Genomic DNA, 144,179 nt, shown 5'->3' with positions numbered 1-144,179 from the left:
TAATCTGCTGATAAGAAGCATGCACTTGGATCCACAAGATCTAATCATGTTGTTAGTTCTTAAATAAATGTGTGTTCAATAAAGTCGACCACTGGTACCCTTGTATATGCCAGTTATGTTGACCTAGATTTAGGATTATCCACCACTGGTTCCCTTGTATTTTCCAGTCGTGTTGATATTAGTCAGACCAGTATCTCAGTCATTTAGGTTAGGTTCATCTTGGCAGAGGCCTTCAGACAGATATGGGAAACACCGTTCACTTTTCAACCATCTACATTTTTCTTTTTCCATCTTCTTGATCTTTTCATGTGATTAGTTGACTCCGAGTATGATGTCCATTGTGAAACTATCTTAGTAGAGCTCTGTCACTTTATATGAATTTTAGTATGCTTGAGTTCAAACTCGTGTACAACAATTGGAATTTCGCGTCAGGGTACTTCCTCCTGTAGTCAACAAGTATGCCAACCAAGGAGATTCTTTAGTGCTTTCCAAGGTTCTGTGTAAATAGCTAGGGTCTGGAGTATTGGTTTTGTGGGTACACCTATGGTAAACCCTCCGGAGACAACACTCCGCCACTAGGGCCACCTAGTGGTTTAACGGCTTGCTGCACGTGCTAAGTGTAGTCATTTTATTTTCTAGATTAGATTTGCCCGGGACTAGCAAATAATAAGTTTGGGGGTATTTGATAGACGCATTTATGTGTCTATTTTCATCTCCTTTGTGTATTTTGTTAGCACCTATTTTTGCTTATTGTGGTGTTTTATGTGTTTTTGGAGAAATGCCCTTGTGTAGAAAGATTTGCTCAATAAGTGATGTTTTACACCCCGGAGAGAAGTACTAAAGGCACCCCAGAAATGTACCGGAAACGTCCCACCCGGAGGAACCCAGAAAAATTACTATTTCCACCAAAAATTACTATTTCAGCCCAAATTGTTATTCGCACCCCAGCTATGGTTAAGGGGCACCTTCATCTTCGTTTGAAAACTGGAAATTGGCGGGAAAATGGGAAAACAGTTCTGTTGAATTTCGATTGAGAAATTGGACAAGTTTTAGGTCGATTCAATGGCTGAAATTTGGTAGAGAGATGAGATATGGCATAGGGAACACAAAATGGGTGGTGGTTTCGGTCAATTTTGGCTAGAATTACTGTTTCGATTCACAGACCCGAAACAGAGTTACACGTACTGTACACGAGTTTTGTTGTGTTTCTGCTGATCATAGCGAGGCTTGGAGGCGTAGGAAAAGTCCTGAGGCATGTAGAAGCTAATTTGAATCGTGATGGACCGAATTTAACGTGTGCATGAGCTAAAAATGGAAATTATCGGTTTTTATGGCAGCAAAGAAATAACGGATTAATGGAAGATTATACGCTGTTATGGTCAAAGATTGAGGCTCAAAAACACTATAAATACATATCTAAGAAGTATAGAAGAGAAGGAGAGTCTTTGGAGGAGTTTAGGAGGTCGAAATAATCACGAGAAAAGTTGACAGAGAAGTGTGGTCTGCTGCTGCCCGTGAAGAACAAAGAAACGGCGACGCTTTCTTCAACAAGTTGCAACATTTTCTTCAACTATTTTGCAACGTATATTTTCGCTATAATAGTTTCTTCATCCTAGTTTGCAACTTTTATCAACATTCTAACAGTTTATTCATATTATTCTGCAGCATTTATCTTCGGATTTGTACGAATATCTTCATCATAACAGTTGAGAATTGAAACAGTCGGTCTGTAACGCTTTTCCGCTGTTGCAGATTTCCTGTTTCATTATTTTCTCTTCTTGTTAAGCACTTGTGAGCATTAATACAATATTTTGAGTGTTTTTCCAACATGATGAGATAAACCCAATCCCAGGGGTGACGGAGGAAGCCTTTCTCGCAATATTTATGTGGTAATATTTATTTGATTAATTTTTGCAACATGTATATGATTAATTGCATTGAAAATAAATGAATTTTATTAATCAAATATATTTTGTCTTTGATAATACATGCTTAGTTTTATACTCTTGATGTATTATGCTTGCGATTAATCTTTGATATTTTGAGAATCTGCTTTTGGCAATAGTTAGAATCAAAAGAATTATTTAATTTGCATAATAAAAAATAAATAAAATTACATAAATATTGTTGAATGGTGGAATCATCACCCCTATTTTCTCCATAAAAATTCACATCACTTTGTTTAATTTTGCTACATTTCTAAGTTTTAAAAAAAAATCTATCTTCACAAGTCTGAAAACAACCCCCTTTTACCACTATTACAAAACAACATTTGAGTCACATCATCAGACAACGGTGGTGAGTATGAAAAACAGTATTCTTACAGTTATGTGCTACAAATGGAATTCTTTTGGAGAAGACAGTTCCAAGTATGCCACGGGAGAATGGAGTAGTAGAACGTATGAATTGGACGTTGAATGCACGTGCTAAGTGCATGAGGTTGCAGTCTGGTTTGCCCGAGACCTTGTGGGAACATGCAACAGATACGGCTGCTTATCTAATCAATAGGACACCTAGTACTCCATTAGATATGAAGATACCAGAGGAGGTCTGGACCGTCAAAAAGGTAAATCTTTCATATTTGAAAGTTTTTGGTTATGTTCATCTTAGTCCCAGTGAGAGGTCTAAGATAGGTGCTCAAGAAAAGAAGTGTATATTTCTTGGTTACGGAAATGACGCTTTCGATTATAAACTTTGGAACTATGAGGGTCACAAAGTTATTAGAAGTAGAGACATCACTTTTAATGAGAATGAGTTGTACAAGGACAGGAATAAAACACAAGTTTAAGATGTCGGATCAAGCAACGTCGATAAGGAGTTGTATATCGATATTGATGATGTTTCTGGAAAAAGTGTGGTACAAGAAGGGCACGGTGTTTCTGATGGCAGAGAAGTACAAGGTGAAGCTTCTGCTGCAGTGGGAGTTACTCCTATAGTTCCACAAGAAGTATGAAGATCATCAAGAACTCCAAACCAAACCCAAGGTATGCTCTGAATTATCTATTACTTACGGATGGAGGTGAACCTGAAGATATTAGAGAAGAACTAGCGGCTGACGATTCAGGCAAGTGGCAATTTTCTATGGAAGATGAGATTAATTCACTTGAGGAGAATGTCACTTGGGTGTTTGTAAAATTACCAAGAGGTAAGAAGGCGATGCATAATAAGTGGATTTATCGGATGAAGTCTGAAGCAAATGGAGATATTCGCTACAAGGCGAGGTTGGTTGTGAAAGGTTTCCAGCAAAAACCTGGTGTTGATTACAAAGAGATATTTTCTCTAGTTATGAAAATGACTACTATTAGAGTAGTGTTAAGTCTAGTGGCTTCTTAAGATCTCTACGTTGAACAGTTGGATGTAAAGACAACTTTTCTTCATGGTGACCTAGATGAAGAAATTTACATGAAGCATCCAGAAGGATTCATAGTAAAAGGCAAGGAAGAGATGGTGTGCAAGCTAAAGAAGAGTTTGTATGGTTTAAAACAAGCCCCGAGACAGTGGTACAAGAAGTTTGATAATCATGCATAGAGGTGGTTACTCACGGTGTAATGCAGATCATTTTTGTTACTTCAAAAGGTGCGGTTCTAACTATGTCATATTATTACTGTATGTGGATGATATGTTGGTTTCCGGAGCATCTCTACAAGAAGTTGAGAATTTGAAAAAAAAAATTAGCAAGTGAGTTTGCTATGGAAGATCTTGGTGAAGCAAAGCAAATTCTTGGTATGAGGATCATAAGAGACAGATATAAGGGTGTACTTATGCTTAGTCAGGTTAAATATATTGGATGAGTGTTGAAAAGGTTCAATATGAAGTTTGCCAAACCAGTTAGTTCTCTACTTGGAAGTCAAATTCTTCTTTCAAGTATGCAGTGTGCGAAGACAAATGAAGAAAAGGAGTACATGGCTAACGTACCATATTCTTAGACTATTGGAAGTCTAATGTATTTTATGGTGTGCACGAGACCGGATATTGCACATGCAGTGGAAGTAGTGAGAAGATATGCAAGCAACCCAGGAAAACAACATTGGGAAGTTGTGAAGTGGATTCTCAGGTATTTGAGAAGTAACACAAACGTATTATTGTGTTATGGAAAAGGTGGTTCTATCTTGAGGGGTTATGTGGATGCAGACTTCGCAGGTGATGTAGATAAAAGTCGAAGTACGACCGGTTATGTTTATACTTTGGTGTCAACAGCAGTGAGTTGGAACTCACGTTTACAGAAGTTGGTGACATTGGCTACTACGAAAGCGTAGTACGTAGCGGTAACAGAAGCGAGCAAGGAGATGATTTGGTTACGAGGTTTGTTAGATGAGTTGGGAAAGGAACAACGAGATAGTGTTCTGTTTAGCGACAGTCAAAGCGTTGTACATTTAGCCAGGAACTCATCCTATCATGCTAGGACGAAGCATATAGATATTCGTTATCATTTCATTCGGTATCTCTTAGAAGAAGGAGAGTTGAAGCTCGAGAAGATTCTTGGTTCGAAGAATCCGGCGGATATGTTTACCAAGGGAGTTACACAAGACAAGCTAAAGCTCTGCAAGGCTTTAGTTGGTCTCTTAGAATGAGGATCTGGGGGGGAGTTGCACTGACATGAAGATGTTTTAGCACAGTCAAATCCAAAGTTGAAGAAAAGGAGAATTGAAGACAATAAATGAGTCTTCAAAATGAGAGATTGTTAGTTAGTTGAAGAATAATCCTAAGTTAGCCGTGACTGTTTTGGGAAAGGGGTTCCTAAAACGGCTAGAAATTCTTGGTGGCCAAGTTTGTAACCTATATAAATAGGTAATTAGGCCTTGTAGAATTGCGCGAAGAAAATTGTATTAGAGAGAAAAGAGAGTTATTTCTTATATAGCTTTTAGGGTAAAAAGCTAGGATTTCGTTGTGAGAGCATATTGTTGAGGAACAAGAGACAAGGTTATCGTTTCGGGTAATTGTTGCGGTGTAACAAAGGGTTTGCTGGGATTCACAGGACGTTGTAATTTTTTTTCTTCATAGTGGATTCGAGTTGGTGCGACTCAAAGTGGACGTAGACAATATGTACAAGTTATATGTATTGGTCGAACATTATAAATCTTGTGTCTTGTGAGTTGATTTATCTTTCTCGTATTATTATAGTTGTTCGTGCTTGGTTTACTTATTATTCATCATGATATCTCAAGATCCGTTATTTCGGGGTTGTCAGTGATTCCATAAGGAAATCCTGACAATTTTTTCTCATGAGGCAGAAGATCAGCCTCCTAGTGAAGACTATTGATCACTCAATTCGATCCAATCAGTATGTGAGTGATTTTTGATGAATGAATGAGTGTTCTCACCACGGACCAACATGAGACAATCTTATTGCCGAAATGATCCTTATTGCCAAAGTTTGATGCCAAAATTGTAATGCAAGAGATTGAGAAGACAGCTCCTACCACGGACCAACATGAGACAGTCTTATTTGAGAAAAAAGTACTTAAATACTAGTGAAACTTTTTATTGATTTTTGTTCGAAATAGGAGTGAAACATCATGGATGTACTGCTTCAAAAGGAGAACAAAAAAAAACATAGATATACTCTCCTCACGCCGGCCACTTCCAAGTACTACTAGGACCATGTTGGATTAATTTAGTGATCCGATGGATTGAAGGAAAGCTTCTGTACGTTACTGCAACAACAGTAGCACTGTAATGTGGCTGAGGCTATAGTATCGCACTGGCTGTGTACGGTCGTGTATTTGCTTCTTCCACACTGCCCCAGACAGTTCCTCTTACACCTTGGGCAAGATATTTTGCTTGTTGCCACTTTTACCACTCCGATATATCCACCGTCAAAATAGCAAACCGCGTTTCCATCGCCTAAATCGGTGGTCATTGCAAGATCCAAAACTGCATCTCCGTTATATGAATTGGCAGTCTGTGCACGATCCCGAACTGCAACAACAAAAACGCTGCTCAAGACCCTCTTTTATGTTATTATAGCTAAATTCAAAGCCAAAGTATAATCAGAAAGTTTGCGAATAAAATCATACACATTTTTCATTTTCATGAAAACGGACCATGAAATGGAAGCCTACCGGACTTTAATTTCCAACTTAATATCATCAAATGCATCTAAAGGGAAAAAACACACATACGTACCAGAGGAAACGGATACAGTAATCAACAGCAAGACGAAAGCAGCAACGAAAATGGGAGAAGCACAAAATAGCTTAGCCATTTTGGTATTAACCAAGAGTATATTCTGAATGAAAATAAAGCACAGTGGGGATGGGTTTAGAGTCTCAAGTGCATGAATCGGCTTTATATAGAGGAAATAAAGGGAGTACTAGCTTCAGATAAGCTTAGCCATTATAATAACATTAGTCAGGAATGGTGGCCGACATTGCTTCGCTGCTGGCTGCTGCTTTATTTTGCTTGAGTGCACCTCGCAAATAATATAATAAGTGCTTCATTTGGCAATCTTATACCGTGGATTAACAAATGTTGATTTTGTCGAACATGAAAACTACTGAGAAACTAGTTTTTACTTTGAGAATGATCTGCATTGGATTGTGCATGTGTTGTCACCCATATTGTCCAACAAATTTCATTTACAAAAGTTTACGATGGTTCTATACATGATTCACAAAACGAAGAAAATTTTGTTGCCAAAACTTGAAACTTTTAATTCATTATCATGTAAAACCAACAACTACATAAGAGGGAATGACGCCCTCCCTAATCTATTATAGAGATAAGAGAGAATCACATTCAAGTTATAATAACATATCCTTTGATCAATTATAGGGCCATGCGTCAGCGGCGGCTTTATTTCTTTATTGCCTATTCAGGTCAGGCATTATTGGAGGATATGTACAGAGCTAACGGTCCAATCCCAAACAACAATTCTCTAACCAACAAGACAATAACCTTACCAAAAAGAGAGTTAACGTTTCATCATTGCACATACCAAGTTCTGACAACAAAAACTTCGGTTTACAATTTCTCCTTCCTCGAACTAATATGTAAGAAACTGTTACAGTATAAATGTAACAGCAAGGGAAATCCTCGGCTACAATCCTTTCTTACTGTCATGGGGGATCATTTACTGAACAAGACTAATTAAACTATACTTATATGCGCTTTAGATTAACAGTACCAGAATATGGTATTATACAACTACAAAGGCGCGGGATGAACCTGTGAAACGGCTGATTGACCCCAACAAGCTCTTTGCTGCACCGAAATGTCTTATTCTATACACACCTGAAACTGCTGATTCCGGAATTATCCAATCTATAGTTGCAAAACTATAAGCACTAAGCTTCATAGGTCTCCACCATTTGAATCGCAGACAGAAATCATCATCGTCATAAGCTGGGACCCATGTATCCTTTCCCTTGAGAATTTCAACTAGTGCAAATGTTCCTTCTGTCATTAGGTCATTCCTTGGACATCCAGTCCAAAAAGTAACACTTACATTGTCCCTCCTGTGGAAGGTGGAGTTTTGAGGAATTTCGGTTTTGACGTCCCCAAATTTGACAGCAAGAGGAGTGATATCTACGACAACTGGTGTGAGCAAGCTAATTTGCTTATTCAAAAGATCTGGAGGTTGGGGACCTGGATTGACAGTTAACCCACTGATGAGAGCCGTCGCCAATTTCTTGAACTCCTGAACGTATGCACTGAGTGTATGTGGGCCATATAGTGTCGAGGCACCCTGAGAATCAAGATAAAAAGCCAGAGAAATGTCTGAAGAATGTAAGCTTATTCACTGACAGAAAGAAAAATCTAGTGCTACGTCGGAGGGTCATTTACCAAACAGAGGAAAATATAAGTTGAACTCATGTGTTTGAACTATACTGATTACTGACCTCATATCTCTGAATTTCGTACTCCTCAAAGGTGGTAACATACTGTGAATATGAATTTGTCAGGCCCGCGATAACAACATGAGTATTGCTGTCAAATTCTCCATGACCTCCACTCGTGAGTACTGCCTTCACAGCATCTCGTAGACGTCTTCCAGCCATGGTGGTAAATTCTGTGGAGTGAGCAGAAAGAAATTACATTCCAGTCAAGCCAGTCCAGACACTAAAAGGAGTCAAAATTAAAATTATGTGTGCACTACTGTACTAAGAGAAAACAAGTAAACCAGCTCCTACCTCCAGGTACGCTGAGAATGACTAGTTGCCCTATCCGCAAAATTTGAATCGGAAGTATTGAAGGCTACACAAGTCATCATAAAATTGAATCAGAAAAAAAGAAAGGAATTTCGCTTCACACAAAAATTTACAGCTAAGAGATGGATATTTTAGAACTTACAGCCCAGTCATACGGTTCTTTCATTTCCCCAGTATCGAGTAAAATAGGCTTTGGATGCTGACAATCTACTTGTTCCTGCCCTGGCTTTTTCAGTATGTTCCTCACCAACCGCCAAAAGGGATTACCCTAACACATTATTAGAGATACCCCAATCACACAAAATGCATAACACAACTCAAAAAAGTATATGGTTAAACAATATGTACTGATCCATATCAATACCTTGACGTCACCTTGTGAGAAGTCAAAAGCTCCTGGCCCATCGGTGGTTCCTGCAGCAAAAGCAAACCCCATTGCAGCAGGGCATGTTTTTACCGTCTGATGTCCTCCACCTTGTTTAGGAATATCAACCTCAAGCTTTGACAAGTCTAAGTATGTATGCCTGTAGTCAATCTTCCCATTCAACTTCTCAGATGCTTTGCTGAACAAATCAGCAGCCTTTCTAAATTGCCTATCTCCGATGATGCGAGTACTCTCAAATTCATCTGGATAACTGCAAGGTACACGACATGATCTTTTTTGGAATGTACATAGATATCAGATGCAGGAAATTAACCTAAATAGAATTAATGAGGCCAGAGGATTAGGTACCCTGGGCCACGACTGTAACACAATTCATTCTTCCCACCGCAGGTACTGTGATTAAATTCACAAGGTAGCTCAGTGTCTATGCAGAAAGCACCAAGCACATTAGGGCTAACGTCTCCACAATTTGACTGGCAAAATGCAGAAACAAAACTAGGCCTGTCAGCCCGCCGAATCGTACTACGAACACGGCTTACAGAACTAAGCAGTCTTGTAGCAGGTCTTCCACCAGAAGACTCAAAGGAGGCAGCAAGCACATTTAGTTCTTCATCTGAAAGAAAGGTTTTCCAAACATTAAATGGTGAAGGGGGGCAGATGAAAATGTTGTTTCTTCCATGCAATCTTACCATGATAGAACAAAGAATCAAATTGGTCTCTTGACTTGAGAGTACCACTACTATTTGCTAGGAAAAATGCGAATGCACCAAGTCATGCCAAATTGAAGTAAGAATCTACACCCTCATAATTAACTAACATTATAAAAGGAAAATCTTTTTGCATTTGCTGTTTAACATATTTTTCGCAGACAATCTAGAATGCAGTCTGCATCAGTGCAAGTGGAACGGGCTATAAACTATTGTTACCAATTATCCCGTATAGTCTGCATTAGTGCAAGTGAGACAGACAAACAGACATTAACATTACTTCTACCAGAAAAAGAAACCGACCGAACATAACACAGATATTTCTACCAGCTAATCTCCTAACTCTAAATAGTTAACATGCTAGGATTTGTGGAACTTACGATTTCTACGCAGATGAGAAACTATGCTTGAGACTCTTCTAGGGATCCCATTAGATGAGCCTTTCTTTTCGGCCCAGTCTTCCATGAACCTTGCAGCGGCACCTTTGTTGTCTCCACTGATCAATCCATTTGTACGACTCATCGAAGTCCCATGAGTTGGAAACCAATTGAAGCTGCCAACCGGGCCCCATTCATTATCCACAAACTTCAGGAGGGTCATTTCTTTATCAACATTATACTTGTATTTATTCCGCTCAGCTAAGGGATTGTTGAGATAAGCACTAGGACTACGGCTTATACCAGCATCTAAGAGTTCGCCTGTAAGCAGACATGGCACTCTCATAATAGATGTCATCTTGCTAGAATGCAACAAACCAAGGGATGTGAAGATACAAGTCAACAATCATACCTTTGTTTACAAAAACTGAACCTGGCTGGAGATTTTCATGAGCTATTATAACACTTTTCTCAATACCATCAACAACAGCATCAAATGACTGACGCACAAAACCAAGAGATGTCACAATGTAAACAACATACTGAAGATAACCGCCAGGGCCTGCATGAGTGTGAATACCACTAATAGCCACATTCTGGTCGGTGTACAAATCTCCGTACCTAACAAAGGAAATGTATTACTGAGGTTAGCCCTAAAGTTAGACCAGAGAAAGAATTACTAGCAAATTCAACAAATAGACTACTACCAAGACTTAATAATATATATATAGATATAATGAAAACGAAGCTAGTTCGACTGTACTTCCAGCAGAATAACTTCTACTTACAATGAGGTTAGAAATCTGAATGTCTTAGTTTGGCCAAACAACTTTGACAAAAGTTCAGGTGAAGATAATAGAAAAACCGTAAACCTTGATCTAGGCATTCGCTAGATTGCAAACCACAACCAAATTGCCTTGCAAACTTCTTACTAACATAAAAATCAACTAACTAGTCAAAATACAAAGTTGACGGTGCAAAATCTTGAAAGTACACCAGGAGTGATCTCATAGCTTCAGCAGTTAAAATTTATATACTGGATATGCGATTAGATGCAGTGAACAAAACAACACTAGATAAGATTACCTTGTCTTTAGTCTCTCAAGTACTTTAATTGTCACGATTTGTGAGGCCATACACGCATCAAGATTAACAAATAGCACCCTCTTCCCCTTGGGCTCCGCAACAATAAAAGTACGAGCCCTCAACCTGAAGTGAACTCCAGAAGTAACCTGTTCCGTATTTGCATACCCCATCATGTTAACATCTGCTGCAGGTCCAGTTATGTCATAGCTTCCGAGTCCAATCAAATACTGGGACGAAGCCGAGAACGTTACTATACAACACTGTGAGAATATCATCAGAGAGAACCAGAAGGCGATGCTATTGCACGGCTTCCGTCCACCGCCATAATAATAGGAGAAAATCGCCATACTTCTCTAACTGACACTATAAGTCGTCGTCACTAATCACTATATCCTTGACATTATCCTTCAAACAAAGATCACAAGAAGAAACAAATTCACAGTCCGCATAGTTCAAAACAACAACAATTTTACAAGCTAAAAATCGCAAAGAGGAAGCAATCCTTACTCAAGTAACAACAACAATTTCAAACCGCAACTACTTCAAAAACATACCCAATCTAACAAAAAACTAAAGAGAAACAAACCCATCCCACCGGTACAAGCAAAAAAAAAATTAAAAAATCCAGTTCACGAAATTCACGAACCATTTTCGGACATTAAGCCTAGAAACAAAAAAAGAAAAAAAAACATACCAACAAATTTTGTAATCTAGTTCGAGTAAGTTATAATGTAGTTGTATTCCGGGAGAAGGCGATGAATAACACTAAATCAGTGATAGAAATGAAACTCCAAAGCGGAATTCTAACAAGCATTTTAACAAAATCACAAACAAAATCTCATTTCTCAAATTCTAAGCATTCAATTTAGCAAAATTCAAAATCATAATCAATCAGAACTGCAAGAAATCAATCTGGGGAAAAACATGAGTACCTTGTTTGAAATAATTGTTGGTGTGTAGAGAAAATGAAGGTTTTAAGGAATGAATTTGAAAAACCTAAAACCAACCTGCTTTTGATCTGCTATTCAATTTCAATGGAGTAGTCACTCTCAAGCAAAGAAATAATCAATGAATGGAATATTTAGGAGTGGTACTATATATAGGTAATGTTCTGGTGCTTGGACGTTTGTAGAATAATTATTATGGTCCCGTTTTTGACGCTATCTACAACGACTTTTACTGACTGAGTGAGTGAGGGAGTCGTCAGATTGTCCCACTACCTGTAAATACAGTTCCGTGTTTAACTCTCAGGCAGTTGAGGAAAGTAATTATGTGACTTAAATACCCCTGTTTGGACCAAGAATATCAAAAATTTCAGTAGAATTTAAGCAAAGAAAAGTGTGGAGTATCACGATATTCAGGTCTAATGATTTCAAAGTTGCAATTCCAAATGACGTTCTTAGTTTTCACAGTTACTTTATCTTTTATTGTGAGCACACAAACCTGCGTGAGGGTCCGATCGCTCACAATCAATCATTATCATCTAAAGAGATTGTGATGATGATATCCTAGTGTTGATTCATTGGCTCAAAATCTTCGGGTTTATCATGGCCTCATCTAACAACTCCATGCAAGGCGTTTGCGCATGGGATATAAGTATTAAGGAAAACAAAACATATAAGTAAACATCCATGGAGCTAAATAAATGTAAAGTGCTGAAATATAAATAAGACCCAGGTTTACGTGGTTCAGCACTAAGGCCTACATCCACGGGGTTTGTTGTTTTACTATGTTCTTCCCGGTTACATGAATAGTCGAATGACTTTTGGGTTTACATGTTTCTCTCTTCTTAGTGATTAACTTACCCTTGCAATCTCTCTCTCTCTCTCTCTCTCTCTCTCTCTCTCTCTCTCTCCTTCTCTCCCTGATTTTTCCGCCTCCCTTCCTCTTGGTGGAGATTGGGTATTTATAAGGTTAGAACGTGGGACCCATCTCTGAAGACCGTTGGAACCTTATCTTCTTGTGTCCTTGCGTCCATCACGCGGAGGTCTGTGTTTGCCCCTTGATCCCGCAGAAGCATCCTCGCTCGTTCCACAGGTTGGTCGACACGTACACTGCTCAGAGTGTTTAATGCGGGTAGTTGAGGGGTCTGCTCGTGTCAGACAAGTGTCTTCTGCCCCTTTCAGTCCGTGTCAGCTAACTTTCTCTCCACCGTTGATCTTAGCTTCTCTTTTGGGGATGAGATAAAGTAACTCCTCGGGGTTTATTTGGTGTTTCGTGACGCATCATGTTTTGATGTTTTGGCCTGCATGCTTTCCACGTATCTTTTTATATACACGTGTCTGATAGTGAGATATATGTGTACACAATTTGCCCCTTTTCTTCGGGCTTGAATGACTAATGGGTGCCTTGAAGAAAAACTATCGTCGCATATTCTTCTCACTCCTAATAACTTCTCCTAGATACTTGGGCACGTCTTTTATTCGTGCATTAACTGCTTATGTAACGGGCACGTTTCCCATTCCTCCCTTAATTTCTTTCTCTTTCTTTCGGGTATTTTAAGGATAGAAAGGAAATTTAATTTCATTCTTCCTAAACGCTCTCTCATGTTTTCATTCTTTTTTTCAGCCCTTAAATTTTCTGTCTGTCTTCATTGAACCTGTGACCTTAAATTCTCTGTCAGTCTTCATTGCACCTGTGATCTTAAATTCTCCACCTTAGCATTAATCACGCCCGCTTCCCCTGTTTGTTTCTTCTACTGCTGTTTTTGCCGGTAAGTTTTTCTTTTCTTTATTTCCACTGTTTCACGCTGTGTTGATTTGTGAATTCTCTGCTACTGTTGTTCCTTGTTTGTGATGAAGGACTTCTTCTGATGCTTGCATACTAGTTTGCCCCTGTTCTTCATCTTAAATTAAGGAAGACACTACTTCGAGGGTGTGAATTTTATGAAATTTTGAGCATGTATACTAATTTTAGGGTTTCTGCGTTATCGTGTGTGTATTGCTATGGATGTGGTTTTTTGATCTTTGGTAATGTTTTTGATTGTGTGTAACTTGTTCTTGATTTTATTCTTTTCGCAGCCATGTCTGACCGTCCGCGGCTTACTTATCAGACTCCTGATTCTGGGCTATCGAGATCTCCTCCGCGTCGAGAGTCTCAAGATGATGTTCGTCGGAGTCGAGTTTCTTCTGGAGCGAAAGCCTCGTCCTCTAGGGAAGAGATTCCTCCGACAATTCCGTCTGGTTCCCGAAGAGTCTTCGATCGCTCAGCGGCTCGTCCTCGTGATGATACTAGGAGTACGCAGGCTCCGCCCCGCGCTGTTGCTTTTGACATTCCTCCTCTACGTACGTTCGTTAGTGCCCGAGCATCATCTGCGGTCTTCTCCAACTTTTAAAGGGAAGAATACGAAGGGTGTAGCTCCTAGGGTTGAATCTTCAAAGAATCCCCCCGTGAAGAGAAAAGCTTCGGAAGCGTTCGTTAGTTCATCCGGCCCCGCCGAGGAGGATGAGGCTGCTCCCTTGATACGCAGTGTCTCTGTTAGCAGGAAAAAAGTAACCTTCAAGCATATCGATCTCGAAATATTCAAGGAAAAGCATGAGCTTCAAGCCTTCGGGGTTCGTTTCTATGCCCCTGAGGATGATATTACGTATGAGCTTATCTCCAAGTATGAGTTCGATGAATTTCATTTGTTAACGACGGTTGGAGCATTCGAAGCTGGTCTTATGCTGCCGTTGTACAAATCAGGTGATTCCTTCTACTATGACGTGCTCGCTAGTCGTGAGGGCTCTTCCACCAATACTCACAGCCGTTCCGTATCCCAACTATCGGGGAATTATCTCCGCGCCCTGAAGGAATGCTATCTGCGGAGTAAGGGGGAAACGTCGATGACTTGTTACGTCCCCAATCCCATGGAGAAGGAATGGTATACTCCTGAGAATTTCAATAACTCCTTCGGTGATTACGTCAATAGTAGGAATCGCAAGCCGTGGAGTGTCAGCCTTCGGAATCTCCCTGCTCCTCGGGGCGAGATTCGTCTGTTAAATGAGGTCAGCGATGCCAAGCTGAAGTATGTTCCTGGCACGGAGGCGTCTAGTCGTCGGAAACTCTTCCCCGCGCGAGAGAGGATCAAGCGCGATCATGACTACGAGTGGCACGCCACCGTTATCGAGATAGTTGGTCCGTGGGCTTACGGTTGGATTCCTGGTCCCCGCGGTTGGCGGCCTACCGAGAATAGTAAGCCGCGCGAGTCTCCTCCTGTTCGCTATGGAGATTTCTGACCCTGGCGTCTGAACTTTGCGGGTATGAATTTTCCTTATGCCCTTGACGTCGTAGAGGGAGACGAGGAGGAGGTTCCGGTGCTATACTCCACCGAAGAATACCTCAGCTGCTCAGGTACGCGGATTCTAGCTGCGCTTCTTTTTTAGAACTTCATCAGTCGGGAAAAATAATTCTTTTTGTGGTGTTGGTTTCAGGTGTTGAAGAAGAAAAAGATTAGGCCGAAGCAGTCTTCTACTACGGTGATGGGCGAGGTTGAGCCCAAGAAGAAGTTACTAGTCCAGTGAACGAAGAGTTTGCTGAGGATGAGATTACAGATGGGGAGGAACGTACTGGTACCTCCCCTATCAATGTCGAAGAAGAGGTCTTCGCTGGTCATGCTGGTGATGAAGGAAGGAACAAAGCCGTGGTGGCTGATGACTGTTATCGGGGATGTTTCCGTCCCTGCTGGTGATGTCGCGGATACCCTTCCCACTTCTCAAGAATTTTCTTTTGATCGGATGTTCCACGGGGGAGTTCTTTGACGAAGCCCTCGATTTTCCCGAGGACTTCTCTTTACTTTCCCCCAATGATGATTGGGATGTTCTTGGTGGTGATGGTAATGGGACGCTACTGTAGAAGATGTTGGTGCGGAGGAGCTGCTGTGCATGTAGGCGCGGAGGAGCATGCCAACATTGTGCTGAGGGGGTCGTGTCAGAGAAGGGAAAATCTGGTTGATGCGCCTGCTGATAATCTTCCCCAGTCGCCGACGTCTGAGGGTGAGGACGCCATCATGGATTGGTTAAGGAAAAGAATCTTCTATTTGTTCTCATCCCGCTCCTGTGTTGCTGGGGAAAAGGAATCAACGCGTATACCCGTCGCATGATGGAGATGTCTTCTAAGGCGCGGTGTCTGAAGCCTGGGGAAAAAGGTTGACTGTTCCCGAAGCTACCCTTGTGCCGGAGCCTCCTACTTCCGTTGCCGATATGATGGCCATCGCCGACGGGTATCAATATGGCTTTCCGCAGCAGCGTGTGCTGGAGGTAAATTTTCGTACATACTTCTACGTGACGATCGATGCTTCGGTGAAATAATGTTTTGTCATCTTGATGTGTAGATGATGAGGAGTGAGCATTGTAACCACGTGCTGTATCAGTTCTTCAAAGCGAAATCTCTGAAGCTCGAGGCTAAGCTTCGTCACGAGAAAAGGAATTATCTGCGGCTGAGGTGGAAATAGAAGAACTGAAGAAAAGCCTTAAGGAGAAAGAAAGCTGGGTGAAGCAGAGGCCGGTCTTCGTTCAGAACTTGTTGCAGTGCGCGCTGAGTTAGAGCAAACTCGTAGCCAAGTTTCCACTTTCACAGGTTTGGTTCTTTTCCCTCGCGTATGTCGTCATTCTTCTATTTCTTAGTTGTTCTGTCTGAGTCTCCCACCCTATCTCCAGTGGGTGGCGTCCCCGAGCTGATATGGCTTCGAAACGAAAGAGCTCGGCAAAAATCTCGTATTAGAGATTTGGTTGAGAAAATTAAGAGTGAAGCTAAGAAATGGGATGCTCGGGCTGAGGTATGGCGCGCGCGGCATGTCATGATCGTGCTTTATTTAATGGCACACTGCTGTGGACCGTGATATCTGCGGGAAGCCCGTGAGCGTACTTCCTTGTTGGATCTAGGATTCAGCTGCTGGAAGAAGAATTACAGACGGCTCGATCCATTCCTCTTTCAGGGGTCCAGGATAATATGCTCTGTCTTGCCAGAGAAAGAGATGATGCTCGTGCTGAAGTCTACGCTTCAGCAATGCTTTCCGCGTCCCGTGCCGACGTAGCTCGTCATGCTGAGTCTGAGAGGAATCTTGAAGTGTGCATGTACAGACTCAGCAAAGGGGTCTCAGAGATAAATAAAGAGGTCGACCACCTTCGTCATATGGACTCGATGAAGCAGGTAGAATTAGATGCCTGTCAATTTACTCTCACCAACCTTCAACTAGACTATAAGAAATTATCCGCGGAATATGACCATCTTGATGAAGCGCGAGATGCGGTTGTTAATGAGTATGAAGAGGCTTCGGCTTGTGTCGAAGGTATAATCCCATTTCATCGAGTGTGACCTTGTTTTTTTCTACGCTAACTCCGTGGTGTTGTCTTTTTCAGAGCTCGAGGGACCTTCGCGTCACAAATGAAAAACTTGAAAAGGCTCAATCTTCCTTAGCGCAGCAGGAAGAACAGACCAATCATTTCAAGAATTTAGCAGCAACCCGCGAGGAGGCCGTTGGTGCTGCTTCTAGAGAAGTGAATCGGCTATCTTCGTTATTATCCCAAGCCCAACAGCGGACAACAGTTATTAAGCACAAGGCTCGTTGTCAATTGGCTGAGGAGACGAACAAGATGCTGGAGAGGATAGAACTTGGCCTAAGAACGACATGGTCTCGTGAAGAACTATCCTCGTCGTCCGTTCCTTCTGCCTTGCCCAGCTCCTCGGGCCCTCTTCTGGTGGGAGCGTCCCTTCAAGTCTTCGGAATAATCCTGCCGATGGGGCGCATCTAGGTAGAGACCGCAGCATTTGTAGGGTCCGCGGCATCATTATACTTTTTGTAATCATGTAACAAGATATTTTTGCTGATATCCTGTAAAAGGAATATTTTTTGATGTGTATCCTTGAATTGGCCTTTCACTTTTGTAATCATCCTTTATATGAAATGATCCTTTCTTGATATACCTGCAATGTTGGTTTGTTTTTATTTTAAGCATTTGTGAAAAAACAAAACAAAAGTTTTTAAGTGTTTGAGTGCGATACTGAAGGAAGGTACCTTCGTGATCGTCTTGAGACCTGTCCCCCGCTGGCGAATCCTGGGCCAGAGGATTCCCAGACGGTGGGGGCCGGGGCAACGTTCTAGGATATGGGATTAAAATATTTACACACCCATTCCGTCGACCCGTTGCCTTAAGATTGGTTGGGTATCTCTTTCTGCTGGGTGCCTTCCCCCTGGTCCTACACTTATGGACACTGATGGGGGAGCCCTGAGAGATTGTAGATTAACTACTTTCCCCAATATTGTCGTAGATTCCTGACTTGATAATTTGAAAGCTTGTTTGATTGATAAGTTGAGGCCTGCAATTCCTCTTCCAGAGATAGAAACATGTGGAGCGGTCAGGCTCCCTTCTTCTTCTGGTACACTCCAAGCAGATTCAATCTGCGTTGCTCTATGGGAAGTATGGTTTGAGCCACTTAGCATTCCAAGGATGCCGGAGGACCTCGCCTTTTAGATTACGAAGGTAGTAGGAACCGTTACCCGCAACGTCGTGTATTATAAAAGGTCCTCCCCATGTAGGTGCTAACTTTCCCCATTTCTTTTCTTGCTGATACCGTGGGATTGTTCTCAACACATACTGTCCCTCTACAAAATTCCGTAGCTTTACCTTTTTGTTGTACTCCCTTGCTAGTCTTCGTTGATAATTTTCCATCTTTTGCAATGCTACTTCCCTTCTTCCTTCCAAGTCGTCCAACCTTTCTAACATCATATCTGTTGTGAGGTTTTTCTCCCAAGCTTCGGTCTTCGTGGTTGGCATGAGGATTTCCGTAGGTATGACTGCTTCAGCTCCATAAGTTAGAAGAAACGGGGATTCCCCGGTGGCGGATCTTCGTGTTGTCCTGTATGCCCATAAACATTGTGCAGTTGTTCGCACCATCTTCCCTTATGCTCGTCTAATTGTTTTTTGAGTATAAGGGCGAGGGTCTTGTTGGTAGCTTCCGCTTGTCCGTTGCTTTGAGGGTATATGGGGGTGGACTTGTTCTTTCTTATTTTGAAAGTATCGAAGAGCATGTCTATATTTTTCCCTGTAATTGCTTGCCGTTATCAGATACAATTTCAGGTATACCAAATCTGCAAATGATGTTCTGGAATATGAAAGTAAACACATCCGCGTCTCTGATCCTGGCCAAGGCCTTAGCCTCCACCCATTTACTGAAGTAGTCCGTGGCTACTATCAAAAATCGTCTTTCCCTGATCCTTCGATGAAAGGCCCGACGATGTCTACGCCCCATTTTGCAAATGGCCACGGGCTATCGAGAGTTTAACATTGTGCCGGCGCGTGGATCTTTTTTGCGAAGCGCTGACATTCTTCACATCGTCGGGACATCCTCGCGGCATCTGTATCATTGTCGGCCAGTAATATCCTTGCGTTTTTGCTTTGTCAGCTAGTGATCTCATGCCGCTATGATTCCCCGCGTCACCATAATGGATATCATTTAGAATTCGATGCCCCTCTTTCCGGGACAAGCAACGTAGTAATGGTCCAAGGAAGGATTTCTATACAGGACCCCATCCCGAAGATCATATCTTCCCACTTTGGAGAGTATCTTCCTAGCTTGTTTCTGATCCGCAGGTAAGCTTCCTTTTTCGAGAAGGCATGTATGTCACCCTCCAGTCATCTTCGTTGCTGAAGTCTTTCTTGATTTGCTCTTGACAGGATATCCTCTTCGTCAAAGTCATTATGGATGTCTTCTCCTACCTGGTCTTCGATATTTTCTTCCACGTATCTTGATTGGTAGCGAAGGAGAATTGAGATGCAATCGAAGGCTCGTATACCCTTGCTATTTTAATAGCTTCGCATTTTTATCCCTCAGCATGGATGATATATATGCTAGGGCATCCGCGTGCCTGAGGTCCCTTCTGCATAAGTGCCGGAACTTAATGTTCGGGATTTGTGATGCCAATGTTTGGACCAAGGCCATGTAAGCTGAAAGGGTGTCATCGTACACATTATACTCGAGCCCTATTTGCCGTATGACAAGCTGCGAATCACTTGTCAGCCTTACATCGCTTACCCCCATCTCTATTATTATACGTAGGGCATGTACGACAGCTTCGTATTCAACAATGTTGTTGGTATGCTCTTTGAATTCCAATCTAAGTGCCTGTATAATCCTTTCTCCAGTTGGGGTGATAATGACAATGCCTATTCCTGCTCCTTCCTTATTTTTAGATCCGTCGACAAATACTTCCCATTGTCTTTGACTCGTAGGTTCGAGGATATCCATTGGATCCTTGATTTCTTCCTCGGCTTCTGGTATTCCCTTAATCTCTTCGTCGTTGTCAAGGGGGAGGTCTGCTAAGAAATCTGCCAGAACTTGGGACTTCTGAGAATGTTGAATTTCATGAATGATGTTGAATTGGTCCAGATGGGTGTTCCATTTGGCTATTCGGCCCACTTTTCCCGTGCTTTTGAGGACTGCTTCCAATGGTGCTTTGCATGGTACCCTGACGAGGTGAGTTAAGAAGTAGGTTCTCAGTTTTTGGGTAGCCCATACCAGTGCGAGGATGAGTTGTTCAATCTTAGTATAATTTCTTTCCGCAGAATTGAGTGTCTTGCTGACGTAATAGATAGGTTGTTCTACCTTTGTATTGGTTTTGACTAATACCGCGCTGACTGCGTCCTCCGTTGCTGCTATGTACAGTGCCAAAACCTCATCAGGGTCTTATTTTGCACAACATCTATTTAATCCAAAGTAAAATGTGTGCTCAATTTTGTGGCCGAATTCGTTTCTGATTGTCGCTTTCTGGCCATTGATTTTCTGGGCTCAAGATTTAGAATAACGTCGAAGGGCAAATTTTTGAACCCGTTTTATCTTCCAAACTTAATTTTCCATGGTCTATTCTAGTTGATAATGTGGCATTGAATTGAAAGGCAGAAATCCTCCATCATATACTTGCTCTAAGCCACTGATAACGAGAGATGTATAGTTTGCGTCGACGTGGTGTTGGTGTTTTAGTTGATTAAACTTAAGCAAGAGATCAAGAAAGATAAGAAATGGACTCACTACTACCACTACTTTGTTGGCACCAACACTTATCGGGGAGAAGGCTGATTTAGGGCATACCAAGTGAAGACAAAATAGGGATGTAAATATCAAAGTGAATAACTCCTTAGCCAAATATTTTTTGTAATGACGAATCTGCCCTTTTAGGATTAGTGTTAATTAATAATTAGTTATAATAATTCTGGTTAGAGAGTAATGATTAATGATTAGTGATTAAGATAATTTAGTTATATATGTTTGAGTAGATGAAAATTTTTTAGGAAGAAAAAAAAAGTTCGGATTTTTTTTTGAGGGGAAGGGGAAAGTGAGAAAAAAGCTTGTATTTTGATTCAATGGATAAAGAGGGTCAATCTTCACCAAAAAAACCTAAGAAAATACACATCAACTACAACAATGATTCTCAAATGGCTTATTTCTTATATTATGAGAATGATTTTACACAAACTCAAGATCAAACACAAACACAAACTCAAACTCAAACTCAAAATGATGATTTTTATGAGCCAAATCCAGTTGACGAGTACATATATGAGGAACCCAATGCTTCTAATACACAGGTACGCTTCTATCTTATGCTCAATCTCACTTCTATAGCTCCGAATTATCAAAAGTTTGGATTTTTGCTTCATGGTTCGGCGAACCAGGATCAGGTTCGGCTGACATCTATCAGCCGAATCAACCAAATGTTGAACGGTTCGGCTCATTATTTGGTTACAGCATGCGCCGAACCCAAATGATGAACGGTTCGGCTCACTGAATCTATTTACAGCATGCGCCGAACCTATAATTTTCAATTCCAACCCTTTTGCTAGACAGTGGTTCGGCTTATATGAAAGTTTCATAGTATGCCGAACTACCTCATGAACAGCCCGGAATAAAAATTATTACAGGTTCGGCTTATATATTCAAAATCGTATAAGCCGAGCATCAATGTGTAAATTTTTGGGTTAAAGTAATGTTATTGGTTCGCTTATATTGAGAACTTCGTATAAGCCGAAACCTCCTAATGTTCAAGGTTCAGCACATAATATTGTTATCGTATGAGACGAACATTATTTTGTTATAATTTTGTTCTTGGTTCGGCACATATTGAGAATGTCGTATGCGCCGAAACCTTTAAATGTTCATGGTTCGGCACAGAATGTGATTGTCGAATGAGCCGAACATTGCTATTATATTCCTTTTCTAGTATTTAACCTTGTGATATTCTTTGTAGATCGTGCTTTCCGGACCCGTAACCATAGAAAATCAACCTGTTCCAGTAGAGATAATTCACGAGGATACCAAGGATCACTTCCAAAATGATTTGGTATGTAAGAACTTGGTGTTTACCTTAATGTTGTAGGAATATTCCGAAGTTTTTCTTACTAATTATTTGTTTTTGAATGAATGTAGAGATGGAAAACTAAATCCGAAGCAGTGGCTTGGGCTGAGGAACACGCGATGAAGATAAATTGTGTACTAGTTAAAGGGCGACAAAGCCGAGTGGATCGGTTTGAATTGATTTGTGAGCAAAGTGGAACTGGCGATAGCAAGGCTAAGAAGGCTAACAAGTCGACTATGCAAACTATTTACAATGCAAGAAATAAGATTAGAAGACTCAATTTTCAAGGTAGGATGGTGATGCAACAAGTGATGTGGTTAGGGGTGAAGCATAACTATGCTTGCCAAAAGAATTTGGATGAGTTTGGTCAAGTCACACACCTTTTTCTTGCCCACCCGGAATGCGTCCAATTGGCTCTATGCTTCCCACAAGTTCTTATATTGGATTGCACGTATAAGACTAACAAATATGAGATGCCGTTGTTGAACATTGTGGGGCATACGTCGACAAAGGAACCGTTCACCGTGGCTTTTTGTTTCTCTTCCCGGAAAAGACGAAAAGAAAGGAAGTTATGTTTGGGGGCTAAAACAATTGAAGTTAATCTTCCCGGAGGGTTCTCTTCCTAAAGTGTTTGTTTCGATCAATATTCATCGTTGATGTATGCTATTAACAAGGTATTTCCCGAAGCATTCAACTTTCTTTGTACGTTTCATATATGGTGCAATGTTAGGAAAAAATGCCAACCGTTAATTCAACCACTTAAGATGAAAGAATTAGAGATTATTGCTAAACTACCGGTGGAGACACGAGTAAAGAAAAAGAAGGAATTCTTGGAACAATACGAACATAATGAGATGTTGTGGGCTTCTTTCCAAGGAGAATGGGACGTTTTGGTATGGTCAATCACTGAGGATGTCTACGAAGAAAATGTAAAAATGCTTATTAACCATTGGAGGACCGACTACCCTGACGTCATTACTTACTTGGATTTCTTTGAATGTGCAGCCCCCAAGTGGACATGTAATTACGTTTTCAAGTGATGAGGATGATAAGCAAGAGGTCAGTGAAGAGGATGAGAAAGAGGTAAGTGAAGAGGATGAGATTCATTTAGGATCTCCATAAAAATGTTTCATGGATTTATCCTCGTATTTTTTGTCTTTTCATTTCTGTGAATGATGAGGATGATATTTTGACTAGAATTGCAGTTACATGTACCCATCAAAACGAAATAGTTGAATGATTTACTTTTTGGTTATGGAATATGTAGTTTTCTAGAAATTGGAACCATGAAAACAGGAGATGGTTCGGCTTGTATCGTTAGTTACAGGATAAGCCGAACCTGACAAAAAATTCTGTGCTTTTTTGTCGTCAGGTTGGGCTTTCATTGAAATAATGCTATATGCCGAACCTGACAAAAAATCAGATTTTTTGACAGGTTCGGCGCATAACGGAAATTACAGGATAAGCCGAACCTTGCATGATTCATGAAAACAATAATTATTATATGATTCCAAATAGACTTTTCAAATTCATTGAAAATGTTGATTACACCCCCGTTACATAATAGCCTGATAAATTTCTAGTCGAATTCTTTTAATATCCAAAACAGGTAATGAGAAACCTTCTAAGAATGTAGTAGTGATCCTTGTATTCGAAATTATTTCCTTTCCATCTTCGCCATTCATGTAGAGCTCGATCTTCAATCTCAGAGTTTGTTTCACCCTTGAGACGATATAGACTCACAATACGAACTAAAGCTATAAAACTGTTTCTGGAATGAAGCTGGCAAAACTGTTATTAACTTATTATCATTGACGGATCAATCGAAATACTCCACATATTCAAGTGTTGTTTAGCTTCTTTTTCCTTCATCTTTTTATAGTATTGTTACCGGGTTGGTCATTGGTCTGTAATATTATGCGTTGGTAATCAGATTTGATTTAATTTTTTCTTCTTCTACCATATATAGCACCGTAATTTTTTGTATTTGTTTCTGAATTGTATCCATATGTAACTCATTTGTTTGTAAGGTTGTAGCGAGGTTTAATGAAGCTTGTCGTATTTAATTTAGTTCTTTTTAAATCACGTATGACATTTTCCTAATCATATTTCTGGTAATGATCTTCGATAATATATTGTGGCCCGCTGAACTTTTGTTCTAGATTCTCCACTGGGAACAACAATTCTTACAATTCTGATAACTCTAACACCGACTGATAAGAGATCATGATCCTTTTAAATATGTTGCTGCAGGTGTGTTGTTTGCACCAAAAGTATCAAGGAGTTCAAGTGTTAGCAAATGATACTTCAACTACTCCTTTGCAAAGGTGTAAACTCAGCTTGAACTCCATCACGGGGATATTTTAACACCCAAAAGATTTGCCATTAGAACACTCAACATCAGGAGCTTGATTTTTGATTTGAAGGCAACATGTTTTTTTGCTGGTTTAGAGTAACTTGGAGCAAAAACTGTAACATCGAGCAAAACTTGTAATGACCTACAAAAGTTATAATGTGAGTTGAAACGTGACTGGGAGTACCTACAAAAGTTATAATGACCTGTGCAGAACCAAAAAAATTATCAATTGAAAGCTCACATTGGTAATCAGTTGAGTTTGTTTTTGCTGCAGCATAATCTTGTTCACGTGGAATAACCCAACAAACCAGTTCTTCCTTTGCCAGGGACTGAAATTCTGTGAGATATAATCCTTTAAAGGTGTAAACTCATCATAATCTTTTTTTTGATCGGCGGAAAGAGAACTATGTATTAATAAGGCGAAAAACAAGGGAGAGATGCCCATGCTTACAAACGACCATGGAAAGATCCAGAAAGAAACCGAAAAATAAGAGATTGTAACAAACTAGAACAACAACCAACTAGCAACAAATAAGAAGGTTCGGCTCATATTACAAAATAGTTAAGAGCCTAACCAAGTTTTCCAATTTTTATTCTCTTACACAGAGAATGGTTCGGCTCATAATACAAAATAGTTATGAGCCGAACCATAATATTCGGCGCAAACCTAATACCATCGAATAAGCCGAATCTAGACTTATGAATTGAATGATGTATTCGGCGCAAAATGGTGTCATACAAATAAGCCGAACCTTCTCATGAAGAATTCATGAAATTCATACAACGCTATTTGGCGCAAAACAATACAACCATACAAGCCAAACCTAACCACATGCAAAATTTCTGAAATTCACAAAACATATTCGGCACAAAACTAACACCATCGAATAAGCCGATCCTAAATATAAGGCTATTACGTAATCGAGTTCGTCTCCTAACGGATTTCAGATGTAAGCCGAACCGTGAATATGCACTTTCAAGGTTCAGTTTCAAGAACGGATCGGCGCACATCTAAGGTTTTTTGTTAGCCGAACCATGCATAAGGCTTGTACGGCCTTGGGTTCGGCTCACAACGGATTTCCAATGTAAGCCGAACCGCTCATATACACTTTCAGAATTCAGTTTCAAGAACGGTTCGGCGCACATCTAAGGGTTTTTGTAAGCCGAACCACACACTGTAACCGTCGAACACACATGTTTTTGACCTAAAAAATCTATCATACCAATCAAAAAAAGCATCAAATAAGAGATGAGTTTGTACAACTAACCTTCTTATTCTCATTGAAGGAGTTGGTTCTTGTTCAATCTCTACTTCCGATTGATTTTGTGGTTGGTTTTGAGTTTGTTCTTCCGGTTGATTTTGAGTTTGTTCGTCAATAGGTTGTTCAATTGATCGGTTAGAACGAGATACTTGCTTACAACGAGCCATTATATAAACGAGTTTAATCGTCGATTAAAATCTCACGAATTGACGATCAATTTCGGCAATGAGATGCGATGAAAAAAAAGAACAAGAGAAGTTCGACTGGTATGGAGAGGGAGAAGAAGTGAAACTGATTTTAGGTTATTGATTATTGGTTTTTTGTACTAGAATTAAGGATATATTAGTAATTTAAAAATACCTAAGGACATATAGGTAATTGCACACCCATATAGGATACCCGTTATCAGGTCACCCTAGTTAGGACTAGTATTTTGTATGCCCGAAAATTTTATCGTATGCCCTAAAACAGCCCTCATCGGGGAAGGCAAATGATTCGACACAACAGATAGTCCAAAACACAAAAGCCACGTGAGTGCTTAGTATCAGTGTGTTGGTTGTAGATCCAAGTCCAACAACAACAAGACCAAGCGTGGAAAACATCCATCATTTTAAATTAATTAACATCCCCAGTTGAGTCCCACTCTCTAGGTTTCTCCACTACTAGAGATGTAGTAGGTACACTAGGAACTACACTACGTCAAGTTTTACATTGCTGAATCCCAACAAAACATGGTATATATGAACAGGAAAATAAAAATCTTCCAGTAGTATCTCTGTTGCATATGCCAGCAGAGTGACATAAAATGAATATTATCGTTCTAACCTATGTACAGCGTAACAGTGAGTGACTAACAAAGGCTTCAGTGATTGAGATCACCAGTAATCGTTGCATGAACATGTACCTTTGTCGAAGTGGTGGAAGCGACTTGCATCCCTGACAATTATTTTACGCCCTGTTATCTGCGAAATTAGCTTTACAGCAATATGACAATCTAAGCAAACACGTAGATTCTTAACTATGTTGATAGGCATCCCTGGTTCTGTATTAAGAAGAGCAAATGTAATAGCAAGTCTCTCGCTATGACTGAATATGAACGATTCTTTCTCCTCTTCTTCCACATTATGCAGAACGCAGCTTGTATCCGCGACATAACCAATCCTTTCCATTTCTCATGTAAATCATTCCACAGCCGGCGCATTTTATCAAACTGTGGGTGTATTTGATCACCCGCCTTGAAAGCGTGCACTTCATTTTTAATCTCAACCCAACTGCATCCTGGAGTTTTCTTCAGCCCCATGCTGCTAACACTTTTTCTCATCTTCCTCACATCACCCCATCTACCTGATTGAGCATAAATGTTGGAGAGCACAACATGATGAGCGGCGTTTTGAGGTTCGAGATTAATTAGGTGACCCAATGCTACTTCTCCTATCTGAACATTAGAGTGCATTCTACTTGCACTTAATAAGGCACCCCAAACAACAGCATCGGCTGCCATTGGCATTTCTGAATGAAGTTCCAAGATTCATCCAGTTCACCCGCACGACCTAGAAGATTCACCATGCAGGCATAGTGCTCTAATTTTGGCTCTATGTGGTGTTCGAGGCTCATAGAATGGAAAACCTTTCTCCCTTCTTCTATCAAACCACCATGTCTGCAAGCTGATAGGAGACTAATAAAGGAAACAGAATCAACTTCAACGCAAGTCTCTTGCATTCGGTGAAAAAGTGCCACGGCGGCCTTGCCAAGTCCATGTATAGCATACCCCGATAGTATTATATTCCACGGTACAGAGCTTTTATCTCTCATCTGATGAAAGTATTCCTCCGAGTAATCCAACCGTCCACATTTAGCGTACATGTCAATGAGACTATTTCCTACGAGTATATTAGATCCAAACCCAGTATGAACTACGTAAGCATGGATTGCCATACCTTGTTTGAGAGCTGCTAAAAACGGTGCTGCTGGAAGAATGGTTATAATAGTGACTAAATTAGGCAAAACACCCTCAGATCTCATCTGGCAGAAAGCAGATATAGCTTCCTTAGCTCTCCCATTCTGCATATAACCTGAAATTATTATATTCCAAGATATTTCATCCTTGTGAATTCAGGCTCATTGAATAAATATTCCACAGTGGTGACACTGCCACACTTTGCATACATGTCTATGAGGGCATTCTTTACATGGATATCAGTTTCAAACCCAAATTTAAGGATTTGCGCATGAATACAGGTCCCTTGCTCTAGCGCGTTCATAGTTACGCATGCTGGAAGAACACCTACCATGGTTCCTGAGTCAGGATAATGACCTGGGAAGTAAGAAAAATATTATGAGCCAAAGTTAATGAAAACAAGGATCCCAAATTGAAGGATGCTAAGAAATATAGAGATTAGAGTGATTGAAGAAACAACAAACCTGCAGCTCGTAATTGATGGAACATCTCCATAGCACGATTACCGTCGCCAAACTGGGCATACCCATTTATCAAAGCATTCCAAGTTATAACATCTTCCTGTGGCAATCGACTAAATAGTGTGTGTGCAAAAGAGAAGAGTCTACACTTGGCATACATAGCTACTAGAGCCGTTCCAGTTGACACATCCAAGCCAATATCAGATTTCAACATGTACCAGTGTATGCTCTTATCCAAGTTAATATCTGATGTCTCTCCACAAGCAAATATTCGGTTTAAGATTTCCTCTTAGCATTTCCCGAAACAAAGACAAGCCTTCTTTTGGATATCCATTTTGTACAAAAGCAGCTATTACTGCAGACCAGACGACAATATCCTTTCGAGGAATGTCCTCAAATATTTGCTTTGCCATCTCCAACTCCCCACACTTCGCATACATTGTCATAAGAGGAGTAGCAACCAAAATATCTGAATCATTTCCAGCTCGAACACAGTACTCATGAATCTCTCTCCCTTTCTCTAAATCTCTTATCTCAGCGGCAGCCAAAAGTGCACTCACTGCTGATACCTGATTCAACTCCATTTTTTCTCTTTTTATGCAATCAAATAACTCCAATGCTTCAACGAAACAACTATTACGAACACAACCAGCCATCATCGTCCTCCATGAAACATCATCTCGACCAAACATCAGACTAAATACCAACCCAGCTGAACCTACATCTCCACATTTCGAGTACATATCAATCAAACCATTCAAAACAAAATGCGGAAACCTTCTCCTGATAACAAAACCATGAATAGCTCTACAAGAATGAACATAAGATAACTTAGAAACAGCAGGTAACAAGTTCAACAAACTCACTGAATTAGGTTCAATTCCAGCTAATTGCATCTTATAAAAAATCCTTAAAGCTTCAAAAGATTCCACACTTTGTGAAAACCCCGCAATCATTGCATTCCAGGCAACAACGTCCAAGTCAGGAATTTTCTCAAACACTTCCTTGGCAACATCTAACCTACCCACTTTACAATAAAAATCAACAAGACCAGTCCCAGCAAAAACATCAGATTCCAGTCCATCCATAACTAGTTCTTCATGTATCCGCAAACCCATTTCTAAATCTAAAGTACCAGTACAACCTTTCAATACAAAAGTGAAGGTATACTTGTCTGGTTTTACACATTTTTCTCTCATTTTCTGATACATAAACAGAGCTTCTCTGTTCAGATTGGTCCTCGTGTAAACTCTGATCAAGAATTCCATAATATAACACTTGGGTTTTCAGAAAAATCAAAGACTAACCGAGCAATGTCTGGTTTATGAAATAACGAGTAAGATGTTACTAAATGGGTATTGATGGAATCATCAAATTTGATTCCTCAAACTAGCAGTTGTGCATGGATTTGAAGGAGAGATTTTAAATCTTCGCATGAATCGTAAAAGTTGCTTGTAATTATGGTTAATTCTTGGGTTCTTTAAGCTTATGGAGGGAAAGTTGTAAGGCCGAGTGACCTCATGTTTTATCATAGTAGACTTGGAGCTTGGCTTGGCTCGGCTCTTGGACAAGGCCCCTCGCTTTTGCATACATTTGAAGGCTAATTAAAACCAAAGGGCGGATTTATTTCCCTCTTCCTTCTTCGCAATGACTATCTTAATCAAAAGGGTAGTCTCTCGATTCTTGGCAGCGCTGCCTCATTCGAAATCCAAGTGGCAGAAACTATGTTTTAACTGGTAAAACCCCATTCGAAATCCAAGTGTGCGATCAGTGCAAGTCTGGTGAAATTAAAAAACTTGATGATGCATTAAGTTACTTTAACATATTAGTTTACATGAACCCTGTTCCGTGTATTGAAACATTCAATCATCTATTAACTTCAGTCTCCAGAATAAGATGTTATCCTCGAGTGTTCCCGCTGTATCAGCGGATGAAGTTGGCTGGAATCCAACCGGATATTTATACGTTTACCATTTTGATAAATTGTTGTTGTCACTTAAGACAGGTGGATTATGGGTTCTGTTTGGTTTCGGAGATTTTGAAGAAGGGTTTTCATCCTAACGTCATAACCTTCACTTCTCTGATCAGAGGACTGTTTCTGCAAGGGAGATTCCGTCCTGCCATTCAACTGTTCGATAAAATGATCGAAAGTGGGGTTCAACCTACTGCAGTCACATGTGGAACTGTCATCACTGGGCTATGTAGAGTGAGTGAAGTAGGCCGTGCTCATGGAATTGCAGGCCGAATGGTATTTCCTATGGGGTGATCATAGACACTTTATGCAGAACAGGGTCGGTGGACGAGGCATTCAATCTCTTCTTGCAAATGACAATTGAACGGAAAATTATCCCAGATGTTGTGGTTTGTAGTTCTTTGATTAATGGACTTTGCAGTTCTGACCGCTTAACTGAGGCTATACACTCTTTGATGACATATCTAGTCGAGGAATTTCTGCCAATGCATCACTTATAATTCTCTGATCCATGCTTTTAGCCAACGTGGGCGTTGGAAGGAAGTGAAGAGATGTTTTGATGAAATGGTGGACAAAGGGATCTCTCGCACTGTAGTTACTTACAATATATTAATAGATTCACTGTGCAAGCAAGGGAGGATGGAGGAAGCTGGTGGGTTGTTTGAGGAGATGATCAACTCGGGGAAAAAACCTAATGTGTTGACTTATAACTCGATGATAGAAGGTATGTGTCTGGCAGGTAGGCTAGAGGAAGCACAGAGATTGTTTGATTCGATGGCGGGAAGAGGCCTGAAACATGATGAGTACAGTTTCGACGTAGTGATTAATGGGTACTGCAAGAACTTTAGGCCGGATGATGCTCTGCAACTCTTCGAGAAAATGAAACAGAAGGGGTTCAAAAGAACACAGGTTACTTACAATACGCTACTGGACGGACTATACCGAGCTGGGAGAGTTAGTATTGCGCAGAGCTTGTTTGAGGAGATGCAGTCTCTTGGTGTCTCTCCAAATATAGTTACATATGATGCCATGTTGGATGGACTTTGGATGAACCGACGTATTAATGAAGCAATGGAGTTATTTCAGTCTATGCAAGGCAAAGGATTAGCTCCTAACGTCATAACATACAACATAATGATCAATGGCATGTGCAAGGAAGGTATGTTATTTGAGGCCGGACAATTGCTGTTTGAAATGGAAAATAACGGTTGCATACAGGATGCTATCACATATGCAACCATGATTAAGGGTTTTATCGAAGGACAATATGTTGAGAAAGCTGCAGAGCTTGTTCAAAAAATGCGCAAAAATTCACCAAGCAAGGCCACTATTTCGCTCTTAGCTAATTCTCTAACTGTGGATCAGCTCAAAAGGTTAGAATTTGTTAAACCTAGATGTAATAAAGGGGAGTTTTGGCCTGATTGACTAGTCACAAAATGCTTTTGTTATCTGGAACAGCTGCTAGGATTCTTGTTCTCGTCTTACAACTTATTAATGCATAAGTAAAACATGGAATTGCCATATGATTCTTAATTTCCAAAATAGAACCATGTAACGACCAGTGCACACTAGATTTTTTCCTCGTTAAACTAGTGTTTCATAGTCCGATTCAAACACAGCCTTCTCCGATCCCAAGCTAGTTGCCCAAATAATTGCTTCCTCCATAGCCTTACACTCCAGCTGCTCAGGTCTATTTTTTGGGTTCAGCCTCCATCATAGTAGACTCCTTTGACTCCTGTGCATATCCCTGTAAAATTTCTTGAAATTAGTCCAAAACTACCTATACCTGTAGTTTCTACATAAGAAGCATCTACATTTATTTTTATGAAATTTTTACCGGAGGTATAACCATTCCTTCATGATGTTATTGTTATTTCTAAGTGTAGGATTATGCTGAACAACAATAAGACATTGAGCAGTAATCATAAATATTCTTTCAATGCTAGACTGCATAGTAGGCTTAAGGTTTTAAAAATTTAGAGAGCACATGTCCTTCCAGATCATCCAAACAGTAATCATGCACCTGTAAATAAAATCACATTCTTGAAACAGAGAAGAGGAATTGTTATTATCATTAGCAGAAAACCAACTAATTATCCAAGCCATAAAGTTAGGGAACTTATTAATAATTTCAATGATATTTATGGTGACACTTGTCCAAATAGACATAGCATAAGCATAAGCATAATCCAAGAAAAGGTGATCCACCGTTTCCTTAATGGAGTTACAGAAAGGACAGAGAGTGTCAACATCCTGCTTGAATCTGAAAATTTTAGATCTATTGGGAATTATGTCTTTAAGGCGTTTCCAAATGAAAATTTAAACTCTACGAGGACCTTTGTTTTCCATAGGGTTTTTCAGATTTTCTTAGGCAAAAGAGAAGGAGAGTTAGAGGCTATTCTCAAAATTACAAATAGCATTATAGGAACTTTTCACTGTGAATTTCTCTTTTTTATCAGGCTTCCATATGAGGTTGTCAATACCATAAGAAGGGACTCTCATATCCAGAATCTTAGCAGCGAGAAAAATAAATTGTTAACTAGGTCTACATTCCAATTCCTAGTTTCTGAAATAAACAATTCACTAACACAGGTAAATTGGAAAAGGTTAGATGAACCAACAACAGGTTCAGGTAGGATATCTAAGTTCATAGCCCAACAATCTAACCATCTTTTTTTTAATCTTTGAGCTACTTTTAACAGCCCAAAAAAAGAACTGCTTCACAGTTTCCAAACCAGTAAAAATACTCCTCCAAATGCAAGAACAATTATGAAAAGAAGAGGGTACCAAGTACACCACCAAATTTTTCGTTCAGCGACCCGTATAAACAAAACCTAATACAATGCAATTGTAAGTAGATCTAATTAAACACCGCTGAAAAATATGTATACAGAGTTTCTTTTATCTCTTCCGCAATCATATGTGTTGACAATAAAGTCTGTGAACCGGATTGCGTAGAAAGGTTCTTGGACGATCTCACAAGTCGATATCAAAGATCAATCTATTCATATCCAAATTAAAAGGATGCGAATTCTTCTAAGTATGAAACTTGTTATCTATCTTTCAAGAAACGAATTCGAAAATAACAAGTCTCGTAACTGATCACGGATAATAAGGACTTAAACTACCTAGATTGAATACGTATTAGTTGTGTGATTCATATTACGAAAATATAACAATATAATGCAGAAAAGGAAAAACACAAGACACCAGAAGATTTGTTAAAGAGGAAAACTTCACTTATAGAAAAACCCCGGGACCTTGTATAGATTTGAACATCAAACTGTATTAAATCGCTATATACACTAGCCTACTATCAGACTTCATACTATAATTTAGTTTAAACCGAATTAACCCTCCAAGAAATTCATTTACGGTCGTGTTCCTTACGTCTCTTGAACCTCGCACGAATCTACGCAATTGATTTCCTTAGCTGAAGTCCTTGACAACGTAAGAGTTTTTTCAACCTCAATGAAGACTTTTGATACAAATGTGCGTCTAACATATAAGCATATTTGATATTCCTTTATCTTTGGAAGGATTATGGACTATGCTAGAGACGTGTAAAATGATTGGCAGCATTTTATCGTGGCTTGACAGTAAAAATAGAAAATAAATATTTGGGAAGATACTTGACTTGGGGAGAGGATTAACTAGTGAGATTTTTGATATATTATATATAAATAGAGGTGGTACGAGTCCCAAAGAGGGGATCGGGAGTCTGGGGACCGAACGGAGGATTTGGAGGAGCTGCAGAGAAAAAATCAGAAGTTGCAGCGGAGTTCTGCATTCTCAAGGAAGAGGAGGAAGAAGAAGAACTGACGTCCTAAGTCATTCGCAGTTTGGTCTGGTTTCACAATCCCAATGAAGTCTTTGAAGTTGTTAACCTACAGGGTCTCGATAGAAACCTAAGGTTAAAGGAAAATCGACTCTAGTTATGCAACTAGTAACATACATGAGGTGTGGGGATTAGTTTTCCCAGTTTCTAGAGTTCTCCTTTATATAGTTTTCAAACCAGGGTTTGCAACCCAAGTTACCTTGGTAACAAAGCATTTAATATTCACTGTTAGATGAAAAACTTGATTCAACCAATCTAATATCTTTCAACTGTTAGATCGAACATAGCTTGTTACACACAAATGAAATGTACCTTCATTTAGTTTATGTAACCGTACCTAAATGTGTACACCATGTTGGTTCATAAATAGTTAACCGAGGTTAGCCATATGATTACTCTCATATCAATCTTATTCATCTTAACCATAACTAGTTCAAATGACTCGAATGAAACTACTTAAAGAGTTTTTTAATTGCTATATTCTCATAGAATTATACAAGAACACAATTGAAGCAAAATCGGTTTGATTCACTCGAATCAATCATGAACATTATATCCACGGTTTGCAAAGATTGCATTCCTTATTGTATAAATTTTTATGTTCATGTACAAAACCAATTTTAGAACTTTAACCTTCAAGTATGCAAACCGGTACGCATACTTGAAATACCCGGACTAAGATTGGGTTACTCCAGTACGTAAACGAGTACGCCAACTTTCCATCCCAGCAGAAATTCTCGGATAAGAACCTGTACGCCAGTACGCAAACGGGTACGCATACTTAGGTTCCCGGATTTCTCAAACCAACTGGTACGCAAACGGTTGCGCATACTATGGATTACATATGTTCAAGAGTGCACAACATGATATATCCAATAATGATTAAGTGTTCTCAACTCTTATTTCAATCATTAAAACTTTCTTAGAGGATGAGAATAGCCGTTTTCACACACTAGCATCAAAGAAATTTTCAAGTTACTGAAATAATAATATCGAAACATTCCAATACAAACACCAAATGATTGTATCACACAAACCATGTAAGATGTTACTCGGAAATTTTCACATGATATAAGATGAACTTGGTCGAAGCGAAAGCTTGCCAACATATATTTCGACAAATATGTAAGCGAGATAAACTCAGCTCGAAATCTCAAATATGTATATAAAAAACTATATCGTAACACGACTTATGTCTCAATATAGAAGATATAGTAGAAATAGAATTTTCAAGTGATCGATGAGTTTAAGTCTCCATATACCTTTTGTCGATGAAGTTCCACAAGATCCCCTTAGTAGTTCTTCGTATTCAAATGATGAACGCCGTGAAGTCTAAGCTTAACTACAAAATCTATGTCCTAGTCCGAGACATAAATAGGCTCGAAATCAAGACTTATAGTTTTGATCACTAACATTGACAAATATGCTTGAGATAGCAAAGCATGCGAGTTCGACCGAGCAGTGCTCTAACGGTTGTGATCAGTTTGTTTATTTACCCAATCAAGTGCAGGTATCTTATATTTGTGTCAATTATATTTGGTATTGTTGACCCGTAGTTGTTTCGGCTATTGGTTTATGATTTTGAAAGGTGACTAGCCATTTTTGTGGTTTGATGTCTGGCTGAAGACTTTAAACTTAGCAATTCTTTGGAGATAAACCATGCTCATGCAACACAGTAATATCCTTTCTTAGCTCATCTTCTTCAAGTGGTAATAGTTTCTCTTTGTTCATGCTTTTAATTTTATGTTTAGAACATTAAGTACAATGTTAGATTTAAGTTTGTGGGTATGGGAAAAACTTTTTAGTTACATTATTAGACTTCTAGTGTCACATAGTATTCAATTAGCTAAGTTTACATACTGTTTCAAATTAGCTAAATTTGAATTGCTAGGGATAACATTCTAGTGAGACATTAGAGAAAAAAAACAGTAAGATCATTGACACTGAGGAGAGAAAATTTACCTTTTCTAGAGTAATCGTGATGGACCTAACCATCCATGATGGAAAGACAATTAAGTCAGAAGGAAATGCTAAAAAGACAAAGCAACCTCCTATGTAGTCCTAGTTAGTGGATTATGGCTATCTCTCAGTAGAAACTTATCATCAACAAGCGAAGCGACATCAAAATCTATGAAGAAATTTGAAGACGTTTAAGGTTTATAAGCAACAATTAAAAAAAACTGAATTGAAAATCAAAGTTGACGACTTAGGTACAAGAAGTTACAAGAGCAAAGAAACCGATATAAGTTGTTGAAGTTCATAATACCAAGACATTACAAGTTGCGAAGATCCAAGTGCTTCTCTCATGGCGATGTAAATATTAGTATTGTTATTATTGTGTTTAAAAAAATATTATTCTTCTCACATGATCCCAAGACATCACAAGTTTCCAGCTTATTGCTCGGTTTCCTACCACCAATGTTGTCATTGACATATAATATACACTTTTTGAGTTTTTCAATAAAAGCCTTGAATGACACCCTTTATAAAAAAAATAGTAATAAAAAAAAATTAAAAAAACTGAAAATAGTTACATTTAAATTTTGTAGTTACCTTTTTGTTCAATAAGGCCATGGGAAAAAGATAAATCTATAAAGAAGAAATTGAGTAGAAGAGTTAATTGCCAAGGTTTTAAAAGGTTCGAGAGTTTATCATCAACAGTTGAAGCCGGAGAAGGCGTTGTTTCTATTGATCATTATGAGAGAGACGAGGATAAATGCATATTGGTTGCTTTGTTAGTCCGCTTTCCATCAGACACAAGATCTTTTTAGCATTGTTTCAACTCATTACACGTAATTTATCTAGTTGTAGAACAGATGTCCCTCTCATTTTTATCTCTCTCCTAATCTTATCCAGCTGTAAAGCGGATGTGTCTCATAATGTTTATCCATCTATAGAGCGTAAATCTCTTTATCCATATGTAGAGAGGATGTGTCCCCCCAATTCTTTACTCAGTTGTAGAGCTGATACCTTTGATTTCCCTTGCATTCTAGTTACTTGGAGATAGGTTGAGAATATGTATGTCGTCATATCTCTTTGGATACTTGTGACCAATTTAGAAGTAAAGGTTTTGTGGGTACACCTATTGTAAATCCTCCCGAGACTATAAATCGGCCACTAGGGCCACCTAGGGGTTTAAAGGCTTGTTGCACATGCTAAGTGCAATCGCGATGCCTGCGACAATGAGTTAGGATTTTATTTTCTAGATTAGATTTTCTCGGGACTAGAAAATAATAAGTTTGGGGGTATTTGATATACGCATTTATGTATCTGTTTTTTTTTTGTCAATTCTCTGTAACGTTAGTACTCGATTTTGTGCTTATTTTTCTATTTTGTGTATTTGTAGGTATTTTTGGAAAATAAATCTCTATGGAACAAAATGTGAAATTCTACTCGCAAAAAGAAGTAAATGAAGTGGGCTAGGCCCAAAAGGAAACATGAAGAATTATTGGGCCAATCATTTGAATATGGGAGTGTGGTAAGCAAGCCACAAAGTGTGTATAAGTGTGTCATATCATAATGTTGGAAGTGTAGAGACCATGTGCAATATATTAATAATTAAAGGATATTTGAAGATATGTGGTTTAATGAGGAAAATAAGCAAAATAAAGAAGGAAATCAAGATATTATTCCTTATGGTTGGAATTAATTAAAAATGATATATTTCCCAAATAAAGACTATTCTGACTGCAGTATTTGACACGTGGCACATTTTAATTGGAGGATTTTGTATTGTCATGACACATGGCACCACTCCACTGGTCGGAAAATAAAAAATGACATCATTTCATGTAGAAAATTATGGAAGGATTTCGGCATCCTCACTATAAGAGGAGTCGTATGAAATCATCTTGGAGGAGTTCTTTTTTCCTGAGAGATTGTGGAAAATAGTGAGAGTATTTCATATGTCTTGTAATCGAGCAATGTTATTAGTGAGTGCGAATCAATAAATTTTTTAGCCTTTTCACATTGAATCAATAAATATGATGCTACCTATTTTTTTCTATAACGTTCATTTACAGCATGAGGAGTTAAACCTCATCACTGAGATGATGGAGGAAGCCAATGTTCATCAATGTAGTAATTTTATTTAATTCTTTTTAAGACTTTTGTATAAATATAATTTGAATTATGATTTTAAATTAATTAGTTGTGATTTAATTTGATGGGTTATGCTTAGCTTAAGTGTTCTGATAACCCATGCTTACCATTTACAATTAATGTTTTATAAAATCAACCTTGGCAAAGATTCTGAGTCAATAATTATTATTTTTGGAGATATAATTGTTTAAGAATTAATATATGAACCATAAAATATGAGCTTGGTGGAATCTTGATTCCCAGTAATCTCTCAATATTGTCATTCTCTTTTATTTTATTTGCTAGTTTTAGTATTTTCTTTATAAGTCTAAAATCAAAAACCTCACAAGTCCGAGCAACGAACCTTCTATTTCCCACTGTAAAAACTACATCAAACCTAAACAAGGTCCCGGGGTTTTTCATGTATTTGCGATTTCTTCGTTAACGAAATTTTTGGTGTTTGTGTTATTTCTTTTTCTGCATTATGTTGTTTATCTTTATAATTGAAAAATCATAGGTTGTACTTAAATCAATCAAAGTAAATACGTCCATCGTAATTGTTGAATACGATTTGATTGATCTTGGATATATATCTTTGGAATCGTCTAAGTACTCTCACGGTATAGTCAGGTTCATAGACTTGTATCCGTTTACATATTGATTATGAGAGAAAGAGATTAAAATCTTCATATAATTCCTGATTGAGATTCATCCAATTGTAACTCTCAGAATTGTATTTAAGTTTAGTCCATACAGGTTGCCTAAGAAAAAGTTAGTGGTGTATTTTGGTACCCCCGTATTTTCACGTTAGTTTTGAGGCCTTTGAGTTTATGTTCAACAGCATCACTAACTTTGCAAGAAAATCTCTTCATTGAAAAGATCATTGACATGTGATTTCATGAGAACAAGGTCAGAAGAAACATTTTTCAACTCAGTTCTTAACATGTCTTGACCTTTCAAGGCTTCAACAAGTTGAATCTTTTCCTCCTCAAATTGTTTTAGAAAATCATAAACAACGTTTGAAGATATCTTTTCTTCTTATTCTACATGTTGATGATCATAGGCAAAGTAGCAATTCACATCAGAATGATCCTCAGTACTGTTAGAGTTTTCAACTTAATCTTCTACCAGATTCCTTTTCGTCTTTCCTTTTGACCAAATACCATTGAAATCATTACCAGAAGCTTCTTCCATATTTTTGTGAAATGGGGTACCTGACATGGAGACATGCTTAATTACAAGACAGATTTGAATGAGAGAACTCAAATCAAGTATATTGTATATATAATTTGAACTCAAGAGGTAAATATAAAAGAGGGTCGGTCCCGGTGATTTTTTTTTTTTGTGTGTGTGTGTTGTTGTTGTTATTGAAATTGGGTCAAAGTAGAAATACAAGAGTTACCCTTTGAACAAAAAAAATTGTGAGTTGTATTCTTATGGAATAGTTGCAGCGAAACATAAACATATTTATAGAAATCTCACGAACACTTTCTTATACTTAAAGGGGTATTATGTCACATAAACACTCAATATTAATATGTGAAGTCACTTTTCTATAATACAATGTTAAATCCATCAATTTTGCTTATATATCAACTCGGATTACTAGAGAAGTCTACAAGGATAACTTACATCTTAGATTTTCATGTAGAATTTCTCATGGATCTTGTTCTCATTTCTTGCTTAGGAGTCATATAGGCAGGGGGAAATAATACAAAGAGCATAAGATTTTTTGATTACCCAAATAAAGTCATTACATATTGGACTTTATGAGTGATGTAGTTGCATCAAGTCAGTGACTTATAAGAAGGTGCATAAAATATAATAATGACAAAAAATTTAATCATTAAATCATTCTTCTCAATCATCCACATAACAATTTGAGGATGGAAACATCTCTTGGAGCAGGGGCTCAACAAAGGAAGATTACACTTTTTTTAGTCTTTCTTAAGTTGATATAACATAACAATATGACATAGTATTTGAGCAGAATTACAAGCAATAAGACTCTAAAATATAAGGTGAATGAGACATAAAATATAACTATTTGAATCAAATTGAACATCTATTAATTAGAAATCCTCATCGTACAAGATTTTTGAAGATGATGAGTCTATGTGGCTTAGAAAGCACAAGGGTGAGTGTTTTCACACTCACCAAATAATACGAGACAACGTTTATATTTTTGCATGACTCTTCCTTTTGAGTTTCTACCATTTATTCAGGAGAAGTAATCATAAAACTCACTCTCATCATGGAACGAGATGAAGTTGGAAACTTTACCCGAGTTTGTATACTTTTCTTTGAAGGTGCAAGATAACTTGTCGATGAGATCATTGTACGCAACTATCATCATGTTCATATTATCCAGCTGAGCTGTTTCCATAACCGGTAGCTCTTTAAAATTAGAACCTTTCATAGTAGACAAAGTATATCTTTAGTTTCCTATATCTTCGAAGGTTTATTCCAATTCTTCTTTGAGTGTTTTGTACCCATACTCTTGATTCCAATTTATATATTAGTAGAGAAAGCAGAACTAGTATTCTTGGGATATAATATGTTGATGTGAAGATCAACACCCATTATTCACGAACCAAGAGGTTTAGAATTTCGAACATCAGTTACACCTTTTAGGATGATATTTAAGGTGTTTTGGAGATTTTTAAACAACTTCTCTCCAACCTGAGCTTACAGTTTCTAAGAACACATCCTTTTGTATTACAGAAGTAGTAAAAATTTTGAGTTTTGATGGGATCAGAATGAGTTGTCTTGACAAGAAAAACGCTAGAATATCCCTCATTTTCCTCTCATATCAAAGTAAGGAAACTTTGAGCATGGTCTTTTGATGGATATTTTACTAGGATATCATGAGAAGCATAGGAAATCACTTTTTTAACTCCTTAATATTTTCAGAAGCCATGGATAAGGCTAATTTTTCTGATTCACACATAGTACTACAAGTAGCAAGAGGAGCACGTTGTATAAGTATAAGTTCCAAGGCATTCCTCTAGAGGCAACTCAAATGAGATAATTTTATTATCCACTAGGGATTTTTATTTGAGAACGATCCTTATTCTTGAATCTTTTTCATTAACCTCACCAATAACAGCAAAAAAAAAATCAGCATGTTGACCTCAGAAGCCTGAATTCTGTAATGTTTAAGAATTTCAGCACTTTCTTTGGCTGCTTCCCTTTCCACTTCCGAGTCTGACTCATCAGTGAGATAGTAGGGATAAAAATTGTCAATACTATAATGTTTAATGTGCATAATGTTCATCTATTTTAGGGAGATACGAAGATCCGATCCTATTAATATAATCCATAAAGACAGTGCTTTCTATAACTGGTGATACGTTATCAGAGATTGAAAACTTTTCCATAGATTCATATCCCCACAAACACAGACTTTTTATGTCTAATGGTATTTAGGGAACCCCATCAACTTTTTTGTTCAGAAACCCGTATGAACAAAACGTAACACAATTGCAAGTAGATCTAACTAAAGATCCCTGAACAGTTTGTACATAGATTTTTCTCTTATCTTTTCCACAATAAATATGTTTAGATAATAAAGTTCGTGAACCTGATTGTGTAGAATAATTCTTGTATGATTTCACGAATCAATATCCAAGATCAATCTAATTGTATCCAAATTAAGAGGATCTGAATTCTGCCAAGTATGAAACTTGTTATCTATTTTTCAAGATACAAATTCTAAAAGAACAAATCTCGTATTTGATCACAAATAATAAGGACTTCAACTAAATAGATTGAATACGTACTACTTGTGTTATTCCTATTATAAAGATAAAACAATATAATCCAAAAAAAAGACACCAAAAGTTTTTTTAATTAGAAAACTGCACTTGTAGAAAAACCCCAAGACTTTGTTCATATTTGAACACCAAACTATATTAAGTACCTACATATACTATACTACTATCATACTTCAGAACTGAATATAGTTGAGACCCAGTTAACCCTCTAAGAAATTCATCGATCTATAATTGTGCTCATTACGTCTCTTAATCCTCACAAGACTCTACGCAATTGATTTCCTTAGATGACTTCTTTTACAACCTAAGAATTCTTCCTCACAAGACTCTACGTAATTGATTCCCTTAGATGACGTCTTTTACAACCTAAGAATTGCTTCAACCTCAGTCAAGACTTTTTGTACCAATATGCCTTTAACAGATAAGCCTATTTGATTTCCCTTTAGATCGTTTGGATCGAGGCTTGAAAATATGTTTTATAGACAAAGATAACATACCTCAAGAACCCGGAACACTTACACTCAGTTAGCTAAGAATCCTAGATTACGAACCACCTCTAAATAACAATCTTAAACCGATCAACAAAAAAGTTTTTAAATATCTATATATAATAAGGAATCACAAAGTCTGGGATGAAGAAAACTTTGTGATTTATATCTATATCGTTTTTGATCTGAGATGACTAGAACCTCTAAGATCAATAAAAACAAGATCAGGATATACCAAATATCAAGGTAAAGATAGTTGGACTTGGTTTCATGATTCCCTAAGTGAAGTCTTTAAGTGGAAAACCAAATTATGTTTCTTAGAGGAAACCTAGGTTGATTGAGGATTACTCTAGCATAAAACCAGGACCCAAATTCCCAGTTGTTTGAGTCTCTCTATTTATAGACTTTCAAGACTATGGGTAGCTTTGAAATCAAGCTAAGATAAATTGAGATTCAAGCAAACACTTTTTTAGTTTAGATGAAACTTTTGTAAGGAGTTCAAGTAAGCATGTAAAAGTTTCATCTTGAAATTATATTACATAGAATAATATACACTATGGTCCAAGGTACTTGAACTGTGTACAACGATAGTTCATGAAAAGTTTATCATTTGAACGTATAAGCATAATCATGTCCATTTAACACTCAAGACTTAAATCATTATTCACAAACACAAAGTGACTTATTGATTGAATATGTCTTACAAGAAGTTATGAGAGTTGTAGCAATGTCAAACATATTTGTGAAAATAGTTTGTGAGTATCTTCTTAATTCGTACTGGGTAGGTATGTGTAGGGGTATACGTACATATGGACCAGTTCGTGAATTCATGGTGCTATGTACGCGTATTGTGTATGCGTACCTTTAAAAGTTCACGAATTCAGTCCCTTAGGGTATGCGTATTGGGTATTAATGCAACCCCTCCTTTGAAAATATTCAAAACCTTAGGGCATGTGTATTGGGTATGCGTAACTACTAACGTTCTTGAACTCAGGTCAAGGGTACGCGTATTGGTTGTGGGTACCTACCCTATGTCCAGACAGTTGTTCTGAAAAACTCTCTTCATATTTTTAAACATTCCCAATCGCCATAAATATGAAATATTATTGGTTGGGAAATTTTCAAATGATCAACTTGAAACAAAAATAGTTCTTGAATAATAAATTGTTCTTAACTAATTAAGACTGCTAAGGATCTATCTCATATTTCGAGATATTGAACAAGACAAGATTGACTCGAAACTTCTTCTTTGAAATATGAAATCCACTAAGCTCATACGATATAGTTTCATGAAGGTAGAATGGTAATGTTGTGAGTAAATAGGATTGTTTAGTCTTTACATACCTCTTTGTTGATGAAGTTCTCCAAATGTCTTCAGTCTTCAATCTTGCAGGATTATTTAGTGATATCTGATACTCAACTATCATACTCTGATCCTAGTCTGAGACTTAACTTTAGTAAACTAGAAATCAAGATATAATTTTGTACATCTTGCATTGACAACAAGCTTGAGATAATAAAACTTGCGAGTTCAACGAAGCAGTGCTTTAACAAATTGTGGTCCTTTAGTTTATCCTAATAGAAGAATTTTCTGGCTTTATAGTACGTAGCTTTGTGGATTTTTGCCCAAAAATTATCACGGTTATTACAATCTTTCCAAGAAAGTTTGCTTACCAAAGCAAGATTAAAATTTTCTAAATTTCTAAATCGTAGTCCACCTACGTCTTTAGGTAAATTCAAATGATTCCAACCAATAAACTTGAGACATTTTCCTTGATAGTGACCCCACCAAAAATTTCTTTGTAAAGAATCTATTTGATCAATCAAAGTTTTAGGAAGCTTAAAACAACTCATCTGATAAGAGGGGAGAGAGTTAAGAACATAGTTGATAATAGTTGTTCTAGCAACAATGTTCAAGGTCTTATCTTGCTAGGTTTTAAGTTTGTGGCCAAAAGATTGGAGAATTGGCTTAAAAGACTCATTCTTATTTCCTTTCGGAAAAAGAATACTCCTGGGTACTTTTTTCAGTATCCTTTATAACCGGCATATTTAGATCATTAGATATTACCCCCGAAGTAAAATAAAAAACACCTTAACCAACCATTTTTTAATAATTTATCCCTGATTAGTTAGTATTAATTTGTTGATTAATAGATGTTAAATCTTGTTAAACTAGAAATCAAGTAATGTTAATTCATCATCAAAACATGGAAATTTTTTGATTTTATTTGAAAATCATCAACCTAGAACTGGTGGATGTTCATGCACTCTTAGACCGATTCCGGGTTGATGTTTTAATTCATGAAGAACACCGGAAGTCAGTGTATAGCTAACTACATAGACTATCTGTAGGAAACGGGGTTTATGGGTGTACATATACACTGATTGTCTCATACTTCCATAAACAAAATATTTCATTCATAGTATTGGGAAATCTAACACATAGAATAATTCACGATGCGTATTCTTGACATATCAATACATCGTCAATGGACCTCCGAGTATGTTTGACCAACACACTAAATTCTCTCGCGTGAACGAACTTCCTTTTCCCATGTCATATTCGTCACAGGCCATTAAATCGTTCCAACTGAGTTAGATGAATTACACATTAGGGTGTAAACATTAAATGATGAGATAGGTATAAGAATGTAGAACTACTCACTTTTTCACTAAGAGGAGCTTGTGAATAATGGGCATTCACCATTTTTCTAACTTTAACGAACTCTCGAATTGCACTTTTTATGCATGCGAATCGAAACGCTAAGTCTCTCCATCTACGATTCTTGGGATTTCCGATGCGCTCATAATAGAACACCCTCTTTTACGAATTTTAAGGGGTAGGCACGATATACACACATAGAAAGATTCCTGGTAATGCACTTACATAATCGATCTATATAAATGCTAATATAAATTGATTCTAAGTTAAAAATTATATAGAAAGGGTGAGAATTTTTTCCACTATGAATCGTTTTATGTGGACATTTATATGAACCAATTATGGGATTAACAGTTCACCACACACTAGATAGTCGGTTTATGTGAACATTCACATAATCCGATTTTATCAATAAATAACCAATAAAATATGGCTAGCCATCAAATTAAAAGACCTTAAAGTTAGCAAACTCAATAACTGCAAAGTTTATTGAATGCAAAGCTAAGCTTTTCACAGGAATGCAGAACCATTAGAACCTGTTAACTCTCTTCTTATATATAGGTCCTATTATGAGAAAAATATTTAAAACTTATTTGACCAGTTATCCAGTGCTAAAAAAATTAATGGAGGAACTCATAAGAAGATGGGTTCTATTGACTCGTCTTGTGGTAACATATTGCAATTTATTGATACCTAATCAACGTATTGAAACTTACTGATATCTCTTATGAGGAAGTAACTATCACATTGCCAGGCCTTTCATAATGTACCAATTACTACAAAGGATAACATATAAAGCCAATGAGTACAATCAACAACTTTCGGTACTTGCAACTTCATTCTGTAGGAAACATTATGAATTACATATCAGCAACAGATGAAGCTTTATTCTTGTTATCAATAATGTATTTGGCAGCAACTTTAGCCATGTTTATGAGACCCTCAATACTGATGAGAGGAGAAACATTGGCAGCGAGATCATCAGGGACTTCGTAGTTTATCATGGATTTTATGGTACACGAGTTAGCACCTCTCCTTATGATCTGAAAACTCTCCATGAAATAAGTTACACCCAAATCCAGATATCCTCCTTCAGTCTGTAGTATCTCCTTGAGACGTCTGCGATTATCAATCGTCACGAACTTTTCCAAGTTTGTTAGCGGCACTGACCCTGAAATATCAATCGTTGAACAATGTAAAATAAGTGCAGATTGAGAAGGGGGTAGTAGTCAAAAGAGCAGTTAACTTATACATACCTGCAGGGTATACAACGCGAAGAACGCTGCCAACACCGCCGTTGCCTTCAAGAATCTCTATTCTATCAAACACTCCTGGAAGTAGTTGCACAAACATTCTAGGGGCGTCGTTCGAGGCGAAAAAAGCCCATACATCATTAGCAGATGCTGCAACTTCCAACTCACCGATAAGTGTATACTTCAATGATTCTCCGGTATGGACTAAAAATAACAAACAAATGAAAAGAACAACTTGGTTCTTCATGATCTCCCTCTAAAAATTAAATACTAGCAAGTTATATCCAGATTGAGCTTTGATATTTGTTGGGTTGATTTCTTTCGTCAAAATATATCCTGCAATTTATAGAATTATTTTCCTTCCAATTAAGTGAGTCCTGATAATTTAATTTTGAGATAGGTGACAGTCACATGTATTGTGTGTACGTAGAGGTAGAACTAATAATAATCAAGGATAACTACTGGCATGGTTGCTAAATAAAAGAGAGTCTCATATGGCTGCTTCAACGATACATGCCTTATAGAGCTAGATGGGGACCATGCATGTTCAAATGTCTCATACCTAAAAATCTTGGATACTATTTCATAGGTTGTTTTTTGATTTATATAAACAAAAATCAAATTTAGTTTTTGAATCTTAATTTCAGAATGACTTTTAAAAACAAAAAACTACCTATTTCTGATTTGTGTTTTAGACATATGTGTCCCGAGCTATCTATTTCTAATTTTTGTTTCAGACATCCAAACATGAATGCATAATGCACATTAATCTTATTCCATTGCCTATTGCATGTGTGCTACTCATTTCTCGTTGTAAAACTCACGGGAGGCCAGCTATACATAGTATCCTTATATGTTCCTATTTTTGACACCCAATAAATATATCCTTATTCAATGATAAATATGTCTCTACTTTTTTATAACCTTATCTATTTAATATTAGATTACCTTAATACCCTCATCCATATAATATTTTTTTCTTAATTTCAAAATAGAACAAATTTCTTCCTCTACCACTTCACCACCGCCACTAGCACCACCACCACCAACATTCAACTACCGTTCCACCACCACCGTTCAACAACCACCATCTACCAACCGCCGCCACCACCACTAATATTTCACCACCACTCCTTGAGCACCACCATTACACCACCACCACTAGTTCGTCGCCGCCGCCGCCACTACTGGTTCAGATATTTTTGTATCAACAACATTAGTTGATCCAAATAAAGATAGAACCAACAGTAGAAGTTGATCTAGTTTAGGGAATCAACAACGATAGTTCATCCAAAAAAAAGGATCAACAGTAGAAGTTGATCCAATGAAAGTTGATCCATGTAAAATGGAGTGAACTTGGCGTGAGTCGAACACGCATCATCTGACATGGAATCAGTCATGCTACCATTGCACGACAAATTCAACATTGGAAAAAATTTACATGATTTAAACTACAAAGCATGATTTAAACTACAAGCATGATTATACTTATCCAAGGAAATATCGTCAACAATAGGAGTTCAAAGGATCAACAACAGTAGTTGATCCCATAAAAAATTGGGTCAACAACAGGATTTTATCCAATAAAAAATTGGGTCAACAACATGAGTTGATCCCAAAGATGGATCAACAACCATAATTGATCCAATAAAAAATTGGGTCAACAACAGGAGTTGATCCCACAAAATGGATCAACAAGAACAATTGATCCCTTAAAAACATATAAACAACAACAAATTGATCATTACTTGTAGCTTCATAAACACCAACAGCTTCAAGATCAGCTTCAAAACCAATCTCGACAACTACAACAACCAGAACCACCATTCTACTACTATTTCCATGACTAATTTCTCATTCGTACCTCTCCACCATTACCGCTACCAACAAATCACACATCTCCAGCACCACCACCACCACCAAAACAACCAGAACCAAAATCCAACACCAATTTCATCATTCCAACCAAAACCACATCCATCTACATCATCAATTTCTTAGTTCTAAACTATTCTCATCTGCGTCACACTCACTTACAATACCACCACTACCGAAAGAAAATTAGATTCAGATAGATATTTCATTCGCCGTCGCTGCTACACTACCACCATAAATCGTAACCTAAACCATATCTCGGTCTATAATTGCAACCTAAAATCATATCTCGATCTATTTGAATCCGATTTCAAATTCAGTTTTTAGAAGAAGAAGAAGAAGGTGTCATCTTTTGATGATAGTTCGAATAAATCCTGAATCCATTAGCGGCGGAGAAGGTGGTCGTAGTTGCAGAGGTGGTGATGGAGCGATCTGATTTTAGGTTATGATTTAGCGATGGAGAAGATGGTGAAGGTGGTGAAGCGATGGACTAGAAACGAAGAAGAATGAAAAAAGACGGTTACGATGGAGATGCTGGTGGTGGTGGTGGAGCGATGGAGATACTGCTGGTGGTGGTGGAGCGATGGAGATGGATGGCGCTGCTAATTAGAAAAGATGAAGAAGAAGTAAGTAGGATGATAGATAGGACAAATTTGGAAGAAATAAAATAAAGTTGTTTTTAGGCATACCAAAAAATTTCTAGGCATACCAAGTGAAGACAAAAAGGGATGTCAAATAAAAAAATCAGAAAGCCCCTTAACCAATTTTTTTATAATGACAAAACTGCCCTTTACGTATTAGTGTTAGTAATATTGATTAGTGATTAAATATTTTATTTCGTGATTAAGATAATTTTCAGAATTATAAAGGTTGTTTAGATGATTTTTCGGATCATGGTTCGGCGAAACAGGTTGAGGTTCGGCTCACATCTATGATCCGAATCTACCAATTGATGAACAGTTCGGCTCACTGAATCTGTTTACTTCATGCACCGAACCTATAATTTTCAATTCCAACCCTAGTTTGGCTTATATGAAAGTTTCACAGTAAGCAGAACAACATCCTGAGTAACCCGGAAAAAAATATTTTTTAGTTCGGCTTATATTTCGAAAATCGTATGAGCCGAACATCAATTTGTTATTTTTTGGGTTAAAATATTGTTATTGGTTCGGCACATATTGAGAATATCATAATACCCGAACCTCGTAAATGTGCTAGGTTCGGCATATATTATGATTATCGAATACGCCGAACCCGATGCATCTTTATTTGTGACTAGGTTCGACTTGAAATTTCATGCCGAACTGCTCATATACACTTACAGGAAGCTTTTGTGAAGAACAGTTTGGCTAAAAACACAACTCAGTTATGAGCCGAACCTCTATGCATCTCTATCTGTGACTAGGTTCGGCTTGAAATTTCATGAAATTTCATGCCGAACTGTTCATATACACTTACAGGAAGCTTTTGAGAAGAACAATTCGGCTAAAAACGCAACTCAATTTTGAGCCGAACCCAACACCGTAACCGTCATTTTACGGTGAAAAACAACAAATATGAATTGGGTTTGTAAAAATTACTTTCTTATCCTCATTTCCGGAGTTCGAGATGCAGTTGGTTCAATTGGTGGTTGATTTTCAGTTTCTACATCTTCATTTTCAATTGGTTCTTCTTCTTCAATTGTTGGATTAGAAGACGATTTAGTGTGCCTAGTCCCTACTTTTCTTTGTACGAGTCATTATGTTGTTGAGTTTAATCGACGATCAAATTTTTACGAATCGACAATTAATCACGGTGATGATTTTTTTTTTCGCGGGAGAGGAAGAGTTCGGCTAGAGGAGGAAGAAGAAGAAAAGTTAAGGGAAACTGATTTTGATTTTTTAGAAAACTGATTTTAGATTTTTGTGTTAAGGGTATATAGGTAATTGAACTACCCATAAGTACCCCTTATAAGGTCACCCAAGATAGGAAAACTAATTGGTATGCCTAGAAAGAAAATGACCTGCCTAAAAACAGCCTTCAAATAAAAACCTTATTGAACTCTTGAAGGGTTTAGGGATGAAGATGAATATATTTATTATGTGATAAAGATATTTGTATATACAATCAAAAATAGGGACAAATATTCAATTACCACGAATCAAGTTGTCCATCGCACGTGCATCTGGCTGGTGTGCGGTCCATATTTGTAGTAGAATCGGTTGTTTTTCCCTTGTTTTTAACTTCAATCGAATTTTGATCACGTTTCAATAACTCATTCACAATTTTCTCTACTTTGAAAATTGTGAATCAACAGCCATCTCATTCGGACGTATCGAAACGTAAGATGCTAGTATATCCGTAATACTTTAGCCGCCTCATCAAGTTGCACCAAGAAATTAAGAAAGTAGGGACAACGCGTTAAAGACTCGAGCACGACCTTGCTAAATCATTCTACTCCTCCCTCCCAGTAGTTGGCCCTTAACATATCCAATCTCAAATCTCTAGATAATCGAGAATCAAAACTGGCTGTCCCTGAAACAGTGAAACTAGACTTCTTTAGTAACTGGGCTAATCTTTCTAATTGGGTACCTCTTTAAGCCTACGTTTGGAGAAACGGTCTCTAATGTTGGGATCTGAACATACTCATCATCCAACACGTCATGAGTCATGATGTCATATTTTCAAACCAGTTTTAAACAACCTCTCTCCCGGCTAAGGTCCAGCCAGAATATGTCATCTAATGACTAGTCCAACATTTGGAAACCTAAAATGTGTATAATGCTTGCCGAGCTAAGGCAAGATCTGTATCCAGCAAATTTAGAGCATGCTATGAACCTATATCACTTGGGCAAAGAACGAATTATTCATTGTTATCAGCTGCACACCATGGTCCATAGGTACAACTAACATACAATAAATAAATGCTGTACACAGAAATGGAATTATCCCAACAAATGGAAATCCTGCTGATGAATAGAAAAAGATTAATGACCCAACTTCCAATCCAGGGATCAGAGTGTTCTCTCCATAGCGCTGACATCTAGTTTCTAAGAGGGGTAGGGCATGATACTAGAATTGCTTCACAGGCAACAAAGATTTTAGACGGAAAATTGTATAACTAGATATAGCTGAAATAGCATCAAGTTACAGCTCATCTTTTCCAATCTCTCTTATTAATTTGCGCAGTAAAGAGGGACCTGCAACAGCAATCGCTCGTATGAAAGGTGAAAGCCAGTTCTACAGAAAGCTTTTGAAAACCCAACTCTGCTCATCCCCTTCTTTTGACAAATGCAGAGGTTTCACACTTTCTTCTGAGATGCGAAGCTGCTGATTCCCATTAAGTTAATAAAAAATTGATAAATACCTTCTTATAATTGTTAGAAGAAAGAAATCACAAGTCATCATCTGGAACACCTGTAAACAAACATATGAGATCAAATACGACCAAGACAACCAAAAGACAGCCTTTAATACTGGTCATTCAGTATTCGTTGTGATTATGCATTAGTGGTAACAGTAATTCATACACAAATACATATTCCTATATAAATTTGTACAACGTTTAGCATACTGACAAATTCAAGACCACACAGGAACTATTTCACATATTACTCCCTCTAATAACTAAACGCACTTGTATATATCAGATATGTGTGACAAACTTTAACCGTATAGTACTACTAACGAAGACTCTGGTAAAGTTATTTGAATTAAGTAATAACATGAGTTAGAAGATTGCCATGGTAAATTTTGAATCAAAAAATCGTACAAACAAATTTGCATTCTACTGAAGTATAACACACGTTGCATAATTCAGATTTTTGACACACAATAATTGCCGTGGACTTAGGTGGAAGATTACTCTTATTCTGAGCTAATAAGAGTTTGATGCGGTTGATAATCTTAAACTTATGAATCAATTCCTAATCGAACAAAGTAACTATGAACCTCCCATGATTTCTCACAATTTCTTGTCTATGAATCATTCGTGCTCCAAAAAAGTAACCATAAATCTCCCTTGCTATTTGTAAGTTTCTATTCAAGAAGTTTGAAGAATGTATCTGATACAAACCACGTACTAAGGTTATCAACAAAAAGTTGGCATGCTGGAATGCTGAAGGCAAACGTCCAAATTCTTTCTTGTATCCAATCAAGGCTAACATAAAACGATTCTGATGTGGTTATCTAGTATCTACACATAGTTGGTATTTATCTAAACATATTTAAATTCTGATATGGTATCTTTCAAACATATATCATTATTATTGAATTGATATTAAGACTATCCAATTGATAATGCGGAGAACATGATTGCCAAAAGATCACATACTATCTTTTACATGTTGCTTGGGCACATACTAACTCTGGTTCCCTGCTGGATATGAGAAACAAATGGTCATAGTTTAAAAAATCAAAATTTACAAAGATAATAAAATAACCGACATTGCACAATTAAGATACTAAAATACTGTAATTACCATGTATTGTAGGTGAAATTTAGTCTTAAGCTGACCAATAAGTATCTGTGTCAATTCCTGCTCTATAAGAGGTTGATGTTGACGACCTATCAACATCTGAATCAATTCCTGATTGAACAAAGTAATCCTGAATCTCCCTTGCTTTCTCGAAACTTCTAATGTCTGAAACAGTTTCCACTCTTACAAAGTAATCATGAATCTCCCTTGCTTTCTCTACATTTCCAACCTCAGCGGCAGCCAGAAGTGCACTCAATGCTGATACCGGATTCAACTTCAATCTCTCTCTTTTTATGCAATCAAATAACCCCAATGCTTCCCCAAACCAACCATTACTCACAAAACCCTCCATCACCGTTCCCCATGACACATCATTCCGACTACACATTCGGTAAAACACAGCCCTAGCCGAAAGTACATCTCCACATTTCCAGTACATATCTATCAACCCATTCAAAACAGCCCTCGAAAAACCTCTTGTAGTAACAACACCATGAAAAGCTCTACAGAAACGAACAGACGCCAACTTAGAAACAGCAGGTACTAAGTTTAACAAACTCTCTGAATTAACTTCAATTCCCTCCCTTTGCATCTTATAAAAAAATCTCAAAGCCTCAAAAGGTTTCGCACTAAGTGAATACCCCTTAATCATTGCATTACAAACAGCAACATCCGTTTCAGGCATATTCTCAAACACTTTTTCTGCAGCATCAATTTTGCCCATTTTGAAGTAAAACTCAATCAGAGCACTCACAACAAAAAGATCAGAATCAAATCCATTTTTTACCATTTCCTCATGAATAAGAAACCCAATATCTACATTATAAGCTTCAATACAAGCTCTCAAAGTAATAACAAAAGTATACCTGTCTGGTTCTACTCCCATAAACAACATTTTATGATACAATAACATAGCATTTCTGTATTGTTTCATTCTTGTATAACCTCTGATCATCGAATTATATGATATGGTAGTTGGGTTTTCCATTTTATTAAATACAAATCTTGCGAAATCAAGTTTACCAAACAATGAGTAGTTCTGTACTAAATGCGTATCTGTTAAGTAATGTGATTTATATCCTGAAACTAGTAGTTGTGCATGGATTTGAAGGAGAGATTTCAAATCAGTGCAACAACGTAGAAGCTGATTGTAGTCTGTGTTGACGATGGGTTTCTCTTCGGGAACGTATTCGATGAAGATAGGTTTCCATGGACGAGGAGGAGTTGATTCTGGTTTGAAGGAAGAATTGGAAGGGTTGGGAACCTTTAGGGAATTGTTGAAAGAGGAATTGTAATAAGAATCGATTACTGATTCTTGTCTCGGTGAGCTGAGAGGCCTTGAGATCGCATTTCTAGACATTGTTCCTGGGTACTGAACAGCGCCACGTTTTTCTTAGCTGAACATGAAAATCCTTCTGCCACCATATAAACGATTATTTCTCTCTCCGGATCGTTCACCAGACTGCCAGACTCTGTAACTTTTGAGCCATGGGCTTCTGCCACCGTATAAACGATTATTTCTTTCTCTCGGATCTCTTCCGTCTTCCTTCCCAGAGACGTTGCACAATCCGCAAAGACAAATGCTATCGTGCGTGACTTTGCGGGATGATTTCTCGTAAAACCAGTTTTTTTATCGTTGGATGATTAAATCAACGGTTAGATTCACATTCAGGAAATGATTCATCATTTTTAGGAAGTGATCCACCATTTTCAGGATAGGATCCACCATTTTCCCTAAAGGGTTCAAGGCTGTTAAATCTGGATTTTAGCATGATCTAACGGTAAAGAAGCAGCTTGAGTGGGATAGCTTTCCGCAAGGTCATGCGGGATAGCACTGCTCATCCACAAAAGCTCAATCAATAACAAATGCACATTCCGCAAAATCCCAATCAATACCGAAGCTTGTGAAAAATAATTCTGCAGCTTAGTCGTCTCTTGTAAGGATTTACTTTACAACGACGCAGAACAACTCTTAGTTAAAGGATAAAAACAAAGAAGAAGAGGATAAGAGATTTTGGATTAATGGTTTTCTGGCTTACAACTCACAGCTGCAATGAATATAAGCTAACCTAAAGAGTAATTGTGTGACTTACACACAACTATCTCTAATGATTAGCAACGACTAACCAATAAAATTAATTACTAAATAAATAACAAAATTCAATAATACTTCATGGGTTCTCATAGTAACGGGGTCATCCCTTACATACTAGGATAATACGACAAGCTTCTTGGCAATACCCATTACTCTACCAGATTCTTGTCCTCAAGGATTAGCTTTGGAAACTGGCTTTCCATGAAATATTTATCCTCCCATGTTGCATCCTGAGAAAGGAGGTGCTCCCACTGGATTAGTAATTGTGGAATATTGTGGTTATTCTTCTTGGTCAGTCTGGTGGTCAATGCTTTCAAGGGGATGATATTTATTTCCATGTTCTTGTCCAGAGTTGGTAGTACTGTTTGTGGAAGCATTCTTTGACCCAATATGGCCTTCAGTTGAGAGACATGAAAGGTAGAGTGAATTTGGATCCTGGGGGCAACTGCAACTTATAAGCTACCTTCCCTATCCTTTCAGTCACTTTGTAAGGTCCAAAAAACTTTGCACCAAGTTTAAGGCTTCTTCTTAGCTGAATTGATGCTTGTCTATAAGGTTGTAGTCTTAAGTACATGCAATCTCCTAATTTAAACTTCCTCTCAGTTCTTTTCTTGTCTTCCTGTTGTTTGATCCTATGGTGATCTTCCTCCAACACTCCATTCAAAACCTTATCCAGGCATGTATTTCTTGTTGATAATCTTCTACAACTGAGATGACGCCAATACTTGCAGCAGTCACCCCAAACTGTGGGGGAGGATATCCATACAAGGCTTCAAAGGGGGTTAGCTTAAGGCTAGCGTGGAAACTTGTGTTAAAACACCACTCAGCTAATGGTAACCAAGTTACCTATTTACTTGTCTTGAAGCTTCTCATGCATCTCAAGTATGTTTCTAGGTAAGTATTCACCCTCTTTGTCTGACCATTAGACTGTGGGTGATATGTTGTACTCATGTGTAAGGCAGTACCCATCCTAGAGAATAATGACTGCCAAAAATTGCTCAAAAAGATATTTGTTTGTAGGAAACAATAGTCTTGGGTAACCCATGGAGTTTAATAATGGAATTTAAGAATACCTTAGCCACTAAGGCAGCTGTGTAAGGATGACTAAGTGCTAGGAAATGACTGTACTTTGTAACCTTGTCCACCTCCACTAGAATTACCTCTCTGCATTCATATTTGGGAAGTCCTGAAATGAATCCCATGCTAATGTCCTTCCAAGATTGCTCAGGCACTGGTAAGGGTTGATGTAGGCCAGCTGGAAGTGGAGTGAAACCTTTGTGTTGCTAGAAAATATCGCACTCCTGCACCATCTGTAGGTTTAAGCCCATTCTAGTAAAAGTACAATTTATCCCTCTAATAACGAATCTCTAGAGCCTAAACGCCCACCACTTGAAGAAGCATATAGGGCAGTCATAATCTTTTTCCTCAAATATCCAAAACTTTTATTGTACATTCTCCCCTTATACTTGATTATGCGTTGTCCATCTGTATAGTCAACAATATTAGTTGCAACTAAGAGCTTGGGAATGATTTCCTCTGCTAATAAGTCTTGATTCTAACTTTCTTGTACTTCAGGTGCCCAAGATGGTTGTACACTAAGATGGCATTGCAGTTGTCATCTTATGTTAGTTGTACCCTTGATAAGGCATCTGCCACTTCATTCTCACTCCATTTTCTATACTTCAACTCATAGTTGTAGCCTAACTAGTAATTGTGTATGGATTTGAAGGAGAGATTTCAAATCAGCGCAACAACGTAGAAGCTAATTGTAGTTTGTGTTGATGATGGGTTTCTCTTCGGGAACGTATTCGATGAAGATAGGTTTCCATGGACGAGGAGGAGTTGATTCTGGTTTGGAGGAATTGGAAGGGTTAGGAACCTTTAGGGAATTGTTGAAATTGGAATTGTAATAAGAATCGAATACTGATTCCTGTCTCAGTGAACTGAGAGGCCTTGAGATCGCATTTCTCGACATTGTTCCTGGGTATTGAACAACACCACGCTTTTTTGAGCTGAATATGAAAATTCTTCTACCACCATATAAACGATTATTTCTCTTTCCATATCGTTTACCAGAATGCAAAGGTACTAATAAGACTGTAAATTTTTAGTCGTGGGCTTCTGCCACCATATAAACGATTATTTCTTTCTCTTGAATCTTTATAGTCTTCAATCCATTCCCAAAGAGTAGAACTTGCACAATCCACAAAAGCCCAATCAATACCAAAGTTTGTGAAAAAATAATTCTGCAACTTAGTAGTCTCTTTGCAGTACAAAAACATATGCATATTCTTTTCCGACTTAGTATTACAAAACAGGAAATTACTATTGTTTACTCTACCAGCTCTCTGCCAAAAAATCTAGTGTGGGAGACCCGTTATAACACATAGTCCACACCAAGAAAGATACTTTTATTATTATTTTAATTTCTTGGGTTTTACTTGAACTAAATATATTTTGCTTAGGAATTTTAATTGTATTCAAGCCTAGATTATCCATAGTGATGTTGAAGTAGTAAGTCATCGATCGATTCATGTAGTAAACAATTCTTATTGTTCAGGATTTGTTTAGTTTGTTATTGACTCAAACAATTATTGACTTAATTTGTTTAGTTTGTTTCCTATTTCTTAGAATATGTAAGGTTACTAGAAATAACACGTGCCATTATTCATTTAATGTAACTAAACTATGTTGCACTTATTTGGGTGATTTTTCTTCCTTCCACATGTTTATATACTACGTACTAAAAAAATGAAGCCATAAATACTCTTAAATTATGTATTTACAATAATATGCGTAACTAAACACGAATACACATGAATTCTTTTTACACGAAACTGGTGTTTGAAATCTACAAACATAAGAGAGCTACTAACAATTAGTTTTCATCCCAACTTATGACTATAACTAATGAAACTCTTTTTGTTTCATCTGCGGCAGGATTAACAATGTTTGATCAAACAACACATGTTTGAAATTTTAAGAAATGAATGATCGACCTACAAAAATGAAAGATATACTTCTCAATTGTATTATCTTTCATTGTTGTTCACCCAAAAATTATCACCTGGTAGTCTAAAAGACATTACCCAGCTACCCGATTTTGAGTCAGGGATATGGTATGGTCCGTATGGATGATATTGAAGTACATGTTGATAACCTGCAACTAAAATTCAAACAGATTGGTGTTCGACGTGACTCTTTATGGATAAAAACTACGGAGGAACAACTAAAGATCATAACCAGTGTACCTAGATTATGCGGTGAAAAGGGACGGAAGGTGGAGTTTACTTATTATTTTTAATGGTTCTTATGGTTGTTAATTATGACATTTTGGTAAGAAAATAAAAATTTAACTTCAAAAATATAAATTTATGATCATTAATTCTACTAACTCTATTGATGATCATGTTATTAGTATAAATTTGGTTAAATAGCCAATTAATTAGTTTTAAGGCTCTTGAATAATAAGGTGATGGCAACTATATAAATGCCCATGACATTCATTTATTATGAGGTGACACCAAACTATATAAATGTCCATGAAATTCATTTATTAAGAAAATGCACAAAAAAATTAATCCATATAAATTCATGATTGAAGGGGTTACGAATCGTACAACCGTCGGATGTCTTTGGATGGGATGAGAATGAGATGGTTTGATCATCTGTTTTTGTCTCAAAATGTTATCCGAGCATCCGTGACTCAAAAGCACCTTCTGTTTTGTATTATAGATATAGCCATCTTATTATTCTTATGAATAAGATAGAATTCTTACCTTTTCATTTAGTTCTCTAGATTTGGCATCAGGGACGGATCGAGGACTTATTCATGAAAAGTAGCAAATTTCGAGTGAGATGGACTGAGTTTGAGGGAGTTTTCTCAAGAGTGAAAAGCGGCAAAAAAAAATTGAGCGACAAATGAAGAAGATGGCGGCAAAGAGAAATTTGTGCAACCGTTAGTTACAAAGTTTGATAGCAATTATAACCATTGGCCTATGTGAATGGAGAATTTTCTTAGATCAAAATAGTATTGGGGTTTAGTTGAAGATGAGATTCCAACTGTAGCGGCATGAGTTAAACCTACAGAATCTCAGATGAATGAGAAAAATTATCTTTTCCGTGATATTGATCAAATTATCTTGCAAACTATTCTTAACATGGGATCATCCAAAAGTATTTGGGATTCATTAAAGAAAAAGTATCAAGGAATGACAGTATAAAACGTGCCCACTACAAGCTCTGAAATAGAAGTTTGAGATTTATGAAAGCAGGTGGAGTATGTAAATCGATGACTGTGGCCAATAGGATGAGACAACGTGAGGGAAAAATTATTGATAAAATATTTTTGAGAAAATATTAAGATCGATGACTTAAAATTTCGGCTACGTCGTATGTTCAATGTAGAAGTCAAAAGATCTTAGTACTCTTTAAGTGGATGAGGTATAGAGGAGATGTAGAGCCTAGTTAGCAATTCAGAATTCTGCAAACATAAGGAATGGCAAACTTATGAAGATTCGTAAATTTTAATTTTGGTCAAAAATCCCGTCAACGGTTCGTGGTACATGGATAATTCGGAAAGACATACGTATGTATATAATTTATTTTAAGAATATTAGTTCAGGATACAAAATTTGGCATATATAAATTACTTATTAATTGTATTTCAGAACACTATAGTTTTTTGTTTAAATGAAGTATATATTTGATAAATACAACACAAGACAATCAACAAACAAACCACAATAACCACACTTGCAATCATGGGTTCGATTCTCCGGCCTTGCATTTTTGAAAAAACGACTATGAATTTGTGCATATTTGTTGACTCGGATGAGTTGTGTTAAATTTACGGCTATTTGTATTAGGAAGCCTTGCATTTTTGGAAAAACGACTATGAAATTTGTGCGTATCTGTTGAATCGGCCGAGTCGCGTTAAATTTCCAGTTGTCCGTATTAGGTAGCCGACATGAATGCGTATAATGCGCATATAAACCGAGACACTCATAAAAGTTGCGTACCATGTTGGTGTTTGAAACGATGGTAAAAATACACATATCTGGATAAAATGGAAAAAAATTATGAATAATAAGCGAATGATTCGCGAATTATGTGTATCTATTGACTCGGCTGAGTCATGTTAAACCAACTGCTGCCAGTTGTCCGTATTAGGCAGTCGAATAAGATTCGAATACCTATAATGCGCGTACAAACTGGGACACCGGAAAAACCGCGTAGTATGGTCGGTGTTGAAATGGACGGTGAAAATACGTGTATCCGAATATTACGGAAACCAACTAGGACGTAGAGTAGCTTATCTGTATACGAGCAACGCATGAATATTCATGTAGGGGAGGAACAAGCTTTCAAGGTTACATATGAGGAATCTTCGAGGGAAAAGGGCGTGGTAGATTAGGTCGGCGTAGAGGTAGAGGTAGTGGTAGGCAATACTTTGATAAATCTAAAGTTGAGTATTATGGTTTTCATAAACTGTGACATTTTTAGTATGAGTGTCCTAATTAAGTTGAATAAAAAATAAATATTACGTTGAAAGAGGAAATGCTATTGATGTATTATTTTGATAAAGAATAGATGTGTATCTGGTTCCTCGATTCGGGGGAATAAATCACATGTATAGCAAGAAAGGGATGTTTACAAATATTGATGGTAGTTTCAGAGAGATGGTGAAGCTGGATGATAACTCAAGGATTAATTTTATAATCAAGTGTAGTAATGATGGTGAATAGAATAACACAAATCATAACATGGGTGTTTTGTATCTGTGACTTGATTTTTCTTTATTTTTTTGTGCATCGGGAAACTAACTAAGAAAGGTTTAACATTTAGAATAAACCGAGAAAAGTGCAAGATATATCATCCTCAAAGGGGTTTAATTTTAGAGATTCAAATGACCTGATATCGAATGTTTAATTTATTTGCAAGAATATAATCAATAGAGTGGACATGTTTTTATCTTACTGAAAATTCAAATCAACTATGACATTATTGATACAGTCATTTGAGCAAAGGACTGAAAACTATTCAATAGAATAAGTGGTTTCATGTGAAAAGGAGAGAGTAGCTAGTACACCACCAACTTTTTCGTTCGGGAACCATATGGACAATCGTTGTACAATCTATATATTCGGTTATGAAATTGTATTTAAGATTATTTTAACAAGGTTAAACCAAGTATAATTTGAACTGTTCATGAACTGAATTCCGACAAAAACAACTCTTGTAATCTATAACTCAAGATACGAATTTAACAAGAACGAATCTTGTAGGTTCTTTGTAAGTTTAAATACGTACAACATGTGATATTTCAATTACAAAGATAAAATAATATAATACGGAAAAGGAATAATACGGGCACCTGAGATTTTTGTTAATGAAGAAAACTACAATCTTGTAGGTAGACCCCGAGATCTAGTTCAGATTTAACACACACTGGTTTAAGTTGTTACACTAATTACCTACTATCAGATTTCGGACTAGATTTAATATATGCTTCAGTTATATTCGTTCACTTGTAAAACTCCTAGCATAACGCCGATTCTCTTTAGAAATTCCTCTCGTAAACCTTCTAACATAACCAAAATTCTCTCGAAAGTCCTCCAGCAGAACGTTAAATCTATTTAGAAGATACTCCTCAACAATTAGGGTTTACATGTTACGTAACCTAATTGATTATTCCTCACAAGATCTCCACAAATATTCTAGAAATATCTTGATTTATCAAATCCACGGTTTCTCAAAAACACCTAGAAACAGGTTCGGTAACTACCAAAGAATTTTGCTTGCATGTGCTTTACGACCTCCAAGTCTTTTGAAATCTCGTTCTTGTTCGTGAATAAAAAAGATATAAAAAACAACCTTATGCAACACACATAATTTTCAAGGGATATGTTGTTTGGTTACATGAAACCCATATTTACAGTAATGATCAAGGCTAGGTTGCTTGAAAACAATGGTACCTCGTCTAGGAAAGAAAACACCAATTATTTGACTAACACATGCCTTTAGTCATGTATTTTGCGTTTTAGTTCGCGAACTGTTTCAAAAAGATCGTGTACAAGTTTCCTTTCACGAAACGCCTTAACAACACATAATAAGTGTTGCGTTAATAAATCACTCATAACTTCTTCGTTATAAATCGAAACTCGGTGATTCATGGCTCCTTGAATTCATATTTTCATTCACTAAACCATAAGGAACTTTTTGAGGAAAAAGGTCATTCTCATAAAAGTTGGGCTAAAATATCCTCGAGTATATATATATATGACTATGAATATTTACCGTCATATATATGAATTGTTTCATAAACTGAGCACTTGTTTCGATTGATAGAGAGGTACAATATATAAGAGAATCAAGTGTTTGTTACTAACATTTAATGAAGTTCTCCAATATATCTTCATGTAGTCTTCAATCTCCATTCCTCAAGGATATCTTTGATTCTATATTATACTTCTTAAACCTAATCTAGTCCAAAACTGACTTTAGTGACCAAATCAAGAATGTGTTTTGTCATCTAAATTTGAAAACTAACTTGACATACTAGTGCCAGTGGTTTCAACGTATAAATTCTCTAACAATCTCCCTTTTTCCAACTTTAGTGACAAAACCATTTTACATATGTTTTTATTCCACTATGCTTCTTGATTTATAGAATCTTCAACGTATTCAATTCTGCATGTGTTCATTATGTACTTGTTGGAGATCCGTAGCATTTTAACAATATATGAGAAACACTCTGCTCAAGTTGTCATTCCAAAGTGTAGTATCTTTTCCTACCTCAAAATCTAATTGTAGCAAAACTTTGAAGTAACACTACGGTGATATCTTCTCCCCCTAGTCAATGAAATAATGAGGAAGTACAGAATCTTCGGCATTTTAGAATGAAATAATGAACAATGGAGAATAATTTCTCTGAATAAAGTGGTGTATGATATATAATACGTTATCCTATTTAACAAAACAAGGGACCAACGACTATAATTTCACCAACAACAACAAAAAAACTAATCGTTTGGGCCAAAAAAGAAACCAAAGCCGCCAAATACGAGAGTATATATGTCACATATGTAAGTCACATAAATACCAATGTGGGAAGTAGTTACCCTTTCATAATCGGTACATATGTAAGTCACATAAAGACCAATTGTGGCTTATAAAATACCAGTAAAAGTTGACATTTCAAATGAAATTAATCGGACTATAAACCTAGAATCATCAATCTTACTTTATGTAGAAATTCAGACAAGGTTAATGAATTGGTTGGCATAGGCATTAACATATACCCATTGTTATTGATGCTCATCAAACACGAAAAGCATCAACCCGGAATTGGTAGATGTGAGTGTACCTTATGCACCAATTTTGTGCCGATATTCTTTGTGTTTGATGAACATCAACAACAATTGGTATAAGTTAACGCCTATATCAACCGATTCTGATTGAGTTTAATTTGATGAGAAAATATCATAGTTTCACAGTTAAATCATTGATTAATCCCTCTTAAAAGGAACGGATTGAAGAGATTTAAATCAACCACTTGAATTTTTTGTCACCTCAAAACTAAAATAAATAAACAAAATTGAATTGTTGTTTGGGATTAGGTTTTAGTTTGATCATCATGGAAATCGAATATTATTGATAGGAATGATTAAATAAGAGAATGTAAGTAGTATAATTACATGTGTAAGTAGTAATAGAGAAAATATACTTTAGACACCACATATCTCCTTTTCTAGGTTGGAAGAAGAAAATGATATACCTCAAGTAATTTCATAGGACCCAAACTAACCAGGTTTAAAAAAGTAAAACAAGTAGTAATAGTACAACTGCTTTTGGTAAGTTTAAAATAATATCAAATGGGTTCTAATTTTCTATATATTTTTTAATTTTGTGGAGAGGGAGGAAATCATGATATTTTTATTCATTGTCTTTTCTCTTTAAATACATAAGATAAAGAAGAGAATGTAAGTAGTATTGTTACATCTGTTGGTAGTAATAAAGAAAATACATCATGAGTCAAGCATCAAGAACAAGTGCATATACAATGCCCCTTCTTGTGGTCATCCGCTTATATTACCACAACACATTTTATTTCATGTTTTTGCTTCAGAGAAAAAAAAACATTTTTTTTCCTTTTTTATGAACATTCCACTAGTTTTCCACATAGAGGTACTAGCTAGTTTCACAATGGTTTGTTCTTCAGGCTTCTTTCTTTTTTTGTTTGATTGATTTTTGGCATATCCGATTAGAATCTTTAGTTCTTGTTGTATCTTTTCTCTAGGTGATGATATTGCAAGGTTAAACCATTCAGATCCAAGTTGAAAACTTTGGTATGACTGGTACATTTCATATATAGAATCTGCTTCATCATTCAGCATGCTGATTATTGTAAGCATTCGGTTTCGTCTTGATCAACCGGTATTTTGTTTGTTATTCCTTCTTTCCTTCCTATCAACTTTTTCCCACGATGAAACATTCATGTTAGTCATTTCATTTTGCATTCTTACTGTTTTATGAGTAAAACTTTACGGTTTTCATCGACAATTTCTTTGAACTTTCAATGTTAGTTCTATAAAAAATGAAAAAATCAAAGAGAATGAGATGAGGTACAATGTTTACCTTGGGTTGAGTTTGTACCATTCGTACAAAATAACCTGGCATTGTGCCTTTATTTTACGTCAAACCATTCATGTTAGTGAAAAATGCATGAAACCTTGTATATATATATATATGGAATGTTGGTTGGAACATAAAAATAATAGGAGTGTCATAGATAAGTCCATTCTATAGAGTAAAGGTAAAAGTCATAATTTTTTTATGACTCTTAAAAATCTAGAATTTGACCTTAGAGCTTGGAGTAAGACTGACTTTGATAACATTTTAGAAACATTACCAATATCTTAGAAAATATCGAGAATGAAAACAAAATACCATATAGTTTAGAAACGAAAAATAAGGTTGACCAGCTATAAAATGATCTATGTACTTGGTATGAGATAGAGAAAGTTTGTTGGGGTCAATATGTAAAAGAAAAATGAGTTGGTGATAATGAAAATACTAAATTCTTTCATTAATATGCTTCTGATAGGAAAACATATAAAAATATACATGATCTAAGAGACAGTATATTCCCATAGATAAAAGATCACCAGCAGTTAAGCTCCCTTCTAACTAACCATTTTAAAGCATTGTCCTTTCTAATGAAAAGGATATTGATTCTATCTTTGCGAAGATTTTATAACTTTCTATAAATGATAATGATAATAATAAACTGAATGAAATCCCAGTGAATCATAAATTAAAGATGTTTCATTTATGATGAATGCTTGCGGGGAACCTGGCCCTCATGGGTTTCTTCTCAGGTTTTTTAACAATATTGGGAACTTCTCAAAGAGGACATTGTTCCATGGGTCCAAAAAGTGTTTAAAAGATAAGGTTCAATCAAGAAATTAATCACACTTTTATTAATCTCATGCCTAAAATTAAGACCCCAAAAACCCTAGTGATTTCAGACCTATTAGTCTTAGTAATGCCATTTAAAATGTTGTTGCTAAGATTATTTCCAACATAATTAAACCTCTATTGGATAACTGTATCTCTCAAAACCAATCTTTCTTCATTCTCAAAAGGAATATTACGGATAATATAGTTGTCTCGCATGAAATCCTCCAAACCATGAAACTAGTAAAAGGACAAATGGTCATATGACTCTGAAATTACTTCTATGTAAATCCTTTGACAGGCTTGAATGGGATTTTTTTATTATTTTTGTATTTAAACAGTTTGGTTTCTCAAGTGATTTCTATGATCTGATTTATAATTGTATGTCTTCAGTTTCATTTTATGTGCTTGCTAATGGCTTCCCAAGGGAAACTTTTTTCCCCACTAGAGGGATTAGACGGGGAGCTCCTATGTCACCCTATATCTTTATTATGTGCATGGAAGCTTTAATAAAGCTTCTTTATTATCCTGAATTGAATGGCAAAATTACTGGTATCAAAGTTGCCAAAAACTTTCCCCCAGTCTTACATTTATTCTTCGCTGACGATTCTTTTTTTTCACTTCTGCACCCATAGTTCAAGCTAAAAACTTACTTTGATATTCTAAAAACCTGTAGTGATTCCTATGGGAACGTTATTAATTACCAAAATTTTGGAATATATTTTATTTAAAAATTTGTAAACAAGCATGGTAAGTTGTTGGTTAGAATCCTTAAGTTGGTAGAATAACAAAAAATGACACTTACTTGGGAACTCTCTTGTTTTTAACACAACTAAAAGTTTTAATTATCAAAATTTGTTAGATAAACTTTACAATAGGTCAAGATTGGAAATCAAAATTTCTTTCCCATGCTGGTAGAACCACCCTAATTTGTTCAGTCACTAGTGTTATGCCCATGTATCAGATGATGTGCTTTCTTCTCCAATAAAAAACTTTAGATAAATTAGATGCTTTGCAAAGAGACTTATGGTGGCAAAAAAATAAATGTAATAAAGGTTTGTTTCTTAAGGTATGGGATTTTATTTGTTCTAATAAAGCTAGTGGTGGTCTGGGTATCAAGAACCCATATAAGTTCAATATAGCTCTACTTAATAGGCTTGGTTGGCGTTTGATTGAGAACTCATACAAACTATGGTGTATCATTCTTAAACATAAATATTTTCCAAACTCTGAACCCCTTAAGTATAAGAAGAAATCTATTAAGTCATGGGTTTGTACTAGTATTTTTAAAGGTCTTGATATTACTAGAGATAATCATTGTTGGATGCTAGGTAATGGTAATGATATAGAAGTTTGGACTGACAAATGACTTCCTAATAGTGTTATCCCAAAACCATAAAATAATAACTGCGTTCACTTAGTTTCTAAAGTGTCTGATATAATTGATGAGCAAGGTAAATGGAATTTTAATGTTATTTATAATGTGTTTGATGATGATACTATGATGAATATTAAACTGCTTGAAGCTTGTAATAATTATGTTTTTAGAAAGATACTAGGAAATAGATAGGTATTATGGCTCGGTTTCTCTGATTATAGTTTCTTATGTAATATGAATCATGTTAGCATCTCAGTTGAATGGAAAGGAATCTGGAAATTTAACATAATACCTAGGGTTAAAATTATCTATAAAAAACTTTAAGTGATTGTCTCCTTGTTAGAGAGACTTTGGGTAGATTTATTCCGATGGATATTCAGTATCCTTTATGCAACAGTATTTTCAGTGAATGTATTGAATATTTATTTACTAGATATGTGTTTTCTGAAGCGATTTGGAGGGGATTATCCCTTGCAAATAACTTCTACGCTGCTGCTAATCTCTCTTTCAGAAAATGGTGCCTCCTTTGGTTAAAAGAATGTGTTAATACAAATTACTTTGCTTATATTATTTGGTACATTTGTAAGTATAGATGCATTGTTTTTTTCAACAATGTTAGACCTAACCCAAATGATTTAACAAAGTTTATTAAGAAAGAATTCCTCGGTATCTTAGTGTCCATGAAATGTTGTGATGGTTTACAGGATATTTCTTGTATCTACTTTGATGCTACTTTTCAAGTGAATAATATGGGTTTGATTGTTAAATTCACATGAGGAACATGTTGTTGTTCAAGTTCAGAAAAATCTGAGTCAACCGCCTGTTGAAAAGCGGGTTCAAGGACGCAAAGATGAAAGAATATCCTTTCTCAATGATAGCCAAAATGTTATTAACAGCGTGAAGAAGGACAAATTTTCTACCAACTGGATATTCAAAGCTATTTTTCTTCAAGCTTTAGATTTCAAAAAAAAAATCTTGCTAGTTCTTCTTTCATTTATATTCGGAGATCGTGTAATAGTCTGGCAGACAATCTATATAAGTTTTTAAATAGATATGCGGATGTGCATGTCGATTCTAGTTGTTAAGTTAAATCTAGAAAGGAGGCTTGGTTAAGTATTCTATGTAATCAAAACAATGTAACGTCTTTTCTATAATTTTATTAAATTTCCTTCCACAAAAAAAAAAGTTAGCTTTCGGTTTATTGTCAAAGTCAAAAAGAAGTAACACAATCTTCTTCACCTAGTAGTTTCCAGAAAAATGCATTTGATTCTTCTCAAGAAACTGCTGGCTCCTTGAACGCATTTGAGCCTGCTCAAAGAACCATAGTATTCGGTCTTAAAAAGGGGGGAAATAACAAACCATACCTAATAATTTGTTCAGAAATCTGTATGGACTAACTCCAATATAATTCCGAGAGCACCAGCTTATAAAGCGAGCTCAATCAAGAAATATACAAAGAGTTATATCTCAATTTCTCAATACAATCTGCAATTGAAAAGATAGAAATCTGTGAGCCCGATTGATGTGAGAAATATCTTGGACGGTACCAAAGACCAATGCCCAAGTGTCAATTAATTACACTCCAATGAACAAGGTTAGATTTACCAATTGATTGAACTATGAAAAACCTGTGATACATCAATTATATAAACAAATATTATGCGGAAAAGAAATAACACAGACACCAGAAGTTATGTTAACGAGGAATCCGCAAATGCAGAAAAACCCCGGGACCTAGTCCATATTTGAACACCACATTGTATTAAGCCGCTACAGACACTAGGCTATTACAAGTTAACTTCGGACTGGAATGTAGTTGAGCCCTGATCAAGTCTCACACCGATTAAGGTACAATCATGTTCCTTACGCCTCTTGAGCCACGCCGGATTGTGCGCGCTTGATTCCCTTAGCTGGTCTCATCCACAACTAAGAGTTGCTATGACCCAAAGTCGAAGACTTATAAACAAATCTGTCTCCCACAGATAAATCTAATTTGATAGATAAATCTGTCTCCCACAGAAGTACCTATGAAGTTTTTGTTCCGTCTTTTGATAAATCAAGGTGAACAGGAACCAATTGATAATCAGGTCTTATACTCCTGAAGAGAAGCCTAGAAATATCAATCACCTCACAATAACTTAACTATATGGTAGTAGAAGAAGTTTTGTGGAATCAAAAAGAATGATACGAAGAGCTTTGTGAATAATTTTATATTTTACCTATCAGAGATAAATATCGAGTTAATCTTAGAGAAGATAACACTCAATACAATAGAATAAGTAAGATCAGATCACGCAACTACAGAGAAAATAGTTGGATATGGCTTCACGAATCCCAAATGTAGTCTTCAAGTCGTTAACCTATAATGGTTTTGGAAAAACCTAGGTTAAAGGATAATCGGCTCTAGTCGCAACTAGGACACGGGAAAGTGTCGGGATTATGTTTTCCAGTTTCTAAAGTTCTCCCTTATATAATCTTTCAAATCAAGGTTTCCTTTCAATCAAAGCTAAGATAGCTTAGTAACAAAGCATTGAATATTCAACGTCAGATGAAAACCTGATTTAAGATTCAAGCTAAGTCTGCTTAAAACGAAAGCAATATCTCTCCAATGTTAGATAGTCTTAGCTTGTTACATACAAATGAAATATACTTTCATTTAGATATGGGTAACCGTACCTAAACGTGGATATTGAGTTGGGTCAATAATAGTTAACCGAAGTTAGCCATATGGACACTTTTGTCTTAACCACATTCATTTAACACTTCTAGATCAACTATGATGATCAGTCAATCATGAAAGATAAAAAAATGAATCTAATTGTGTTGCAAATAGAGTTTTTCAATTGTTCACTATTTCACAGAAATATATATGAACCAACTGAATCAAAATCAGATTGATTCATGAGAATCAATTCATGAAAATTAAGCCACGGTTTGCAAATATTTCATTCCTTAATTCATACATGTATTTTTTCATGAGTATGAAAACATACTTAGCCGATTTTAGAATTTTAAACACTATGTTTATAAACGGTTACGCAAACTATAGCTTCCGGAGTTTGGTCTTGTCCAGCAGTTTGCAAACCGGTATGCATATTGTTGTCCCAAACCTTAATTCAGGTGAACCGTTCGCATACTGGTATGCAAACTTGGTTCCCGGACTTTAACGGTTAAAATTATTCGCATACTAGTATGCAAACTAGGTTTTCGGACTTGATTCATACCACAACAGTTTGCATACTGGTATGTATATTGTGTTGTATCTAGACAAAGGTTAATTGTTCTAAATTCTCATTTCGATCATTGAAACATCCTTATAAGACTACAATAGTTGTGTCACACAAACTATTAGCTCATAAGTAATTTTCAATTGATCGAACGATCAATACGAAACTTTCCGAGTCGACATCAAATGATCATCTTTTAACTTATTATTAAGAGATAAAATAGAATAGACTTCTGAGTATAGATAAGTTTTAGTTTCCACATACCTTTTGTTGATGAAGTTCCTCAAAGCTATCCTCAGTAGATCTTCGTCTTCAACCGATGAACGTCGTGAATTAAGTTTAACAAACTCTCTGAATTAACTTCAATTCCCTCCCTTTGCATCTTATAAAAAAATCTCAGAGCCTCAAAGGTTTCGCACTAAGTGAATACCCCTTAATCATTGCATTACAAACAGCAACATCCGTTTCAGGCATATTCTCAAACACTTTTTCTGCAGCATCAATTTTGCCCATTCTGAAGTAAAACTCAATCAGAGCACTCACAACAAAAACATCAGAATCAAATACACTTTTTACTATTTCCTCATGAATAAGAAACCCAATGTCTACATTATAAGCTTCAATACAATCTCTCAAAGTAATAACAAAAGTATACCTGTCTGGTTCTACTCCCATAAACAACATTTTATGATACAATAACATAGCATTTATGTATTGTTTCATTCTTGTATAACCTCTGATCATCGAATTATATGATATGGTAGTTGGGTTTTCCATTTTATTAAATACAAATCTTGCGAAATCAGGTTTACCAAACAATGAGTAGTTATGTACTAAATGTGTATCTGTTAAGTAATCTGATTTATATCCTGAAACTAGTAGTTGTGCATGGATTTGAAGGATAGATTTCAAATCATTGCAACAACGTATAAGCTGATTGTAGTCTGTGTTGACGATGAGTTTCTCTTCGGGAACGTATTCGATGAAGATAGGTTTCCATGGACGAGGAGGAGTTGATTCTGGTTTGAAGGAAGAATTGGAAGGGTTGGGAACCATTAGGGAATTGTTGAAATAGGAATTGTAATAAGAATCGATTACTGATTCTTGTCTCAGTGAGCTGAGAGGCCTTGAGATCGCATTTCTCGACATTTTTCCTGGGTACTGAACAGCGCCACGTTTTTCTTAGCTGAACACGAAAATCCTTCTGCCACCATATAAACGATTATTTCTCTCTCCCGATCGTTCACCAGACTGCCATACTCTGTAACTTTGGAGCCATGGGCTTATGCCACCGTATAAACGATTATTTATTTCTCTCGGATCTCTTCCGTCTTCCTTCCCAGAGACCTTGCACAATCCGCAAAGACAAATGCTATCCTACGTGACTTTGCGGGATGATTTCTCGCAAAACCAGTTTTTTTGTCGTTGGATGATTAAATCAACGGTTAGATTCACATTCAGGAAATGATCCATCATTTTTAGGAAATGACCCACCACTTTCATGATAGGATCCACCATTTTCCCTAATGTGTTCAAGGCTGTTAGATCTGGGTTTTAGCATGATCTAATGGTAAATAAGCAGCTTGAGTGGGATAGCTTTCCGCAAGGTCATGCGGGATAGCACTGCTCATCCGCAAAATCCCAATCAATAACAAATGCACATTCCGCAAAAGTCGAATCAATACCGAAGCTTGTGAAAAATAATTCTGCAGCTTAGTCGTCTCTTGTAAGGATTTACTTTACAACGACGAAGAACAACTCTTAGTTAAAGGATAAAAACAAAGAAGAAGAGGATAAGAGATTTTCGATTAATGATTTTCTGGCTTACAACTCACAGCTGCAATGAATATAAGCTAACCTAAAGAGTAATTGTGTGACTTACACACAACTATCTCTAATGATTAGCAACGACTAATCAATAAAATAATTACTAAATAAATAACAAAATTCAATAATACTTCCTGGGTTCTCATAGTAACAGGGTCAGCCCTTACATACTAGGATAATACGACAAGGTTCTTGGAAATACCCATTACTCTACCAGATTCTTGTCCTCAAGGATTAGCTTTGGAAACTGGCTTTCCATGAAATATTTATCCTCCCATGTTGCATCCTGGGAAAGGAGGTGCTCCCACTGGATTAGTAATTGTGGAATATTGTGGTTATTCTTCTTGGTCAGTCTGGTGGTCAATGCTTTCAAGGGGGTGATCTTTATTTCCATGTTCTTGTCCAGAGTTGGTAGTACTGTTTGTGGAAGCATTCCTTGACCCAATATGGCCTTCAGTTGAGAGACATGAAAGGTAGAGTGAATTTGGATCTTGGGGGCAATTGCAACTTATAAGCTACCTTCCCTATCCTTTCAGTCACTTTGTAAGGTCCAAAAAACCTTGCACCAAGTTTAAGGCTTCTTCTTAGATGAATTGATGTTTGTGTATAAGGTTGTAGTCTTAAGTACACGCAATCTCCTAATTTAAACTTCCTCTCAGATCTTTTCTTTCCTTTCTGTTGTTTGATCCTATGTTGATCTTCCTCCAAAACTCCATTCAAAACCTTATCCAGGCATGTATTTCTTGTTGATAATCTTCTACAACTGAGATGACGCCAATACTTGCAGCAGTCACCCCAAACTGTGGGGGAGGATATCCATACAAGGCTTCAAATGGGGTTAGCTTGAGGCTAGTGTGGAAACTTGTGTTAAAACACCACTCAGCTAATGGTAACCAAGTTACCTATTTACTTGTCTTGAATCTTGTCATGCATCTCAAGTATGTTTCTAGGTAAGTATTCACCCTCTTTGTCTGACCATTAGACTGTGGGTGATATGTTGTACTCATGTGTAAGGCAGTACCCATTCTAGAGAATAAGGACTGCCAAAAATTGCTCAAAAAGATATTTCTCTGTAGGAAACAATAGTCTTGGGTAACCCATGGAGTTTAATAATGGAATTTAAGAATACCTTAGCCACTAAGGCAGCTGTGTAAGGATGACTAAGTGCTAGGAAATGACTGTACTTTGTAACCTTGTCCACCTCCACTAGAATTACCTCTCTGCATTCATATTTGGGAAGTCCTGAAATGAATCCCATGCTAATGTCCTTCCAAAATTGCTCAGGCACTGGTAAGGGTTGATGTAAGCCAGCTGGAATTGGAGTGAAACCTTTGTGTTGCTAGAAAATATCGCACTCCTGCACCATCTTTAGGTTTAAGCCCCTTCTAGTAAAATTACAGTTTAGCCCTCTAATAATGAATCTCTAGAGCCTAAACGCCCACCACTTGAAGAAGCATGTAGGGCAGTCATAATCTTTTTCCTCAAATATCCAAAACTTTTATTGTACATTCTCCCCTTGTACTTGATTATGCGTTGTCCATCTGTATAGTCACCAATATTAGTTGCAACTAAGAGCTTGGGAATGATTTCCTCATCTAATAAGTCTTGATTCTAACTTTCTTATACTCCAGGTGCCCAAGATGGTTTTACACTAAGATGGCATTGCAGTTGTCATCTTATGTTAGTTGTACCCTTGATAAGGCATCTGCCACTTCATTCTCACTCCATTTTCTATACTTCAACTCATAGTTGTATCCTAACTAGTAATTGTGCATGGATTTGAAGGAGAGATTTCAAATCAGCGCAACAACGTAGAAGCTAATTGTAGTTTGTGTTGATGATGGGTTTCTCTTCGGGAACGTATTAGATGAAGATAGGTTTCCATGGACGAGGAGGAGTTGATTCTGGTTTGGAGGAATTGGAAGGGTTAGGAACCTTTAGGGAATTGTTGAAATTGGAATTGTAATAAGAATCAAATACTGATTCCTGTCTCAGTGAACTGAGAGGCCTTGAGATCGCATTTCTCGACATTGTTCCTGGGTACTGAACAACACCACACTTTTCTTAGCTGAATACGAAAATTCTTCTACCACCATATAAACGATTATTTCTCTCTCCATATCGTTTACCAGAATGCAAAGGTACTAATAAGACTATGTAACTTTTTAGTCGTGGGCTTCTGCCACTATATAAACGATTATTTCTTTCTCTTGAATCTTTACAGTCTTCAATCCATTCCCAGAGAGTAGACCTTGCACAATCCACAAAAGCCCAATCAATACCAAAGTTTGTGAAAAAATAATTCTGCAACTTAGTAACCTCTTTGCAGTACAAAAACATATGCATATTCTTTTCCGACTTAGTATTACAAAACAGGCAATTACTATTGTTTACTCTACCAGCTCTCTGCCAAAAAATCTAGTGTGGAGACCCTTTATAACACATAGTCCACACCAAGAAAGATACTTTTATTATTATTTTAATTTCTTGGGTTTTACTTGAACTAAATATATTTTTCTTAGGAATTTTAATTGTATTCAAGCCTAGATTATCCATAGTGATGTTGAAGTAGTAAGTCATCGATCGAGTCATGTACTAAACATTTTTTATTGTTCAGGATTTGTTTAGTTTGTTATTGACTCAAACAATTATTGACTTGATTTATTTAGTTTGTTTCCTATTTCTTAGAATATGTAAGTTTACTAGAAATAACATGTGCCATTATTCATTTAATGTAACTAAACTATGTTGCACTTATTTGGGTGATTTTTCTTCCTTCCACATGTTTATATATTACGTACTAAAAAAATGAAGCCATAAATACTCTTAAATTTTGTATTTACAATAATATGCGTAACTAAACACGAATACACATGAATTCTTTTTACACGAAACTGGTGTTTAAAATCTACAAACATAAGAGAGCTACTAATAATTAGTTTTCATCCCAACTTATGACTATAACTAATGAAACTCTTTTTGTTTCATCTGCGGCAGGATTAACAATATTTGATCATACAACACATGTTTGAAATTTTAAGAAATGAATGATCGACATACAAAAATGAAATATATACTTCTCAATTGTATTATCTTCCATTGTTGTTCACCCAAAAATTATCACCGGGTAGTCTAAAAGACATTACCCAGCTACCCGATTTTGAGTCAGGGATATGGTATGGTCAGTATGGATGATATTGAAGTACATGAATTCTTTTTACTTATTATTTTTAATGGTTCTTATGGTTGTTAATTATGACATTTTGGTAAGAAAATAAAAATTTAACTTCAAAAATATAAATTTATGATCATTAATTCTACTAACTCTATTGATGATCATGTTATTAGTATAAATTTGGTTAAATAGCCAATTAATTAGTTTTAAGGCTCTTGAATTATGAGGTGATGGCAACTATATATATGCCCATGACATTCATTTATTATGAGGTGACAACAAACTATATAAATGTCCATGAAATTCGTTTATTAAGAAAATGCACAAAAAAATTAATCCATAGAAATTCATGATCGAAGGGGTTACGAATCGTACAACCGTCGGATGTCTTTGGATGGGATGAGAATGGGATGGTTTTATCATCTGTTTGTGTCTCAAAATGTTATCCGAGCATCCGTGACTCAAAAGCACCTTCTGTTTTGTATTATAGATATAGCCATCTTATTTTTCTTATGAATAAGATAGAATTCTTACCTTTTCATTTAGTTCTCTAGATTTGGCATCAGGGACGGATCGAGGACTTATTCCTGAAAAGTAGCAAATTTCGAGTGAGATGGACTGAGTTTGAGGGAGTTTTCTCAAGAGTGAAAAGCGGAAAAACAAATTGAGCGACAAATGAAGACGATAGCGGCAAAGAGCAATTTGTGCAACCGTTAGTTCCAAAGTTTGATCGCAATTATAACCATTGGCCTATGTTAATGGAGAATTTTCATAGATCAAAATAGTATTGGGGTTTAGTTGAAGATGAGATTCCAACTGTAGCGGCATGAGTTAAACCTACAGAATCTCAGATGAATGAGAAAAATTATCTTTTCCGTGATATTGATCAAATTATCTTGCAAACTATTCTTAACATGGGATCATCCAAAATTATTTGGGATTCATTAAAGAAAAAGTATCAAGGAATGACAGTATAAAACGTGCACCACTACAAGCTCTGAAATAGAAATTTGAGATTTATGAAAGCAGGTGGAGTATGTAAATGGGTATTTTTCGCGAGCTTTAACTGTGGCCAATAAGATGAGACAATGTGAGGGAAAAATTATTGATAAAATGTTTTTGAGAAAAGATTAAGATCGATGACTTAAAATTTCGGATACGTCGTATGTTAAATATAGAAGTCAAAAGATCTTAGTACTCTTTAAGTGGATGAGATGTAGAGGAGATGTAGAGCCTAGTTAGCAATTCAGAATTCTACAAACATAAGGAATGGAAAACTTATGAAGATTCGTAAATTTTAATTTTGGTCAAAAATCCCGTCAACGGTTCGTGGTACATGGATAATTCGGAAAGACATACGTATGTGTATAATTTATTTTAGGAATATTAGTTCAAGATACAAAATTTGGCATATATAAATTACTTATTAATTGTATTTCAGAACGCTATAGTTTTGTGTTTAAATAAAGTATATATTTGATAAATACAACATAAGACAATCAACAAACAAACCACAATAACCACACTTGCAATCATGGGTTCGATTCTCCGGCCTTGCATTTTTGAAAAAACGACTATGAATTTGTGCATATTTGTTGACTCGTATGAGTTGTGTTAAATTTCCAGCTATTTGTATTAGGAAGCTCATGGATTCGACTATCCGGCCTTGCATTTTTGGAAAAATGACTATGAAATTTGTGTGTATCTGTTGAATCAGCCGAGTTAAATTTCCAGTTGTCCGTATTAGGTAGCCGACATGAATGCGTATAATGCGCATATAAACTGAGACACTCATAAAAGTTGCGTACCATGTTGGTGTTTGAAACGATGGTAAAAATACACATATCTGGATAAAATGGAAAAAAATTATGAATAATAAGCGAATGATTCGCGAATTATGCGTATCTATTGACTCGGCTGAGTCATGTTAAACCAATTGCTTCCAGTTGTCCGTATTAGGCAATCGAATAAGATTTGAATGCCTATAATGCGCGTACAAACCGGGACACCGGAAAAACCGCGTAGTATGGTCGGTGTTGAAATGGACGGTGAAAATACGCGTATCCAAATATTACGGAAACCAACTAGGACGTAGAGTAGCTTATCTGTATACGAGAAACGCATGAATATTCGTGTAGGGGAGGAACAAGCTTTGAAGGTTACATATGAGGAATCTTCGAGGGGAAAAGAGCGTGGTAGATTAGAAGTCGGCGTAGAGGTAGAGGTAGTGGTACGCAATACTTTGATAAATCTACAGTTGAGTATTATGGTTTTCATAAACTGTGACATTTTTAGTATGAGTGTCCTAATTAAGTTGAATAAAAAATAAATATTATGTTGAAAGAGGATATGAAATGCTATTGATGTATTATTTTGATAAAGAATAGATGTGTATCTGGTTCCTCGATTCGGGGGAATAAATCACATGTATAGAAAGAAAGGGATGTTTAAAAATCTTGATGGGAGTTTCAGAGAGATGGTGAAGCTGGATGATAACTCAAGGATTAATTTTATAATCAAGTGTAGTAATTATGGTGAATAGAATAACACAAATCATAACATGGGTGTTTTGTTTCTGTGACTTGATTTTTCTTTATTTTTTTGTGCATCGGGAAACTAACTAAGAAAGGTTTAACATTTAGAATAAACCGAGAAAAGTGCAAGATATATCATCCTCAAAGGGGTTTAATTTTAGAGATTCAAATGACCTGATATCGAATGTTTAATTTATTTGCAAGAATATAATCAATAGAGTGGACATGTTTTTATCTTACTGAAAATTCAACTCAACTATGACATTATTGATACGGTCATTTGAGCAAAGGACTGAAAACTATTCAATAGAATAAGTGGTTTCATGTGAAAAGGAGAGAGTAGCTAGTACACCTCCAACTTTTTCGTTCGGGAACCATATGGACAATCGTTGTACAATATATATATATATATATTCGTTTATGAAATTGTATTTAAGATTATTTTAAAAAGGTTAAACCAAGTATAATCTGAACTGTTCATGAACCGAATTCCGACAAAAACAACTCTTGTAATCTATAACTCAAGATACGAATTTAACAAGAACGAGTCTTGTAGGTTCTTTGTAAGTTTAAATACGTACAACATGTGATATTTCAATTACAAAGATAAAACAATATAATGCGGAAAAGGAATAACACGGGCACCTGAGATTTTTGTTAATGAAGAAAACTACAATCTTGTAGGTAGACCCCGAGATCTAGTTCAGATTTAACACACACTGATTTAAGTTGTTACACTAATTACCTACTATCAGATTCCGGACCAGATTTAATATATGCTTCATTTATATTCGTTCACTTGTAAAACTCCTAGCATAACGCCGATTCTCTTTAGAAATTCCTCTCGTAAACCTTCTAGCATAACAAAAATTCTCTCGAAAGTCCTCCAGCGGAACGTTAAATCTCTTTAGAATATACTCCTCAACAATTAGGGTTTACATGTTCCGTAACCTAATTGATTATTCCTCACAAGATCTCCACAAATATTTTAGAAATATCTTGATTTATCAAATCCACGGTTTCTCAAAAACACCTAGAAACAGGTTCGATAACTACCAAAGAATTTTTCTTGCATGTGCTTTACGACCTCCAAGTCTTTTGAAATCTCGTTCTTGTTCGTGAGTAAAAAAGATATAAAAAACAACCTTATGCAACACACATAATTTTCAAGGGATATGTTGTTTGGTTACATGAAACCCATATTTACAGTAATTATCAAGGCTAGGTTGCTTGAAAACAATGGTACCTCGTCAAGGAAAGAAAACACCAATTATTTGACTAACAAAGGCCTTTAGTCATGTATTTTGCATTTTAGTTCGCAAACTGTTTCAAAAAGATCGTGTACAAGTTTCCTTTCACGAAACTCCTTAACAACACATAATAAGTGTTGCGTTAATAAATCACTCATAACTTCTTCGTTATAAATCGAAACTCGGTGATTCATGGCTCCTTGAATTCATATTTTCATTCACTAAACCATAAGGAAATTTTTGAGGAAAAAGGTCATTCTCATAAAAGTTGGGCTAAAATATCCTCGAGTATATATATATATATGACTATGAATATTTACCGTCATATATAAAAATTGTTCCATGAACTGAGCACTTGTTTCGATTGATAGAGAGGTACAATATACAAGAGAATCAAGTGTTTGTTACTAACATTTAATGAAGTTCTCCAATATATCTTCATGTAGTCTTCAATCTCCATTCCTCAAGGATATCTTTGATTCTATATTCTACTTCTTAAACCTAATCTAGTCCAAAACTGACTTTAGTGACCAAATCAAGAATGTGTTTTGTCATCTAAATTTGAAAACTAACTTGACATACTAGTGCCAGTGGTTTCAACGTATAAATTCTCTAACAATCTCCCTTTTTCCAACTTTAGTGACAAAACCATTTTACATATGTTTTTATTCCACTATGCTTCTTGATTTATAGAATCTTCAACGTATTCAATTCTGCATGTGTTCATTATGTACTTGTTGGAGATCCGTAGCATTTTAACAATATATGAGAAACACTCTGCTCAAGTTGTCATTCCAAAGTGTAGTATCTTTTCCTACCTCAAAATCTAATTGTAGCAAAACTTTGAAGTAACACTACGGTGATATCTTCTCCCCCTAGTCAATGAAATAATGAGGAAGTACAGAATCTTTGGCATTTTAGAATGAAATAATGAACAATGGAGAATAATTTCTCTGAATAAAGTGGTGTATGATATACAATAGGTTATCCTATTTAACAAAACAAGGGACCAACGACTATAATTTCACCAACAACAACAAAAAAACTAATCGTTTGGGCCAAAAAAGAAACCAAAGCCGCCAAATACGAGAGTATATATGTCACATATGTAAGTCACATAAATACCAATGTGGGAAGTAGTTACCCTTTCATAATCGGTACATATGTAAGTCACATAAAGACCAATTGTGGCTTATAAAATACCAGTAAAAGTTGACATTTCAAATGAAATTAATCGGACTATAAACCTAGAATCATCAATCTTACTTTATGTAGAAATTCAGACAAGGTTAATGAATTGGTTGGCATAGGCATTAACATATACCCATTGTTATTGATGCTCATCAAACACGAAAAGCATCAACCCGGAATTGGTAGATGTGAGTGTACCTTATGCACCAATTTTGTGCCGATATTCTTTGTGTTTGATGAACATCAACAACAATTGGTATAAGTTAACGCCTATATCAACCGATTCTGATTGAGTTTAATTTGATGAGAAAATTTCATAGTTTCATAGTTAAATCATTGATTAATCCCTCTTCAAAGGAACGGATTGAAGAGATTTAAATCAACCACTTGAATTTTTTGTCACCTCAAAACTAAAATAAAGTAGTATAATTACATGTGTAAGTAGTAATAGAGAAAATATACTTTAGACACCACATATATCCTTTTCTATGTTGGAAGAAGAAAATGATATACCTCAAGTAATTTCATAGGACCCAAACTAACCAGGTTTAAAAAAGTAAAACAAGTAGTAATAGTACAACTGCTTTTTGTAAGTTTAAAATAATATCAAATGGGTTCTAATTTTCTATATTTTTTTTAATTTTATGGAGAGGGAGGAAATCATGATATTTTTATTTATTGTCTTTTCTCTTTAAATGCACAAGATAAAGAAGAGAATGTAAGTAGTATTGTTACATCTGTTGGTAGTAATAAAGAAAATACATCATGAGTCAAGCATCAAGAACAAGTGCATACACAATGCCTCTTCTTGTGGTCATCCGCTTATATTACCACAACACATTTTATTTTATGTTTTTGCTTCAGAAAAAAAAAAACATTTTTTTTCCTTTTTTATGAACATTCCAATAGTTTTCCACATAGAGGTACTAGCTAGTTTCACAATGGTTTGTTCTTCAGGCTTCTTTCTTTTTTTGTTTGATTGATTTTTGGCATATCCGATTACAATCTTTAGTTCTTGTTGTATCTTTGCTCTAGGTGATGATATTGCAAGGTTAAACCATTCAGATCCAAGTTGGAAAATTTGGTATGACTGGTACATTTCATATATAGAATCTGCTTCATCATTCAGCATGTTGATTATTGTAAGCATTCGGTTTCGTCTTGATCAACCGGTATTTTGTTTGTTATTCCTTCTTTCCATCCTATCAACTTTTTCCCACGATGAAACATTCATTTTAGTCATTTCATTTTGCATTCTTACTGTTTTATGAGTAAAACTTTACGGTTTTCATCGACAATTTCTTTGAACTTTCAATGTTAGTTCTATAAAAAAATGAAAAAATCAAAGAGAATGAGATGAGGTACAATGTTTACCTTGGGTTGAGTTTGTACCATTCGTACAAAATAACCTGGCATTGTCAACTAAATTACAGTTGTTTGGAAATGTATTTGCAAAACGTTTATGTGAGCTCAATTGCAAATTCACCCTCACAGCTCTTCCCACAAGTATCGCTCTTGTGTTTGTAGTATTCAGAGAAACCATACCAGAAGTCAAAATGTATTCAAATTTAATAAATGCATCGGAGAAATATAAACAGTATTTGTGCACCTTGGTCTTATAGTGACATCTAGATAAACACCGCATACAACTCCAACCAATTATATTCGGTATGGTTTTCGCTCATTGGTTAATTCCGCATCTTTCTCCCAATAGTTATCTGTCACTGTTCCATCTGCAACAACATTGTATCCAATTCCCATTTTATACCTGCAACGGTGAACTTCCTGACCATTGTGACGGTTTGATTGACAAATGGCTCCCACAAAAGTGTGTCGTCCAGTATGATATCACGGTCTATGTTTAATGTCATTACAAGTACAGATGTTCGTAGGTCAAGGGACGATTGGTGCATCTATTTTATGTAATGTTAAAATTAAGAGAGCGTTCAGTAACTAGGTACATGTCTTATTTCTCTTGTTTTATATTTTATAATTTTACTTCTCTATCGAAATCTAGGATGGTGGCGTAAATCCTAGTAAAGGTGAAAGAAATAGACAACTATCCAGCTCAGAAGTTTGGAGCATACCTTCAGAGTGACCTTTAGAGTGGAGATATTAGTAAATAACATTTGATTCCTTGAATGCATCAGCTTCTACTAGCATAACTTTCTCTGCCACTCCAGACCAAAATGACCCGTGTCCAGTACTCGCATATTCAAAATATTAATATTTTTTTAGGTCAACAATGAAACTTTTATTTGTAAATTACGGGCTTCTGAATATTGATTACTTTTTGCGGATGTGCTGGAGCACATTACTTTTGCTAGCTCCTATTCCACCACCCGTTAGAAGCAGGACTGGACTCCGGTGACCGTGGGCCACGGGTACCATCAGAACATTCTTGCAGTCATTTTCTTCATCATTTGTGATTCTTATGGATTTGCTTTCTTTCATAAAAGTACAAAATATCCTTTTTACTTTCAGGTATTTAACCACTCTTTCAAATCCTTGTTTCATGTAAAACCCCAAAACACATCAAACATATCTGGTGATCATCATGGTACTGAATATCGCACTAATGAGAGTGTTTCAAGGCTTTGTATATATGTACATCTCTGAGAATAATGTTTCTTTTACGCTTCCTGCTAACACCGATGAGGTAACCATTGCGATCTTAACACTTTATTTTAAATCAGTTCATTCTTTTAGAAATAAACTTGCTACTAAATACTATATTTTACGGTTTAAGTATTTGATCATTTTTCTCTAAAGTTTCATCAATGTTATATATACTCCATTTTTACCATCGAATGTTTTTTCATTATGGTATAATGAATGATCAAGCTATATGGTACGACTTTAAGATTTTATCGTGGTGCAGGTATTAGATCACATATTAAGCAAGATCACTTATATTATCTAAATAAATCTCATAATCTAGACATTATTTTGCTTTCTGAAGTAAAGTTAATTCGTTAGTAGTTGAATTTTTTTTAAACGTTTAAAAGCAAAGGACTAGTTCATATGTCGTTTATTGGTAGATCAGGTGGTTTTTCCATTGCATAGAACAAGGGAGTATCTGCTATAATTGTTTCGTTTAAAGATAATATCCTTCTTTACAAGTGTTTAAAGATAATTTGAATATCTTTATTTCTTTTATTTATGGTGCTCTAGATAATAACCTTAGGAATGATCGGTGGGGTTTTATTAATAACATTAGTAATGTGAATGCTCATTGGGCTATTGTAGGTGACATGAATTTTATTCTTCATAAAGATGACAAGGAAGGTGCGAATAATACTTCCATCAGTATATTTGCTTATTGTTCCATTATATTCAGACTTTAGGACTAATAAATCTTAGTTTTACTGGCTCTCTTTTACTTGGAACAATAAAAGAACTGGTGATCAAAACATACGAAACAAAGTTTATCGTGTTTTAGTGAATCATAAATGAACGGAATTGTTTCCGAAGTCTTGTAATAAACATCTTACTAGAGTTATTTCGGACCATGCCTTTATTTTACGTCAAACCATTCATGTTAGTGAAAAATGCATGAAACCTTGTATATATATGGAATGTTGGTTGGAACATAAAAATAATAGGAGTGTCATAGAAAAGTCCATTCTATAGAGTAAAGGTAAAAGTCATACTTTTTTTATGACTCTTAGAAATCTAGAATTTGACCTTAGAGCTTGGAGTAAGACTGACTTTGATAACATTTTAGAAACATTACCAATATCTTAGAAAATATTGAGAATGAAAACAAAATACCATATAGTTTAGAAACAAAAAATAAGGTTGACCAGCTATAAAATGATCTATGTACTTGGTATGAGATAGAGAAAGTTTGTTGGGGTCAATATGTAAAAGAAAAATGAGTTGGTGATAATGAAAATACTAAATTCTTTCATTAATATGCTTCTGATAGGAAAACATATAAAAATATACATGATTTAAGAGACAGTATATTCTTATAGATAAAAGATCACCAGCAGTTAAGCTCCCTTCTAACTAACCATTTTAAAGCATTGTCCTTTCTAATGAAAACGATATTGATTCTATCTTTGCGAAGATTTTATAACTTTCTATAAATGATAATGATAATAATAAACTGAATGAAATCCCAGTGAATCATAAATTAAAGATGTTTCATTTATGATGAATGCTTGCGGGGAACCTGGCCCTCATGGGTTTCTTCTCGGGTTTTTTAACAATATTGGGAACTTCTCAAAGAGGACATTGTTCCATGGGTCCAAAAAGTGTTTAAAAGATAAGGTTCAATCAAGAAATTAATCACATTTTTATTAATCTCATGCCTAAAATTAAGACACCAAAAACCCTAGTGATTTCAGACCTATTAGTCTTAGTAATGCCATTTAAAATGTTGTTGCTAAGATTATTTCCAACATAATTAAACCTCTGTTGGATAACTGTATCTCTCAAAACCAATCTTTCTTCATTCTCAAAAGGAATATTACGGATAACATAGTTGTCTCGCATGAAATCCTCCAAACCATGAAACTAGTAAAAGGACAAATGGTCATATGACTCTGAAATTACTTCTATGTAAATCCTTTGACAGGCTTGAATGGGATTTTTTTATTATTTTTGTATTTAAACAGTTTGGTTTCTCAAGTGATTTCTATGATCTGATTTATAACTGTATGTCTTCAGTTTCATATTATGTGCTTGCTAATGGCTTCCCAAGGGTTCCAAAAACTTTCCCTCAGTCTTACATTTATTCTTCGCTGACGATTCTTTTTTTTTCACTTCTGCACCCATAGTTCAAGCTAAAAACTTACTTTGATATTCTAAAAACCTTTAGTGATTCCTCTGGGCACGTTATTAATTACCAAAATTTTGGAATATATTTTATTTAAAAAGTTGAGAACAAGCATGGTAAGTTGTTGGCTAGAATCCTTAAGTTGGTAGAATAACAAAAAATGACACTTACTTGGGAACTCTCTTGTTTTTAACACAACTAAAAGTTTTAATTATCAAAATTTGTTAGATAAACTTTACAATAGGTCAAGATTGGAAAGCAAAATTTCTTTCCCATGCTGGTAGAACCACCCTAATTTGTTCAGTCACTAGTGTTATGCCCATGTATTAGATGATGTGCTTTCTTCTCCAATAAAAAACTTTAGATAAATTAGATGCTTTGCAAAGAGACTTATGGTGGCAAAAAAATAAATGTAATAAAGGTTTTTTTCTTAAGGTATGGGATTTTATTTGTTCTAATAAAGCTAGTGGTGGTCTGGGTATCAAGAACCCATATAAGTTCAATATAGCCCTACTTAATAGGCTTGGTTGGCGTTTGATTGAGAACTCATACAAACTATGGTGTATCATTCTTAAACATAAATATTTTCCAAACTCTGAACCCCTTAAGTATAAGAAGAAATCTATTAAGTCATGGGTTTGTACTAGTATTTTTAAAGGTCTTGATATTACTAGAGATAATCATTGTTGGATGCTAGGTAATGGTAATGATCTAGAAGTTTGGACTGACAAATGACTTCCTAATAGTGTTATCCCCAAACCAAAAAATAATAACTGCATTCACTTAGTTTCTAAAGTGTCTGATATAATTGATGAGCAAGGTAAATGGAATTCTAATGTTATTTATAATGTGTTTGATGATGATATTATCATGAATATTAAACTGCTTGAAGCTTGTAATAATTATGTTTTTAGAAAGATACTAGGAAATAGATAGGTATTATGGCTCGGTTTCTCTGATTATAGTTTCTTATGTAATATTAATCATGTTAGCAGCTCAGTTGAATGGAAAGGAATCTGGAAATTTAACATAATACCTAGGGTTAAAATTATCTATAAAAAACTTTAAGTGATTGTCTCCTTGTTAGAGAGACTCTGGGTAGATTTATTCCGATGGATATTCAGTATCCTTTATGAAACAGTATTTTCAGTGAATGTATTGAATATTTATTTACTAGATATGTGTTTTCTGAAGCGATTTGGAGGGGATTATCCCTTGCAAATAACTTCTACGCTGCTGCTAATCTCTCTTTCAGAAAATGGTGCCTCCTTTAGTTAAAAGAATGCGTTAATACAAATTACTTTGCTTATATTCTTTGGTACATTTGTAAGTATAGATGCATTGTTTTTTTCAACAATGTTAGACCTAACCCAAATGATTTAACAAAGTTTATTAAGAAAGACATTCCTCGGTATCTTAGTGTCCATGAAATGTTGTGATGGTTTACAGGATATTTCTTGTATCTACTTTGATGCTACTTTTCAAGTGAATAATATGGGTTTGATTGTTAAATTCACATGAGGAACATGTTGTTGTTCAAGTTCAGAAAAATCTGAGTCAACCGCCTGTCGAAAAGCGGGTTCAAGGACGCAAAGATGAAAGAATATCCTTTCTTAATGATAGCCAAAATGTTATTAACAGCGTGAAGAAGGACAGTTTTTCTACCAACTGGATATTCAAAGCTATTTTTCTTCGAGCTTTAGATTTCAAAAAAAAATCTTGCTAGTTCTTCTTTCATTTATATTCGGAGATCGTGTAATAGTCTGACAGACAATCTATATAAGTTTTTAAATAGATATGCGGATGTGCATGTCGATTACAGTTGTTAAGATAAATCTAGAAAAGAGGCTTGGTTAAGTATTCTATGTAATAAAAACAATGTAACGTCTTTTCTATAATTTTATTAAATTTCCTTCCACAAAAAAAAAAGTTAGATTTCGGTTTATTGTCAAAGTCAAAAAGAAGTAACACAATCTTCTTCACCTAGTGGTTTCCAGAAAAATGCATTTGATCTTCTCAAGAAACTGCTGGCTCCTTGAACGCATTTGAGCCTGCTCAAAGAACCATAGTATTCGGTCTGAAAAGGGGGGGAATAACAAACCACACCTAATAATTCGTTCAGAAATATGTATGGACTAACTCCAATATAATTCCGAGAGCACCAGCTTATAAAGCGAGCTCAATCAAGAAATATACCAAAGAGTTATATCTCAATTTCTCAATACAATCTACAATTGAAAAGATAGAAATCTGTGAGCCCGATTGATGTGAGAAATATCTTGGACGGTACCAAATACCAATGCCCAAGTGTCAATTAATTACACTCCAATGAACAAGGTTAGATTTACCAATTGATTGAACTATGAAAAACCTGTGATACATCAATTATATAAACAAATATGATGCGGAAAAGAAATAACACAGACACCAGAAGTTATGTTAACGAGGAATCCGCAAATGCAGAAAAACCCTGGGACCTAGTCCAGATTTGAACACCACATTGTATTAAGCCACTACAGACACTAGGCTACTACAAGTTAACTTCGGACTGGAATGTAGTTGAGCCCTGATCAAGTCTCACACCGATTAAGGTACAATCATGTTCCTTACGCCTCTTGAGCCACGCCGGATTGTGCGCGCTTGATTCCCTTAGCTGGTCTCATCCACAACTAAGAGTTGCTATGACCCAAAGTCGAAGACTTATAAACAAATCTGTCTCCCACAGATAAATCTAATTTGATAAATAAATCTGTCTCCCACAAAGTACCTATGAAGTTTTTGTTCCGTCTTTTGATAAATCAAGTTGAACAGGAACCAATTCATAATCTGGTCTTATACTCCTGAAGAGAAGCCTTGAAATATCAATCACCTCACAATAACTTAACAATATGGTAGTAGAAGAAGTTTCGTGGAATCAAAAATAATGATACGAAGAGCTTTGTGAATAATTTTATATTTTACCTACCGGAGATAAATATCGAGTTAATCTTAGAGAAGATAACACTCAATACAATAGAACAAGTAAGATCAGATCACGCAACTACATAGAAAATAGTTGGATATGGCTTCACGAATCCCAAATGTAGTCTTCAAGTCGTTAACCTATAATGGTTTTGGAAAAACCTAGGTTAAAGGAGAATCGGCTCTAGTCACAACTAGGACATGGGAAAGTGTCGGGATTATTTTTTCCAGTTTCTAAAGTTCTCCCTTATATAATCTTTCAAATCAGGGTTTCCTTTCAATCAAAGCTAAGATAGCTTAGTAAAAAAGCATTGAATATTCAACGTCAGATGAAAACCTGATTTAAGATTCAAGCTAAGTCTGCTTAAAACGAAAGCAATATCTCTCCACTGTTAGATGGTCTTAGCTTGTTACATACAAATGAAATATACTTTGATTTAGATATGGGTAACCGTACCTAAACGTGGATATTGAGTTGGGTCAATAATAGTTAACCGAAGTTAGCCATATGGACACTTTTGTCTTAACCACATTCATTTAACACTTCTAGATCAACTATGATGATTAGTCAATCATGAAAGATAATTAAATAAATCTAATTGTGTTTCAAATAGAGTTTTTCAATTGTTCACTATTTCACAGAAATATATATGAACCAACTGAATCAAAATCAGATTGATTCATGAGAATCAATTCATGAAAATTAAGCCACGGTTTGCAAATATTTCATTCCTTAATTCATACATGTATTTTTTCATGAGTATGAAAACATACTTAGCCGATTTTAGAATTTTAAACACTAAGTTTATAAACGGTTACGCAAACTATAGCTTGCGGAGTTTGGTCTTGTCCAGTAGTTTGCAAACCGGTATGCATATTGTTGTCCCGGACCTTAACTCAGGTGAACCGTTCGCATACTGGTATGCAAACTTGGTTCCCGGACTTTAACGGTTAAAATTATTCGCATACTAGTATGCAAACTAGGTTTCCGGACTTAATTCATACCCCAACAGTTTGCATACTGGTATGCATATTGTGTTGTATCTGGACAAAGGTTAATTGTTCTAAATTCTCATTAGCTCATAAGTAATTTTCAAGTGATCGAACGATCAATACGAAACTTTCCGAGTCGACATCAAATGATTGTCTCACACAAATCATATAAGATGTTTCAAGGAGATTTTCATATGATCATCTTTTAACTTATTATTAGTTTCCAACAAATAAATTTTTTCCAACTAAACTCGTCAAGAATATGATGAACGTAGATAAAGCATAAAGCTTCCAACACATATTTCGAGAAATAGATAACCGAGTTATACTCAGCTCGAAATATCAAATGTGTATAATATAAAAGTCTATATAGATATACTACTTAGTCTCATTGGGAAATAAAATAGAATATACTTCTGAGTATAGATAAGTTTTAGTTTCCACATACCTTTTGTTGATGAAGTTCTTCAAAGCTCTCCTCAGTAGATCTTCGTCTTCAACCGATGAACGCCGTGAATTAAGTTTAACAAACTCTCTGAATTAACTTCAATTACCTCCCTTTGCATCTTATAAAAAAATCTCAAAGCCTCAAAAGGTTTCGCACTAAGTGAATACCCCTTAATCATTGCATTACAAACAGCAACATCCGTTTCAGGCATATTCTCAAACACTTTTTCTGCAGCATCAATTTTGCCCATTCTGAAGTAAAACTCAATCAGTGCACTCACAAAAAAAACATCAGAATCAAATCCACTTTTTACCATTTCCTCATGAATAAGAAACCCAATATCTACATTATAAGCTTCAATACAAGCTCTCAAAGTAATAACAAAAGTATACCTGTCTGGTTCTACTCCCATAAACAATATTTTATGATACAATAACATAGAATTTATGTATTGTTTCATTCTTGTATAACCTCTAATCATCGAATTATATGATATGGTAGTTGGGTTTTCCATTTTATTAAATACAAATCTTGCGAAATCAGGTTTACCAAACAATGAGTAGTTATGTACTAAATGTGTATCTGTTAAGTAATCTGATTTATATCCTGAAACTAGTAGTTGTGAATGGATTTGAAGGAGAGATTTCAAATCAGTGCAACAACGTAGAAGCTGATTGTAGTCTGTGTTGACGATGGGTTTCTCTTGGGGAACGTATTCGATGAAGATAGGTTCCCATGGACGAGGAGGAGTTGATTCTGTTTTGAAGGAAGAATTGGAAGGGTTGGGAACCTTTAGGGAATTGTTGAAATAGGAATTGTAATAAGAATCGATTACTGATTCTTGTCTCAGTGAGCTGAGAGGCCTTGAGATCTCATTTCTCGACATTGTTCCTGGGTACTGAACAGCGCCACGTTTTTCTTAGATGAACAAGAAAATCCTTCTGCCACCATATAAACGATTATTTATCTCTCAGGATCGTTCACCAGACTGCCAGACTCTGTACCTTTTGAGCCATGGGCTTCTGCCACCATATAAACGATTATTGCTTTCTCTCGGATCTCTTCCGTCTTCCTTCCCAGAGACCTTGCACAATCCGCAAAGACAAATGCTATCCTACGTGACTTTGCGGGATGATTTCTCGCAAAACCAGTTTTTTTGTCGTTGGATGATTAAATCAACGGTTAGATTCACATTCAGGAAATGATCCATCATTTTTAGGAAATGACCCACCACTTTCAGGATAGGATCCACCATTTTCCCTAAAGGGTTCAAGGCTGTTAGATCTGGGTTTTAACATGATCTAACGGTAAAGAAGCAGCTTGAGTGGGATAGCTTTCCGCAAGGTCATGCGGGATAGCACTGCTCATCCGCAAAAGCCCAATCAATAACAAATGCACATTCCGCAAAAGCCCAATCAATACCGAAGCTTGTGAAAAATAATTCTGCAGCTTAGTCGTCTCTTGTAAGGATTTACTTTACAACGACGCAGAACAACTCTTAGTTAAAGGATAAAAACAAAGAAGAAGAGGATAAGATATTTTGGACTAATGATTTTCTGGCTTACAACTCATAGCTGCAATGAATATAAGCTAACCTAAAGAGTAATTGTGTGACTTACACACAACTATCTCTAATGATTAGCAACGACTAATCAATAAAATTAATTACTAAATAAATAACAAAATTCAATAATACTTCCTCGGTTCTCATAGTAACGGGGTCAGCCCTTACATACTAGGATAATACGACAAGGTTCTTGGCAATACCCATTACTCTACCAGATTCTTGTCCTCCAGGATTAGCTTTGGAAACTGGCTTTCCATGAAATATTTATCCTCCCATGTTGCATCCTGGGAAAGGAGGTGCTCCCACTGGATTAGTAATTGTGGAATATTGTGGTTATTCTTCTTGGTCAGTCTGGTGGTCAATGCTTTCAAGGGGATGATCTTCATTTCCATGTTCTTGTCCAGAGTTGGTAGTACTGTTTGTGGAAGCATTCCTTGACCCAATATGGCCTTCAGTTGAGAGACATGAAAGGTAGAGTGAATTTGGATCCTGGGGGCAATTGCAACTTATAAGCTACCTTCCCTATCCTTTCAGTCACTTTGTAAGGTCCAAAAAACCTTGCATCAAGTTTAAGGCTTCTTCTTAGCTGAATTGATGTTTGTCTATAAGGTTGTAGTCTTAAGTACACGCAATCTCCTAATTTAAACTTCCTCTCAGTTCTTTTCTTGTTTTCCTGTTGTTTGATCCTATGTTGATCTTCCTCCAACACTCCATTCAAAACCTTATCCAGGCATGTATTTCTTGTTGATAATCTTCTGAGATGACACCAATACTTGCAGCAGTCACCCCAAACTGTGGGGGAGGATATCCATACAAGGCTTCAAAGGGGGTTAGATTGAGGCTAGTGTGGAAACTTGTGTTAAAACACCCACTCAGCTAATGGTAACCAAGTTACCTATTTACTTGTCTTGAAGCTTGTCATGCATCTCAAGTATGTTTCTAGGTAAGTATTCACCCTCTTTGTATGACCATTAGACTGTGGGTGATATGTTTTACTCATGTGTAAGGCAGTACCCATTCTAGAGAATAAGGACTGCCAAAAATTGCTCAAAAAGATATTTCTCTGTAGGAAACAATAGTCTTGGGTAACCCATGGAGTTTAATAATGGAGTTTAAGAATACCTTAGCCACTAAGGTAGCTGTGTAAGGATGACTAAGTGCTAGGAAATGACTGTACTTTGTAACCTTGTCCACCTCCACTAGAATTAGCTCTCTGCATTCATATTTGGGAAGTCCTGAAATTAATCCCATGCTAATGTCCTTCCAAGATTGCTCAGGCACTGGTAAGGGTTCATGTAGGCCAGCTGGAATTGGAGTGAAACCTTTGTGTTGCTAGAAAATATCGCACTCCTGCACCATCTGTAGGTTTAAGCCCCTTCTAGTAAAAGTACAGTTTAGCCCTCTAATAACGAATCCCTAGAGCCTAAACGCCCACCACTTGAAGAAGCATGTAGGGCAGTCATAATCTTTTTCCTCAAATATCCAAAACTTTTATTGTACATTCTCCCCTTGTACTTGATTATGCGTTGTCCATTTGTATAGTCACCAATATTAGTTGCAACTAAGAGCTTGGGAATGATTTCCTCTGCTAAGTCTTGATTCTAACTTTCTTATACTCCAGGTGCCCAAGATGGTTGTACACTAATATGGCATTGCAGTTGTGATCTTATGTTAGTTGTACCCTTGATAAGGCATCTGCCACTTTATTCTCACTCCATTTTATATACTTCAACTCATAGTTGTAGCCTAACTAGTAATTGTGCATGGATTTGAAGGAGAGATTTCAAATCAGCGCAACAACGTAGAAGCTAATTGTAGTTTGTGTTTATGATGGGTTTCTCTCCGGGAACGTATTTGATGAAGATAGGTTTCCATAGACGAGGAGGAGTTGATTCTGGTTTGGAGGAATTGGAAGGGTTAGGAACCTTTAGGGAATTGTTGAAATTGGAATTGTAATAAGAATTGAATACTGATTCCTGTCTCAGTGAACTTAGAGGCCTTGAGATCGCATTTATTGACATTGTTCCTGGGTACGGAACAGCACCACGCTTTTCTGAGCTGAATACGAAAATTCTTCTACCACCATATAAACGATTATTTCTCTCTCTAGATCGTTTACCAGAATGCAAAGGTACTAATAAGACTCTGTAACTTTTTAGTCGTGGGCTTCTGCCACCATATAAACGATTATTTCTTTCTCTTGAATCTTTACAGTCTTCTATCCATTCTCAAAGAGTAGACCTTGCACAATCCATAAAATCCCAATCAATAACAAAGTTTGTGAAAAAATAATTCTGCAACTTAGTAGTCTCTTTGCCGTACAAAAACATATGCATATTCTTTTCCGACTTAGTATTACAAAATAGGCAATTACTATTGTTTACTCTACCAGCTCTCTGCCAAAAAATCTAGTGTGGGAGACCCGTTATAACACATAGTCCACACCAAGAAAGATACTTTTATTATTATTTTAATTTCTTGGATTTTACTTGAACTAAATATATTTTGCTTAGGAATTTTAATTGTATTCAAGCCTAGATTATCCATAGTGATGTTGAAGTAGTAAGTCATCGATCGAGTCATGTAGTAAACAATTCTTATTGTTCAGGATTTGTTTAGTTTGTTATTGACTCAAACAATTATTGACTTAATTTGTTTAGTTTGTTTCCTATTTCTTAGAATATGTAAGGTTACTAGAAATAACACGTGCCATTATTCATTTAATGTAACTAAACTATGTTGCACTTATTTGGGTAATTTTTCTTCCTTCCACATGTTTATATATTACGTACTAAAAAAATGAAGCCATAAATACTCTTAAATTGTGTATTTACAACAATATGCGTAACTAAACACGAATACACATGAATTCTTTTTACACGAAACTGGTGTTTAAAATCTACAAACATAAGAGAGCTACTAACAATTAGTTTTCATCCCAACTTATGACTATAACTAATGAAACTCTTTTTGTTTCATCTGCGGCAGGATTAAGAATGTTTGATCATACAACACATGTTTGAAATTTTAAGAAATGAATGATCGACATACAAAAATGAAAGATATACTTCTCAATTGTATTATCTTCCATTGTTGTTCACCCAAAATTATCACCGGGTAGTCTAAAAGACATTACCCAGCTACCCGATTTTGAATCAGGGATATGGTATGGTCCGTATGGATGATATTGAAATACATGTTGATAACCTGCAACTAAAATTCAAACAGATTGGTGTTCGACGTGACTCTTTATGGATAAAAACTACGGAGGAACAACGAAAGATCATAACCAGTGTACCTAGATTATGCGGTGAAAAAGGACGGAAGGTGGAGTTTACTTATTATTTTTAATGGTTCTTATGGTTGTTAATTATGACATTTTGGTAAGAAAATAAAATTTTAACTTCAAAAATATAAATTTATGATCATTAATTCTACTAATTCTATTGATGATCATGTTATTAGTATAAATTTGGTTAAATATCCAATTAATTAGTTTTAAGGCTCTTGAATTATGAGGTGATGGCAACTATATAAATTCCCATGACATTCATTTATTATGAGGTGACAACAAACTATATAAATGTCCATGAAATTCATTTATTAAGAAAATGCACAAAAAAATTAATCCATATAAATTCATGATTGAAGGGGTTACGAATCGTACAACCGTCGGATGTCTTTGGATGGGATGAGAATGGGATGGTTTGATCATCTGTTTGTGTCTCAAAATGTTATCCGAGCATCCGTGACTCAAAAGCACCTTCTGTTTTGTATTATAGATATAGCCATCTTATTTTTCTTATGAATAAGATAGAATTCTTACCTTTTCATTTAGTTCTCTAGATTTGGAATCAGGGATGGATCGAGGACTTATTCATGAAAAGTAGCAAATTTCGAGTGAGATGGACTGAGTTTGAGGGAGTTTTCTCAAGAGTGAAAAGCGGCAAAAAAAATTGAGCGACAAATGAAGAAGATGGCGGCAAAGAGCAATTTGTGCAACCGTTAGTTCCAAAGTTTGATCGCAATTATAACCATTGGCCTATGTTAAAGGAGAATTTTCATAGATCAAAATAGTATTGGGGTTTAGTTGAAGATGAGATTCCAACTGTAGCGGCATGAGTTAAACCTACAGAATCTCAGATGAATGAGAAAAATTATCTTTTCCGTGATATTGATCAAATTATCTTGCAAACTATTCTTAACATGGGATCATCCAAAAGTATTTGGGATTCATTAAAGAAAAAGTATCAAGGAATGACAGTATAAAACGTGCACCACTACAAGCTCTGAAATAGAAGTTTGAGATTTATGAAAGCAGGTGGAGTATGTAAATGGGTATTTTTCGTGAGCTTTAACTGTGGCCAATAGGATGAGACAACGTGAGGGGAAAATTATTGATAAAATGTTTTTGAGAAAAGATTAAGATCGATGACTTAAAATTTCGGCTACGTCGTATGTTCAATGTAGAAGTCAAAAGATCTTAGTACTCTTTAAGTGGATGAGATGTAGAGGAGATGTAGAGGAGATGTAGAGCCTAGTTAGCAATTCAGAATTCTGCAAACATAAGGAATGGCAAACTTATGAAGATTCTTAAATTTTAATTTTGGTCAAAAATCCCGTCAACGGTTCGTGGTACATGGATAATTCGGAAAGACATACGTATGTGTATAATTTATTTTAGGAATATTAGTTCAGGATAAAAAATTTGGCATATATAAATTACTTATTAATTGTATTTCAGAACGCTATAATTTTGTGTTTAAATGAAGTATATATTTGATAAATACAACATAAGACAATCAACAAACAAACCACAATAACCACACTTGCAATCATGGGTTCGATTCTCCGGCCTTGCATTTTTGAAAAAACGACTATGAATTTGTGCATATTTGTTGACTCGTATGAGTTGTGTTAAATTTCCAGCTATTTGTATTAGGAAGCTCATGGATTCGACTCTCCGGCCTTGCATTTTTGGAAAAACGACTATGAAATTTGTGCGTATTTGTTAAATCGGCCGAGTCGCGTTAAATTTCCAGTTGTCCGTATTAGGTAGCCGACATGAATGCGTATAATGTGCATATAAACTGAGACACTCATAAAAGTTTCGTACCATGTTGGTGTTTGAAACGATGTTAAAAATATACATATCTGGATAAAATGGAAAAAAATTATGAATAATAAGCGAATGATTCACGAATTATGTGTATCTATTGACTCGGCTGAGTCATGTTAAACCAACTGCTTCCAGTTGTCCGTATTAGGCAGTCGAATAAGATTCGGACGCCTATAATGCGCGTACAAACCGGGACACCAGAAAAACCGCGTAGTATGGTCGGTGTTGAAATGGACGGTGAAAATACGTGTATCTGAATATTACGGAAACCAACTAGGACGTAGAGTAGCTTATCTGTATACGAGCAACGCATGAATATTCATGTAGGGGAGGAACAAGCTTTGAAGGTTACATATGAGGAATCTTCGAGGGAAAAAGGGCGTGGTAGATTAGAAGTCGGCATAGAGGTAGAGGTATTGGTAGGAAATACTTTGATAAATCTATAGTTGAGTATTATGGTTTTCATAAACTGTGACATTTTTAGTATGAGTGTCCTAATTAAGTTGAACAAAAAATAAATATTGTGTTGAAAGAGGAAATGAAATGCTATTGATGTATTATTTTGATAAAGAATAGATGTGTATCTGGTTCCTCGATTCGGGGGAAGAAATCACATGTATAGAAAGAAAGGGATGTTTACAAATCTTGATGGGAGTTTCAGAGAGATGGTGAAGCTGGATGATAACTCAAGGATTAATTTTATAATCAAGTGTAGTAATGATGGTGAATAGAATAAAACAAATCATAACATGGGTGTTTTGTATCCGTGACTTGATTTTTCTTTATTTTTTTGTGCATCGGGAAACTAACTAAGAAAGGTTTAACATTTAGAATAAACCGAGAAAAGTGCAAGATATATCATCCTCAAAGGGGTTTAATTTTAGAGATTCAAATGACCTGATATCGAACGTTTAATTTATTTGCAAGAATATAATCAATAGAGCGGACATGTTTTTATCTTACTGAAAATTCAACTCAACTATGATATTATTGATACGGTCATTTGAGAAAAGGACTGAAAATTATTCAATAGAATAAGTGGTTTCATGTGAAAAGGAGAGAGTAGCTAGTACACCGCCAACTTTTTCGTTCGGGAACCATATGGACAATCGTTGTACAATCTATATATTCGGTTATGAAATTGTATTTAAGATTTTTTTAACAAGGTTAAACCAAGTATAATCTGAACTGTTCATGAACCGAATTCCGACAAAAACAACTCTTGTAATTTATAACTCAAGATACGAATTTAACAAGAACGAGTCTTGTAGGTTCTTTGTAAGTTTAAATACGTACAACATGTGATATTTCAATTACAAAGATAAAACAATATAATGCGGAAAAGGAATAACATGGGCACCTGAGATTTTCGTTAATGAAGAAAAATACAATCTTGTAGGTAGACCCCGAGATCTAGTTCAGATTGAACACACACTGATTTAAGTTGTTACACTAATTACCTACTATCATATTTCGTACCATATTTAATATATGCTTCAGTTATATTCGTTCACTTGTAAAACTCCTAGCATAACGCCGATTCTCTTTAGAAATTCCTCTCGTAAACCTTCTAGCATAACCAAAATTCTCTCGAAAGTCCTCCAGCAGAACGTTAAATCTCTTTAGAAGATACTCCTCAACAATTAGGGTTTACATGTTCCGTAACCTAATTGATTATTCCTCACAAGATCTCCATAAATATTCTAGAAATATCTTGATTTATCAAATCCACGGTTTCTCAAAAACACCTAGAAACAGGTTCGATAACTACCAAAGAATTTTGCTTGCATGTGCTTTACGACCTCCAAGTCTTTTGAAATCTCGTTCTTGTTCGTGAATAAAAAAGATATAAAAAACAACCTTATGCAACACACATAATTTTCAAGGTATATGTTGTTTGGTTACATGAAAGCCATATTTACAGTAATGATCAAGGCTAGGTTGCTTGAAAATAATGGTACCTCGTCTAGGAAAGAAAAAAACCAATTATTTGACTAAAAAAGGCCTTTAGTCATGTATTTCGCGTTTTAGTTCGCGAACTGTTTCAAAAAGATCGTGTACAAGTTTCCTTTCACGAAACGCCTTAACAACACATAATAAGTGTTGCGTTAATAAATCACTCATAACTTCTTCGTTATAAATCGAAACTCGGTGATTCATGGCTCCTTCAATTCATATTTTCTTTCACTAAACCATAAGGATCTTTTTGAGGAAAAAGGTCATTCTCATAAAATTTGGGCTAAAATATCCTCGAGTATATATATATATGACTATGAATATTTACCGTCATATATAAGAATTGTTCTGTAAACTGAGCACTTGTTTCGATTGATAGAGAGGTACAATATACAAGAGAATCAAGTGTTTGTTACTAACATTTAATGAAGTTCTCCAATATATATTCATGTAGTATTCAATCTCCATTCCTCAAGGATATCTTTGATTCTATATTCTACTTCTTAAACCTAATCTAGTCCAAAACTGACTTTAGTGACCAAATCAAGAATGTGTTTTGTCATCTAAATTTGAAAACTAACTTGACATACTAGTGCCAGTGGTTTGGATAAATGCTCTAACAATCTCCCTTTTTCCAACTTTAGTGACAAAACCATTTTACATATGTTTTTATTCCACTATGCTTCTTGATTTATAGAATCTTCAACGTATTCAATTATGCATGTGTTCATTATGTACTTGTTGGAGATCCGTAGCATTTTAACAATATATGAGAAACACTCTGCTCAAGTTGTCATTCCAAAGTGTAGTATCTTTTCCTACCTCAAAATCTAATTGTAGCAAAACTTTGAAGTAACACTACGGTGATATCTTCTCCCCCTAGTCAATGAAATAATGAGGAAGTACCGAATCTTTAGCATTTTAGAATGAAATAATGAACAATGGAGAATAATTTGTCTGAATAAAGTGGTGTATGATATATAATACGTTATCCTATTTAACTAAACAAGGGACCAACGACTATAATTTCACCAACAACAAAAAAACTAATCGTTTGGGCCAAAAAAGAATTCAAAGCCGCCAAATATGAGAGTATATATGTCACATTTGTAAGTCACATAAATACCAATGTGGGAAATAGTTACCCTTTCATAATCGGTACATATGTAAGTCACATAAAGACCAATTGTGGCTTATAAAATACCAGTAAAAGTGGACATTTCAAATGAAATTAATCGGACTATAAACCTAGAATCATCAATCTTACTTTCTGTAGAAATTCAGACAAGGTTAATGAATTGGTTGGCACAGGCATTAACATATACCCATTGTTATTGATGCTCATCAAACACGAAAAGCATCAACCCGGAATTGGTAGATGTGAGTGTACCTTATGCACCAATTTTGTGCCGATATTCTTTGTGTTTGATGAACATCAACAACAATTGGTATAAGTTAACGCCTATATCAACCGATTCTGATTGAGTTTAATTTGATGAGGAAATTTCATAGTTTCATAGTTAAATCATTGATTAATCCCTCTTAAAAGGAACGTATTGAAGAGATTTAAATCAACCACTTGAATTTTTCGTCACCTCAAAAGTAAAATAAATAAACAAAATTGAATTGTTGTTTGGGATTAGGTTTTAGTTTGATCGTCATGGAAATCGAATATTATTGATAGGAATGATTAAATAAGAGAATGTAAGTAGTATAATTACATGTGTAAGTAGTAATAGAGAAAATATACTTTAGACACCACATATCTCCTTTTCTAGGTTGGAAGAAGAAAATGATATACCTCAAGTAATTTCATAGGACCCAAACTAACCAGGTTTAAAAAAGTTAAACAAGTAGTAATAGTACAGCTGCTTTTGGTAAGTTTAAAATAATATCAAATGGGTTCTACTTTGCTATATTTTTTTTTTTAATTTTGTGGAGAGGGAGGAAATCATGATATTTTTATTCATTGTCTTTTCTCTTTAAATACACAAGATAAAGAAGAGAATGTAAGTAGTATTGTTACATCTGTTGGTAGTAATAAAGAAAATACATCATGAGTCAAGCATCAAGAAAAAGTGCATACACAAGGCCCCTTCTTGTGGTCATCCGCTTATATTACCACAAAATTTTTCTTTTTTTATGAACATTCCACTAGTTTTCCACATAGAGGTACTAGCTAGTTTCACAATGGTTTGTTCTTCAGGCTTCTTTCTTTTTCTGTTTGATTGATTTTTGGCATATCCGATTACAATCTTTAGTTCTTGTTGTATCTTTTCTCTAAGTGATGATATTGCAAGGTTAAACCATTCAGAGCCAAGTTGGAAATTTTGGTATGACTGGTACATTTCATATATAGAATCTGCTTCATCATTCAACATGCTGATTATTGTAAGCATTCGGTTTCGTCTTGATCAACCAGTATTTTGTTAGTTATTCCTTCTTTCCATCCTATCAACTTTTTCCCACGATGAAACATTCATGTTAGTCATTTCATTTTGCATTCTTACTGTTTTATGAGTAAAACTTTATGGTTTTCATCGACAATTTCTTTGAACTTTCAATGTTAGTTCTATAAAAAAAATGAAAAAATCAAAGAGAATGAGATGAGGTACAATGTTTACCTTGGGTTGAGTTTGTACCATTCGTACAAAATAACCTGGCATTGTCAACTAAATTATAGTTGTTTGGAAATGTATTTGCAAAACGTTTATGTGAGCTCAATTGCAAATTCACCCTCACAGCTCTTCCCACCAGTATCGCTCTTGTGTTTGTAGTATTCAGAAAAACCATACCAGAAGTCCAAATGTATTCAAATTTAATAAATGCATCGGAGAAACATAAACAGTATCTGTGTACCTTGGTCTTATAGTGACATCTAGATAAGCACCGCATACAACTCCAACCAATTATATTCGGTATGGTTTTCGCTCATTGGTTAATTCCGCATCTTGCTCCCAATAGTTATCTGTCAATGTTCCATCTGCAGCAACATTGTATCCAATTCCCATTTTATACCTGCAACGGTGAACTTCCTGACCATTGTGATGGTTTGATTGACAAATGTCTCCCACGAAAGTGTGTCGTCCAGTATGATATCACGACCTATGTTTAATGTCATTACAAGTACAGATGTTCGTAGGTCAAGGGACGATTGGTGCATCTATTTTACCAAAATATATTGAGCATGCTTGTAATTATGTAATGTTAAAATTAAAAGAGAGTTCAGTAACTAGGTACATGTCTTATTTCTCTTGTTTTATATTTTATAATTTTACTTCTCTATCAAAATCTAGGATGGTCGCGTAAATCCTAGTAAAGGTGAAAGAAAGAGACAACTATCCAGCTCGGAAGTTTGGAGCATACCTTCAGGGTGTCCTTTAGAGTGGAGATATTAGTAAATAACATCTGATTCCTTGAATGCATCAGCTTCTACTAGCATAACTTTTTATGCCACTCCAGACCAAAATGACCTGTGTCCAGTACTCGCATATTCAAAATATTAATATTTTTTTAGGTCAACAATGAAACTTTTATTTGTAAATTACGGGCTTCTGAATATTGATTACTTTTTGCGGATGTGCTGGAGCACATTACTTTTGCTAGCTCCTATTCCACCACCCGTTAGAAGCAGGACTGGACTCCGGTGACCGTGGGCCACGGGTACTATCAGAACATTCTTGCAGTCATTTTCTTCATCATTTGTGATTCTTATGGCTTTGATTTCTTCCATTAAAGTACAAAATATCCTTTTTACTTTCAGGTATTTAACCACTCTTTCAAATCCTTATTTCATGTAAAACCCCAAAACACATCAAACATATCTGGTGATCATCATGTTACTGAATATCGCACTAATGAGAGTGTTTCAAGGCTTTGTATATATGTACATCTCTGAGAATAATGTTCCTTTTACGCTTCCTTCTAACACCGATGAGGTAACCATTGCGATCTTAACACTTTATTTTAAATCAGTTCATTCTTTTAGAAATAAACTTGCTACTAAATACTATATTTTATGGTTTAAGTATTTGATCATTTTTCTCTAAAGTTTCATCAATGTTATATCTCCATTTTTACCATCGAATGTTTTTTCATTATGGTATAATGAATGATCAAGCTATATGGTACGACTTTAAGATTTTATCGTGGTGCAGGTATTAGATCACATATTAAGCAAGATCACTTATATTATCTAAATAAATCTCATAATCTAGACATTATTTTGCTTTCTGAAGTAAAGTTAATTCGTTAGCAGTTGAATTTTTTTTTTAAACGTTTAAAAGCAAAGGACTGGTTCATATGTCGTCTATTGGTAGATCAGGTGGTTTTGCCATTGCATAGAACAAGGGAGTATCTGCTAAAATTGTTTCGTTTAAAGATAATATCCTTCATTTCCAAGTGTTTAAAGATAATTTGAATATCTTTATTTCTTTTATTTATGGTGCTCTAGATAATAACCTTAGGAATGATCGGTGGGATTTTATTAAAAACATTAGTAATGTGAATGCTCATTGGGCTATTGTAGGTGACATGAATTTTATTCTTCATAAAGATGACAAGGAAGGTGCGAATAATACTTCCATCAGTATATTTGCTTATGTGTTCCATTATATTCAGACTTTAGGACTAATAAATCTTAGTTTTACTGGATCTCTTTTACTTGGAACAGTAAAAGAACTGGTGATCAAAACATATGAAACAAAGTTTATCGTGTTTTAGTGAATCATAAATGAACGGAATTGTTTCTGAAGTCTTGTAATAAACATCTTACTAGAGTTATTCCTGACCATGCCTTTATTTTACGTCAAACCATTCATGTTAGTGAAAAATGCATGAAACCTTGTATATATATGGAATGTTGGTTGGAACATAAAAATAATAGGAGTGTCATAGAAAAGTCCATTCTATATAGTAAAGGTAAAAGTCATAATCTTTTTATGACTCTTAAAAATCTAGAATTTGACCTTAGAGCTTGGAGTAAGACTGACTTTGATAACATTTTAGAAACATTACCAATATCTTAGAAAATATTGAGAATGAAGACAAAATACCATATAGTTTAGAAACGAAAAATAAGGTTGACCAGCTATAAAATGATCTATGTACTTGGTATGAGATAGAGAAAGTTTGTTGGGGTCAATATGTAAAAGAAAAATGGGTTGGTGATAATGAAAATACTAAATTCTTTCATTAATATGCTTCTGATAGGAAAACATATAAAAATATACATGATTTAAGAGACAGTATATTCCTATAGATAGAAGATCACCGGCAGTTAAGCTCCCTTCTAACTAACCGTTTTAAAGCATTGTCCTTTATAATGAATAGGATATTGATTCTATCTTTGTGAAGATTGTATAACTTTCTATAAATGATAATGATAATAATAAACTGAATGAATTCCAGTGAATCATAAATTAAAGATGTTTCATTTATGATGAATGCTTGCGGGGAACCTGGACCTCATGGGTTTCTTCTCGGGTTTTTTTAACAATATTGGGGACTTCTCAAAGAGGACATTGTTCCATGGGTCCAAAAAGTGTTTAAAAGATAAGGTTCAATAAAGAAATTAATCACACTTTTATTAATCTCATGCCTAAAATTAAGACCCCAAAAACTCTAGTGATTTCAGACCTATTAGTCTTAGTAATGCCATTTAAAATGTTGTTTCTAAGATTATTTCCAACATAATTAAACCTCTGTTGGATAACAGTATCTCTTAAAACCAATCTTTCTTCATTCTCAAAAGGAATATTACGGATAATATAGTTGTCTCGCATGAAATCCTCCAAACCATGAAACTAGTAAAAGGACAAATGGTCATATGACTCTGAAATTACTTCTATGTAAATCCTTTGACAGGCTTGAATGGGATTTTTTTATTATTTCTGTTTTTAAACAGTTTGGTTTCTCAAGTGATTTCTATGATCTGATTTATAATTGTATGTCTTCAGTTTCATATTATGTGCTTGCTAATGGCTTCCCAAGGGAAACATTTTTCCCCACTAGAGGGGTTAGACGGGGAGCTCCTATGTCACCCTATATCTTTATTATGTGCATGAAAGCTTTAATAAATCTTCTTAATTATCTTGAATTGAATGGCAAAATTACTGGTATCAAAGTTTCCAAAAACTTTCCCTCAGTCTTACATTTATTCTTCATTGACGATTCTTTTTTTTCACTTTTGCACCCATAGTTCAAGCTAAAAATTTACTTTGATATTCTAAAAACCTTTAGTGATTCCTCTGGGCATGTTATTAATTACCAAAATTTTGGAATATATTTTATTTAAAAAGTTGAGAACAAGCATGGTAAGTTGTTGGCTAGAATCCTTAAGTTGGTAGAATAACAAAAAATGACACTTACTTGGGAACTCTCTTGTTTTTAACACAACTAAAAGTTTTAATTATCAAAATTTGTTAGATAAACTTTACAATAGGTCAAGATTGGAAAGAAAAATTTATTTCCCATGCTGGTAGAACCACCCTAATTTGTTCAGTCACTAGTGTTATGCCCATGTATCAGATGATGTGCTTTCTTCTCCAATAAAAAACTTTAGATAAATTAGATGCTTTGCAAAGAGACTTATGGTGGCAAAAAAATAAATGTAATAAAGGTTTGTTTCTTAAGGTATGGGATTTTATTTGTTCTAATAAAGCTAGTGGTGGTATGGGTATCAAGAACCCATATAAGTTCAATATAGCTCTACTTAATAGGCTTGGTTGGCGTTTGATTGAGAACTCATACAAACTATGGTGTATCATTCTTAAACATAAATATTTTCCAAACTCTGAACCCCTTAAGTATAAGAAGAAATCTATTAATTCATGGGTTTGTACTAGTATTTTTAAAGGTCTTGATATTACTAGAGATAATCATTGTTGGATGCTAGGTAATGGTAATGATATAGAAGTTTGGACTGACAAATGACTTCCTAATAGTGTTATCCCCAAACCAAAAAATAATAAATGCATTCACTCAGTTTCTAAAGTGTCTGATATAATTGATGAGCAAGGTAAATGGAATTTTAATGTTATTTATAATGTGTTTGATGATGATACTATCATGAATATTAAACTGCTTGAAGCTTGTAATAATTCTGTATTTAGAAAGATACTAGGAAATAGATAGGTATTATGGCTCGGTTTCTCTGATTATAGTTTCTTATGTAATATGAATCATGTTAGCAACTCAGTTGAATGGAAAGGAATCTGGAAATTTAACATAATACCTAGGGTTAAAATTATCTATAAAAAACTTTAAGTGATTGTCTCCTTTTAAAGAGAGACTTTGGGTAGATTTATTCCGATGGATATTCAGTATCCTTTATGCCACAGTATTTTCAGTGAATGTATTGAATATTTATTTACTATATATGTGTTTTCTGAAGCGATTTGGAGGGGATTATCCCTTGCAAATAACTTCTACGCTGCTGCTAATCTCTCTTTCAGAAAATGGTGCCTCCTTTGGTTAAAAGAATGTGTTAATACAAATTACTTTACTTATATTCTTTGGTACTTTTATAAGTATAGATGCATTGTTTTTTCAACAATGTTAGACCTAACCCAAATGATTTAACAAAGTTTATTAGGAAAGACATTCCTCGGTATCTTAGTGTCCATGAAATGTTGTGATGGTTTACAAGATATTTCTTGTATCTAATTTGATGCTACTTTTCAAGTGAATAATATGGGTTTGATTGTTAAATTCACATGAGGAACATGTTGTTGTTCAAGTTCAGAAAAATCTGAGTCAACCGCCTGTCGAAAAGCGGGTTCAAGGACGCAAAGATGAAAGAATATCCTTTCTCAATGATAGCCAAAATGTTATTAACAGTGTGAAGAAGGATGATTAAAGATTTTTTGATGGGGTTGTAGTAAATAGGATTTGTTTCAGACTTGTGAAGGAAATGAAATTTTTAGATTTAATAAAAATATATACAATAATATTGACACTGGTGCGAGAAACTAGGACTAAAGATTCGGTCATTTTTCATTTTCATTTCAGAATTTAATTCTAGGTGATTATAGTTCAAAACAAAACAAATATTAACTCTATTCTTTTCCAAAGTAGATTCTATAAAATAATAATTGTATTTTATGAGCATGGCGCATCAAGAATCCCTAAGACTAAGCATACTCCATCAAATAAAATCACAAATAATTAATTAAAATCTTAATTCAATTAAAATTGGTGCAAAAAGTAAATAAAGAATTAATTTAAATTACCACATGGATGAAACACGGCCTCCTCCGTCGTCCCAGTGTTGGGTTTAGCTCATCATGATAAAAACACGCTCAAAATATTTATTTATTACTAAAATGGTGTTCACAATGAAGAGAAAATGAGAAAATGGTGTAAAACTGTAATTTGCGACCCACAAGAAGCGTCACAAAAGAACGATAAAAGAGAAGTGCTATTGTCGCTGTGGTTCTAAGACCCACACCTACGACCCACGCCTGTTAGTCTTTCTCTCTGTTGATAAACCACTGCCCTTGCGAGTCCGTTCTTCGTTTTCTTGGTGTTCTTCATCAGCAGCAGCAGCAGAAACAGAGTTTCATCAACTCTTGATTTCTGCTTCTTTGGACCTCCTATCGACCCCAAACTCTCGACAACCCCTCTACTCGACCCAAAGAACCTTTATATACTCACATGCATCATCAAATCCCCCGCAATAACTCGTGAAAATCCTTCTTTACTCGGAATATTTTTTTTCTTATTTCGGAGAATAATTTCCAAAAATAACTTATTCACACTCCAAATCTCTTCCAACACGCTCCAAATCATGTTTTAATCACCCAGAGTGTTGCTGGAGCCATCAAACTCGATCGAAACACGTCCATAACCTTCCAAAACTCGTGTTTTTCTCCTCCCTGTACGTGTGTCTCTGTTTTGAGTTCGTGGCTTACCTAGCCAATTCTAGACAAATTCGATCGGACCCGACACCCAAAATATCTTCCTTAGGATTAATCACATCTTCCTGCCAAGTGTCAGCCATTTAATCTCCCTATAACACGTTAAAAAATTCGATCAAACTTCTGCCAGTTCTCATGCATGTGTTTCCCGCCAAAATTCAGTTTTTGAAATGAAGAAGATGGTGTCCCCCTATCCAAACTGGGGGTGCGAACATCAATTGGGGTGGAAATAGTAATTTTGGGGTGGAAATAGTATTTTTTTTGGATTCCTCCGGCACATTTCTGGGACGCTTCCGGTGCATTTCTGGGGTGCTTTAGTATTTTTCTCTGGGGTGTAAAACACCACTTTTTGAGCCCATTTCGCCGCAAGGGCTTATTTCTCTAAAAACATCTACAAAAACACAAAATAACACAATAAGTACTTCATCGAGTCTAACAATACAGAATATTGAGAACAAAATAGATACATAAATGCGTCTATCAAATACCCCCAAACTTATTATTTGCTAGTCCTCGAGCAAAACTAAAAAAATAAAACTGAGTTAATCTCGGGTGGGTTTAACAGAGGTGTACCCATAAAAACCATGACTTCTAATTGGTCACAAGTATCCAAAGAGCTATGAGGACATACATATTCTCAACCTATCTCCAAGTAACTAGAATGCCAGAGAAATTAAAGGTGTCAGCTCTAAAGATGACTGAAGAAAAGGGGAGACACATCCGCACGACTGCTAGATAAAGAGATATCCGCTACACAGCTAGATAAACATTGTAAGATGCGTCCGCTGCTTTACAGCTGGATAAGATTAGGAGAGAGATAAACATGAGAGGGACATCTGCTACACAGCTGGACTAATTACGTGTGATGAGTTAAACCAGTGCTAGAAAGATCTTGTGCCAGATTGAAAGTAGACTAACAAAGCAACCAAAATGCATCTTTTTTCGACTCTCTCACAGTGCTCAGTAGAAATAACGTCTTCTTCGGTCTTCAACTTTTGATGATAAACTCTCGAACCTCATAGAACCTTGACAATTAACTCTTCTCTTCGATTTCTTTCTTGACTTATAAATTTCTTCTTCCCTATGGCCTTATTGAACAAAAAGAACGTAATGATGTTTTTTTTTTGTTTTTTTTTTCATTTTTCATTTTTTTTTTTTTGTTTTTTTGTTTTATTTTTTGTTTTTTTACAAGACAAAAATTTACATGGCCATGAGAGAAGGACTTTAGAACTTGGATCTCCACAACTTGTGATGTCTTGGTATCATGAACTTCAACAACTTATATCATTTGCTCTTGTAACTTCTTGTAACTAAGTCTTCAACTTTGATTTTTGAATTATTCTTTTCTATTATTGCTTCTAAACCTTAAACGTCTTCAACTTTTTCATAAATTTTGATGTCACTCCGCTTGTTGATGATGATAAGTTTCTACTGAGAGAGAGTCGTAATCCAGTAACTAAGACTACATTGTGAGGTTGCTCTGTCTTTCTGGCATTTCCTTCTGACCTACTTTCATTTCCATCATGGATGGTTAGGTCCATCATGGTTACCCTCTAAAAGGAACAAGTTCTCTCCTGAATTTCAAGGATCTCAATGTCTTTTTCTCTAATGTCTCAATAGGTTGTTATCTCTAGCATTCCAATTTCTATCTTTTCGGTGAGAAACAGTATGTAAACTTAGCTAACCGGGTACTATGTGACGCTAGAAGTTTCAAAAATGTGACTAAAATGTTTCTCCCATACCCCCAAACTTAAATCTAACATTGTCCCCGATGTTCTAAAGATAAAATTAAAAGCATGAACAAGGAGAAATTGTTACCAATGAAGCAAAAGAGATAAGAAAAGATATTACCATGTCGCATGAATATTGGGTTACCTCCCAAGAAGTGCTAAGTTTAAAGTCTTCAGCCAGACTAAGCAAGGATTAGTCACCACGTAGAATCATATAGTAGTAGCCGGAATAATTGTGGGTCATCTGGATCAAAAGGTGTTACCCACAAGAAGAGGAAACTGCAACAGACCAAGAAGATACCGAACATACCCTTGCTTAAGACAACTACATCTAGTTGTGGTTCAGGTTCAGGCTCTATAAAAGGGTCTAAATAAAAGGTTTTCATCGGTTGGATTTCCTCAAAGCTAAGATCCGGTTCAGGTATTAGATCTGGAAAAACTCAACTAAGAACTTATAAGCACATAACAACAACCTGAATAACTGGGGATCCTCTAAGTCAATCAGATTTGACTCACACAGCTGACCACAATGAAAGAGGTGGTCTTCCTTAAGAAAATGTGTCGACCCTAATATCCTAAAGTGATTAGGTTTAGTCTCAAAACTTAATAACCGACACATCTTAAAATCAAAAGTTCCCACAATTGGTAGAAACGTTTTTGGTGGGAAAACAAAGTCAATCTTGGGATTATTCCTGAGCTAACCTCATCAACCAGAGGATGCGTTTCTAACAGTTGAGACTCGTGTTGAATATTATTAAGTTCGGGAAAACGAGTACGAAGATAGATCTCGTAAGATGGGTGAGGCATTGATGTCAAGTCCCAAGTGAGGGATATTTTTAAGAGTTAAAGAACATGGAGAATGATAATCACCCCCAAACTTAGAGTTTTCGGCGTCTCTAGGTAGACTGGTCATAATCTCCCTAATTTCTAGGTTATCAGATTCCTGAAAGTGGGCGATTGATTTTTCTAAGTCAGGTTCATCCCCGCTAATCTCTACGAGTTCTTCTAAGACTATTGTTTCTAAATCGTTTGACTCGAAAACAGTACTCTCAAGATAAACTGGTTCCTCTAAACCATCATCGGTTTCGTAATCATCGTCTAAAACGGGGGTATTTCTAGTCAAATCCTCGTCCTTTTGAATAGGTAAATAATTATTAAAATTATTTGGATTTGAACTAGAAATATCATTATAATCATCATCACCATCCTCCTCCTCATCATCATCACAATATAATTTTTGATATTCACGAATTCTCAAGCTTTGTTCCCAACTACATGGTCTATGTTTATAATATTTCTCATAGATCGTTAGAGGTGATTCCTCAATAAAAGTTGGAGTATCCATATATCGCTGCCCACGCATATATTCACCAAGAGTCATTTCCGAAGACGTCTCTTGATAACGAGAATTTCTAGACATATATTCTCGCAAGGTCATCGCAGGTGGCGTCTCCTCAAAAGGATTCATCACCGAAGAAATATAAACTACAGAGGGATTCTATACAATCACAAACAAGGCCGTCTCGACTCCACCAAAGCAAACCTAAATATTTCTAGCAAACAAAAAGCATGATGGCTCCACTTAGATTGTTTCTAGACCAGCTTCTATCTCTCGAAGGGGAATTCGTTACAGTTTGAGCAACCCCTCTGGATCAATCCGAGCTAATGTGAGATGAAACTGAGGCGAGGGAAGATCAATGGAGCTTTGATACCCAAGGCCTCGCCGTCGTTACAAGGCGGCTTGTTTCAACTCCCATAAGTCATCATGAACTTTGAAGTTGGTTAAAAGGTAACCAATATCCTTCGAAATTTTTTCCTAACAAGCTCGATACCCTATAGGTCTCTTTCTAACCAGATTTTAAAGCTTGGGTTCGCGTTAGGTTTTGTTTTCCTAAAACGGGCAAGAAGGGAACGGTGATGAAATCCGAACCCTTATCTTGTTTAGGCCAGGCCTTGCCCTTTACTAGGGAAATAAAGACAGTCTGGTTCGTCCTCAAACAATTATCACCTTAAGGCATACAATAACTCGCTTGCAGGGGATTCGCGAGTGTTTCGATTGTACTTACCTCCCGTACCAGACGGGGGATGAACCGTTGTCGTCGACTCGGGCCATGACTCCTATGCCGTGTACGAACCCGAGGGGCCGAGACGATATAGTAATCGTCGTCCTTCCCTGCACACAGTTTATATAATTATTTTTTTTTAATAATACCCTTTCGTAGGGTTAAAAAAAGAATAAAGTCCGATTGTCCAGAATAAAGTCCAAATAAAAAGTCCAAAAATTACAAAAATTATGAAAAATAAAGCCTATTTACAAATCCTAAAAAAAAATTATGTCTTTTTTTTCTTCTCTTTTAGCTTTTAGCTTTAAGCTTTTTGTTCCCAAGTCCTTAGTATTACACTTCAAACCTGTAAATCAAAGACACAAAAAGAAACGTAAAAAGGAACAAATAATAGTAAAAAAATAAAATAATAAAAACCTAAAAATTCTACCTAAGCACAAATCCGCGTCGGCGGCGCCAAAATGATTAAAGATTTTTTGATGGGGTTGTAGTAAATAGGATTCGTTTCAGACTTGTGAAGGAAATGAAATTTTTAGATTTAATAAAAATATATACAATAATATTGACACTGGTGCGAGAAACTGAGACTAAATATTCGTCCATTTTTCATTTTCAAGTGGTTCAGAATTTAATTCTAGGCGATTATAGTTCAAAACAAAACAAATATTAACTCTATTCTTTTCCAAAGTAGATCCTATAAAATATTTCTTGTATTTTATGAGCATGGCGCATCAAGAATCCCTAAGACTAAGCATACTCCATCAAATAAAATCACAAATAATTAATTAAAATCTTAATTCAATTAAAATTGGTACAAAAAGTAAATAAAGAATTAATTTAAATTACCACATGGATGAAACACGGCCTCCTCCATCGTCCCAGTGTTGGGTTTAGCTCATCATGATAAAAACACGCTCAAAATATTTATTTATTACTAAAATGGTGTTTACAATGAAGAGAAAAGGAGAAAATGGTGTAAAACTGTAATTTGCGACCCGCAAGAAGCGTCACAAAAGAACGATAAAAGAGAAGTGCTATTGTCGCTGTGGTTCTAAGACTCACACCTACGACCCACGCCTGTTAGTATTTCTCTCTGTTGATAAACCACTGCCCTTGCGAGTCCGTTCTTCGTTTTCTTGGTGTTCTTCATCAGCAGCAGCAGCAGAAACAGAGTTTCATCAACTCTTGATTTCTGCTTCTTTGGACCTCCTATCGACCCCAAACTCTCGACAACCCCTCTACTCGACCCAAAGAACCTTTATATACTCACATGCATCATCAAATCCCCCGCAATAACTCGTGAAAATCCTTCTTTACTCGGAATATTTTTTTTCTTATTTCGGAGAATAATTTTCAAAAATAACTTCTTCACACTCCAAATCTCTTCCAACACGCTCCAAATCATGTTTTAATCACCCAGAGTGTTGCTGGAGCCATCAAACTCGATCGAAACACGTCCATAACCTTCCAAAACTCGTGTTTTTCTCCTCCCTGTACGTGTGTCTCTGTTTTGAGTTTGTGGCTTACCTAGCCAATTCTAGACAAATTCGATCGGACCCGACACCCAAAATATCTTCCTTAGGATTAATCACATCTTCCTGCCAAGTGTCAGCCATTTAATCTCCCTATAACACGTTAAAAAATTCGATCAAACTTCTGCCAGTTCTCATGCATGTTTTCCCGCCAAAATTCAGTTTTTGAAATGAAGAAGATGGTGTCCCCCTATCCAAACTGGGGGTGCGAACATCAATTGGGGTGGAAATAGTAATTTTGGGGTGGAAATAGTAATTTTTTTGGATTCCTCCGGCACATTTCTGGGGTGCTTTAGTAATTTTCTCTGGGGTGTAAAACACCACTTTTTGAGCCCATTTCGCCGCAAGGGCTTATTTCTCTAAAAACATCTACAAAAACACAAAATAACACAATAAGTACTTAATCGAGTCTAACAATACAGAATATTGAGAACAAAATAGACACATAAATGCGTCTATCAAAGGACAGTTTTTCTACCAACTGGATATTCAAAGCTATTTTTCTTCAAGCTTTAGATTTCAAAAGAAAATCTTGCTAGTTCTTCTTTCATTTATATTCGGAGATCGTTTAATAGTCTGGCAGACAATCTATATAAGTTTTTAAATAGATATGCGGATGTGCATGTCGATTCTAGTTGTTAAGATAAATCTAGAAAAGAGGCTTGGTTAAGTATTATATGTAATCAAAACAATGTAACGTCTTTTCTATAATTTTATTAAATTTCCTTTCAAAAAAAAAAAAGTTAGCTTTCGGTTTATTGTCAAAGTCAAAAAGAAGTAACACAATCTTCTTCACCTAGTGGTTTCCAGAAAAATGCATTTGATTCTTCTCAAGAAACTGCTGGCTCCTTGAACGCATTTGAGCCTGCTCAAAGAACCATAGTATTCGATCTGAAAAAGGGAGCGAATAAAAAACCACACCTAATAATTCGTTCAGAAATCTGTATGGACTAACTCCAATATAATTCCGAGAGCACCATCTTATAAAGCGAGCTCAATCAAGAAATATACCAAAGAGTTATATCTCAATTTCTCAATACAGTCTCCAATTGAAAAGATAGAAATCTGTGAGCCCGATTGATGTGAGAAATATCTTGGACGGTACCAAAGACCAATGCCCAAGTGTCAATTAATAACACTCCAATGAACAAGGTTAGATTTACCAATTGATTGAACTATGCAAAACCTGTGATACATCAATTATATAAACAAATATTATGCAGAAAAGAAATAACACAGACACCAGAAGTTATGTTAACGAGGAATCCGCAAATGCAGAAAAACCCCGGGACCTAGTCCAGATTTGAACACCACATTGTATTAAGCCGCTACAGACACTAGGCTATTACAAGTTAACTTCGGACTGGAATGTAGTTGATCCCTGATCAAGTCTCACACCGATTAAGGTATAGTCATGTTCCTTACGCCTCTTGAGCCACGCCGTATTGTGCGCGCTTGATTCCCTTAGCTGGTCTCATCCACAACTAAGAGTTGCTATGACCCAAAGTCGAAGACTTATAAACAAATCTGTCTCCCACAGATAAATCTAATTTGATAGATAAATCTGTCTCCCACAGAAGTACCTATGAAATTTTTGTTCCGTCTTTTGATAAATCAAGGTGAATAGGAACCAATTGATAATCCGGTCTTATACTCCTGAAGAGCAGCCTAGAAATATCAATCACCTCACAATAAATTAACTGTATGGTAGTAGAAGAAGTTTTGTGGAATCAAAAAGAATGATACGAAGAGCTTTGTGAATAATTTTATATTTTACCTATCGTAGATAAATATCGAGTTAATCTTAGAGAAGATAACACTCAATACAATAGAACAAGTAAGATCATATCACACAACTACAGAGAAAATAGTTGGATATGGCTTCACGAATCCCAAATGTAGTCTTCAAGTCGTTAACCTATAATGGTTTTGGAAAAACCTAGGTTAAAGGAGAATCGGCTCTAGTCGCAACTAGGACACGAGAAAGTGTCGGGATTATGTTTTCCAGTTTCTAGAGTTCTCCCTTATATAATCTTTCAAATCAGGGTTTCCTTTCAATCAAAGCTAAGATAGCTTAGTAACAAAGCATTCAATATTCAATGTCAGATGAAAACCTGATTTAAGATTCAAGCTAAGTCTGCTTAAAACGAAAGCAATATATCTCCACTGTTAGATGGTCTTAGCTTGTTACATACAAATGAAATATACTTTCATTTAGATATGGGTAACCGTACCTAAACGTGGATATTGAGTTGGGTCAATAATAGTTAACCGAAGTTAGCCATATGGACACTTTTGTCTTAACCACATTCATTTAACACTTCTAGATCAGCTATGATGATCAGTCAATCATGAAAGATAATTAAATGAATCTTATTGTGTTTCAAATAGAGTTTTTCAATTGTTCATTATTTCACAGAAATATATATGAACCAACTGAATCAAAATCAGATTGATTCATGAGAATCAATTCATGAAAATTAAGCCACGGTTTGCAAATATTTCATTCCTTAATTCATACATGTATTTTTTCATGAGTATGAAAACATACTTAGCCGATTTTAGAATTTTAAACACTAAGTTTATAAACGGTTACGCAAACTATAGCTTCCGGAGTTTGGTCTTGTCCAGCAGTTTGCAAACCTGTATGCATACTGTTGTTCCGGACCTTAACTCAGGTGAACCGTTCGCATACTTGTATGCAAACTTGGTTCCCGGACTTTAACGGTTAAAATTATTCGCATACTATTATGAAAACTAGGTTTCCGGACTTGATTCATACCACAACAGTTTGCATACTGGTATGCATATTGTGTTGTATCTAGAAAAAGGTTAATTGTTCTAAATTCTCATTTCGATCATTGAAACATCCTTATAAGACGACAATAGTTGTGTCACACAAACTATTAGCTCATAAGTAATTTTCAAGTGATCGAACGATCAATACGAAACTTTCCGAGTCGACATCAAATGATTGTCTCACACAAATCATATAAGATGTTTCAAGGAGATTTTCACATGATCATCTTTTAACTTATTATTAGTTTCCAACAAATAAATTTTTTCCAACTAAACTCGTCAAGAATATGATGAACGTAGATAAAGCATAAAGCTTCCAACACATATTTCGAGAAATATATAACTGAGTTAAACTCAGCTCGAAATATCAAATGTGTATAATATAAAAGTCTATATAGATATACTACTTAGTCTCATTGGGAGATAAAATAGAATAGACTTCTGAGTATAGATAAGTTTTAGTTTCCACATACCTTTTGTTGATGAAGTTTCTCAAAGCTCTCCTCAGTAGATCTTCGTCTTCAACCGATGAACGCCGTGAAAACTAAACTCAACTACACAATCCGTGTCCTAGTCTGAGACATCTATAAATAGGCTAGAAATCAAGATTTATATTTTTGATCACTAATATTGACAAACATGCTTGAGATAGCAACGCTTGCGAGTTCGACCGAGCAATCCTCTGACAATCTCCCCCTTTGTCAATTTTAGTGACAAAACAATCAATACATATGGATTACAAAATAAATAAACTTTGTATTTTCTCACCCATCACGCTTGATTTCCTTGGTTCTTCAACATTCCTTGAATTTTTCGCCACTCCAAGTACTCCAGTGATTTTGAACGCGTTCAACTCAGCATCATTGTTGTTGAAGATCCATATCCATAACAATAAGAAAACATATGAAAAACATATGTTCTCAATCATTATTATACAATATCATAGTATTATTACACAGCATCAAAGTCCAATTGTATCACAACTTTGACAATAATACTACGGTTATATGTATCACTCCCCCTTAGACAATACTTTCATCTCACAATGAAAACCACTCCCACTTACATAATGATCCGTAAACGATATGTATGTAGTGTGAACTACCAAATAAGTCTCCTCCTTTTTGTCAATATAAATTGGCAAAGCTACGAAAATTGCGGGATCATAATGAAATTCTCAAAGATATGATTCATGACTAAAAGAGAACATATCAACTTTGTTTCGATGATTTCACATAGTCGAAACTTAGTGTATTCATCAAGGAGTTTATAAAAATACAAGATAACTCCTACAATGTTCCACATCCGCACTCCCCATAAATATTTGACAATTAAGCACAAGTTAATTAAGAACTCTCCTCCATAAAATTTCATTCAAGAATAACAAGAGCGACCTTACTTTTAACAAGAAAAGAAGGATTTCTTTGGAACATTTGATACCTAACAGAAATAAAATACAACTACTAGAAACAAATGTGAAATTTTAACAACACTACATTGGAGCTTCAAGCTTTTATTTCCCAAAAGATATAGATAGATCCAGGAGAAAGTAAAAATCTAGAAACCTAATGAACCAAAATAATACCAATAGACTGTCGTAAGTGTTGAAGCGTAGCAGTATCTAGAGCTTTGGTGAGAATATCAGCCAATTGTTGTTCGGAATGCACAAATTCCATTTTAATGATACCATTTTCATAGAGATCTCTAATAAAATGATACCTGATGTAGATGTGCTTAGTTCTTGAGTGCTCAACAGGATTCTCATTGATGTGAATCGCACTTGAGTTATCACAAAAAATCTTCATTATGCCAATGTCAATTCCATAATCAGCAAGCATTTGTTTCATCCATAGAATTTGAGTACAACACGAACCTGCAACAATATATTCTGCTTTGCATGTTGAAAGGGATTCTGAGTTTTGTTTCTTGTTATGCCATGCCACAAGATTGAAACATACATAGCAGAAACCCCCGGATGTAGTCTTTTTGTCTTCTAACACATCCTTCCCAATAAACATCTGAATAAGCAGTAAGATCAGTATTAATATCAAAGGTATAAGATACACTGGAAAGATGAGGGTACCCAAATACACCACAATCTTTTATTTATCCACCTATAAATCCTCTACCTAAAGTGATTGTCTATGGACAAAGCCGAGACAATGCAACAAATCGGTATTCACACTTTGTGAGATCTTCTATGGATACGAGATCGAGATAATACGACTACCAAAGTGTGATACTTGATAATAGATTCGGACTTAACCAAACTCTATAGGATCACTATCAAGTATATTGGAGTTAACGTTTGTGTAATTTACTTTAATTTATATAAACAAATATAATTATGGAAAACAAAAGTAAATCACACATCAAGATTTTGCTAACGAGGAAAACTGCATAAAAAACCTGGGACTAAGTCCAGAATTGAATACTCTCATAATTAAGCCGCTACACAAAATCTACACCAACTTCGTATAGTTGAGACCGAGCAACTACACCTAGTTCACTTTGTTTCCTCAATATCCTTGCGCTTCCGACTTCGATGAGTGCACGCACTGGAATAATTCCTTTGGATCGTATTCCAAATAGTAATGGAACAACAAATCTGCTTGGTAACAACTCTTTCAGTTCTTTCAAGATAAAGATATCTCAAGTCATATACAAAGGCTCTTCTATTTAATCTAATAAACTCTTTTGTCTGGTTAGATCAATCTATCCAATAACTACAAAATTAGTCAAGTTTAGATTTGAACTCAATCCAAATAAATCTCAAAGAGATATATTGATAATGTTGATCTCAAGCAACTAATCAATGGAATAAATTCGATTATAGTCGGATCCCAGTCGATCAAGGTTTGTGCACACCAAAGATATGATAACTAAATATTTTTTATCTTCAAATCTTCTTTGATCTTCAATAAACATCTGCACAACACCACTTGAATCTTTTGTGATCAATCACACATAGAACGAAGGATGTTAACAGTGGATTATCACAAGATGTCTTTAGATCTACAAACATCTCTAAAGATCTCGTGGATACTTCGATCTAGTTTGAGTGAATCTTATATCAGAAGAGAAGATTTTTAATATTAAACAAACTAGGTGCAATCAAAGTTTCAACAACTGTTAGTCAATCAAATCAATGGAAAACTAATAAAACTGAAATTATTTAGTTTCCCACCAAAGGTACTCATAGAACTTCTTGATCCCACGAAAATTTTTAAACGAGCGGTCGTAAGAGATTTCACCTAATTAGGATACTTTCCTCTCCGATTAGACGGCTCCACCAGAAACAAGGGTAGTTTGCTAGAAATGAAAACTTAAGTACTTATAGATCAAGGGTGTTTGGACACCAAGGAATATCCAGAACCGAAAATATTCTCAAGATATACAATGAATAACGAAATTCGGTTTTCCTAATTTCAATAAATGCTTTTACAAAATTTCTGAAATCTCTTGATAGAAAATATCTAATTAGTAAATGCACATTACTAATTTTTATTCTCTAGAGATATGCATTTAATTGCTATTAATTAAAGCATATAAAACCAAAAACTTTAATATAAAGATTCTCAATTTATTTCGGTACATGATCTCCTTAAGTACTAAGGAATATTTTTGAACAATAAAAGATAAGAGTTATTGTACGTGTTCGAAGTATGCTGACATCTCTTCACTGTAAATCCTTATTCATATTTACATGGATTTACATTCTTGGAATCGGTTATACCACACTTCCAAACAAGTTTAGAATTGGTTCACCTGTATTCCAAGATTACTATGCAATTGATCAAATATAAAGTCACATACATGGGTTTAATGGGTTCTACCAATCACTAGGATCAGTTATACCTCAATATGGAAATACTTGTGATTGGTTACACAAGTTACTAGGACCGGTTACATCAGTTACCAGGATCGGTTACGTCAATTACCAACCGTACCTAAATGTGTACACCTTGTTGGCTCAACAATATTTAACCGAAGTTATCCATATGAACACTTTCATATCAACCATATTCATCTTAATCACAACTAGTTCAAATGACTCAAATGAAACTAGTTCTAAATTTGTTCAATTGTTTATATTCTGATAGAAGTGTAAAAGACACAATTGAAGCAAAATAGATTTTGATTCACTCGAATCAAGTTATTAACATTATAGCCAGGGTTTTCAAAAGATTGCATTCCTTTTTATATAAATATATTAGTTCATGAACAAATCGATTTTAGAACTTAACATACTCAAGTATGCATACGGGTACGCATACCTAAGTAGCCGGACTAAGTTTGGGTTCGCCAGCATGCGGATGGGTACGCATTCCACTCAATATAAACCAATCTCAATTGAAATTCCTGGAACCTGAACCTCAAGCTAGTACGCGTACCGGTATAGTTCTCGTACTTTCAATAACCAACCAATACGCATACCGTTATGCATACTGTGGTTCCCGGACTTGGATTACACATATTCAAGTATGCATACTGTGCTTATATCCAATTGTTCTAAACTCTCATTTCAACCATTGAAACATTCTCGAAAGACGAAAATAGTTGTCTCACACAAACTATTATCTTCAAAGTAATTTTCAAGTGATTGAATGATCAATATGAAACATTCCGACTCTACATCAAATGACTGTCTCACAAAAATCATGTAAGATGATACCAGACGATTTTCACATGATCATGTTTTGACTTTCGTCAATAATATAAGATGAACTTGTTTAAAGCTAAATCTTACCAACACATATTTCGAGAAATATGCACGGCTCAAAATATGAAATGTGCATAATTGAAGTCTATATATCTATACGACTTTTGTGTCAAATATGAGATAAAGTAGATAGACTTTTGAGTGACATATCAGTTCAAGTCTCCGTATACCTTTTGTTAATGAAGTTCCAAAGTTCCCCTTAGTAGTTCTTCGTCTTCAATCAATGAACGTCGTGAAGTATAATGCTCAACTACACTTTCTATCCTAATCAAGACTTAGCTAAGTAGACTAGAAATCAAGACTTATAGTTTTGGAAACTAAACTTGTCAAACAAGCTTGAGATAGCAACGGTTGCGACTTCAACTGAGCAGTGCTCTAACAATAACATCAAGAGGAATGATGATGTTGTCTTTGTAGATCACTTCTTCTTCGTATTCTTCAGGTCTCCGAAATGATACTTGTATGTCTCAACATTCCTAGACTTTCTAGTCTAACCTAAATGAAGTTGACTCTAGTTTACAATCAAGCGACTTTAGATGAATTTTGACACACTAAAATATGACAAGCAAACTTGACATACCAACGCTTGGTGAGTTCAACCGAGCTATGCTCTAACATAGACTGTAACCGGCAGTGTGTTGAATGTACCGCATGATCCTTTTTGCAGCTGCAAGATGAGATTTCTTTGGATTATCCTGAAATCTAGCACAACAACCAATACTAAAAAAAAAATATAAGGTCTTGTATCTTAAAGATACAAAAGACTTCCAACGATGGATCGATAAAGGTTCTGATCCAAATTGACACCTTTCTCATCTCTATGCAGCTTACCTTACCAGTAGTGGGAATAGGAGTAAGTTTTGGAGTTGACTTCTCAAGACTGAACCTTTTTACAAGATCATTGAAATATTTTTATTATGATAATTAAATTCCATCCTTGTGTTGTTAAATCTGTAATCTTAGAAAGAATTTTAATTCACCGACATTTCTCATCTCAAATTCCCTTCCAAGAGAGACTTACAAATCTTTTGCAAGTATCTAGGGGGTTGATCCATAAATGATATCATCTACATAGACTTAAGCAATAAAAACATCCTTCCCACTCCATTTGGTAAACAATGTTTTATCAGCACCGCCTCCCGAAAAACCTTTCCTAAGAAGAGAAGTGGTTAGTTTTTCAAACCAGGCACGAGGTGCTTGTTTTAATCCATATAATGCCTTTCTGTGAAGTGGTTAGCTTAGTGATACTGAGAGAAATAAGAGTGGTAATATAAAGTTTCTGAATAATTTCATTGCAGACCAGGAGTTGATAGACTTTCCCTTGAATGGAGGCTCTCATACATGGAGTAACAAGCGTGATGATCATTTGCATTGCAAATTGGACAGAGTTTTGGTCTGTACTTCTTTTGATAAAAAGTTCGGTAATACTACTCAAAAAGCTTTGGTAAAAACAATTTTAGATCATAATAGTTTACTTTTGAGATAACTTAAGCTGTTATTGGTTTCAGCTTCAAAATTGAGAGTCATTGGTTGAGCCATCCTGAGTTTGTTAAACTAGTTGAATCTAAGTGTAATACTATGGTTTTGACTGGCACCCCTGGATATGTTTAATTTAGAAAATTGCAGAATTTGAAGTTTTTCTTAAAAGCTTGGAGCAGGGCCACTTTTAGGCATTTAAAGAAGCAAGAAGAGGAGTTGACTGAAAAGGTAAATTTCTTAATTTAGTTGAGGATTTAGCAGATTTGAAAAGGGATGAGAGACCTAATTTGTTAATCAAACTCAACAATGTGAAACTTACTAGAGCTAGAATGACTTTTCAAAGAGATAAAGTCATAGGTTTTCAAGATGGGTATAAGAACACCAAATACTTTAATATAATTGCAAATGCTAAGAGAAGGAGAAACTGCATCACCAAATTGGAGGTTGGTGGAGTAAATGTCTTTAATCAGGAAGCTATCAAGAAGGAGATTAAGGAATATTACACTAAGTTGTTTACAACTTCTAATTTTATAACTCCTTCTTTTGATAGACTTTGGATGATGTTCAAAAAGATTGGTTGGAAAGGGTATTTGATGGAGAAGAGGTGTGATGACAATGAAGAAATGTGGCAAGAACAAGGCATCTGGTTCTGATGGGTACAATATTGAATTTTATAGAGATTTTTAGAGTTTTATGAAATTGGATGTAATGGAACTATAAATAAGTTTTACAGCAAAGGGAAGCTAGATTGAAGGCTTGATATGTCTTTTCTTAAACTCATTCCTAAGAAGGAGGATTCAACAACTACTAAAGACTTCATACCTCTAAGTTTTATTAGCAGTTTATACAAAATTATTTCAATGGTTCTTGCTGAAAGATTGAAAGTGGTGAGGCCTAGCCTGATTTAAATGCACAAGGAGATTTTATTAAAAAGAAATAAATTCTTGGTGGCATTTTAATTGCTAATGAATGCATTGGTAGTAGGCTAAAGCAAAAGAAACCAGGAATTCTTTGTGAAATAGATATGAAGAAAGATTTTGATATTGTTAGTTGGAATTCTTTATTTTCAATCTTGAATAAAAATGGTTTTGGTGATAGATGGATTAGGTGCATTTCTTGGTGTGTTAAAGAGGATCAATTCTTTATATTGGTCAATGGACAAGCTACTTCAAGAATTAACCCTTCAAAAGGCATTAAACAAGGAGGTTCATTGTCTCCCTTCTTGTTTTTATTAGTGGTTGAGGTTCTTTCTATGTTGTTGAATGATGCAGTGGCTTCAAACTAGATCAGTGGATTTCAGGTGGTAGAGGGGGGGTATTATAATTTCTCATTTGTAGTTTTCGGATGACACAATTATTTTGCTTAATGCTTAAATATTAGAGGTTAGAAGATTTTTTATTATTCTCATGCTTTTTTAGGTTCTCACTGGATTAAAATTGAATTTGAGAAGAGTGCTATGACTAGTATAGGTGCGGATGATTTAGTTCAAGAGCTCTCTTTGGAGTTGAGTGTAAAATTGATAGTCAACCAAAAAATTACTTAGTAATGCTAATTGGTGCTTCCAAAAGAAATGTAGCTATTTGGAAGATTATTATTTGGAAGGTGCAGAAAAAGTTGGCACCTTGAAAAAGAAAGTTCTTTAACAAAGCAGGTAGAGTAACTTCAATCAAGAACTCTTTGGAAAGCATTGCAATTTATTTCCTCTCTATTTATTATATGCCTGTATTGGTAGAGAAAACGTTAAATGGTATTATGAAAAAAAATTGTGGGGTGGGGAAGAAAACAATAAGAAAATGAGATGGGTTTCATTCAAGAAAGTATGCAAACCTATAAGCAAAGGTGGTTTGGGTATATGGAACTTAAGATTACTAACATATACCTTTTACCGAAATGGCACGAAAGATATTGTAAGGAGAAGACGCATGGTGGAGAAAAATTATCTTCGAGAAGACTAAGACGGTAGAAAATTGTTTGGTTCCATTACATGTTAATAAACCAATTGGAAGAAGCATATGGAATGAGATATAAAAATCTAACAAATAATTTTTTGACTCATTTATTTTACAGGTTAAAGATGGTAGAAGCATCATGTTTTGGCATGACTGGTGGTTATGCAAGGGTTCTTCGGGGAAAAAAATTCCAAGACTTTGTATAATCGATTTAGAGAGCATGATATAGTGGCCAGTTTTAAGAATTTGACCTGGGATTTATTTTTTTCTAGAGAACTTAATCATGCTGAGAGTATCGATCTACTGGAAATAAAATATGAGTTGCGGAATATGGTTTTGGACCAGATACAAGAGGACTGTGTGGAAGGAGATTGTACTGCAAAGGAAATTTACAAAAAACTTGTTGGTGAAGAAACAGAATGGGAGTTCCATAAATTAGTTTCCATTAAAATGGTTCTCCAAATATTTGTTTTTTTATGTGGGTTGCGATGCATTACTCTATGCCCACTAGGAGCATGCTGGAAGGTAGAGGTGTGGTTATACATTCAAATATGTGTTTATTTTGTGACTGCAGTGAAATGGACTATTTATTGCTCAGTATCTGGAACTTCTTTATTTGGTATTTACAAGTTTTGTGGGCTATGCCTAATGACTTCAAAATTTTAATGAAGAGTTGGAGATTGGATGATTACAACGTAAGGAGGAGAACTATATGGCAGCTCCTTCCTTTTGTCATCATGTGGGAATTATGGTTGGAAAGGAATAACCGAGTTTATGGGGTAGAAGAAAAACTAAGGATGAGCTGATACATTCAGTGATTTTGGATTTATGCTTATGGAGTTCATCAACTGGGATCTTCAAAAATTATTCCATGAATCAAATTATTCATCATTGGGAAGATTTAGTTATGCTGCAATTAGTTGATATTTTTTCTTTGTTTTGGGAGTCTCTTGACTCAACCTCTTGTACATGTTCCTCTTTTATAAACATAAGCTTTTCTCCATGGGGAGGGGGGAAGGACAGGGAGGAAAAGCTCTATCTGCCTAGTTGGTTTTCTTTGTTTTTTGGGTTTTCTGTTTCTCCTCTTTCTTTTATTTTTTTGTTATTTCTTTGTTCTTTGTTCGGGGAGAGGTCCCAATAACCCCAGTTGATTGATCAAAACAATAAAAAAAAAATTATTTTTCACTTTCCATTAAATAAAATAAGGTTGGATGGTAAAATTGGAAATAAGGCTACCTTGATATAATAAAAGCACATTTCCAAAGACTCTGGGGAATCCAATAACCTTTTAACCTCATTAATTTGTATACCAGGATATAAATTAAGAAGCGTACGTTTGAATAAAATTGGACAGGTTTTAAAAAAAAATTAGTAACTTTTTTATTTTGGGGTAGGATCCAGTGACATAGTTATATTAACATTTTCATGACATGGTTTGGCCATTTTTATACAAAATCCATACGACAAGGAGTTTGAAGCTAATTTTTCAGTGACATATTTTTCTTATATAGCTCGATATTCCTACCAAAAATAAAAATATTTCATATACGAAACTTCATTCTCTTTTCTCTTAATCTTATTCATTGTTTTTATTTTTTTTGAGGGGAAAATCAGGATAATCTTGTTCATTGTCTTTTCTCTTAAATAAGATAGAGAAGGGACTGGAAGTAATATCATTACATGTGTTGGTAGTAATAGAGAAAGTACACAATGTGTCATGCATGAAGATACAAGTGCATGCACAATGCCACCTCATGTGGGTCATACACTTGTATCACCACTTCTTTTTTTTTTTGCTTTCTTTAAGCATTCTACTAGTTTTCCACATAAGGGTACTAGCTAGCTTCACAGCGAGGTATGCTCTTCTGATGCCTATCTTTTCCTTTTCTGTTTGATTGCCTTTCGGCATATCAACTGACAATCTTCAGTTCCTGTTGGATCTTTGCTCTAGATAGTGATATGGCAAGGTCACACCATTCAGAACCAGGTCGGAAACTCTGGTCTAACTGCTGCTGGCACACTTCATATATGGAATCTGCCTCATCATTCAACATGCTAATTCTTTGTAAGCATTATATTTCGTCTTGATCAACCAGATTTTTTTTTTGTTATTATCTCTTTCCAGCCTATCAAATTTTTCACACAATGGAATATTCATGTTAATCATTTAAATGTGCATTCTTATAATATCCAGTCAATCTATGTAAGTAAAACATTACGGTTTTTATCGACAATTTCTTTAAACTTTCAATATTAGTTCTAGAACAGAATGAAAATCAAATATAAGGAGATGACGGACACTATTTACCTTGGGTTGAGTTCTTGTGCCTTTCATACAAAATAACCTGGAATTTTTAACTATATTACAGTAGTTGGGAAATGCATTTGCAAAAACTTTTTGTGATCTCAATTGTGAATTCACCCTCATAGCTCTTCTCACCAGTATAGCTCTCTTATTTGAAGTATTCAAAGTATCCTTAGCAGAAGTCCAAATGTATTAAAATTTAATAAATTCACTGGAGAAATATCAACAGTGACTACTATGTACCTTATTCCTCTGGTGACATCAAGATAAGCATCACATATGACTCCAACCAGTTCGATTCGGTATAGTTTTCGCTCATTAGCCAATTCTTCATCCCTCTCCCAATAATTTTCAGTCATTGTTCTATCTGCAGCAATTATATATCCAACTCCCATTCTATACTTGGAACAATGAACATTCCTGAATGTTGCGATGGTTTGTTTGACAAATGTCTTCCATGAAAGTGTGTGTTACAAGTACAGATGCTGCTGCGTCGATTGGTGCACCTGTTTTACCAAAACATATTGAGCATGCTTGTATGTATTGTTAAATTTAGAGCGCATTCAGCAACGAGGTACATGTCTTCTTTCTCAGGTTATAGATTTACTAATTTCAATTATTTGTAGATTCTAGAATGGTCGCGTAAAACTGATAAAGGGGAACGCAAGAAACAACTAACCATCTCAGAAGTTTGGAGCATATCTTCAAGGTGTCCTTTAGAGTGTGGAGCTTGGTAAAGGACATCTGGTTCCTTGAATGCATCATCTTCTACTATCACGGCTTTTTTTGCCGCTCCAGACCAAAATGGCATGTATTTAGTACTCACACATTCAAAATCTTTATTTTTGAGGTCAACATTGGCACTTGGGTTTGTAAGTTACGGGCTTCGGAACTAAAAAACTAATGTTTCTTACTCCTTGCATATGTTCTTGAGCACAATTCTCTTGCCATCTCTCATTCCACCACCATGAGAAGCAGGACTGGACTCCTGTGACCATGTGCCACAGGTACCATCACAGCATTTTTGCAGTCATTTTCTTCATCCGTAGTGATTCCTACGGATTTGATTTCTTCCATTGAAGTACAAAATATCTGTTTTACTTTCAAGTATTTAACCATGCTTATTTCACGGCAGACTCTGCTGCTCAGATCAGCTTTGATCTGAGCAGTACCAGTCTTTAATCCTTCCTCACTAGCTTAGAACAATCTATTAGATTACTTCCTCAAAAGAAAAGGAAAAAAGTAAACCTTAACCTTACCTTAACTTTCATCACCGGCATCAAAACCCTAAATAATCTTCATGGATTTTGCAGAACTCATCGGCTAAATCCTCGATTCACCGGCCTTTAGCCTTTAATTAGGTAGCTGCTACTTTTAATTAGTGATACCCTTTTTGTATTCATGAAGATTTTAACCTAATTTGTATGATGCTGTTGGGATGTGAAATTTATATGGATGTTCCTCTCGGATATGGTTTTAACAACAATTCTTACCGACCCTAGTCTCTTTCTGCACTTCGTTATTACAAGGTTGAGGTAAATTTTAGTTTGGTTCAAAGCTCAACCTCCTACTACTCGGAAAAGTATCTTTTTGTTATTACCTATACAGAAGCTTTCTTTTACTGGTGTTGGATCTTGTTTTCCTGTCTTTTTTGTAAAACCTGAGATGCCCCTTGTTTGCTTTATCTTTCTCTGTTAAACCCATTGGTTAATTTTAAAGTCCCTTAAACCTTGACCTGATCTTTAAAACTTAAGTTGCAGTTGATATTCAATCACAATATCCTTTTGCACCTTGTTTGTTTTTCTAAACCTTTAGCACTTGAGTTCTGATTTCTGAAGTTGTTCAGAGCCTTCCCTAGGCTAATGAAGCCCCTTTTTACTTGTTATTTCCTCTCTGATCCTGTTTTTTGAAGTTGAAAGGGAATTTTCTTTCAAACCAACAATTTAATTTCAACTATTAGTATTGTTTTGATGTTCTTGGTGGTGTTCTTCATATTGTTTTCTTTGATTTCCTTGTTTATCCCCTTCAATATTACAAAATTCCCTTGTGTTTTTCTTTTTAGGAATTCAATCTGCTTAGGTTTATTTTGTATTCCAAGGTCCTAGAATTATCCTTGGAGTCAGGACAGGTCTAGAAAGGGGCTAAAGGATACTATAATTATCCTTGGAGTCAGGACAGGTCTAGAAAGGGGCTAAAGGATACTATAGCACGTCCCTAATTTTTGGGTAAAAAAAATTATTATAGAAAATTTGGTTAAATTTTATGTTTAGCCCACATATTAGTTGTATTTAGCTAATTCTATGTGATTTTTAGCACATACTACGAGATGATCAAAATTTAAGTCATGTTTAAAGTAAATAATCTTCTTCCACTCACTACCTTTGTACTCCTACTTTCTTCTCTTTTGGTAATCATTTTGTTTTTCTGTTATTTGTGTTCGTTTAAATTTTTATTTGCTTACCTATTTAGTTTTATACGGGTGGATCACTGTTTGCCACTAACTATGTGATGTATTCCAAAGAAAATTTGCCGCAGCCTTCGGCCGCACTATGGTCAGTTACAATCCAGGCCTACCCAAAGGAGAATCCTGGGTCTGTCCCTGCTTGGAGTGTATATTGATCAGGAATATGATCCTTTTAAAAAATAACTTTGATTTGGTTTTATCCAAACTTGTCTATAGGTCATCAAAATTGAGCTTTATCTTGGGCATTCAAGGAAAATAGCAGCTTCAATCTTCAACCTGCAGCAGTTAATCTCTCGTCTGCACCAAATTAAGAGGTATCCAGCCATCGGTCAATTGCAGCAGATTTTTAGTGCCCTTCTATAGCCTCATAGCTTCACATTTTCTTCTGTAATGTCTTTACCAAGGCGAAATATATCTCACAACATGCAGCATAACAACTTCTCCCATGGAACCCTGAGTTTAGAATTGTACCACAACTCTTCAATTTATTTTTGCATAGCAGCAGTAGTAAGCACAAACCCTAATTATGCGAATGAGCCGTTGAAATCGACTCCTCTACTCACATTTAGCCTTAGTTGCATTAGTTTTTTACTTTTAAGCAAATTTGTTTTCCCATTTTAATTATATTAGTGTACGTTAGTGTATACTTTAGTTTGAGTCTATAATTTCAGTTGCTTTTACAGTCTCTAGTATGTTGTTTTTAGTAGCATTATTAGTAGTTGTAATTATGTCTTCTCTGGTATTCACCATGTGATGGACGAAGACCTTCAAAAAGGAGACAGACAGTTAAAAATTGGGCAATACACCTCAGCATATGGACGCAATTGCATGACTAACACCTTCAATCAAGCACATCGAACATCTCTTCCATCATCGACGCTCTTATGGACTCTACTGTGTCCTTCAAAAGTACAACCTTTCTTGTGGAAAGCATTGAATGGAGGTTTTCCGACCTTCGACTCCAACATCTCCCCCCGGTGCAACTCTAATACGAAGACTGCTGCTCACGCTTTGTTCCTCCATTTTGCTTCTTTAGATTCACGGCATAGCATTTCAATTTTAACTAATGAATCTTTTGGTATTATATACCCTCGTGTAATATCCCTCTAAGTTTCTTAATAAAATTCGTGCTTCAAAAAAGGGGAAAAAATTAACCAAGCTTTCAAATCTTTGTTTCCTATAAAACCTCAAAACACATCAAACATTTATGTATTTAGCTCAAACGGGGACACTTAAATTGAGACAACCTAAATTTTCTTATGTCAGGTTTCGGTCTATTGTGAAAATCAAAAAGAAATAACGTAATCTCCTTCGCCTAGTGATTGCCAGAATGACACATTTGAGCCTTTTATATGGAAGGTCTGAATCAACTTTCAGAATCTAAAAAAGAAGATGCAACGCAATTTAGTGAGAAAACCTTAAGTTGCATATTCACCTACCGATAGTGATATATGTTTAATGATATATATACCTGAGTTACCATAGCTATGGATCGATGCTAGTGGAATGCAAAATAACCAAGTATACGTCTTTCAAACTCCTCTACGAATTTCACTAAAGTGCGTCCGCGTCAAGTTGATCCCCAATATAACCGTAAATATTCATTTCGCACCCCTTTGTGCTTCTCAAGTAATCATATGCTAACTTGGAAAGTTAAGGGTAGTCACTTGGATCATAGAAACCAATTTTTCTATCTACATGCACAAAACAAAATAATTGAATCAAGCTAAGCAAGGAATCATGAATGTTCCCAAAATGGCTCTCGAAGGCGCCCCTATAGCTCTTTAAGTGTCTTCAAGTGATGATAACCCCAACGTAGGTTAGGATTGAGGTGTCTCTTGATGAATATATATAAGAGCATGATCTTTGTCTTTCTCATTTGCTGGAACAACATCAGAAAATGGATTGATAGTGGAGTTATATTCCTTTGCCACGGGGGTGGTTTCCACATTCGATACCCAACGATGGTACTCAAGTTCTGCTGAGTCCATAAGTTCGAACACCGGTCGACTTGGGTCCATCTACATAGACAAAGTAAAGAGTATAAATATGGTGCCCAAGTCTTCCCTGAGTCCATAAACACGAAGAATTCCTATACCATTTTCCCGTGATCAAATTTCTTTACGGCCAAGATTGATGCACAAACCAATTTTTTAATGGTTGTGTGGGTAACACAGATATTCCATAGTCCAGTTTCTGATTATAACCCAGTCAATAAAATCAAAACCAAATTTCTTTATAATTTTAATAAAAGAAAACCATTTGTTAACAAAATTTCATAATTCCAAAAATTTGGTGATAAAGTTAATGAAATAGTCAACTGAAAATATGCCCATAAAAAAGAACAACTATAGTTTCCTTAGTTTGTAATCCGTTTGCAAGTTTTAGTAGCAAATCAATTACAAGATAAATATTTTAAAAAAACTGATTTTTCGGTTAATATTTACAACATGTATTATCAATAACAAACAAAGATATAAAATTAACATAAAATACATGTCATGAGTTACAAGAATCACAATACTAAGGGTGATCTAAAAGTAATATCATATCATTGTTAAAATAAGATTGCATGGTAGATCATAACATTTGATGGGGGAAAGAGCATGCATATATATATATACATACACAACATATATTTCATGAAAGAAGTAGTACAATATTCAATACATGCTTTCAAAAAGTAAAACAAAGTAATAATACAGCTTCTTTGGATAAGTTTGAAACATGGATTTAAAAAAGAAAATAAGTATTGCATTATTTCTTAGGGGATGAAATCTGGTTAGTGTTATCCATTGTCTTGTCTCTTTAAGTAAATAAGATAAACAAGAGACTGGAAATAATATTCTACTAGTTTTCCACATAAGGGTACTAGCTAGATTCACAACGAGGTCTGTTCTTCTGACGCCTATCTTTTCCTTTTTCTGTTTGAATGGTTTTCGGCATATCCAATTAAAATCTTCAGTTCTTTTTGGATCTTTGCTCTAGAAGGTGATATGGCAAGGTCATACCATTTGGACCCAGGTTGAAAACTCTGGTCTGACTGGTACATTTCATATATGGAATCTGCTTCATCATTCAACATGCTGATTTTTTGTAAGCATCCTATTTCATCTTGATGAACCTGTAATTTGTTTGTTATTCATTCTTTCCAGCCTATCAACTTTTTCACATGATGGAATATTTATGTTAGTCATTTCATTGTGCATTATTACAGTTTATGAGTAAAACTTTACGGTTTTTATGTTAGAGAAAATGAGTTTATTCAATAGTTTGGTTTTTGGTCTTGGTGGGATTGGAACTTAGGATCTATTGGTCACTAAGGACACTAGCTCATTTTCACTATTTGTGAATGAACCTTTAGTCCCACATAGGAAAAACTAAAGATGATACCTCTCCGTAAGTATTGAATTTTTTGATAATAGAGTGGTCCTTGGGTCATTAGCACTTTTGTGCGAGGGAGAGGACTTAGGCAATGAGCTAGTTGGTGCAATCACACATTTCACACACGCGCGGTGCTTCGCATCGAAGCACGCACGCCGCCGCCGTCCGGGCGGGTCGCGTTCGGGTCAACCAAGACTTATCTTTTTGGCAAAAAAATTTTTGAATTATTACCTAAAATATTTTAAACTAAAATAAATTTTCTCTTAATTGTGGGGGGGCGTATGACCTGGAGAGAACTACTTCTTTCCGTTTTTTCTCTATGTCGACATTATGTGCATTACCGTTTTATTGTTGTTACAAGAAATCTTGAATTTAATTCGAATCAATTCTGTCTTTAATTCAAAATTTATTCTCTCATTTAATTCGCTTTTATTGCACAATCAATTCGACCTCTCTATTCTCCCCTATATAAACCGATCACATTTTTCATTTCGACTTGTGTTCAGAAGAGCTACTATCCTCTTCTTTTTGTCTTTCTCCCTCTGTGTGGTCGTTTATTTTCATTCTGTGAAAATTATTGTTGGGTTCGTAAGAGTGGGCAAGTACTGTAGTGCTAACAGTGCTTGCAATGGGCAGTTTTATCCTGTATACGACTTGACCACAAGGTATAGGCATCACTCATTCTTGAGGCGTACCGGTCAACTATCGTGTTAAGGACAGCGTGTTGAACACGTGACTCTGTCCTCTGTGTTCTGTCCATTTGAGTGTTTATTTACCTTCCATAAATTTCTCATCTTTCTTCTAACATCTTTTTTTGAGTGTTTTATTGTTACAGTCGCAACAATCTTAACACGATAGTTCTGTTTTCTATATGTAACAATGGGTAAGAACGATGTTGAAAGGCCTGCAAAGTTTTCTGGAAAAGACTTTAAGAGGTGGCAGTCAAAAATGTTATTTTTTCTAAGTTACCATGAGTTGGATTCTTATGTTCTGAAACCTTTTGATGAATCGTTGGAAGATGCTGGTCGTGAGTCTTTTTTTGATGAATGGAAGAGGAACAATGACATGGCTAAAAATCATATTTTGAATTATTTAGAGGATGCTTTGTATGATTTTTGCAATTCTAAGGAAAACTTTTCTGTTTTTGATTTATGGGCTTCTTTGGAGGCAAAATACCAAGCTGAAACTGACGGGAGTAAGAAATTCTTGGTAGCTAGGATTTATGAGTATAAAATGGTGAATGACAAATTTGTGTTTGATCAATTCCTTGAACTCCATCAAATTATGAATGAAATTCTTGCGGAAGGTATGGTGATTGATGAAACTTTTCAAGTGTCTACTGCTATCGAGAAATTGCCTACTTCCTGGTCCGAGTACAAGAAGAAACTGAGACATGAAACTGCTGAAGTTACTATGGTTGAACTGGGTAAGAAGATTCAGGTTGAAGAAATGTTGTGCTCCAAGGACAAAAATGTATCTTCTGCAAGGGACATGTCTAACAAAGCTCATGTGACTGAACACAAAGGTTCCAATGCTGAAAAGAACCGAAACAACTCCAAGAAACCTCCAGGCAAGAAAGGTATGTTTCAGAAACCTAAATCTATCATTAATAAAATTAAGGTTGATTGCTATGTTTGCGGAAATCCTGGCCATATGGCGGTTCACTGTAGAAATCGTAAGGACCTTAAAAAGAAAAATAATGCTAATTTGGTTGAAAACAACAAAGATGAATTTTCTGGCACGGTGTCTGAAGTAAATATGGTAACAAATGTGAGAGACTGGTGGGTAGACTCTGGGGCTACCAAACATGTCTGTGGGAACAAAGAAATGTTCACCTCCTACAATAAGGTAGGGGAAGGAGAAAAACTCTATATGGGTAACTCATCTGCAGCTGCGGTTGTAGGAAAAGGCAAAGTTGGGCTCAAGCTCACTTCTGGCAAGAATCTCACTTTGAATGAAGTTCTTCATATTCCGGACATCTGCAAAAATCTTGTTTCTTGTGCTGTTTTAGATGATAAGGGTTTTTAAATTGTAGTAGAATCTGGGAAATGTGTTGTAACTAGGGGTAAGGATTATGTGGGGCAGGGTTATAAGACTGAGGGTCTGTATAAGATTAATGTAAACTCTGTTGTAATGAATAATAATGATTCTTCTGCTTATGTTTGTGAGTCTTTGAACGTTTGGCATGGTAGACTTGGACATGTAAATTATAAGTCAATGCTTAAACTAGCCAATGTAGGTTGCATACCCAAATTTAGTTTCGAAAAGGAACACAAATGTGAAATATGCGTAGAATCAAAGTATGCTAGAAAACCTTTTAGCAAAAATGTTCATAGAAATTCTAAACCCTTAGAATTAATTCACTCAGACCTAGTTGACATGAAATCAGTCCAAACTAGAGGTGGTAAGAAATGGTTTGTTACTTTTATAGATGACTGTACTAGGTATTGTCAGATATATTTGCTTAGAGGTAAGGAAGATGCCTTAGAAGCCTTTAAGAGGTATAAATTATAAGTTGAAAACCAATTGAATACTACCATTAAAAACCATTAAGTCTGACCGTGGTGGTGAGTACATAACTCCTATAGGAGATTTTTGTGTAGAACATGGCATAATACACGAGGTTACCCCTCCTTATTCACCTCAGTCGAATGGTGTAGCTGAACGTAAGAACCGCACCCTTAAGGAGATGATGAATGCCATGTTAATTAGTTCAGGATTACCTTCTAACTTGTGGGGGGAAGCTGTCCTCTCAGCCTGCTACATCCTGAATAGAATACCTTTTAAAGGATCAGAGCAAACTCCATATGAATTGTGTAAAGGTAGACAACCTTGTTTAACATACCTCAAAGTGTGGGGGTGTTTGGCTAAGGTTCATATCCCTAAACCTAAAGCAACCAAGATAGGACCCAAAACTGTTGACTATGTCTTCATAGGGTATCCTAAGCATACACCTGCGTATAGATTTATGGTTGTGAGTTCTGATATTTCTGAAATTGGTATGAATACTATTATGGAGTCTAGGGATGCTGTGTTTTTTGAAAATGTTTTTCCTTTAAAATCTGACTCTCGTAAGAGAGGTGTTGATCCTCTAGATGTTCCTTCAACCAGTCAGACTTTACCTTTAGTGGAATATGAAGTAGAATTTGATCCTAGGAGAAGTAAAAGGGCTAGAACCAAAACCTCCTTTGGACCTGACTTCATAACACTAGCAGAGTCTGATCCTCAGACTTATAGAGAATCCATGACTTCTTCTGAAGCTCCGTGGTGGAAAGAGTCTTCTATTAGTGAAATGGAATCCATCAAAGAAAATGATACATGGGAGATAGTAGATTTACCTCCAGGGTGTAAGGCCATAGGATGCAAATGGATCTTCAGGAGGAAACGTAACATAGATGGAACTATTCAAAAATACAAGGCTAGGTTAGTAGTCAAAGGCTACAAACAAAAGGAAGGTGTAGATTTCTTTGATACTTACTCACCCGTTACGAGAATTACTTCCATTAGGATGTTAATTGCAATAGTTGCGGTTCATAACCTAGAAATACACCAAATGGATGTAAAAACAGCTTTTCTACTGGTGAATTAGATGAAGAAATTTACATGGAACAACCTGAGGGCTTTGTAGTGAAAGGTTGTGAAAACAAAGTTTGTAAACTGAAAAAATCTTTGTATGGATTGAAACAAGCACCTAAACAATGGCATGAAAAATTTGATCATGTAATGTTTTCTAGTGGTTTTAGAATCAATGAATCTGACAACTGTGTACGTACTAAACTTGTGAATGATGCCTGTGTGATTGTATGCTTGTATGTTGATGATATGCTTATACTTGGTACAAACATGGATGTAATTAATTCCACTAAGAACATGTTGAATGAGAACTTTGACATGAAAGACTTAGGCTCTTCAGATGTAATCTTAGGGATGAAAATTAGAAGAAATTCTAACAGTTATAGTCTTAGTCAATCTCATTATGTTGAATCTGTGCTTAGAAAATTCAATCATTTTGATTGTAAACCTGCTTATACTCCGTATGATCCTTGTTGTAAACTCAAAAAGAATAAAGATAATGGAGTATCACAACTTGAATACTCACGTGTTATAGGAAGTCTGATGTATTTGATGTACTGTACTAGGGCAGACATTGCTTATGTTGTGAGTAGGTTAAGTAGGTATACTTGTAATCCAGGGCAGGAACATTGGGATGCACTTTTTAGAGTGTTGAGGTATTTGAAATACACTTTGACCTTTTGTTTGAATTATGAAAGGTATCATGCCGTCCTTGAGGGATTTTGTGATGCAAACTGGATATCAGACTCAGAGGAGTCAAAGTCTACGAGTGGATATGTTTTCACTCTAGCAGGTGGGGCTGTTTCTTGGAAGAGTTCCAAACAGACCTGCATAGCTCGATCCACTATGGAATCTGAGTTTATTGCGTTAGATAAAGCAGGAGAGGAAGCCGCTTGGCTAAGATGCTTTTTAGAAGACATTCCTCTCTGGCATAGGCATGTGCCAGCTATATCTATACGTTGTGATAATCAAGCTGCCATAGCTAAAGCTAAAAACAGCTACTATAATGGGAAGTCTATACATATAAAGAGAAGACACGATACCCTAAAAAAACTAATCTCAAAAGGCGTTATTTCCATTGATTGGGTTAAGTCCAAGGAGAATATCGCGGACCCTTTGACGAAAGGTTTATCCAAGGAGATAGTTAGTAATGCATCTAAGGGGATGGGGCTTAGGCTCATTAAATAAACTTGCCATGAAGGATACTCAACCTTGCTGACTGGAGATCCCAAGATCAAGGTTTTGAATGAGACAACTAATTTGTGGAGGGTCAAGGTAAACACTATCAGAGAATTTCATTCTCTGCCCCTTCCCTATGGTGTAGACGTGATAGTGTGACTGCATGTGAGGATGACTTTCTATTGAATCTTAATGAGTTATATAGTTTCAATTTAAGATTGAAGTGGGGTGTAGTAGTGAACACTCTTGATGGGACTCACCTATCTGAATGTGGAAGTGGGTCGCTTCCTATGAGAAGAGAGCTGATTCTCTAGAGTGTTCGGAGAAACGGGATTCGTCCAGGGCCAAAAAGGACACAACGGCACGAACTCGACAGTACCTAGAGAGATATCACGCGTGGTTATTATCGCGGATTACACTAAACGATGGTAGTTCAAGACATCGCGTTCACTGTCCATCAAGTAGTTCCAGCAATTTCTCACTAAGCAAAGGTTCAAGACTTCACGGACACCTCTTGCCTAAGTGGTATTTCTCGCTTTTCGTTTTCTGATTTTTATCGGTATTTCATTCATGTGGAGGATTATTAGAGAAAATGAGTTTATTCAATAGTTTGGTTTTTGGTCTTGGTGGGATTGGAACTTAGGATCTATTGGTCACTAAGGATACTAGCTCATTTTCACTATTTGTGAATGAGCCTTTAGTCCCGCATAGGAAAAATTAAAGATGATACCTCTCCGTAAGTATTGAATTTTTTGATAATAGAGTGGCCCTTGGGTCATTAGCACTTTTGTGCGAGGGAGAGGACTTAGGCAATGAGCTAGTTGGTGCAATCACACATTTCACACACGCGCGGTGCTTCGCATCGAAGCACGCACGCCGCCGCCGTCCGGGCGGGTCGCGTTCGGGTCAACCAAGACTTATCTTTTTGGCAAAACTTTTTTTGAATTATTACCTAAAAGATTTTAAACTAAAATAAATTTTCTCTTAATTGTGGGGGGGCGTATGACCTGGAGAGAACTACTTCTTTCCGTTTTTTCTCTATGTCGACATTATGTGCATTACCGTTTTATTGTTGTTACAAGAAATCTTGAATTTAATTCGAATCAATTCTGTCTTTAATTCAAAATTTATTCTCTCATTTAATTCGCTTTTATTGCACAATCAATTCGACCTCTCTATTCTCCCCTATATAAACCGATCACATTTTTCATTTCGACTTGTGTCCAGAAGAGCTACTATCCTCTTCTTTTCGTCTTTCTCCCTCTGTGTGGTCGTTTATTTTCATTCTGTGAAAATTGTTATTGGGTTCGTAAGAGTGGGCAAGTATTGTAGTGCTAACAGTGCTTGCAACGGGCAGTTTTATCCTGGATACGACTTGACCACAAGGTATAAGCATCACTCATTCTTGAGGCGTACCGGTCAACTATCGTGTTAAGGACAGCGTGTTGAACACGTGACTTTGTCCTCTGTGTGCTGTCCATTTGAGTGTTTATTTACCTTCCAGAAATTTCTCATCTTTCTTCTAACATCTTTCTTTGAGTGTTTTATTGTTACAGTCGCAACATTTTATCGACAATTTCTTTAAAATTTCAATGCTAGTTCTAGAACAGAATGGGAATCAAAGATAATGAGATGAGGGACATTGTTTACCTTGGGTTGAGTTCTTGTACCATTTGTACAAAATAGCCTGGCATTATCAACTAGATACAAAATAGCCTGGCATTATCAACTAGATCACAGTAATTTGGAAATGCATTTGCAAATCCTTTATGTGATCTCAATTGTGAAGTCACCCTCACAGCTCTTCCCACCAGTATAGCTCTCCTATTTGAAGTATTCAAAGCAACCTTAGCACAAGTCCAAATGTATTCAAATTTGATAAATACGCTGGAGAAATATCAACAGCCTCTGTGTACCTTATTCCTCTGGCGACGGCTAAATAAGCATCGGATACAACTGCAACCAATTCTATTCGGTATGGTTTTTGCTCATTAGTCAATTCTTCATCTCTCTCCCAATAACTTTCTGTCACTGTTCCATCTGCAGCAATTCTGTATCCAGCTCCCATTCTATACTTGCAGCGATGAACATTCCTGACCATTGCAATGGTTTGCTTGACAAATGGCTCCCATGAAAGTGTGTCATCCAGTATGACATCACGACCTCTGTTTAATGCCGTTACAAGTACAGATGTTGCTGCGTCAAGGGACGATTGGTGCACCTGTTTTACCAAAACATATTGAGCATGTTTGTATGTATTGCTAAATTTAGAGGGCGCTCAACAACGAGATACATATCTTCTTTCTCTTATTATAGATTCTAGGATGGTCGCGTAAACCTAGTAAGGGTGAAAGCAAGAAACAACTAACCAGCTCGGAAGTTTGGAGCATATCTTCAGGGTGTCCTTTAGAGTTGAGAGCTTGGTAAATGACATCTGATTCCTTGAATGCATCAGCTTCTACTATCACAGCTTTCTCTGCCGCTCCAAACCAAAATGACCTGTATCGCACACTCAAAATCTTAATATTTTCAGGTCAATAATGACACTTTGGTTTGTAAATTACGGGCTTTGGAACTGAAAAACCAATGTTGCTTACTCTTTGAAGATGTGCTTGAGCACAGTGCTCTTGCCAGCTCCCATTCCACCACCCATGAGAAGCAGGACTGGACTCCTGTGACCATGGGCCACAGGCACCATCACAGCATTTTTGCAGACATTTTCTTCATCCTTTGTGATTCCAATGGCTTTGATTTCTTCCACTAAAGTACAAAATATCCGTTTTACTTTCAGGTATTTAACCACGCTTTCAAATCTTTGTTTCCTACAAAACCCCAAAACACATCAAACCATCAAACATATATGTATTTAGCTCAAACGGTGACACTTACATTGAGACAACAACCTTAATTTAGATTAGACAAGTTTTAAGTCATGGTTGCCAGAATGACGCATTTGAGCCTTCTATACGGCTGATCTGAATCAGCTTTCAAAATCTGAAACAGAAGATGCAAATTAGTGAGCAAAAATTCAGTCGCACATTCACCTATCGACGGCGATATATGTTTAATGATATATATACCTGAGTTACCATAGCTGTGGCTCGATGCCAGTAACCAAGTATACATCTTTCAAACTCCTCTACGAATTTCACATAAAGTGCGTCGGCGCCAGGTCGATCCCCAATATAACCGTATATATATTGACTTCGCACCCCTTTGTGGATCTTAAATAATCATATGCTAACTTGCAAAGTTGAGGGCAGTCACTTGGATCAGAGAAACCAATTTGTCTAGCTACATGAACAAAACATAGTAATCAAATTGAATCAAGCCAAGTACATATATGCGTATCTAATAAATACTGCATGCTTTCAATGGAAATTACCCACCAACATAAACAGAAAGCCTTTCTAGTTTATGACAACACACCGATGTTGTTTGATTAAACAGTATAGGGACGATGGTTTCACTGTGGTTTGCAATTGAAGACGACCCAGCGAATGAGGACTTATCTTTCTGCATGATACGATGGAGTCATGGACTGACTACCAACAACAGGTTCATCACTAGTCTTCCTTGGTTTATACTATTTTTCCTTATTATTTTCACGGCGCTTTCACTTTCGGTACTCCATCGCATATTTAGCAATGGTTAAAACTGTCATATTTGCAGCTTCAAAATATTTCTCTGTTTGTATGGCCAAAAGTTGGTGCAGCTCTTACGATGATTTAAAGTTCTTTTGATTCCACGATATTTATACAGTAAGCTCCCACACATATGAAGAAGAATTGTACCCATGAACAAATCAAAAATGAAAAACAAAGAAAAAATCAAAGATTATTAAAAGAATGATAGATGCATAATGATGCAAGTGTGAAATTGTGAAATAATTAGTCAACTTTGGGTATATTTTTTTTGATGCATGAGTTTGGTTATATGTTAATAGTTCTACGGCTAAATTATTACGAATATTTTATCAAGACGAAACTCAATTGATTATTGATGTACTTTGAATTTGTATAACAGGTATTGACTATCATCAATATCAGTGGAATGATCAATAATGAGCATATCTACTATATTGCGTCATAATTCTTGAGATTGTCTTTATTAAAGTATTGAACTTATTTAAGATCGTATGAATATTTAGAAACTTTATTTCATAGAAGAATAATCTTTGAAAAACGAAATATGGTATGTGGATACCAAAATATTCAGATATTTAGGCTATGGCTAACTGGAAACACCCAATAGATGCGGTTGTAGCCGTTATAAAGAAGAAGAAAAAATAGAAAATGTTAGATGCACCGAAAAGGGGAACCGTGGTGGGCACCGTACGAGAGGGGGTGAGGCTCACGACTGCCCACCATCCGACGGATGCTGAGAACGCAACATTTCTGACCATCAGATCCCTCTCGGTGTGTCTATCAAAACCCAAAAAAAATTACTCATAATGCAAGTAAACCTATAAAGCTACTCTTGAGATCGGGAGACATCGAGTCACCTGCATCACAGTATCAGTAACGCATGCAGGGTCCGCAATTACTGTTTTCCAGTCAAGTAACTTAAAGTTTCACTAAACAAGATATGTATTGTCATCTTAGCATTCATAGTCTTAACATGAATGATAAGGACTACTATTCACGGAAATTCTAGAAGCTATTTAATGCTTAACTCGATGAAAAACAAGACAAACTTCAAAGAAGAAACCAAATTAAGGAGATCAGTAACTAAATGATTTTTCAAAAAGGATTCCTTAATCATATTGATGGAAGGAAAATGGTCACATAATGGTTATTGGACAACAAAATACCTACATTGTATTTAAACAGATTCTTTTGGTAGAGAAAACAACTATATTAATTAAAGAAAACGATCTGATGCTGAACAGTCGACTACATTCACACTAAACAGAATAAACAGCTAAACGATGCAAAATTTGGCTGCAGGCAAAGATACTACTCAGGAGTTTGAAAACCAGAGAAAGAAACAAATTACGCCAACAGCCATGGGTTCAGTCACTGGAACGATCACCTGTAAGCAAACAAAGAAGATCAATATTAGGACCAAGACAGAAAGCACATTGGACGCGTAGTATTGGTTCATGACTGGAACTCATGTTCATAACCGAAATTCTTGATAAGCAAAAGCATGTCCTCAAACAATTTAAAAGCTAAGATAAAAATTAGGCAGTGGAAGGCTACATGTAACAGAATGATGTCTGATTTATTCTTGGTTCACATACACATGGTGTGGCAATTAGGCAACTTTTGGCATGTTAACTAACTAGATGCACATGTAAAGAACAAAGAGGAGAATTGAAGAAAAACCCCTCCATTTTCTACATTCTCATAAACTCCATCGAGCGATACAACATTCAGGTCCTAAGGTATAGTTTTGGTTCACATACTACACCACACAAACAAGTCAACCACAAGAGGAGGTTTGGTTGGCAATTTCATGTGTCACATATAGGTTCAACTAAAACTTTTTTTTTTTAATATATTTCAACTAAAACTTTTTTTTACCTCTCAAGGATATTCTTACAACTTCACGGGGGTAGGAAAATAAGGGGTGAATCAATGATGCTTCAGAAAAACAAAAAGTTGAGGTAATTAATGATTGTTTAAGCGACAAACTACAGCATTACTAGCGTACAAACTAGCCAAGTTACTAGAGTTGTCAAGTGCCATATAGCAGGAAATTGCAATTGTATATTCAAGATTGGAATCTAAAATGGTTCAAGGATTATAACAACATTAACTGTACTACTGCAGTTGTATATAGTTATTTCACCCATACTGCACAGGGTTATAAATCTGCGTCATCAAATTCTAAGCCTGAGCACATACTAATAATGAAGATTGGCTGCTTTATAATAGCAAGACTCAGAATAGAGAATGATGAGGGCATTTTCTTGAGTACAGAGAACAGCCAAGAGTCAACATATACTTATTTTGATGAGATAATCTGGTATTACAAATCCAAACATATGACTACCAGAACCAGCTAATTACCTTTGTCAAATGTATCATTTCATTTTTTCTAAATTTAAAATGACCAGTACACATGGTTAACTGTAATAACTAATAAGTTTACATACAGACACTAATTCTGTGGTATAGAAGCCCTAAAAACATGCCCATGTAACCCCATCAACAGAAACATGTAATAATAATATGAAGTCGAAAATAAGGAAATAAACCAAAGGATCACGATTAGCTACTTTACGATAGCAAGACTCAGAATGGCAGAATAATGTGGGCATTTTCTTGCTACAGAGAACATCCAACGTATTACAAATCCAAATACGTAACTGACAGTGACACCATTACTACATGAACTAGCTATTACCTTTGTCAAATGTATCATTTCATTTGTCTAAACTTAAAACGAACAGTACCAACATGGTTAACTGTAGTAAGTCAAAAATACTACATAGAGATAATATATTTGTGGTAAGAGCCCTAAAGTATAGCTAGTGGCCATGTAACCCCATCAACAGAAACATGTATATGTCATAAGGAAATTGACCAAAAGATCGCTGCAATACCTCTTATATGTTGCTTGGGTACATGAAAACCCTCACTTTAGCTCCCTGCACAGTTAAAATGAAACACCAGCGACTTCAGCCACAAAATCAAACATCATAAAATTCACAAACACAAAGGAACATACATGTTACAGTCAAAGAGAGATCACTAGTATAGAGTAATTACCATCGCTCTAGGGGGGAGGTTAGACTTAAACTGGGCTCTAACAACACCACTGTTTCCATGAGGTCTAATAACTTTTCCCCAAATACATCTGTAATGGGATCCATCTTTCTTCACTTTGGCCTTGTAAATGTAAGCCATCCTCTTACCAGCGTAGTAAGAAACATCTTCCTTAGTGTTAACTCCTTCGATCTGAACCAATGAAGTTGTTGGGTACTGGTTTGACTTCGACCTCTTGTAACCAAGAACAGTTCCTCTTGTATAGAGTCTGAAAATCAAATCAAAATACAATCAGAGTGATGAAAATCAAATCTGAAGAGAGTGTGAAGTGAGAGAAATCCAAGCTACCTGACTCTTTCACCTTGGGCACCCTTCACCATTTTTGCTGCTCCTGAGGGTTATCACACACGGAGACGCCTTGAGAGAAATTTGTGAAGACTAAAACCCTAAATCGAAGAACCAGAAGTGAGAGAAAACGCGGAGATTTATGTAGTCAAGATCCATTTGGGGGCCAGGGTATATTATTGGGTTACCAACATTGTGGGCTTTCTTTTCTTGTTCGTATGCCCCTACTTGCTGCAAGAAACCTCTCTTACGGGCTGCACTCTAAGGGCGATTCATATGGGCCGGTATGGCCCGTTTTTTACCTCATCAGCATCCAATCCACTTGATTACGGGTTTTAAATTTGACATCCGCAACCAATTCAACATCCAACGGATTTGCATCCAAAGGATATACGGATGGACGGATTAGGTATTGATAATCCAGTGAATTTGCATCTAGTCAATATAGATGTTTTCTTATAGAACCGACGTATTCTATATGCATATGAATATAAAAATGTTATGGACAATACTCCAAGAAAACGTCTTAAGAATTCTTAAAATCTCTATGTATTTTTAAGAATATATAAATACCTTTAATCTAACGAATATGGATGTCCAACGGATTTTGAAGGTTACATCTAGGCCAAATTCGTCATCCGTTGAATTCCAAAAATCCAATCCGCACCCAACACATGAGCGAACGGTCTGGACATCCATCCGAAAAAATAGGGTTAGTCCCGGATAAATTCTCGGATTAGGGGACAAATACTCACCCCTACATATGGCAATCAATAAAAAAAAAATGTTGAGCCACGTGGATGAACAAACACGTTCTTACACTATGAGAAACCAAGATAAAATGAACAAATCTGATATTTTAGGATCCCCACCGGTGATTTTATTAATATAAACTAATAAAAGTTAGGTCCCACTGATATTTAACTAATGATACAAATAATAAAAAATAAAACCTAAATATAATAACCAAGATTTGGAGAGAGAAAACCAAGGGCGGTCAAACATTAAACGCTAGAGTCTTTGGATCACCCGCCAGCTGGTTTACTTCGCCCACTCGGTTGTACATCAAATGCGCGCTTAATCTACGGCCGCACTCAACAAACCCTCAACTTTATTGATTTCCCATCCGTTTTTCATGTTTGTTAAGTCCATAGTGGGAGCAAAGGAACTGCTCTAAGGGGGAAAACATGTAAATTCGTGGATTGGTACCATCCATATATATCATGTCCATCTAAATGGAGGTTGCTAGATTTTCCATCACCACCCGCGGGTCAAACATCTATGGGTGGAGGAATGTATGGCTGGATCCGTGATTTATATTAAAAAATCTATTTAAGTTTGTTGAACTTTGTTAGAGCATTGCTCGGTCGAACTCACAAGTGTTGCTATCTCAAGCTTGTTATCAAATTTAGTTAATCAAAACTATATCTTGATTTTTAGGGTACATTTACTCAAGTCTCGGATTAGGATAAAAGTGTGTAGTTGAGTACCAGTGATCACTGCATTCTACCGTTTGAAGGCGAAGATCAACTGAAGCTCATTAACAAAAGATAAGTGAAGACTGAACCAGCTATTACTCAA

The 144,179-nt window shown here is 35.8% G+C and overlaps 7 protein-coding genes and 3 pseudogenes across 16 annotated transcripts; 1 reads left to right on the top strand and 9 right to left on the bottom strand.

The window, feature by feature from the left end:
- Positions 1-5,442: 5,442 nt before the first annotated feature.
- Positions 5,443-6,284, bottom strand: LOC113320608. The gene is made up of 2 exons (XM_026568513.1): positions 6,127-6,284; positions 5,443-5,919 (listed from the first exon to the last, which is right to left on the bottom strand). The coding sequence occupies exons 1-2, from the start codon at positions 6,203-6,205 to the stop codon at positions 5,615-5,617; spliced, it is 384 nt and encodes a 127-aa protein (XP_026424298.1). The 5' UTR covers positions 6,206-6,284; the 3' UTR covers positions 5,443-5,614.
- A 611-nt stretch (positions 6,285-6,895) lies between these two features.
- On the bottom strand, positions 6,896-11,777 carry LOC113320607 (neutral ceramidase 2-like). 2 transcript variants are annotated; one of them, XM_026568511.1, is made up of 10 exons: positions 11,638-11,777; positions 10,706-11,110; positions 10,032-10,240; positions 9,623-9,940; positions 8,884-9,148; positions 8,515-8,806; positions 8,293-8,418; positions 8,133-8,196; positions 7,842-8,011; positions 6,896-7,687 (listed from the first exon to the last, which is right to left on the bottom strand). In XM_026568511.1, exons 2-10 carry the CDS (start codon positions 11,050-11,052, stop codon positions 7,139-7,141), a joined length of 2,340 nt encoding a protein of 779 aa, XP_026424296.1. In that variant the 5' UTR covers positions 11,053-11,110; positions 11,638-11,777; the 3' UTR covers positions 6,896-7,138. The 2 variants fall into 2 exon arrangements, with proteins under 2 accessions (XP_026424296.1, XP_026424297.1); XM_026568512.1 differs by having other exon boundaries at positions 8,515-8,785.
- Positions 11,778-26,381: 14,604 nt separating this feature from the next.
- Positions 26,382-29,602, bottom strand: LOC113324897 (annotated as a pseudogene).
- Positions 29,436-31,515, top strand: LOC113321397 (pentatricopeptide repeat-containing protein At3g22470, mitochondrial-like). The gene has a single exon (XM_026569302.1). It carries the CDS (start codon positions 30,607-30,609, stop codon positions 31,465-31,467), a length of 861 nt encoding a protein of 286 aa, XP_026425087.1. The 5' UTR covers positions 29,436-30,606; the 3' UTR covers positions 31,468-31,515.
- A 14,004-nt stretch (positions 31,516-45,519) lies between these two features.
- On the bottom strand, positions 45,520-46,519 carry LOC113321489 (S-norcoclaurine synthase 2-like). Its single transcript, XM_026569401.1, has 2 exons — positions 46,143-46,519; positions 45,520-46,057 (listed from the first exon to the last, which is right to left on the bottom strand). Exons 1-2 carry the CDS (start codon positions 46,384-46,386, stop codon positions 45,747-45,749), a joined length of 555 nt encoding a protein of 184 aa, XP_026425186.1. The 5' UTR covers positions 46,387-46,519; the 3' UTR covers positions 45,520-45,746.
- Positions 46,520-50,069: 3,550 nt separating this feature from the next.
- Positions 50,070-53,993, bottom strand: LOC113321105 (pentatricopeptide repeat-containing protein At2g39620-like). 4 transcript variants are annotated; one of them, XR_003346471.1, is made up of 3 exons: positions 52,475-53,993; positions 51,361-51,410; positions 50,070-50,528 (listed from the first exon to the last, which is right to left on the bottom strand). XR_003346471.1 is itself a non-coding variant. In XM_026568986.1 (2 exons), exon 1 carries the CDS (start codon positions 53,829-53,831, stop codon positions 52,500-52,502), a length of 1,332 nt encoding a protein of 443 aa, XP_026424771.1. In that variant the 5' UTR covers positions 53,832-53,993; the 3' UTR covers positions 50,903-51,410; positions 52,475-52,499. The 4 variants fall into 4 exon arrangements, 3 of the variants coding, with proteins under 3 accessions (XP_026424771.1, XP_026424773.1, XP_026424772.1); XM_026568986.1 differs by lacking the exon at positions 50,070-50,528 and having other exon boundaries at positions 50,903-51,410; XM_026568988.1 differs by lacking the exons at positions 50,070-50,528; positions 51,361-51,410 and adding an exon at positions 51,418-52,371.
- Positions 53,994-70,028: 16,035 nt separating this feature from the next.
- On the bottom strand, positions 70,029-70,781 carry LOC113324896 (pentatricopeptide repeat-containing protein At3g12770-like). The gene has a single exon (XM_026573174.1). The coding sequence runs from the start codon at positions 70,779-70,781 to the stop codon at positions 70,029-70,031; it is 753 nt and encodes a 250-aa protein (XP_026428959.1).
- Positions 70,782-80,951: 10,170 nt separating this feature from the next.
- LOC113324895 lies at positions 80,952-89,683 on the bottom strand (annotated as a pseudogene).
- A 9,861-nt stretch (positions 89,684-99,544) lies between these two features.
- LOC113324894 lies at positions 99,545-124,686 on the bottom strand (annotated as a pseudogene).
- A 3,997-nt stretch (positions 124,687-128,683) lies between these two features.
- LOC113322109 lies at positions 128,684-142,751 on the bottom strand. 6 transcript variants are annotated; one of them, XR_003346960.1, is made up of 8 exons: positions 138,927-140,571; positions 138,618-138,831; positions 138,441-138,531; positions 138,135-138,359; positions 137,907-138,036; positions 137,454-137,758; positions 137,188-137,361; positions 128,684-129,422 (listed from the first exon to the last, which is right to left on the bottom strand). XR_003346960.1 is itself a non-coding variant. In XM_026570130.1 (7 exons), the coding sequence occupies exons 4-7, from the start codon at positions 138,233-138,235 to the stop codon at positions 137,238-137,240; spliced, it is 660 nt and encodes a 219-aa protein (XP_026425915.1). In that variant the 5' UTR covers positions 138,236-138,359; positions 138,441-138,531; positions 138,618-138,831; positions 138,927-140,571; the 3' UTR covers positions 137,183-137,237. The 6 variants fall into 6 exon arrangements, 1 of the variants encoding a protein (XP_026425915.1); XR_003346959.1 differs by lacking the exon at positions 128,684-129,422 and adding an exon at positions 129,901-130,564; XR_003346958.1 differs by lacking the exon at positions 128,684-129,422 and adding an exon at positions 130,499-130,525.
- Between the last annotated feature and the right edge of the window lie 1,428 nt (positions 142,752-144,179).

Source organism: Papaver somniferum, chromosome 11 (assembly GCF_003573695.1).
Source record: "Papaver somniferum cultivar HN1 chromosome 11, ASM357369v1, whole genome shotgun sequence".
Taxonomy (NCBI): Eukaryota; Viridiplantae; Streptophyta; class Magnoliopsida; order Ranunculales; family Papaveraceae; genus Papaver; species Papaver somniferum.
The sequence above is the reverse complement of the archived record's forward strand: the minus strand, read 5'-3'. Positions and strand labels throughout refer to the sequence as shown.

What these genes read in the sequence shown, in the direction of transcription:
- LOC113320608 (XM_026568513.1), bottom strand. Translation starts at nt 6,205, where the DNA reads ATGGCTAAGCTATTTTGTGCTTCTCCCATTTTCGTTGCTGCTTTCGTC. An exon ending in TACTGTATCCGTTTCCTCTG is followed by an intron (nt 5,920 to 6,126) that starts GTACGTATGTGT and finishes TTGTTGTTGCAG; the next exon opens with TTCGGGATCGTGCACAGACT.
- LOC113320607 (XM_026568511.1), bottom strand. Translation starts at nt 11,052, where the DNA reads ATGGCGATTTTCTCCTATTATTATGGCGGTGGACGGAAGCCGTGCAAT. An exon ending in CTTGAGAGACTAAAGACAAG is followed by an intron (nt 10,241 to 10,705) that starts GTAATCTTATCT and finishes TTCCTTTGTTAG; the next exon opens with GTACGGAGATTTGTACACCG. An exon ending in TTCTCATCTGCGTAGAAATC is followed by an intron (nt 9,149 to 9,622) that starts GTAAGTTCCACA and finishes CCTTTCTTTCAG; the next exon opens with ATGAAGAACTAAATGTGCTT.
- LOC113321397 (XM_026569302.1), top strand. Translation starts at nt 30,607, where the DNA reads ATGGTGGACAAAGGGATCTCTCGCACTGTAGTTACTTACAATATATTA.
- LOC113321489 (XM_026569401.1), bottom strand. Translation starts at nt 46,386, where the DNA reads ATGAAGAACCAAGTTGTTCTTTTCATTTGTTTGTTATTTTTAGTCCAT. An exon ending in TCGCGTTGTATACCCTGCAG is followed by an intron (nt 46,058 to 46,142) that starts GTATGTATAAGT and finishes TTGATATTTCAG; the next exon opens with GGTCAGTGCCGCTAACAAAC.
- LOC113321105 (XM_026568986.1), bottom strand. Translation starts at nt 53,831, where the DNA reads ATGTCTAGAAATGCGATCTCAAGGCCTCTCAGCTCACCGAGACAAGAA.
- LOC113324896 (XM_026573174.1), bottom strand. Translation starts at nt 70,781, where the DNA reads ATGTCGAGAAATGCGATCTCAAGGCCTCTCAGCTCACTGAGACAAGAA.
- LOC113322109 (XM_026570130.1), bottom strand. Translation starts at nt 138,235, where the DNA reads ATGGTGCCTGTGGCCCATGGTCACAGGAGTCCAGTCCTGCTTCTCATG. An exon ending in CTCAAGCACATCTTCAAAGA is followed by an intron (nt 138,037 to 138,134) that starts GTAAGCAACATT and finishes TGTGCGATACAG; the next exon opens with GTCATTTTGGTTTGGAGCGG. An exon ending in TGCTCCAAACTTCCGAGCTG is followed by an intron (nt 137,759 to 137,906) that starts GTTAGTTGTTTC and finishes TTGGTAAAACAG; the next exon opens with GTGCACCAATCGTCCCTTGA.